We start from the raw sequence: 128,974 nt of genomic DNA, 5'->3' as shown, positions 1-128,974 counted from the left end.
TTTTCTGATTCTTTTTCTGAACAATTGGAATTTTATTCACAAAAGTCAGTTGCACACATAAGGCTCCTTTACCCCTAAATGCTTCAGTGTATACATCTTTTGTGTCACACTGGTCACATTAACTTTGATTACTGGTTAAGGTGGTGTGTCAAGTTTCTTCACTGTAATGTTACTGTTTTTCCCTTTGCAATTAATATTTCTGGCAAGAGTGTTTTAAGATGGTATCATATTGTTTCTCATCAAATTTTTTCACTCAGTAGTGTTAGATACATTGATGAGTCTTATAGAATCAGTGGTTACTGTGATGGTTGATTGATGGCGACTTTCTAATTTCACCATTCCTCCTACATTAGTAAATTGGCATCCTACTATAAAGCATGTTTCATGGATTCTTTCATGGACTCTTCTCCTTTTAGTTACTGGGTTATTCAATGGTTTTACTCAATCTGCTACTATCATGACCTATTTTGATGCTTCGATTATCCAGATTTAGTCAGTGAGAACTCCTTTAGACACTATGATCTTTGGACATATTTCAAACATTTTTTGAGCACCTCTCTGCTTTCTATGTCTACAAAATATTCTAACCCTATTTTTCTCTGTTCAACGTTTTATGCAATTTCTCCAAGTAGCCCGGGTTCCCATTGGGTGCTGGATATTCTCATTGATACTGGAGCAACATAGATGACATAGAAGGACACAGATGCACACACAACCCTATATGTATTTTTATATTTATCTTTTTTTTAAAAAAAACATGACCTTACAGTGATACCTCCAACTGCAGTCCAACACCGCAAGTTTAGTCTAGCCCTCTCCTCTCCATACTGCAACTTCCTTCTGCAGCCAAAGATAAACTTGGCTCTTATTTTGTTTACTTACTCCCACAATAGCTACTTTTTTGCTTGATTCCAGAATACACAAAGTAGTTTCAGAATTACTAATCTTAGTCACTGTGTAAATCAATCCTACTAACTAGAGTTAATTGTTGGTTTATAGGGTTGGGTTTTTTTTCTTCTTCTATTTTTGGCCTGAAGGAATATGGTCAAATTGTCTTCAAAAGCTGCTTGCACTAGCCCCCCCCCTCCACACCTTTAGTGTGAAGGAAATGTTTGTTTTTGCTATATTCCAATTTAGGGTCTCTCTTCTGTTACTGACTTTTTTTTTTTTTTGTCTTTTTGCTATTTCTTTGGGCCGCTCCCATGGCATATGGAGGTTCCCAGGCTAGGGGTCGAATCAGAGCTGTAGCCACTGGCCTACGCCAGGGCCACAGCAACGTGGGATCCGAGCCGCGTCTGCAACCTACACCACAGCTCACGGCAATGCTGGATCGTTAACCCACTGAGCAAGGGCAGGGACCGAACCCGCAACCTCATGGTTCCTAGTCAGATTCGTTAACCACTGCGCCACGACGGGAACTCCTGTTACTGACTTTTTAAAAAACTGAACTACAGTTGATTTACAATATTCTGTTAGTTTCAGATGTTCAGCAAAGTGTCAGTTATACATCCATTTTTTTCTTTTTCAGCTGTGCCTGTGGCATTTGGAAGTTCTCAGGCCAGGGACTGAATCCGGGACACAGCTGTGACCTACACCATAGCTGCAGTACTATCAGATCCTTGACCCACTGCGGTTACTCATTAGAGGTTATTATAAGATATTGAATATAGTTCCCTGTGCTAATATAGTAAATCCTTATTTATCTATTTTATATACAGTGGTGTGTATCTGTTAATCCCACATTCCTAACTTACCCTTCCTTCCCTTTCCCCTTTGGTTATTGACTTTTAAAATTTGTAAAACATTCAACAGTGAGAAAACAAACAACCCAATTAAAAAATGGGCAGACGACCTAAATAGACATTTCTCCAAAGAAGACATACGGATGGCCAACAGACACATGAAAAAAATGTTCAAATAATTATTAGAGAAATGTAAATCACTACAATGAGGTACCACCTCACACTGGTCAGAATGGCTATCATTAATGAGACTACAAATAACAAATGTTGGAGAGGGTGTGGAGAAAAGGGAACCCTCACACACTGTTGGTGGGAATGTAAATTGGTATAACCACTATGGAAAACAGTATGGAGATTCCTCAGAAAACTAAATACAGAACTACCATATGATCTAGCAATCCCACTCCTGGGCATATATCTGGACAAAATGGTAATTCAAAAAATACATGCACCACAATGTTCATTGCAGGATTATCCACAATAGCCAAAACATGGAAATAACCTGAATGTCCACCAAAAGATGAATGGATTAAAAAGATATGGTATATATACACAATGGAATACTACTCAGCCATAAAAAGAAAAAAAATGCCATTTGCAGCAACATTGATGGAACTAGAGATTCTCATACTAAGTGAAGTAAGAGAGACAAATACCATGTGATATTCCACTTATTTGTGGAATCTAAAATACAGCACAGGTGAACCTATCTACGAAACAGAAACTGTCTCACAGATATGGAGAGCAGACCTGTGGTTGCCAAGGGGGAGGGGAAGGGGGAGGGAGTGGGATGGACTGAGAGTTTGGGGTTAGTAGATGTAAACTATTACATTTAGAATGGATAGGCAATGAAATCCTGCTGTACAGCACATGGAACTATATCTAATCACTTATAGAACATGATGGAAAATAATGTGAGAAAAAGAGTGTGTATGTATGTATGACTGGGTCGCTTTGCTATACAGCAGAAATTGACAGAACATTGTAAATCAACTATAATTTTAAGAATTAAAAAAATTAAAAAAACTGTAAAACAGAAGCATGGCCCCCAAAATACACACACAAAGAATAACAGTTGCTCCTTCATCCCTCATGTACTAAAATTTCCTTAGTATTTAGGTCTCTTTGTGGAATTCTGTCCTATTTCACTTATCGTTCATGCATGAGTACCACATCATTTCAATTATAAGGCCTTTTAGCATTTTCAACTATCTGGACTAGTAGCTTTTCTTTTTCAGTGTTAGCCTGGCTATTCTTACATAAGACCTGTATTGCTACCACTATGGATGCTGTACACACCTCAGATGAAGACTGACCAAACTGCCCCCTCCAGTAATTCTACTTCCCAGTATCTTTTCTCTTCATGGCCCTTATCAATAACTGAAATTTTTTTAGTTAGGTACTCACTGGTTGTCTGCTTTCCAGATTTTCCTAGAGGTGGAGGATCCTGTCTTTAATATCCATTAGCATATTGTCGATAGCCAGAGCACACGTGACACACTATAGATATGCATTATGCATATTTTGCATGGATTTTTTTCATTAGCTATTCTGGTGGGTGTACAGTTAAATGTCACATTGTGGTTTTAATTTTTCCATCTTCTCCATAATTAATGAACTTGAGCATCTTCTGATATCTTTATTGGCCATTCGGAAATCCATTTTTTGGAAGTGTTTATTTGAGTTTCTTTCCCCCATTTGGTTGTGTTTTGTTTTTGTTTGTTTTGGTTGCACCAGCCGCAAACAGAAGTTCCCAGACCAGGGATCAAACTCTCGCCATAGCAGTGACAATGCAGGATCCTTAACCTGCTGAGTCACTAGGGAACTCCAGTTGTCTGTCATTTATTGATCTGTAGCAGTTCTTTATAAATTCTAGATGGGTTCTTGGTCAAATATATGTTTTGTTTTGCCACATCTGCAGCACATAGAAGTTCCCGGACCAGGGGTCCAACCTGGTCTGCATCTAAAGCAACACAAGATCCTTAACCTGCTGCATCATAGGGGAATTTCCTTGATCAAATATATGTGTTGTGAATATATTTTCCCACTTTGTGTCTTGCCTTTTCACTTTCTTATTTTACTTATTTATTTTTTGTCTTTTTGCCATTTCTTGGGCTGCTCCCGCGGCATATGGAAGTTCCCAGGCAAGGGGTCTAATCGGAGCTGTAGCCACCGGCCTATGACAGAGCCACAGCAATGAGGGATCCCAGCCACGTCCGCTACGTACACCACAGCTCACGGCAACGCTGGGTCCTTAACCCACTGAGCAAGACCAGAGATCGAACCTGAAACCTCATGGTTCCTAGTCGGATTCGTTAACCACTGAGCCACGACGGGAACTCCGCCTTTTCACTTTCTTAATAGTGTCTTTTGACAAAAATAGATATTTTAATACAATAAAATTTGCTGTTTTTCTTCATATGGTTAATGCTTTTTGTGTTCTGTGTAAGATGTCTTTGCTACCCCAAGGCTAGAAAGATATTGTTTTCTCTTAAAACTTTTTTTTTTTAATTAAGATTTTTCTTTCTTTCTTTCTTTTTTTTTTTTTTGTCTTTTTGCTATTTCTTGGGCCGCTCCCGCGGCATATGGAGGTTCCCAGGCTAGGGGTCCAATTGGAGCTGTAGCTACAGGCCTACGCCAGAGCCACAGCAATGTGGGATCCGAGCCGCATCTGCAAACTACACCACAGCTCACGGCAACGCTGGGTCCTTAACCCACTGAGCAAGGGCAGGGACTGAACCCGCAACCTCATGGTTCCTAGTCGGATTCGTTAACCACTGCGCCACGACAGGAACTCCTAAAAATTTTATCTTTTACAGTTACATCACTAATATATCTGGAATTGATTTTTTTCTTTTTGTCTTTTGCCTTTTTAGGGCTGCACCCCTGGCATATGGAGGTTCCCAGGCTAGGGGTCAAATTGGAACTATAGCCGCTGGCCTACACTACAGCCACAGCAACGTGGGATCTGAGCCACATCTGCAACCTACACAACTCAGGGCGACACCTGATCTTTAACCCACTGAGCAAGGCAAGGGATCGAAACTGTGTCCTCATGGATATACTAGTCAGGTTCTTAACCACTGAGCCACGACGGGAACTTTTTTTTTTTGCACATCTGTAATTGATTTGTGAAGTGTAAGGTAAGAACTAAGATTAATTTTTTTATCAGTATAGATATGCAATCAACCCAGTGCTACTTATTGAAAAGACCGTCACTTCCTCTGCAACCACATTGCAGAGGAACTTTGTCAAAAATCAGATGACCATATATATGTATATACATATATATACACACACACACACACACGTCTATTTTAGGGCTCTTTATTTTGTTCTATTGATCTGTTTATTTTGCATCAGTGTCATATTGCCTTAATGACCAAAGTACGTCTTATCACATGAACAAATTCAAGAAGAAAAATACTGGGAGTTCCCGTTGTGGTGCAGTGGTTAATGAATCCGACTAGGAACCATGCGGTTGAGGGTTCGGTCCCTGCCCTTGCTCAGTGGGTTGATGATCCGGCGTTGCCGTGAGCTGTGGTGTGGGTTGCACACGCGGCACAGATCCCGCGTTGCTGTGGCTCTGGCGTAGGCCAGTGGCTACATCTCCGATTCGACCCCTGGCCTGGGAACCTCCATATGCTGTGGGAGCGGCCCAAGAAAGAGCAAAAAGACAAAGCAAAAACAAAAACAAAACAAAAGGAGTTCCCGTCGTGGCGCAGTGGTTAACGAATCCGACTAGGAACCATGAGGTTGCGGGTTCGGTCCCTGCCCTTGCTCAGTGGGTTAACGATCAGGCGTTGCCGTGAGCTGTGGTGTAGGTTGCAGACACGGCTCGGATCCCGTGTTGCTGTGGCTCTGGCGTAGGCCGGTGGCTACAGCTCCGATTCAACCCCTGGCCTGGGAACCTCCATATGCCGAGGGAGCGGCCCAAGAAATAGCAACAATAACAACAACAACAACAAAAAGACAAAAAACAAAACAAAACAAAACAAAAAACATCAATGTTCCACAAAGGCATCTGATAATATTCAGCAAGCATTTTTAATAGAAAAGGTTAAATAGGGACTGAAGGAAACCAGTCAACCACACAATGTCTGTTTACCTCAAACACAGAGCAAATATTACACTAGGTAATTTCCACTAAGCTGGGTGAAACAACTAGATGCCTGCTGTCACCACTAATCCTAAATCATGTTCTGGAAATTATTTCTATTATAATCAGAATAATTAAATAAACACTATAAATATTCAGGAAAAAATCATATCTACTTGTAGTTGGCATAACTAATTGCTTAAAAAATCAAGAGTCTAATAAAAAATAAATTTAAAAGTTATTGGGAGGAGTTCCTTCCATGGCACAGTGGGTTAAGAATATGATTGCAGCAGCTTGGGCAGCTGCAGAGGTGTAGGTTCAATCCCCAGTGGGTTAAAGGATCTGGGTTGCCACAGCTGTGGTATAGGTTGCAGCTGTGACTCAGATTCAGTCCCTGGCCCAGGAACTTCCATATGCTGCAAGTACAGCCATTAAAATAGAAAACAACGAACCTTACTTGGTAATAATGAAAGCTATGATTGGGAGTTCCTGTTGTGGCTCAGCGGAAACGAATCCGACTAGGAACCATGAGGTTGCAGGTTTGATCTCTGGCCTCGCTCAGTGGGTTAAGGATCCAGCGTTGCTGTAAGCTGTGGTGTAGGTCAAAGACATGGCTCAGATCCTGAGTTGCTATGGCTCTGGCGTAGGCTGGCAGCTATAGCTCTGATTAGACCTCTGCGAACCTCCATATGCCTTGGGTGTGGCCCTAAAAAGCCAAAAAAAAAAAGAAAAGAAAAGAAATCTATGATTGTATCCATATTTATTTTTTAATATGACAATATCACAAAAAAACACATAAATAAGCCGCAATCTTGGAGAAGTCCACCATAACAAGAGGTAAAGGATTACTACCTAGAATGTTATTTTTAAGAATGCCACAACTTTTAAAGTATTATTTTCATCTTTTTAAAAACAGCCACACTTGTGGCATATGGAAGTTCTCAGGATGGGGTTGAATTGGAGCTGCAGCTGCCGGCCTATATTACAGCCACCGCCAAACCAGAGCTGAGCTGCATCTGCAACCTCTGACGCAGCTTGTAGCAATGCTGGATACTTAACCCACTGAGTGAGGCCAGGGATTGAACCCACATCCTTATGGACACTAAGTCAGGTCCCTAACCCACTCAGCCACATCAAACCAGGATGTGGGTTTGATCCTGCCACAATTTCTATATGAATGATCTTTTTTAAAAAGGAATATGGGCAATATATATGAATTGGCAAACTACAGTATTTAGCAATAAACAGATAAGATGCTCAACTCACTATTTATCAGGAAAATATTAAAGCACATACCAGAAGTGGTAATATAAGCAAATACTATTTCACTAGTTGAAGGGGTTGTAAATTGGTACCACAATGTTCTCCTCTTCTATGGCAAAATATCTAGTGAGGTTGAAAGTGAACATAACTTGTGACTTACCAATCTTACTTCCTGATAAACACCTCAGAGAAACCCATGCTTACATATAGTAAGAAAGTAAGATATTCAAAAATATATTTTTTAGAGAGAAATTATATATAATCTAAATATTGACCTATAAAAGGCCTAAATACATATGGTGTATTTATGTAAAGAATAGGGTTAGGCATTTTCTATTCTACTGAAAAGCACCATTATAAATCCAAAGAAGAGCAGGCAGATGGTTGGATAGTATTCTGTGAACTACTTTCCTCTCCTGATAACCATACACCTGAACCATAATGCTGACATTTCCATTCTTGAAACCACTCCTTTTAGTTAGGGCAACATCTACTTAAGTGGGATTACATCTGCAATAGGTATTGGGAACGGGAGCCCTACGGTGAAGCATGAGATACACTGGGTTAGATAAAATGAAACTTTTTTGGGAGTTCCCATTGTGGCTCAGCAGTAACGAACCTGGCTAGTATCCCTGAAGATGTGGGTTTGATCCCGGGCCCCGCTCAGTGGGTTAAGCATCTATGAGCTGCAGTATAGGTCACAGATGTGACTCAGATCTGGCATGGCTGTGGCCGGCAGCTGCACCTCCTGTTTGACCCCCAGCCTGGGAAACCTCCATATGCCAAAAGTGTGGCCCTAAATAGACAAAAAAAGGAAAAGAAAAAAGAAAAAAAAAACTTTTTGAATAGTCTTTTGATAAGCACTTAATGTGTTTTTTCCCCCACAAAATATAGAATACGCAGCTCTCATGCTTGTCTGACCACAAAAATCATCTTCTTCGAGAACCATTAAGAATTGTTGTTCTGGAGTTCCCGTCATGGCGCAGTGGTTAACGAATCCGACTAGGAACCCTGAGGTTGCGGGTTCGGTCCCTGCCCTTGCTCAGTGGGTTAACGATCAGGCGTTGCCGTGAGCTGTGGTGTAGGTTGCAGACACGGCTCGGATCCCGCGTTGCTGTGGCTCTGGCGTAGGCCGGTGGCTACAGCCCCGATTCAACCCCTAGCCTGGGAACCTCCATATGCCGTGGGAGCGGCCCAAGAAATAGCAACAACAACAACAACAACAACAAAAGACAAAAAAAAAAAAAAAAAAAAGAATTGTTGTTCTGTGGAACATACTTTTAAGAAATTCTGGGAGTTCTCTAATGGCCTAGTGGGTTGAGGCTCTTGCATTCTCACCGCTGTGGTTCTGGTTGCTGCTGTGCAGCGTAGGTTCAATCCCTGGCGCAGGAATTCCCACATACTGCCTGTGTGGCAAAAAAGAAAAAAAAAAAAAATACAAAACAACAACAACAACAACAAAAAAACGAGAGAACCTGAAATAAAACGTTGCAACTTTCATTTAAAAAAAAAAAAAGAAATTCTGAGTTAATGTGTTGTCCCCAAAAGACTTCTGCTAACAACAACAAAAAAATTGTACCAGGGAGGAGAAACACATTGACCTGTTAGCAAAAACTAATTTTATTATAGCACAAAGTACTCATTGTGTGTGTTACATTTTTGTAGAAACACTGTGTACTGTTCACAAAGTATAAGCAATTTGAAATCATTAGTTTCAAGAGAGATTTGTTGTTCTAGATGGTGAATGATTATTCAATAACATCTGCTCAATCTGCCCACTCTGAGCAAAACGGACTTAGAGGGACCAGTTAATGTATGACATGACAATTAGTTTGGTTGAAAATGAAGTGTGGCAATATGCATTTTTCTATTATGGAGGTAATAATTTTAAGTATTGAATGCCTACTTTTCATATTAACTTTTCATTCCTATTATAAAATTGATGAGACTAAAATAAATGAGAAAAAGAAGAGAAGCAATCTAAAAGATACAGGGACTGGATCATGTCATTTTTTTTCAACACTGTTAAATTACTAAGTTGGAAAATCTAAAATCTGGATACCTTATTATATCACAACAGGTCGAGCCCTCCTGGGTATTTCTGGTAAATCATTTTGTATTTTATTGTTTTATTAGACTATTGAGTTCAATTTACTGAACTTTATTTGGAATGTCTGTATGTTATTTTAAATGATACTGGCCTGAATTTTGCTTTGGGGGGTTCTTTTCAGTTAATTTTATTAGTGGGATATTTACTTTACAGAATAACATGGCAAAATTTTTAGAGGATATCTATTCTTTAAAAGTTTATTGCCTACAAAATTATCAAGTCTAGTTTTTTTTTTTTAAAGGATAATTGCAACTTTTTTCCTTTGCTTATATATCTCATAGATTATTTAACCCAAAATCTATAAAATATACAATCTATACATTGTTTGGGTTTTAATATCTTGAGTCAACTTTGATCACTTAGGTTTCTCTAGATAACTCATTCTCTACATTTTTATAATATTGAAATACATGTATATAATAATACACATATGAATTTTAAAACTTTTAAATCTCTTTAATACATGTAGTTATTTCACCACTCCCATTCATTAAGCTGTAACTGAATCATCTTCTTTCCCTCAATAGTAACTGCCAATTCTATATTAATGGTCTTTTCAAAAAGAACATTCTGGGAGTTCCTGCAGTGGTGCAGGGGGTTAAGAATCTGACTGCAGCTGTTCGGGTTGCTGCAGAGGTGTAGTGGCCCAGCACAGTGGGTTAAAGGATCCAGCATTGTCTCAGCTGTGGCTTGGATTCAATCCCTGTCCCAGGAACAATTCCATATGCTGTGGGTGCAGTCACAGAAAGAAAAAAATCTTGGATTAAAAATCTAGTACTTTTTTTTTTGGTGCACACATGGTATGTGTAACTTCCTAGGCCAGGGATCAAATCTGCACCACAGCAGTGACCCAAGCTGCTGCAGTGGCAGTGCCAGATCCTTAACCTGCTACATCTCAAGAAAACTCTAAAATCTACTGCGTCATTAACTATTCCTTTTTTTTTTTTTTTTTTTTTTTTTTTTTTTTTTTTTTAGGGCCTCACCTCTGGCATATGGAAATTCCTAGGCTCAGGGTCCAATCAGAGCTGCAGCTGCCAGCCTATGCCACAGCCACAGCCAAGCCAGATCCCAGCTGCATCTTCGACCTACACAACAGCTCACAGCAACACCGGATCCTTAACCCAGTGAGTGGGGCCAGGGATTGAACCTGCATCCTCATGGACACTAGTCAGGTTCTTAACCCACTGAGCCACAACAGTAACTCCTTAATTTTTTTTAATTGTATTTTTACTTTTATTGTATGAATTACTTCCTGTTACTTATTTTTTTTAAATTGTTTTCTGGCTTAATAGTATTTTTTTCCCCAATACATTTATTAATTGCCTGCTGTGTGACAGGCACTGTAGGTGTGGGAACAGAGAGATGAACTAACTTCTCAATCCAGGTTTTCTAAGTGCATTAAAGATTATTAATTTTATACCAAGTAGAGCTTTGGTGACTTTCCACAAATTTTTATTTGTAGGCATCAAATTATCATTTAACACTAAGTAGTCTAAAATTTCAGACTTTCTACTTAAAGAACTTTATTACGTAAGTTTTCAAGTATATGCAAAGGTAATAAGAATGGCACAATGAACCCTATGCACTCATTGTCCAGCTTCAACCATTAACATTCTGCCAATCTTGCTTCATCTATACTTTCCACTTTTTGTTTTTCTTTAGAATTATAAAGCAAATCATACACATGACATAATTTCATCTGTGAATACTTGAATATGGATCCCTAATGCATAAGGATTTGTACATGCATACCCATGCCACAACCATGCCATCAAATGAAGAACTATTTAACTTAATACCTAATCTAGGTTTGCCTTTTCACAAAGTAAAAACTTTTTTCATTTGTCTAAATCTGAATTGTATTGACTGTATTTTTTTTTTTTCCGCTGCACCCGCAAAATGTGGAAGTTCCTGGGCCAAAGATGGAATCCATACCATAGCTGTAACCAGAGCCACAGCAGTGACAATGCTGGATCCTTAACCTACTGAGCCACTAGGGAACTCCAGTATTTTCTTATTTTCTGTGTTCTTGGTGCTCTGGCATTTGGTGACTTGATCTTGGAGAGACTCCTCCTCCTAGGACTAGCAAACGCCTCAACAAATTCCCCTTTGAGCATGCCTTTGATATACAAACCAACTAATGCAAAGCCCACGCTCTGAAACATCTCCTCTATCAAACTCTCATACACCAAGCCAATATTCCTCCTGCCTCAAATCATTCCAGGCCCAATAAAACGGTTCAATCTATCCAGTCCTAGACTTGCTTAGTGTACCTACCTGGCATCATGCCACCCATTCCTTCCTGGGAAGACTCCAGTAAAGGTGGGCTTTTTTTTTTTTTTTGTCTCTTCTAGGGCCACACCCGCAGCATATGGAGGTTCCCAGGCTAGGGGTCTAATCGGAGCTGTAGCCACCAGCCTACGCCACAGCCATAGCATCACCAGATCTGAGCCGGGTGTGCAACTGACACCACAGCTCATGGCAACGCTGGATCCTTAACCCACCAAGTGAGGCCTGGGATTGAACCTGCAACCTCATGGTTCCTAGTCAGATTCGTTAACCACTGAGCCATAACGGGAACTCCCAGTAAAGGTTCTGAATTATGCTCTACTCTCTTCCCGCTTCTGCCTCCTAACATGATTAGTGCCTGTTCCATGTGGTCCTCTATGTTCTGCCCCCTACATCTAGAAATCTCCAAGAATAAGTCTCTTCCTTCATGATAAATTTCCATGTATTTGTGTCTTGCCACACCAGATTAAAGCAAATCCTGGGTACATTTTTAACATAAGGATCTCAATACATTCAACACACTGTATTTAATTAATGTGTCTCTTATGTCTCTTTTAATTTGTAAAATTCTGTTTTTATTGTCTTAACATATATTGGTTAGGAAACTAGGCCTTTTATTCTGTAGAATTTCCCAAATCCTTGATTCCTGTTTTTTTGTGTTATTAAATTTGTTCATTTATTCCCTATGCTTCCTGTAAACTGATGGATTTAGAGACTAAATTACACTTCTGGATCAATATTTTGGGCAAGAATACTCCACACATACGTAGGTCGCACATATAGTATACACGTATTGCATTAATCAAGAAGCACATAGCCATCTAAATGTTAAGGCCAAATACTATAAAACTCTTAGAGGAAAACATAGGCAGAACAGTCTTTGACATAAACCACAGCAAAATCTTTTTGGATCCATCTCTTAGAGTAATGAAAATAAAAACAAAAATAAACAAACGAGACCTAATTAAACTGAAAAGCTTTTACCAGGAAAGGAAACCATCTTTTTAAAAAATGAAAAGACAACCCACAGAATGGGAGAAAATCTTTGCAAACAAAGCAATTGACAAAGGATTAATCTTCAAAACGTATAAACATCTCATGCAGCTTTATATATTAAAAAAAAAAACCAATCAAAAAATGGTCAGATCTAAACAGACATTTCTACAAAGACGACAGACAGATGGCCAAAAAGAACATGAAAATATGCTCAACGTCACTATTAGAAAAATGCAAATCAAAACCACAGTGAGGTACTACTTCACACCAGTCAGAATGGCACATCATTAATGTGTCTACAAATAACAAATGCTGGAGAGGATGTGGAGAAAAGGGAACTTTCCTACACTGTTGGTGGAAATGTAGATTGGTGCAACCACTACAGAGAACAGTATGGGGTTCCTTAAAAAACTAAATATAGAACTACAATATGATCCAGCAATCCCACTCCTGGGCATCTATACAGAGAAAACCATAATTTGAAAAAGAAACATGCCACCCCAATGTTCACTTCAGCATTATTACAATAGCCAAGACATGGAATCTAAATGTCCATTAACAGAGGAATGGATAAAGATGTGGTACATATATAAAATGGAATATGACTCAGCCATAAAAAGAATAATGCCATTGGCAGCAACATGGATGGACTTAGAGATTATCATAGTAAATCAAAGACAAATATCATATGATATCACATATGTGGAATCTAATAAAAAGGATATAAAAGAACTTATTCACAAAGCAGAAACAGACTCAAAGAATTTGAAATCAAACTTATGGTTACCAAAGGAAAAAACAGGGCAGAGGGATAAATTAGGAGATTGGGATTAATATATACACACTACTATATATAAAATAGATAAGTAATAAGGACCTACTGTATAGCATAGGGAAATCTACTCAATAATCTGTAATAAACTTTATGGGAAAAAAATCTGAGAACAAATGGATCTATGTATAACTGATTCACTTTACTATACACCTGAAAGTCAACTATACTCCAATAAAAACTTTTTAAAGAGCAGCACATAGCCTTGCTGATTTAAGTTAGACATTAATATAGCTTAGTGTGTGGTCATTCTGCTCCACTGAAATGTTTCCATAATCTTTCACCTAATGGTTTTCACATCCACTGATTTCACCAAGATCCATTACTTCATAAATTAAAAGTATGATTTTTTCGAACTCTATCATTCTTTTGAGCTTCACAAGCTAGAATTCTCTAATAATAAAGAACTTTCCTTCACCAATTTTGGTTGTCTTCAAATATAGTTCATAAAGGAAAGGCAAGGTAAATGCTCCATCTCTCCCCTTTATTTATTAATAAATGCCCTAATATGCTTTGTAGCCGACAAGCTATCACAGGCTATAGTACTCACAACAAAAGGACAAAGGACCCAAGTTGAGGTGATTCCCACTAGCCAAAGCTAGAACAATTTGAGCATCAAAATAGAAGGCTACAATGGATTTTTAAAAATTGATGAAAAAAAAGGGGGGGGGTTTCTGTTGTGGCTCAGAGGGTTCAAACCCAACTAGTATCCATGAGGATGCGGGTTCAATTCCTGACCTTGCTCAGTGGGTTAAGGATCCAGCGTTGCTGTGTAGGTCAAAGATGTGGTTCGGATCTGGCATTGCTGTGGCTGTGGCATAGGCTGGTAGCTGCAGCTCTGATTAGACCCTTAGCCTGGGAACTTCCATATGCCAGAGGTGAGACCCTAAAAAAAAAAAAAAAAAGAAAAAAAAAAACCTGATGTAGGAGGACCTATAAGATAGGTGATTTTTAACTTCAAAATAGTTTCTTTTTAAAATTTTACTTATTATAGTTGCTTTACAATATTGTGTTAGTTTCAGATATACCAAAAGGTGATCTGGTTTCATATATATACTTTTCAAAAAATTCTTTTCCATTATAGGTTATTACAATACATTGAATATAGTTCCCTTACTATACAGTAAGTCCTTGTTGTTTACCTATTTTGTATATGGTGGTGTACATCTGTTAATCCTATACTCCTAATTTATCCTTCCCCCCACTTCTCCTTTGGCAACCGTAAGTTTGCTTTCTATGTCTTAGTCTATTTCTATTTTGTAAATAAATTTATTTGTACTGTTTTTATTCTACACATAAATAAGATGATGTAGTATTTGTCTTTATCTCATTTACTTCACTTGGTATGATAATCTCTAGGCCCATCCTACCTTTGTTAAGTTAAATTTATGCTGAGGCTAGAGAGTATAGATTGTAGAATACCTTATTTTTTATGAACAAATTGAAAAAGAACTTCTCACTTTCACAATTTTAACAAGAATAAGTTATCTGATGTCAAATAATGGATGAGTGTTGGTGGAAGGCATTTCTATATTCATTGTGCCCATAGTCTTTCATACGTATTTTCAAAAGTAATATGATACTAATAAAATAAAATTTAGTAGCTTAAAACAACAACCATTTTACTATATCTCATGATTATGTGGGCCAGGATTGGGCAGGGGCTCACTTGGTTGATTTTTCTCTTCTACATGGCATCAACTGAGGTTACCTGATGGCATTCAGCTGATGGCTGGTCTAGAGGAACCAAAACTATTTCACTCAAATGTCTTGGTGGGTGTATCTGGATGACTGGGCATAGCCGAGAGCCTCTCCTTCTTTATATAGTCTCAGGGCCTTTCCGTGTGGTCTCTTCAGCAGAGTAGCCTGACTTTTTAACATCAGGGTCTGAACTTGAGAGTATTCCAAGAGATGAGATAAAATCTATCACTAAATTCTGGGTCCAAAAACTAGTATGTCAGTACTTCTGCTACTCTATGATCAAAGCAGTCACAGTCTGCCCAGATTCAAGGAGAAAGGATATGGATTCTATCTCTTCGTGAGAGGGGTGTCAAAGAATTTACAGCAATCTTTATTCTGCTGCAGTACTATCACTTTATAAATGAAGAAATTATAGCATCAGCAGTTAAGCATCTTGTTCAATATAACACAAGTAGGAAAGTGATGGGATAGAGATGAAGTTAAGTACCTTTCCTACATTCGTTATATTAAGAGGCAGGGAAGATAGGGCTGGGTCCAAGGACATCCTCATATATAAGCATTAAGCTAAAAGACAAAACCTCATTCTGCATTTAATGAGGTCATGAAACATGGAAGAATGGCGTCACCAACAGGAACATAAATTATATTTTCATTTAAGTTTTCCGAAAACTGAATAGGGAACCTTGATCATGCAATCTGCCAGACATGGCCAAGCATAGGCAACGAAAATACCCAGGCTGCATATGACAGCTATACGACCTTCCAGGTGTGGTACTAAGACTGGGAAGGGAAAACAGCTCTCAGGGCATGTGTGCAGTGGCTTCAGGAGAAGAGCACACCAAGAACAGAAGCTGCAAATAGATGAGATCATCACCCGCCTCAACTTTCTCATCAATGAATGTTCCACTGCTAATGGAAGAAGCTCATACCCATTCAAAGATTAACATGAAACAGAAAGGGAAATCAGAGAGTCCTGCTGGGCACCTCTCACTGGCGAGGACATCTCTTTTCCAAGTGCTTACCTTCGCTTCTGCCCCTTAATAAATTGCTTGTTTTTTCTTATGTATCAGTTTCTGTGTGTGATTCCTATGCGTATCCTGTCCAAATTCTTCTGTACGTGTAGAACAAGAACCTGAACCTTTAATAAATGCATCCAGCATCAAGAGGATTAGCTTCTACGATGAATGTGAAGATTCTCAGGTATGAATACATTAACACATTCTTTAATGACATAAATCCCCTTATGCCAAGTCAGCTGCATGGAGGAAGCAAAAACGACCAATTACTACACTCATAGACTGAACTACAACACAGGATTGAAAAGGCTTTCTTATATTTTTACATTATGAATTTTCAGATGATGGGTAAGGTGTGAATGTTGCCTAAAGGCCTTCTTACATTCCTTACATTCATAGGGTTTCTCACCAGAATGAATTCTCAGATGTTGGATAAGAGATGAGTTAAGTCTAAAGGCCTTCCTACATTCTTTACATTCAAAGGGTTTTTCACCAGTATGAATGCTCTGATGTAGAGTAAGTTTTTGGCGCAATCTAAAGGCCTTCCCACATTCCTTACATTTATAGGGTTTCTCACCAATATGAATACTCTGATGTTGTGTAAGTTGTGAGAGTAGTCTGAAGGCCTTCCCACATTCCTTACAGTCATAGGGTTTAACACCAATATGAATGCTCTGATGTGAAATAAGCTGTGAGTAGCGACTAAAGGCCTTCCAGCATTCCTTACATTCATAAGGTTTCTCACCAGTATGAATTCTGTGATGAAGAATAAGATGATAACCACGACTAAACGTCTTTCCACATTCCTTACATTCATAGGGTTTCTCACCAGTATGAATTCTCTGGTGGAGTGTCAGTTGCTGTCGTACTCTGAAGGCCTTCCCACATTCTTTACATTCATACGGCTTCTCACCCGTGTGAAGCTTGTGATGTACTCTAAGACCAGAGCCACACAGAAAGGCCTTCCCACATTCTTTACATTCATAGAGTTTGTCAGCAACATTAACCTTCTGATGCCGAGTAAGGTGTGCGTACTGTCTAAAGGCCTTCCCACATTCTGTACATACATAGGGTTTCTCGCCAGTATGAATTCTCTGATGGAGAGTAAGCTGTCCACGAACTCTGAAGGCCTTCCCACATTCTTTACATTCATAGGGTTTCTCACCAATATGAATTTTCTGATGTACTCTAAGGTCTGGGCCACATATGAAAGATTCTCCACACTCCTTACATTCATACATTTTTTCACCAGAATGAAGTCTCTGATGTCGAGTAAGATGTGCAGTCTGTCTAAAAGCCATCCCACATTCCTTGCATTCATAGGGTTTTTCACCAGTATGAATTCTGTGATGAAAAGTAAGTTGTTGGCGTACTCGAAAGGCCTTTCCACATTCTTTGCACTCATAGGGTTTCTCGACAAAATGAATTCTCTGATGTGAAGTAAGAGAAGAGCGTTTTTGGTAAGAGGATACTTTTTGAGATGTAATTTTCACTCGACTGAAATATTCTTCTTGCCCTTCAAATTTTCTCTTGGATGCCCAATCATTTTTTAAAATGAGGCTCTTAAGGCCATGGTTTTTAATTCTTTCCATTATCTTCCACTGAGATAAGTTTATTTCATAAATGTCATTTTCTGAAGATAACTTCTTGGTCTCCAAACCTAAAAGGAAACAAGAGAGCAGACATGTATTTTTCATTTTCTAAAAGAAGTAAAATTTCTACAGTAGAAATAAAACACAACCAAAGCAATACCCAATGAAATTCTACAAAGTTACCTAATTTGAAAAAAAAAAAAAAAAAAAGCAAAAGGCAATACCAGGAAAATGAGAGTTCATGTAAGAAAGTGAAATTGGTAATTAAGTATTTTAAATCAGTGGTTCTCAAATTGAGACGTGACTCAGAATTACCAAGGAAGCTTGTTACAAATAGTATGATTTAGACAACACCTAAACCACTTGGATCAGATTCTATAGTCCTGGGTAGTCCTATTTAAAACTCTCAACACAAGGGTTCTGATGGAGATGCAAGGTTGAGAATTCATACTAAAATTTTTCCAACAATTCGTCTTTATTCTTAGAATAAAATCAATCTTGCTGTTGTTAAAAGGCCTCTGCTTACCTGTAACACATCATTTCAAACCACTGTCCTCTTTACTGCTACCTGGAGAGGCCTCTTTTCAGATCTTAGAACATGCTGCTACTTTCCTCTATCTCTTAGGACTTTTCAGTATGCTCTATTTCCCCACAAACCTTCTATCTGGGCTCTTTGCATGGCTGGCTCCTTTTCTTTCTGAGGTCTTAGATGAAAAGTCACTTCCTCTAAAGCTGACTCTACTGACAATACCTAAAGATATGTCCTTACTATACAGATGACCCTGGAACAACATGGGTTTGAACTGGGAGGTCCACTTACACATGGACTTTTATCAATAAATATACAAAAATACACATGTATGAGGTTGCGGGTTCGATCCCTGGCCTTGCTTGGTGGGTTAAGGACCCAGCACTGCGAGCTGTGGTGTAGGTCGCAGACATGGCTCGGATCCCATGTTGCTGTGGCTCTGGCGTAGGCCAGCAGCTACAACTCCGATTAGACCCCTAGCCTGGAAACCTCCATGTGCTGCGGGAGCGGCCCAAAGAAATAGCAAAAAGACAAAAACAAACAAACAAACACACACATGTAGAATATAGTGTGCAAGACTTGTATTAAAGAGGATAGCCTATCTTTACGTAGGCATCCCAAAGAAATAGCAAAAAGACAAAAACAAACAAACAAACACACACATGTAGAATATAGTGTGCAAGACTTGTATTAAAGAGGATAGCCTATCTTTACGTAGGCATCCCAAAGAAATAGCAAAAAGACAAAAACAAACAAACACACACATGTAGAATATAGTGTGCAAGACTTGTATTAAAGAGGATAGCCTATCTTTACGTAGGCATAAGGTGAATGATATTTAATATAAAATTGTGTTACTTTTTGTATTCTTTATAACTGCTTTCAAAGCATTATATTACTGAACAGTGTGTTTCTCTCTTGTAGCTGGAGAAACTGCATGTATCAGCTTATCATCACAAGTAAGTGGTTTTTAAAAATGTAACAATGTTTCCAATACTGTATTATAAACAAGACTGCAATATTGTATGCCATTAAAATTTTATGCTGATTCATTCATTAGTGTATAGGCTAGGCTACCCTGAAGCAATCATATTGCTGCTTCTTCATTATCAATGCATGAACCATCATACCTGCAAATAAATATTAATTTTTTTCACATTATCTTTTTGTTTTTGATATCCAATGTTAGTAATATGTATAACATCTACTGTGTTTTGTACCATATAAGACGACACTGATACAGGTACTGATAGATAATATATCTTATAAACAGATGACATAAGCTTATGGTATCAATACAGTACAGTACTGTAAATGTATTTTCTCCTCCTTATGATTTTCTTAATATTTTCTTTTCTCTAGGGGTTCCCATTGTGGCTCGGTGGTTAATGAATCTGACTAGGAACCATGAGGTTGCGGGTTCAATCCCTGGCTTGCTTAGTGGGTTAAGGATGTGGCGTTGCTGTGAGCTGTGGTGTAAGGTTGCAGATGCGATTTGGATCCCACGTTGCTGTGGCTCTGGCAAAGGCCGGCAGCTACAGCTCCGATTAGACCCCTAGCCTGGAAACCTCCATATGCCACAGGTGCAGCCCTAAATAGATTAAAATATTTTTTTTTCTTTTCTCTAACTTCATTGTAAGAATACAGTATATAATATATATAACATATAAAATGTATTAATTGACTATTTACATTCTTGGTAAGGCTTCCAATCAACAACAGGCTATTGGTAGTTAAGTTCTGGGGGAGTCAAAAGTTAAACATGGATTTTTGCCTGTGTTGTTCAAGGGTTAAACGTATATCTGTGTTGTTATTATACATACATTATATATAAACACAGACCTATGTTGATATTACTTACTTACTAATTTTTCCATTTGTTAGTCTGCTTATTTTCTTACACTTAAACCTCATCAAGGGCAGAAAAAATCCCTGCTTTACTCTCCATTAAATAATAAATCCATAGTACATAATAGATTTCATTCAACTCCCATAGTTATATTCTGAGTATTTCTCTGCCTCTAATTTCTCATACCTTACTACAGTAATATATAGTCATTCAAGCTAGCCAAGCCAAATAAATACATGAAAAATGGTGGTTATATATTCCTGTACATCTTTCCATTGTTTATAGCCTTATTTATGCAGTATTCTCTACACTGCCCATTCTCTCCTTCACATAGTTACGGGTTACTCTTTGTCTTCACATCACAGCAAAAATACTGAGCAACTCCCTTAAATCCCCTCAGAGGCAAGGCCATTCCTGTATTTCCTACAAATGTGATTTATCATGGGGATATGAATATACCTTATTAAAATTTATGAGGAGTTCCTATTGTGACTCAACGGGTTAAGAATCAGACTAGGATCCATGAGGATGCAGACTCAATCCCCAGTCTCCTTGAGTGGGTTAAAGGATCTGGCTTTGCCATGAGCTGAGATGCAGATTGCAGACACAGCTCAGATCTGGCATTGCTGTGGCTGTGATGTAGGCTGGCAGCCACAGTTCCGATTCGACCCCTAGGCCAAGGAACTTGTGTGTGTGACCCTAAAAGGATAGATAGATAGATAGATAGATAAATAAAGTTTATTAAATACATAGCCAAAAAAAAATGTAACATATAAGTACCTCATTAATAGGGTCAAAGGATTTTGCAGTACTTGATTTTTTTAAAATGATTTTTATTTTTTCCATTATAGCTGGTTTACAGTGTTCTGCCAATTTTCTACTGTATAGCAAGGTGACCCAGTCACACATACACATAGACGTTCCTTTTTCTCACATTATCAGGCTCCATCATAAGTGACTAGATATAGTTCCCAGTGCTATACAGCAGGATCTCACTGCTTATCCATTCCAAAGGCAATAGTTTGCATCTATTAACCCCAAATTCCCAATCCATCCCACTCCTTCCCCCCCCCTCCCCCTGGCAATCATGAGTCTGTTTTCCATGTCCATGATTTTCTTTTCGATTTTGCAGTAACTTGAGTGTGAAGAACTTGCTACCAAAGTCATAATAGATATAAATGAGAGGATGATAAAGGAGGAGAAATAGCCAGGGGGGAATTTAAGTGCTAAACGAGCTGTGTATGAGACAGAAAAATTATGAGGTTTTCAATTACTAAAACATAGTCTGTATAAGAAAGTTGAAATCATAGATAGTTTCTACTAAACTGGAAATTAATAAAAATAGTAAATCCAGAGTTCCTGTCATGGCTTGGTGGTAACGAACCCAACTGGTATCCATGAGGATGCAGGCCCGATCCCTGGCCTCGCTCAGTGGGTTAAGGATCCAGTGCTGCAGTGAGCTGTGGTGTAGGTCGCAGACACAGCCTACATCTGGCGTTGCTGTAGCTATGGTACAGGCTGGTAGCTGCAGCTCCGATTAGACCCCCAGCCTGGGAACTTCCATATGCCATGGGTGCAGCCTTAAAAAAAACAAACAAAAAAAACCTCTTAGATCAATAGGGAAATAAGATCCAAAATAGTACTGTTTTTTGGAGTCCCTGCTATGGCATAGTGGGTCAAGAATTCAACTGCAGTGGCTCAGGTCACTGCAGAGGCATGGGTTCAATATCTCGTCTGGTGCAGTGGGTTCAAAGGATCTGGTGTTGCTGCAGCTGAAGCTCCGATTCAATCCCTGGCCCAGGAACCTCCATATGCCATGTGGCCATTAAATTTTTTTTTTAAGGTTTTATTTTTAACAAACCAATAGTATAATGAAAAAAAAAACCTACATAAAGTTATTTCTTGTAAAACTTTAACCACAATGCTTAGACAAAAATTCACAACCTAAATACTTGTAACAATAAAAATGAAAGGAAAAATTAACAATCCCACTCAAAAATATTAGAAAAACAAACTGAAGCAAAGCAAAAAGAAATTAACTATGTAAAAGGAGAATTTGATTAGTTAGAAAACAGAAAAAAAGAATTAACACACAAAGCCAAACTGGATTTTTTTTTAAAAAAAAGAATCAGCAAAACAGATAAACCATTAGTTAATATAATAAAAACAGCAAAAGGGACAGTCATAAAAATAATGACAAAATTAAAATAATCATGAATAAATACAGAGGATAGTTGAAGAAAAGATTACTTTGCCAATAAGTTTTTAAAACATAGTGAAAATGAATAATTTTCTAGGAAAATATAACTTACCAAGACTGACCACAGAAGAGTTACAATGTTTAATCAGATTAAAGTCCATAGAGCAAACAGAGAATGTGGTCAGACTTACCATGTCCCTCTCCCTTGTTCTAGTCACAGACATGGCTTTCAGACATGCAAAGCTAACTTCCTCTTTAGGTCTATCTATCTGCTCAGAATGTTCTTCTCTAGAGTCAAATGGCTTGAGCCCTTACTTCATATCTCTCCTCAAGTATCACCTCCTCAAAAAGCCTTCCCTCATTTGTCCACTTTTTCTGTATGTATTTATACTTCAATAAAGAAACAAAGAAAGGGAGTTCCCGTTGTGGCTCAGTGGTTAACAAATCCAATGAGGAACCATGAGGTTTTAGGTTCGATCCCTGGCCTTGCTTGGTGGGTTAAGGATGCGGCATTGCTGTGAGCTGTGGTATAGGTTGCAGACGTGGCTCAGATCCCGCATTGCTGTGGCTCCGGTGTAGGCCAGCGGCTATAGCTCCGATTAGACCCCTAGCCTGGGAACCTCCATATGCCGTGGGAGTGGCCCTAGAAATGACAAAAAGACAAAAAAAAAAAAAAAAAAAAAAAAAAAAAAAAAGAAAGAAAGAAAAAGAAAAGGAAAGAAAAAAAAATAATGACCTTGTTTAAGATGTCTAACTTTCAGGTCAAAAGTTGTTATTTTGGCTAAATATTTCCTGACTAAACTAATGTTATCTTACTCACTTGGCACCACTGTATTTCATTATTTTTATAGTATTAATAGTTGTAAATATCACTTAATCACCTGTGTGAATAAGAGAATAAGTTAGGAGAGGGGGGAGCACATTTTCCCTTCCTTTCATAGAAAGTGAGTCAGAAGATATACCATTATAAAGAGTATGGGCACTGAAATGGCCCTATTGTTACAAAGAAAAGAACTTTTGACCTAAAATGAGTCTTCTCTGTCAGACCTGAATACACACAAAGCAAAATACAAAGTGACAATGTATCTCCATATGAAAAATGTTAAAGTTTTTTTTTTTTTTTTTGGTCTTTTTGCGTTTTCTTGAGTGGCTCCCGCGGCATGGAGGTTCCCAGGCTAGGGGTCACATGGGAGCTGTAGCTGCCGGCCTATGCCAGAGCCACAGCAACGTGGGATCCGAGCCACGTCTGCGACCTACACCACAGCTCACGGCAACGCCGGATCTTTAAGCCACTGAGCAAGGGCAGGGATCGAACCCGCAACCTCATGGTTCCTAGTCGGATTCGTTAACCACTGCGCCACAACGGGAACTCCTAAAGATTTTTTTTAATTAAAAAAAATATATATTTGGAGTTCCCGTTGTGGCACAATGGGATTAAGGGCATCTTGGGAGCACTGGGATGTGGGCTCAATCCCTGGCCTGGCACAGTGGGTTATGGATCCGGCATTGCCACAGCTGCAGGTTAGGTGGCACCTGAGGTTCAGATCTGATCCCTGGCCCAGGAGCCTCCATATGCTGTGGGTGTGGCCAGAAAAAAAAATTTTTTTTATAGCCATACCCACAGCATATGGAGGTTCCTGGGCCAGGGAGAAAATCCAAGCCAAAGCTGCAGCCTATGTCATAGCTAGGGCAACAATGGATCCTTAAAACCATGCACCAGGCTGGGGATCGAACCAGTGCCACCAGAGAGACAAGCCAGATCATTAACCCACTGTGCCACAGCAGGATCTCCTTATGGATTTTTTTAAACAAGAAGTCCAAAGAGAGATGAAAATCGCAGAGGTAGAAGCTAAACCAAGGATCATTCTCCTTATAGTCTGTTACATTCACGTTCTTCTCGATGTGACGATAGATATACACACACATGGAAAAAGGCAAATAAGAATGATATTCTATGATCTAAGGATCTATCTTCTAGAAAAATTCATATGAAACTTCAGCTGCTGGTAAAACCTCAGGCACATTCTTCTGTAGTCTTCTATTTCCCATTTTAAATTTTATGAGAAATGGTAGGGGGAAAAAAATGCTTCCCTGGCCATAACTAAAAGAGCCTCCCCATCCTACACCATTCTCTATTTCCTTACTATGCTTACTTTTCTTCACAGTATTCCTTTATTACCTGACATTATATTTTCTATTTACTTACAGTTACTATGTTTCCCTCATCACAAGGTTAAATTCTCTTGGGGACAGAGACTCTACTGGTTTTGTTTACCACTGTATTGAAAATGTCTAGCATAGTGCCCAGCTCAGAGCCAAGTTGATCAATCAATCTAGCAATCTATCTATGTATGTATCGATTGATCAATCTATCTATAAATGCAAAAGAAGAAATCAAAATATAGACAGAATAATATTGGGAATAAAGAGAATACTTTTCCATACCCCATGCCCCCTTCAAAGAGGAGGAAAATCTGAGAGAACAATAAGAAAAGGAGAATGGTAAATAGGACAGAGTAGTTCTTTTAGTATCCCCAGCTGAGCCCTTAATTTGCTCCCTAAGTCTCAGACTGTTTCTCATCAGGGCATTGACATGAAAGTGGGCTTTCTAGGGAGTTCCCGTCGTGGCTCAGCAGTTGACGAATCTGACTAGCATCCATGAGGATGGAGATTTAATCCCTGACCTTGCTCAGTGGGTTAAGAATCCAGCATTGCCATGAGCTGTGGGATATGTCGCAGATGCAGCTCGGATCCTGCGTTGCTGTGGCTGTGGATTAGACCAGCAGGTAAGGCTCCGATTAGACTCCTAGCCTGGGAATCTCCATATGCCGCGGGTGCAGCCCTAAAAAAAAAAAAGGAAAAAAAAAGAGGGCTTTCTAGAGTTTCTGCTGTGGCACAATGGGATCGGCAGCATCTTAGGAGCACTGGGACATGGGTTCAATTCCTGGCACAGCACAGTGGGTTAAGGATCCAGCGTTGCCAGAGCTGTGGCTTGGGTCATGACTGCGGCTCAGATCTGATACCTGGCCCACATGCCATGGGGCGGCCAAAAATGAAAAAAAAGAAAAAGGAAGGGGCGATTTCTAAACATAAGGGTGTGCCTCTTCCTTAACTAGCTGGGTGGTTTTCTCTGCTGATGATTTCTCCTACCCTACTGGCATTCACTCACCCGAATAAGGTCTCCTTCCTTTCCTCACTACTTTCCAGGGCTCTTTTCCTTGTTCCAATAAGGAAATCACATCTGGTTTAGAAATGAAGCATCCTGGTCAGGACAAAAAAACATTAAGGTGATACAGAAATAAAAAATCAGTTCAAAATTACTTTGATTCAGTCATGGTTAAAATTTTAATAAACTACTGATCAAATGGAAATTGATAAAGACTTTCAAATAAAGAAAAGCAAGATGGTTAAAAAACATCATGTTAAGGTTACCTAATAATTAGAGATTAGAGAGGGAAAGAAATGGTCTTTATATTCACACAAGTATTCCTTTTCTTGACTGTCTGGATTCAAATCTTGCCTCTGCCATATCCCAGTAATGGGCCCTTAGACAAGTCACCTCTATGCTTTATTTTCCTCACCTATAATACAGGGATAATTACAGGACCCACCTTACATGATTATTAATATATATCCCTATCTAAGCATTGCCTAGAATACATACTAAGTTCTACACATATTTTATTATTTATTATAATTATTATTTTATTACATATATTTTATTATTTATTATAATTATTTATTATAATTGTTATTTTGCTGAGAGGAAAACAAGAAGTTTCCTGAGGCATTTTTTGTTTTTTCTTATGATATTCATACAAGGTTAAATGCAAAGTTCTTGGATTTTTAACTTTCAATCACAAAAGGAGATAAAAGTGAATTCCTTTTTGTTTGTTTGTTTATTAACCAAGGAATGAGTTCTCTTGAACTGTAAATAAATCTGGTTGCTACAACTTACCACTAAAAAAATTATGTGTTCATTTGGTAGAGAAAAACCAAGATTCGAGGTGTAGCTACTTTCCTTAAAGGTATACCAGCAAATAACCAGACACCTAGCAATTCAGAGTTCAAATACAAAGTGAAGCCTTCTTTCTTTGATACTGGTGAGGTTGTAAATCATCCAGATTTCCCTTGAGGACGAGGAGCAGAAGTTTAGATAGTTTCTTGAAAGATATTCCTGAAATTTCCAGAGAAGAAAGCTAATATTTCAGAGAAGAGAGTCTAAATTTCTAGAAGCAGACAACCTTACCCAATGAGACTAAGTTGCTGTAGTTCTCCAACATTACATTTCTGTATAAATCCCTCTGTTCCAAGTTCAGGTATTCCCACTCCTCCTGAGAGAAGTCAATGGATACATCACTGAACATCACTGATCCCTGAAATGATAAATCATATAATACAACTAAAATTAAATAAAATTTGTTTTAAGGCAAAAAGAAAAAAAAAATGGAAGAGATAATGCTGGAAATGGGTCATAAAGCAAGCAAACAGGCTTGGGCTGGACGCCTGTAACATGGTGAGTTAGAAAGTGAGTATGCTTGAAGCGGGATGCCTATGTCTTCCTGAAGGATCCTCTTGCTACAGATACCACCTCTTGCATACTCTGGCATATCTTAACTATCTAAACACACTTGGAAAGGAAAAAAAAATAATCAGTTTTCTAACTAAATGTAATACTGAAGATACTTTTGCCTGCTTAATATCACCCTTATAAATTCTTAAGAAATATGTTCTTAGTCCTTTCTCCTTAAGGATCAGATTTTTTTTTAAAGTTTTTCTATAATATCTCTGTGTTAGAAAAAGATCTGAATACAATTAAAGAATTTCTATCAAGTTCATTGTTGAATCATATATCATAAGCATATCCCCATTTTGACAAACTCTTTTTTTTTTTTTTTTGTCTTTTCTAGGGCCGCACCCGTGGCATATGGAGGTTCCCAGGCTAGGGGTCCAATCGGAGTTATAGCTGCCAGCCTGTGGCACAGCCACAGCAACCCGGGATCCGAACCGTGTCTGTGATCTACACCACAGCTCAAGGCAACACCAGATCCTTAAGCCACTGAGCGAGGCCAGGGATCAAACCCACAACCTCATGGTTCCTGGTCAGATTCATTAACCACTGAGCCACAATGGGAACCTCCTGACAAACTCTTTAATGAACTTTAAAAAAATTGGTTATATAATAGTCTGTGCCATGGATATACGAGACTTAATCATTCTTCTATACTTAAATATTTTTGCCTATACAAAATATTTAAGGTCCTCCTCAATTCTGAGGGATTACAACCATTCATGAACTGGCATGATCTTGTTATCTATCATTTTTCATCCCTGACTGTATGCATTTCTTGTTCTACTATCTGGATACTATAGAATCCAGAATCACAAAGATGTCAATCAAGACCAGCACATCCTGTTCCACTACATATGGAACCCTGTTCCTGGTGTACAACTCTTAGGGATTTCCAGAGGAGATACTTGATCTCACTGCATGTAAGACCTAACCACAATCTGACCTAGTCCTAAAAGCCTCACAAAGCACAAGATGTCACTGTAAACTGAAGCTAAAGCCAACCAACAGCAAATCTTATCTACTTGGAAAACTCAAGTTTGGAAAAATTTAGAGTTTTTTCCCATGAGCATTCAAATGAGCCCATACTAGCTCAATTACTCAAAAGAGATGGTAAAATATCTCCCTCAAGGAATTTAATTTCTGCTCTACCACAGCTTTTAGCAAAAGACTGGGCACTTATAAGAGATGCTGAATTATTTGTTCCATGAATGCATGAATACAATGACTGTAAAAAAGAGAATTCACAAGATAGGCATTGTACTATTTATTTCATCTCATCCCTCACTGGATTTGGAGAATTTGGAGGAAATGGGTCCTTAGATGGGGCTATGATAAGTAAGAAGATTCAGGATAAAGAAAAGTTCATAGGAACTTAACTTGCGAAAGGTGAAAGAAACAGTAACTTACATGGGCCATGGTTTAGAAATTTAAGAACTGGTCAGTCCTTGCGGTTTACTTGCCTGGAGAAGCAGAGTTCACAGAGGCCAGACCTAGGGGGAAAAAAAGGGGGTCATGAGATCAGACAGGCCTCAGAACCCCCAAAATGACTCAATTTAACATATCCTTTCTCCTTCCTTGACTCCCCCCACACCCACCCCCACAGTGAGGGAGATTTGGGACAGTCTGGACAAATCTAATCTCTATTTGTAAATTCCAGGGATGATAAAGGACCACATCATCTAAACGAGAATTTCTTTCAAAGCCACACAAGCCTGCTTAGATTCATCAGATACAAAGAGAGAAATTCATAGGACCAAACCTAGCAGCCACTACCACTGACAAACTGCTATACTGGCAGCCCTGCCTGCAGCCAAAACAATAACTTCTAGAATCCTCTTGGCTCAACACTGTTTTAAATCAGAATCATCCACATCACTTTTCTAGATGACTTCATTTGTTATATTCTTTCCTTTTTGGGGGGGGGTGGGGCATGCCCACAACAAGCAGAAATTCCCAGGCCAAGGATCAAACACACACCACAGCAGTGACCAGAGCCACAGCAGTGACAATGCCAGATCTTTAACCCAAAGCACCACCAGGGATTCTTATTATTTTCTTTCTTTCTTCTTGAAGAGGTGTTGATTCATGATCCCAGCAGGCAGACAATAACACATTAACTACTTATCAAGTATTTTCACAAGAAGAGTTCCCATCATGGCTCAGTGGTTAGCGAACCCAACTAGAATCCATGAGAACTCAGGTTCAATCCGTGGCCTCGCTCAGTGGGTTAAGGATCCAGCGTTGCTGTGAGCTGTGGTGTAGGTTGCAGACATGGCTCAGATCCAGTGTTGCTGTGGCTTAGGTCAGCGGCTACAGTTCTGATTGGACCCCTAGCCTGGGACCTCCATATGCCATGGGTGCAACCCTAAAAAGACAAAAAAAATTTAAAAAAGTATTTTCACAAGAAAATGAAATAAAGTCATCCAAATTGGAAAGGAAGAGGTAAAACTGTCTCTATTTGCAGACAACATGATATTATATATAGAAAACGCCTAAAGAGCCCAAGGAAATCCGTTAGAACTAATAAAATAATTCAGTAAAGTTGTAGAATACAAAATCAATATACAAAAATTGGTGGTGTTTATATGTTTATCTATTAATAATTAAATATAAGAAAAATTAGGAAAATCCCATTATGGTTGCATTGAAAAGAATAAAATAACTAGGAATATATTTAACCATGGAGGTTAAAGACCTGTACCATGGAAAACTATTACACTGATGAAAGAAACTGAAGATGACGCAAATAAATAGAAAGATATTCCACACTCATGGACTGGAAAAATTAATATTGTTAAAATGGCCATACTGCCCAGAGAAATCTACAGATTAAATTCAATCCCTATTAAAATTCCATTGGAATCTTCCACAGAACTAGAACAAACAATCCTAAAATTTGTATGGAACCACGAAAGGCACCAAACAGCCAAAGCAGTGTTGAGAAAGAAGAACAAAGTTGGAGGAATCATGCTTCCTGATCTCAAACTACATTACAAAATTATAGTAATGAAAACATTATGATACTGGCCAAAAACAACAACAACAACAAAAAACAGACATTTGGTCAATAAGCCCAGAAATAAACCCATATGTACATGGTCAATTAATTTACGAGAAAGGAATCAAGAAAATACAGTTGGAAAAGGACAATCTCTTCAAAAAAATACTGTTGGGGAAACCAGATAGCCACATGCAAAAGAATGAAACTGGACCACTATTTCATATCATACACAAACATCATCTCAAATGGATTAAAGACTTGAATGTAAGACCTGAAACCATAAAACACAGGTGGTAAATGCCTTGACATTAGCCTTGGTGATGATTTATTTTGACACCAAAAGTAAAGGCAAAAAAACCAAAAGTAAACAGGTAGGACTACATCAAATTAAAAAGCTTCTGTACAGCAAATCAAAACATCAACAAAACGAAAAGGTGACCTACTGAATAGGAGAAATGTTTGAAAATCATACAGATGATAAGGGATCAATATCCAAAACACCTAAAGAACCCATACAATATGGTCACTGGAATCAAGATGGTGGAGGAGCAGGACATGGAGCTCACTTTCCCCCAAATACAAACAAACAAACAAAAATCTGTATGTAGAATGATTCTCACAGAATATCTACTAAACCCTGGCAGAAAACCTCAGACTTTCCAAATGGACAAGAAAACCTCCACATAACTAGGTAGGACAAAAGGAAAAACAAAAAAAGAGAGAGAGAAGAGAGAAAAAGGAGTCGGGACAAGATTAGCACTCCTGGGAGGGAGCTGTGAAAGAGGAAAGGAATCTGCACACTGGGAAGCCCCCTGACTAGCAAGGTGATCAGCCAGTACAGAGGGGGAGCCTCAAAACCTTGGAGAAAAGCACAGCATCCAGTCTGAGGAGGCCAGAGGGGAGAGAAAGCTGAACAGACAATTGGTACCACCGCCCAGAGCACCACGACCTGAGACACTTGGGCAGGGGCTGGGTGATGAGGCTTGGATTTGGTGCTCAGTCCCAGGGAGAGGACTAGGGGTGGCTGGGTGGAAACAGCCTGAGGCGGGAAGGGAGTGGTGCACCACAGCTGAGGGAGTACAGGAGCAGGCATGGTCCTGCCAGAGAAGCAAGGCACCACTGTTGAGGACTGCAGGGCTGGGGGCAGGGGGTAGGTATCTGCCATAGGAACTTCTTTCTCTGCACACGCATGGGCTCTCAGGCAGCAGGGCACCTCTTACACAGGTTACCAGGGGCAGTGCAAGCCACTGCAGCCATCCTAGACTCCAGAGGTGGGTGTGACCTGCTACTGCCTGCTATCCCCACCACTCCAGGGACTGAAGCTACTGCAGAGGGCCCTGCAACCAGATGCCACCCATTGCCCACATCTCTCTGGGAACATGTGGCCAGTGGATGCTGTTGCTGAGGGATCTGTGACTGGATGCTGCCTCCACCTCCAGGGGTCAATGCCACTGCCAAGGGTATGGGGATCAGGTGCCACCTGCAGGCACTGCATACTGCCCCCACCTCCCTGGAAACACACACAGGCCGTGTACCTGCACACCTCCTATCAAGGGGATAACAGCCTGCACACACTGAAGAAAAAGACAAGCATCCAAACCAAAAGCAGCCCTCATGTGAGAAAACGAGAAGCCTGCACAAGTTACCCAGGACCACTCCCATATATAAAGAGCCCTCCAAGACTACAGCAGAATGATTCCCAGTTAAAAGAACAGAATTCCCCTGAAGGATCAAACAATGAAACAGATTTCTTCAATCTTACAGATACCTCAAAAACAAGGTAATGAAAATACTGAAGGAGTTAAGATTGGCTATCCACAGTAATGCAGATTTCCATAAAGGAGAACTAAAAACTATAAGGAGGAGCCAAGGAGGTTACCCTTATGGCCCAGTGGGTTAAGGAGCCAGCACTGCCTCAGCTGTTGCACAGGTCACAACTGTGGCACAGGCTTGATCCCTGGCCCCGGAACTTTCATATGCCCTGGGCACAGCCAAAAAAAAAAAGGCGCCAAGTCGTTTGCAGAGACAAAAGCTGAGTTAAAACAGCAGCAGAATGAATAATGCAGAGGAGCGAATAAGTGATTTGGAAGATAGAATAATGGAAATCACCCAATCATGACGGCAGACAGAAAGCCAAATGAAAAAAAAAAAAGCAATATAAGAGATCTATGGGAAATATAAAGCATGGCAATCTGTGCATAGTAGGGATTCCAGAGGGAGAAGAAATAGAAAAGGGGATTGAAAATATACCTGAGGAAATTATGGCTGAAAACTTTTCAAATCTAAAGAAGAAGGAAACATATCCAGATATAGGAAGCACAGAGGACCCCAAACAAGATGAACCCAAACAGGCCTACACCAAGATATATAATAAAAACGGCAAAAGTGAAAGATAAGGAGGATTATAAAGGCAGCGAGAGAAAAATAAAGAGTTAACTATAAGGGAGCCCCTCTAAGGCTATCAGGTGATTTCTATATAGAAACACTACAGGACAGACTAGAGGGGCAAGATATATCTGAAGTTCTAACAGGGAAAAATTTGCAACCTAGAACACTCTACCCAGCACGATTATCACTTAAAACAGAAGGAGGAGTTTCCGTTGTGGTGCAGTGGTTAATGAATCCAACTAGGAACCATGAGGTGGCGAGTTCCATCCCTGCCCTTGCTCAGTGGGTTAAGGATATGGTGTTGCCGTCAACTGTGGTATAGGTCGCAGACATGGCTTGGATCCCGTGTTGCTGTGGCTCTGGCGTAGGCTGGCAGCTACAGCTCCGATTAGACCCCTAGTCTGGAAACATCCATATGCCGAGGGAGCGGCCCAAGAAATGGCAAAAAGACAAAAAAGAAAAAAAAAAAACAACAACCAGAAGGAGAATTAAAGAAATTCTCCAACAAACAAGAACTAAAAGAATACAGCAATACTAAATCTATCCTAAAAGAAATACTGAAAGGTCTCCTCTAAATAACAAAGAAGACATGGGATGGAGGAAAGCACAATTGGAAAGTAGTCACTGAAATAAGCCAGTATACCAATCAAAAAGACAAAAAAAAAAAAAAAAAAAAAAAAAAAAAACCCACAAAAAACCAAGTAGTGAAAACGATAATAAATACAAGGAACAGCAAAAGGATAAACATGAAGATATAAAAAAGGACACCAAAATCATAAAATGTGAAGAAGGAAAGTAAAGTAAGAAAATCTAGACTCCCTCTTTTTTTTTTTAGAATATGTATAAGCCTATATGACTATCAGTCTAAAGCAAGCAGATATAAGAAGGGGTTAACATACTTGCAAAATAAGGCAACCACAAATCAAACACAAATAATACATTCACAAAAACAAGAGGACATAAGCATAAAAGGATATCATCCAACCAAAAAAAAAGAAAAAGGAACAAAAGAAAAACACAGAATCAACCGGAAAACAAGGTTTAAAATGGCAATAAATATAAATTTATCACTAATTACCTTGACTGTCAATGGACTGAATGCTCCAATCAAAAGATATAGAGTAGCAAACTGGATTTAAAAAAAAAAAAAGAGCCTACAATATGCTGCCTACAAGAGATTCACCTGAGAGCAAAGGGCTAATGTAAACTGAAAGTGAGGGGATGGAAAAATATATTTCATGGGAATGGAAATTACAGGAAAGTGGGAGTTTCAATACTCATATCAGACAAAATAAACTTTAAAACAAAGGCCATAGAGATAGATAAAGACAGAGATAGATAAAGAAGGACACTATTTAATGATAAAAGGATTAATTCAAGAAGAGGATATTACACTAGTCTATACATATGCCCCCAATACGGGAGCACTCAAGTACATACAATAGAGATAAAATACCAATAGACATAAAAGGAGAAATTGATTGGAATACAGTAATAGTAAGAGATGTTAACACCCCACCTACTCACATCAATGGACAGACTGTCTAGATAGAAAGTCAATAGGGCAACATCCTAAATGATACATAGAACAGTTAGACTTAATTGATATTTTCAGGACATTACATAAAAAAACCCACAAAATATACATTCTTTTCAAGTGCACATGGAACATTCTCCGGGACTGACCACATACTGGGGAACAAAACTAACCTCAACAAATGTAAGAGTGTAGAAATTATTTCAAGCATCTTCTCTGTGACCACAATGGCATGAAACTAGAAATCAACAACATGAAAAGAAATGAGAAGATATTGATTACATAGAGATTAAACAACATGTTACTAAAAAAAAGTGGGTCAATGAGGAAATCAAACAGGAAATTAAAAAATACCTTGAGACAATGAAAATGAAATGAGACATTGAAATATTAAAAATGACAATGAAAACAATCATACAATTGTCACCAAAACCACAAAAGTAGTACTTAGAGGATTCTCTGTCATGGCTCAGTGGTTAACGAAGCTGACTAGTAACCATGAGGACACAGGTTAAATCCCTGGCCTTGTTCAGTGGATTAAGGATCTGGAGTTGACATGAGCTGTGGTATAGGTCACAGAAATGGCTCGGGTCCTGCATTTCTGGGGCTGTGGCACAGGCCGGCAGCTGTAGCTCCAATTTGACCCCTAGCCTGGGAACCTCCATATACTGTGGGTGTGGCCATAAAAAGCAAAAAAAAAAAAAAAAAAAAAAAAAAAAAATAGTATTTAGAGGGGTGTTCATAGTGATACAGGCCTTCCTTACAAAACAAGAAAAATCAAATAAAGCCTAAAGTCAGCAGAAGAATGGAAATCATAAAAATCAGAGAGGAGACCAATAAAATAGAGATTCAAAAAACAAGAGAAAAAAATCAATAAAACTTAGAGCTAGGATAAACAAAATTGAAAGGATAAACAAAATTGACAAACCTCTCACCAGACTCACCAAGACCTCAAATAAAATAATAAATGAAAAAGGAGAAATCTCAACTGATACTGCAGAAATCAAAAAAAAAAAAAAAAAGAGAGAGAGAGAATACAATGACAATCATATGCCAGCAAATTTGACAACCTAGAAGAAATGGACAACTTTCTAGAAACATACAGCCCACCTAAACTGAATCAAGAAGAAAGAGATAATTTGAACAGACCAATCACTAGGAATGAAATTAACTATCTCAATTAAAAAAAAAAACTCCTGGAGTTCCTGTTGTGGCTCAGTGGAAATTAACGCAACAGGTATACATCAGGATGTGGATTTGATCCCTGGCCCCACTCAGTGGGTTAAGGATCCAGCTTTGCTGTGTGCTGTGGTATAGGTCACAGACATAGCTCAGATCCTGCATTGCTGGCTGTGGCATAGGCTGGCAGTTGTAGCTCCAATTTGATCCCTAGCCTAGGAACTCCACATGTCACAGGTGTGGCCATGAAAAGCAAAACAAACAAACAAAAAAACACCCAAAAAACCAAAAACCAAAACTCCTTACAAACAAAAGTCCAAGACCAGATGGCTTCACAAGCAAATTCTACCAAACACAGAAAGAATTTATACCCATCCCTCTTAAACGCTTCTGAAAGACTGAAGAAGGAACACTCCCAAAGACATCTATGAAGCCACCATCACCATAATACCGAAACAAAGATACTATCAAAAAATAAAATTATAGGCCAATATCTTTGATGAATGTGGATGCAAATTCTCAACAAAATTTTAGCCAACCCAACCTAACAATACATAAAAAAGATCATACACCACAACCAAGTGGGATTCATCCCAAGTTCACAAGAATTGGAGTTCATGTTGTGGCTCAGTGGGTTAAGGACCCGATAGTGTCTCTGTAAAGATGTGGGTTCAATCCTTGGCCTCATTCAGTGGTTAAGAATCTGGCGTTGCCACAGCTTCCCATTACAATCTCAAACAGGACAAGGATGCCAACTCTCACCACTTTTATTCAACACAGTATTGGAAATCCAACAAGAGAAAGAAATAAAACGTATTCAAATTGGAATGGAAGAGGTAAAATTGTCACTATATGCAGATGACTTAATACTACATATAGAAAACCCTAAGGACTCCACACAGAAACTAATCGAACTGATAAATGAATTCAGCAAAGAAGAAGGATCCAGGTTAACATTCAGAAATTGGTTGCATTTCTATATACTAACAATAAAATATTAGAAAAACAATAATAAAAAGTAATACCTTTTAAAATCATACCCCCCTCCCCAAAAAAACATAGGAACAAACACGACCAAGGAGGTAAAAGATTCATACACTGAGAACTGTTGTAGGCAGGAATATGCGACTGAGAAAGAATGGAAAGAAAAGACTGGCTCCATAGAGTGGTTGTAGAGGTCAGTCTATACAAGGTCTCCTGACTCTCTCATGACCCTTGAGGCAAATGAATGAGAACATCATCAAAGAATGGCATCTGGAAAACAAGATTGCTGAAGCCCTGATGTTGCTGATGGAAAACCATCAGCTCTGACATTCTCAGGACTGGAGCCTTGGGGGATTTATGGGCAAGGCCATAGATGGCTTGAAGCAAACAACAAATTATGGCCTGGGAGGGCCAAAACATTAATGACTACTTTCTGTGCTTAGGAATGCCTGTCCTAGCATATCTTGCTTCCAATCTATTTGGAGTAAAATACCAATATATCCCCTGCACTACAAGGAAGTAGAAAATAGTAAAATAAAAACTTTGAGTTGGCTCAGAGGGTTGCTATTGCCTCTTCAAGGCAGTAGCCCCCGATCCCCACTCTATTTCTGTGTCTCTTTCTTATTATTTCTGCGGCACCACTGACTTGGGGACCTGGGTTGACAAGCAGGCCTCGTCAGAGAACTTTAAGACATTAATCACAGAAATTAAAGTGGATTCAAAGAAATGGAAAGATATCCCATGATCCTGGTTTGGAAAAATTAATATTGTTAAAATGGCTGTACTACCCAGAGCAATCTACAGATTTAATGTGATTCCTATCAAATTACCCATGACATTTTCAACAGAACTAGAAAAGATAATCCAAAAATTTGTATGTAACCACACAAAAGCAATCCTGAGGAAAACAAAACAAAGCAGGAGGCATAACTCTCTCAGACTTCAGAAAACATTGTGAAGCTACAGTCATTAAGAGAGTATGGTCCTGGTACAAAAACAGACATGCAGATCAATGCAATAGTATAGAGAGCCCAGAAATAAATCCAGACACCTATGGTCCATTAATCTTCAACAAAGAATATAAAATAGAAAAAAGACAGTCTCTTCAGCAAGTGGTGCTGGGAAAACTGGACAGCTGCAGGTAAATCAATGAAACTAGAACACACCCTCATGCCTTGCACAAAAATAAACTCAAAATAGCTTAAAGAATTAAGCAAAATTCCTAGAAGAGAACATGGGCAAAACATTCCCTGACATCAAGCATGTAAATATTTTCTTAGATAAATCTCCCAAGGCAAGGGAAATAAAAGCAAAAAATAAACAAATGGGACCTAATCAAACCTACAAGCTTTTGCACAGCAAAGGAAACCACAAAAACAAAAAACAAAAAAAACTTAAAAAGACAACCTACGGAATGAAAGAAAACAGTTGCAAATTCAACAAGGACCTAATCTCCACAATGTACAAACAACACAGACAACTCAACAACCAAAAAACAAGCAACCCAATAAAAAAATGGACAGAAGACCTAAGGAGACATTTTTCCAAAGAAGACATATTGATGGCCGGTAGGCACATGAGAAGATGCTGAACATCACTAATTATTGGAGATATGCCAATATTGGAGAAATGCCTCAAAACCACAATGAGGTACCACCTCACACCAGTTAGAATGTCACTAATAAGATACAAATAACAAATGCTGGAAAGGCTATGGAGAAAAGGGAACCTTCCTACACTGTTGGTGGGAATGTAAATTGGAATATGGAAAACAGTATGGAGGTTCCTCAGAAAACTAAATATAGAACTACCATATGATCCAGCAAGCCCACTTCTGGGCATATATACTGACAAAATTATAATTCAAAATTATAATTAAAAAAGATACACAAACCTATGCCACAGCTCACAGCAACGCCAGATTCTTAACTCTTAGCGAGGCCAGGGATTAAACCTGCATCCTCATGGATAGTAGTCAGGTTTGTTATCTCTGAGCCATGACAGGAACTCCTCTTTAATAATTTTAATACTAGAATGCCTTTCTTTTTTTTCTTATAGTAAGTTTTTTGAGGTTTTCAAAACTGCTTTTAGAACTAGGGTTGAGAATGCAATTTTTCTTATATAATAATATTAACAAAAAGCAATGTGTCCTTAATCCTAAAAAGTGTAAATTCTTGAAATGTTTTTCTTTTGGCAGCATCAGCAGCATATGGAATTTCCCTGCCCAGAGACTGAATCCAAACTGCATCTGCAACCTACACTGCAGCTGTGGCAATGCTGGATCCTTACCCCATTGCACCCCACCAGAGACTGCCACCACCACAGAGACAAACTGCCCTGCACCACAGCAAGAACTTCTTGAAAAGTTTTTTTTTTTTTTTTTTTTGTCTTTTGTTGTTGTTGCTATCTCTTGGGCCGCTTCCGAGGCATAGGGGAAGGTTCCCAGGCTAGGGGTTGAATCGGAGCTGTAGCCACCGGCCCACAGCAACGCGGGATCCGAGCCGTGTCTGCTACCTACACCACAGCTCACGGCAACGCCGGGTCGTTAACCCACTGAGCAAGGGCAGGGACCGAACCCTCGACCTCATGGTTCCTAGTCGGATTCGTTAACCACTGCGCCATGACGGGAACTCCTTGAAAAGTTTTTTAAATGAGCGGAGGAACCACTGCACTCCCCTTACTCTGTAATAGGCATGGCAATATAATCTTATGACTGCTCTGGATTCCTTTTTCATAGTGTTGGAAAGTTCAAAGAAAATATTTAGAAAACAAGCATCAAAATCATAATATGCATTAACTCTGGATGATGGGACTAAGGGCATTTAAAATTTTCTTCTTAAAACTTCCTTAGGTCCCTGTATTTTTTTTTTTTTCATTTTACAGTAAACCTGCATTAATTCTATCATCAGAAAGATAAACTAAACTACTACTTCCCTACAAATAAAATATCTGGGAGAGGGAATACCTACCAGTTATTAAGAGAAATAGGAATCATAGGCCTGTGACATGAGGGGGTTTCACATTAAAAAAAAATCAGGAGTTTCCATTGTGGCTCAGCAGGTTAAGAACCCCTCAGTGAGGATGCGGGTTCTATCCATGGCCTCACTCAGTGGGTTAAGGATCTGGCTTAGCTGTGGCTGTGGCATAGGCCAGCAGCTGCAGCTCCAATTAAACCCTGCTGCAGGTGCAGCTGTAAAAAAGAAAAAAAAATAGTATGGAAGAAATAAAGAACAGTTCTTCATCAAAAAATGAGCTATCTTCACAATCTTTCTCCTGTAACTGAACACAATGAAGGTAAGCAATATTCTCAAATGTATAGAGTATACCAGAGCAGAAAGAACAGTATTTGGTATACAACAGATGCTTTATCTCTGCCTTTCTACACTGAATAAAATTTCACAGTACATGTAATCCTTGTAAAATGCCACACACAAAGAAAACCCTAGTTTATTCAAAGGGATTCACACATAACTAAAAATGTCTTGGGTCATCTTGTTCAAAACTATAACTATTGATTAAAATTGATTATTTTACTTTTTTTTCCTTCTTTTGAGTTACACAGTATCAATAGCACAAAACTGCATCACATGTATGGAATGTGATTCATTTAATAATTTCCTATTGTTAGTTTTTTTTTTTTTAGGGCTGCATCTGTTTGATATATGGAAGTTCCCAGGCTAGGGGTCCAACCAGAGCTGTAGCTGCCAACCTACACCACAGCTCACAGCAATGCTGGATCCTAAACCCACTGAAAGGAGTCAGAGATCAAACCTGCATTTTCATGGATACTAGTCGGGTTCTTTACCCCTGAACCACTATGGGAACTCTTCAATACTAATTTTATATAGCTCTTATTTCAATGAAAATTCTCAAATATTAAGCTCTTTGATTCTAGTCCAGTGTATCCGAAATTTTGGGGGGTTCATGTTTGATAATCTCATTAAATTATGAACTTCCTTCAGAGAAAAATGGCATATTAATAAATCTCTATAATTTTACATACAATGTCAAGGAGTTTCTGGCACCCCGAAAGTCCCAAATGGATTTAAATTACCACTAGTTAAGAATTCCTGTTTCCCCATGCACCCACAGCCAGCTAATCCGACAAAGGAGGCAAGGATAATACAATGGAGAAAGAACAGCTTGTTCAATAAGTGGTGCTGGGAAAACTGGACAGCCACATGGAAAAGAATGAAATTAGAACACTCCCTAACACCATATGCAAAAAGAAACTCCAAATGGATGAAAGACCTAGATATAAGACCAGACACTATAAAACTCCTAGAGGAAAACATAGGCCAAACACTCTCTGACATAAACAACAGCAACATCTTCTCAGATCCACCTCTGAGAGTATTGACAATAAAAACAAAAATAAACAAATGGGACCTAATCCAACTTCAGAGTTTCTGCACAGCAAAGGAAACCCTAAACAAAATGAAAAGACAATCCACAGAAGGGGAGAAAATCTTTGCAAGTGAATCCACTGACAAGGGATTCATCTCCAAAATTTATAAACACCTCCTGCAGCTCCATACCAAAAAAACAAACAAGCCCATCAAAAAATGGGCAGAAGATCTAAACAGACAGTTCTCCAAAGAAGACATACAGATGGCCAGAAAACACATGAAAAATGTTCAACATCACTCATTATTAGAGAAATGCAAATCAAAACCACTCTGAGGTACCACCTTACACCAGCCAGAATGGCCATCATCCAAAAGTCTACAAACAAGAAGTGCTGGAGAGGGTGTGGAGAAAAAGGAACCCTAGTACACTGTTGGTGGGATTGTCAATTGGTGCAACCACTGTGCAAAGCAGTATGGAGATTCCTCAGAAAACTAAACATAGAACTACCATTTGATCCAGCAATCCCACTCCTGGGCATCTATCCAGAGAAAACCACGACTCGAAAAGACACATGTACTCCGATGTTCATTGCAGCACTCTTTACAATAGCCAAGACATGGAAACAACCTCAATGTCCACTGACAGAGGAGTGGATCCAGAAGATGTGGTACATATACACAATGGAATATTACTCAGTCATTAAAAGGAATGAAATACCGGCATTTTTAGCAACATGGATGGACCTAGAAATTATCATGCTAAGTGAAGTCAGCCATCAATGCGACACCAACATCAAATGCTTTCACTGACATGTGAAATCTGAAAAAAGGACAGACTGAACTTCTTTGCAGAACAGATGCTGACTCACAGACATTAAAAACTTATGGTCTCGGAGTTCCCGCCGCGGCGCAGTGGTTAACAAATCCGACTAGGAACCATGAGGTTACGGGTTCGGTCCCTGCCCTTGCTCAGTGGGTTAAGGATCCGGCATTGCCATGAGCGGCTCGGATCTGGCGTTGCTGTGGCTCTGGTGTAGGCCGGCGGCTACAGCTCTGATTGGACCCCTAGACTGGGAGCCTCCATATGCTGCAGGAGCAGCCCTAGAAAAGGCAAAAAAAAAAAAAAAAAAAAAAAAAAAAACTTATGGTCTCTGGAGGAGAGAGTTTGGGGGGCCTGTGCTTGGGTTATGGGATGGAAATTCTGTGAAATCAGATTGTTATGATCATTATACAACTACAGATGTGACAAATTCATTTGAGTAATAAAAAAAGAAAAGAAAAGAATTCTTGTTTCAGGGAGTTTTCTTGTGACACAGCGGATTAAGGATTTGGTGTTGTCCTCACTGCAGGGGCTTGGGAATTTCCCATACTGCAGGTGTGGTTAAAAAAAAAAAAAAAAAAAAAAGGAAAAGAAACAACAACAAGAATTCCTGTTCCAGACCATTTGAGTACTTTTTTGGCCACACCTGAAGCTTATGGAAGTTCCTGGGCCAGGGATGAATCCAAGCCAGCTGCGAGAGGTGGGGGATGGAATCTCAGTCACCACAGTGACAATGCTGGTTCTTGGATCCTTAGCCTGCTGTGCCACAGTGGTAAATCTGGAACACTTCATTTTTTAAAACTAGGAAATGTCCCACACAAGTGGCCTGATGTTTTCATTTTTCCTGGAAGCCAATGGAGAATTGCTCCAAATTACCACTTAACAACACATGGCTAATGTTTATTACGTATTATGAAGTATCAGACACTGTTCCAAGAGCTTTACACACAGTTATAAAAAGAAAGTTCTCAAAGTAAGGGGAAATATTTGCCACATGGACATATGCATATTGGCACTATGGAGAGGAACTAAATATCAAGTTAATAGACAGGTCGTACCAGGAAGAAAGAAGCAAATATGCCCACGTCCTCAAAAATAAGAATGCATTTCACAGAACAAGAGTTAATAGGCATTCGTCTTGACTTTGATTTTTAAGTGGGAAACAGCAATTCAATTCGTTCCTCCTCCTCAGAGCCCTTTTCTTAGTCTGACAGGACTAAGAAAGAAGAGAATCTTAAAACAATGTAAGTCTTTCTTTGAAGCCCAGCCCACCCTGGCTACATTAGTGCACGCCACAACTACACCTGTTCCCACCCATCCACCACCCACACGTATCCAGAGTTAAGTCAAATGAAAAGTATTGACCCTTTCCAGCATTAAAGAAAAGGTAGGGGGCATGGAGGGGCGGGACTAGAGTCGGACTTGAGAGAGGGAATTCCGTGGTTCTGAAATCTGCAGTTGGATGGGTCTGAGCTGTGTGTGAATACGTGCGTGTGGGTCCGCGCGCGCCCGAGGATGTATTGCTGGGGGAACACCCCCAGGACCCAGCCTGGAGCGCAAGTTTCGTTCTAACATGCCTATCCCAAGACGGGTTTGAACCTTTTCGCTGGGGGTCTTTTCTCTGGCTCTCAGGTATCTAATTGGGGGCCATTTCTCAGTGTCGGGCTGACGATTCAGCAGTGACGCTAGGGTCGGAGTCACTCAGTGCACGGCAACCTTCGGTCACACAAGAGGCTCTGCACCCAATTCGGCCGCACGAACGCCATCACCCACTAGTTCCAGCGTCACAACCGCGCACAGTCCGGATGTCACACCCCGGTCCAGTCACACCCACAGCCACACCATACCGTTACACCACCGCTGTTCTCAAGCACACTAAGGGCTGAGGTACCGGGCTCCCAACGCTCGGTGGTGCTGGAGCGCTTCCTTTCCCTCTCCTCATCCTCGGGCTGCAACGCCGCTCCTACCAATTGCTGAAACAAACGCTCCGAGCCAGGGCTGCTCACCTGGGGCGCGGAACCCGTCTCTCAGTGATGCCCAGTGGGAGGGAGGGCGCGGCAACCCAGGTAAGTCCACAGCCCAGGAGCCTAACGGGCCGCGCGCGGAGGTTGTTGGGAGTTCGGGCGGCACGTACTGAGTGCGCAGGCGCGGCCACGCCCCAGGAGGCGAGGCACCAGTGAGGACTCCTCGTAGCGTGACCTGCGTGGAGTGACCTGGAGATCCAGTTGGATCGCAATAGGGGCGGGGTCCTTGGCTCTTTGTCCTGAAGAAGTCGCGACAGGGCCTGGAGCTGGACGGGGAAGAAAGACGTCCTCCTTTCACCGGGATGTGTGTATATAAATAGGGTTCTCCGTGGGGCCAGCGGGGGATGTTTGTTATCAGGGACAGCACTTGTGTATCTGCCTTTGGAGTGCTTCTGGGTGCGATTTTTTGTGTCATTGAATGTGGCTGGTTGTGTTTGAGATGATGCGATGGGGATTGGAGTGCGGTTTATGAAAATTTTATGATTGGAATTGTATCTTGCTGTGTAGGACTGAAAATGTTATGGGGGCCTGTGAGATGATGGGATTGACTGTGGGTGCATGAGGTTGCGTTTCTGTGAACGTGGCTGGAATTGACTGAACATTTCTGTGATAGATTTCTTTTCCTTGGGCCTTCCCTGCAGGCCGTGCATGTGAGTCACTCAGTATGTGTCTGGGAAACATGTCTGATTGTGTGGTGAGTGTGTGTGCTTCTGGTGTGTTCCGGCAGGACTATGTGGAGTTGGCTGTCGGGATGTAAAACCCAGAGCCTCACTCTCCTCAACTCTGAAACAGGGAAAGGAATGTTGCCTTTTCAAGGAGCGTCAGCTTTACTGAAGGATTTAGTGAAAAAACAGATTTTTCTGAAAAATTAAATATTTATTTTACATTTAATCACAGGTTTATTATGGAGAAGCATGCAAATAAGCAATGCTTTAAAAATAAGTTTTCAAAGGAAATTCCAGGATTAGGAAGTTAGATATCTTGGATTCTAGATCAGACACTCTTTTCCCGCTGTTAAAGGTTAAGAAACTTAAGACTCAAAGCATGTGTTCCTACTGACATTACTAAGTCAAATTTAACATTACAGGGTTTTATTCTTACCTTTTGTATTTCTGCTTCTTGTCTCTAACAGAAATCCTAGTTCCTAGTAGTATTAACATATTTATATGCAGTAGCCTAGAATTTCCATAAAGTAGTTTAAAACTGCAGTACCAATATCATTAGTAACAATAAAGCTAGTAAAGAGAATTTTAGATTGTAGTTCTTTTAAAGCAGAGGTTGACAAACTAAGCTTGCAGGCCAAATCTGGCCTGACACCCGTTGTATAGCTAGTAAGTGTATATGGTGTATTTCTCTTTGTTTTAAAAACAATAAGAAGAAGAAGAAGAAGATTTTGTGATTTTATTTATTTCAGATTTTAATGTCCTTAAATAAAGTTTTATTGGAACGTAGCCATGCTCCTTTATGTATTGTCTATGACTGCATTTGAAATACAAGGGCAGACTTGAGTAGGAGTTTTTTTGTTTTGTTTTGCTTTGCTTTGCTTTTGGGGCCACATCTGTGGCATATGGAAGTTTATTGGAGCTGCAGCTTCCTGTTTATGCCACAGCCACAGCAACTCAACATCCGAGCCTCATCTGCAACCTGCATACCATAGTTCACAGCAACACTGGATCCTTAACCCACTGAGCCAGGCCAGGGATCAAACCTGTATCCTTATGCATACTAGTTGGGTTCATTACCACTGAGCCACAATGGGAATTCCTTTTTCTGTTTTTTTTGTTTTGTTTTGTTTTTTGGCTGTGGTGTGCAGCAGCTTGATGTGAGATCTCAGTTCCCAGACCAGGGATTGAACCCAAACCACAGTAAAATTGCCAGATCTAACCACTAGACCACAAAGGAACTCCCAGAATTGAGTAGATAGGCTGAATGGCCTATAGCTTAAAATACTGTCAATTTTATAAAGCTGTTGCAAACAATGAATCAGTAACCTGTTGCTCCTAGCAGAAATACAGTGTTAGTTTCCTATAAGCATCTAGTCACAACATTTTTCCTCAACCAATCAATACATAACATTGTTTCATGCATTCTGTCAGACACATATATTGTTGATTTACTGAGCTCAAAGCCAACAGCACTATAACATTGGTGAATGAAGTTTATCTAACACATATTTTCTCTGTAAGGCACATCACAGCCATCCTGCCCTTAGGAACACTAGCCAGCACTTCTGCATAGATTTGGGGACCATTTTAAACAGCAAAGTCACCAATAAAAAGCACAAAAATGAGGAGAAAAAGGTGATACTAATCAGCCTGTAAAAAGGATACTTGTTTACAGTATAAGAACTGAAACGAGGGCAGAGGTTCCCTTATTTGACTGAAGCTGAGGACATGGGACTCTGGGGTTACAAATGAATTTTAACGAGTAGGTAAGTTCACAAATATGGAATTTGCAAATAATAAGAATAGACTGTATTTACTGTCTGATCTCTTACAGAGAAAGTTTGCCAGCTCCTGTTTTAGAGTATATCCCTCTTAATTATACAATTAGAGTGTTTAAAAACTACTTGAAATCAGAGTTCCTGTTGTGGCATAGTGGAAACGAATATAACTAGTATCAGTGAGGATACAGGCTCAATCCCTGGCCTCGCTCAGTGGGTTGGGGATCTGGCATTGCTGTGAGCTGTGGTGTAGGTTGCTAACGTGGCTTGGATTCCGAGTTGCTGTGGCTGTGTTGTGGGCCGGCAGCTCCATCTCCAATTCAACCCCTAGCCATATGCCATAGATGAGGCCCTCAAAAACAAAGCAAAACCTACTTGAAATCATTATTTTCCTGTACCATCAATAAAGTCTGTAATTAATTATGATTAATTAAATACAAATAATAGAAAAAATAATCAAAAAGGAAAGCTCCTCTTTATAGACGAATGCTAGCTAAGAAGTTTGTTTTACATGATGGTGAAATCTGCTTCAAATACATTTACAATATTTGATTTTGATGAGGATTTTGTATAGTATGGTGCTTTCCTTTAAGTTCAAGTTCATTTCTATTGTCTCCTTCCCTATCAGGTAGCACTTGCAATTGGGTAAGGCAGTGACGTCATTAAAACAAATATAGCTTCATGGCATGACAGCTAGCCATTGCTGGGGTAAAACTATAACAAATTTATCGGGCTTTGCATTTAAGTGGGCCTGCTGGGTGTGCTCCCTTATCTGGTAGGGCTGGTGGCTACTCTTGGGTGGGACAACTAACTGGGTTCTGCAATCACTTCTGGTCACATGGGATAGCAGGCTGTGATCCCTTTCAGGGCAGTGCCACTGGTTGGATTCTGTGATTGGGCAGAGTTGCAGGCTGTGCCCTGCAAATTGATCTTGGTTGGGTGGGCCTCAGGCTGTGCTTCCTGACTAGATGCTGCTGTTCAGGTAGGGCCATAGGCCAGCCGGGTTTCATGGTAGGATGGGGCCTCAGTCTATACTCTGCAATCAGCAGGGACTGCAGGTTGTGCCCCAAAGTTGGGTGGGGCTGCAGGCTGGGCTTTGAGATTGGGCACACCATTGGCTGTGCTCTACTACCAGACAAAGTCATTGGTCAGGCCCTCTGGTCAGGCAGGGATTCCTGCTGTACCCCACAGTTGAATGGGACTAGAAACTGTGCTCCAGGCTGGGTTACTGTCCAAGCTCCTTGACTAAGTGGGGCCACAGTCTGTGCTCTGCAATTGAGTGGTGTCACTGGCTGAGCATCCTGCCTAGGGGAGGCTGCAGGCTGTTTTCAGTAATTGGGCAGGCTCTGCTGCTGGGTGGAGTTAGTTGTACACTAGGCTCTGTGGTTGGGCAGTACCGTAGGCTGGTCTCAAAGGCTGCCCAGGGTCATTGATCAGGCTCCCTGGTTATGCATGGCCAGAGGTTACGCTCAAGAGATTGGCAGGGCAGTTAGCTTGGCTTCTGACTCAGCGAGGCATAGGATGTTCTCCACAGCTGCCAAGCATCCAAAGCCACACTCCCCAGAGGGATGAGACTAGATGCCATGCTCAGATCTTGGGTGGAGCTACAAATTTGCTCCTCTGCCCAGGTAGGCTGTAAGATGTGCTCTGTGGCTGCCAGGTGTCTGTGGCTATGCTTCCTAAAGGGGCAGGGCTAGACATTATGCTCAGCAGTTGGGTGGTACTGTTAATTTGCAGCCCTGCCTGGATAGGTCAAAGAATGTGCTCCATGGGTCCTCGGTGTCTGTGGCCAGGTTTCCTGGTGGGGTGAGACTGGTAGTTATGCTGAGTAGTTGGGCAGGGCCGTGAATTTCCTCCCTTGCCTGAGAATGGGCCGGCACAGCCTACTGGCTGGGGATCCAAATCAGGCAGAACTGCCAACCAAGCTCCCTGGCCATGAGACCACTGGCTCAGTTTTGCAGGTGGGCAAACTACTGGCTGGGATCTCTGCTCAGGTACTGGCTGTAAGCAGAAACATAGTCTGTGAAGATCTAAATGCTCGTTGCTTCTTTGTCTGCCTTTCTTCTGCACCTCTACCTAATCCCTTGTGGTGGAACTCCACAGACTCACCCAGCGAATCCCAAGAGGTAAGACCTGGTGGATTTCCCAGGAAGTGTCCTACGATGCTGAGGAAGCCGGATGTCCACTCAGGGTTCTCTTTTTCCCACTGGAGGAACTGTAGGCCTGGTGGGAGTGCTTCTTGGTATAATGCTGTGCTGGCCTGGGGCAGGGGCAATGTGGTCAAAAGGGAGGCACTCTTTTTACCCTTCTAAGGTGGTTCTTTGCAGGCAAGCAGGGTGCTTCAACTTCAACCCTGGGTTCTGGGAATTTCACAATAATGTCCTATCTCTGTATAGTTTCTGACTGCTCTTCTTGTGAGAGGGGTTGAAGTAGGAAATGACCTACAATGACATCTTGATGAAGTCTTCAGCCCCTAAAATATTCGGTTTCCAACAAAAAAATTGTGATGCACACAGAGAAACCAGAAAGTGTGACCCAAACACAGGGGAAAAAAAGCAACCAACAGAAAATATCACTAATAAGGTCCAATATTATACGTAACACAAAAACATCAAAGTAGCCATAATAAATGTCAAAAAAAAAAAAAAACAAGTAAAGCCATACTTAAAGAAGTAAAGGAAGTTATGATGAAAATGTCTTATCAAAATTGACAATCTGGGAGTTCCCGTCATGGCTCAGTGGTTAACTAATCCGACTAGGAACCATGAGGTTGCAGGTTCGATCCCTGGCTTTGCTCAGTGGGTTAAGGATCTAGCATTGCCGTGAGCTGTGGTGTAGGTTGCAGACACAGCTCAGATCCTGCGTTCCTGTGGCTCTGTCATAGGCTGGCAGCTACAGCTCCGATTGGACCCCTAGCCTGGGAACCTCCATATGCCACAGGAGTGATCCAAGAAATGGCAAAAAGACAAAAAAAAAAAAAAAAAAAAAAAAAAGACAATCTGGGGAGTTCTCATTGTGGCTCAGTGGTAACGAACCTGACTAGTATCCATGAGATACAAACTAGGGTTCAATCCCTGGCCCTGCTCAGTGGGTTAAGGGTCTGGCATTGCCAAAGGCTGTGTTGTAGGTTGCAGCCAAGTGAAGTAATTGGGCGTCTGAAATAACCTGAAAACCAGAGAACACTAAAACAGATACTCACTGGAAACCACAGAGGGCTAAGCTGAGAACAACAGCTGAAATGGGACACAGCTTTGCCTACACCATTGGGAGAAGAGCACAAGTCCACGAAGGGAGAACTGAAGGGGCTGGTGAAGTCTTGCCTGTGAGAAGCCTCCAAGTAGACAGGCCCAAGTCCTTTCCAGGAGAAAGTTCCTCCCTGAGGAGAAAATGCAAAGAATGGAATTATTGAGCATGGAAATCTCAAACAGCCACTATATCTATCTATCTATCTATCTGTCTGTCTGTCTATCTATCATCTATGAACACACACACATATACACACATATGTATGTATAAATATATATATGTATGTGTATATATGTGTGTGTATAATGCATACATATATAACACATGTCAACACTATGTGAAACCTGTAGAAGAAGGAGCTCTGTAGACTGAAAAAAAAAAATCCTGAATAAGCCTCTGTCTAAAATGGTTCTGGGAGTTCCCACTGTGGCTCAATGGAAACGAATCTGACTAGTATCCATGAAGATGCAGGTTCTATCCCTGGCCTTGCTCAGTGGGTTAAAGGGTCCAGCATTGCCATGAGCTGTGTTGTAGGTGTGGCTCGATCCCAAGTTGCTGTGGCTGTGGCGCAGGCCTGTGGCTACATCTCCAATTGGACCCCTAGCCTTCGAACCTCCATGTGCCACGGGTGTGGCCCTAAAAAGATAAAAATTAAAACAAATGAAATAGGAGTTCCCGTCGTGGCGCAGTGGTTAACAAATCCGACTAGGAACCATGAGGTTTCGGGTTTGGTCCCTGGCCTTGCTCAGTGGGTTAATGATCCGGCGTTGCCGTGAGCTGTGGTGTAGGTTGCAGACTCGACTCGGATCCCGCGTTGCTGTGGCTCTGGCGTAGGCCGGTGGCTACAGCTCCGACTGGACCCCTAGCCTGGGAACCTCCATATGCCGCGGGATCGGCCCAAAGAAATAGCAAAACGACAAAAAAAAAAAAAAAAAAAAAAAAAAAAAAAAAAAAAAGAAATAAAATGGTTCGGGGAAAAATTCAGCAGAATGGAAAGAGTGCTAGGGTAAAGGATCTAGTTTAAGGGCAAGCAGTCCTCTACCTTAATAACCTCTGAGACTTTCAGTGAATTAAAGCACAGATCAGAACTCCATTTTTTTTTTTTTTTGTCTTTTTGCTATTTCTTGGGCCACTCCCATGGCATATGGAGGTTCCCAGGCTAGGGGGCAAATTGGAGCTGTAGCCACAGGCCTACACCAGAGCCACAGCAACGAGGGATCCAAGCCGAGTCTGCAACCTACACCACAGCTCACGGCAACGCCGGGTCGTTAACCCACTGAGCAAGGCCAGGGACCAAACCCGCAACCTCATGGTTCCTAGTCGGATTCGTTAACCACTGCGCCACGACAGGAACTCCAGAACTCATATTGTTGATGCAGAGTCATTCTGAAAAGATTCAGTTAATTTTTGACAGTATGTCTTAAAAGGCAGAAAAGCATTAATGGTTCAGGGAAACTACCCTATAAAAATAAGTTGCAGAAAAGTATCAGACAAATTCCATAAAAGTTACTCTTTCATAAAAGAGAGAGAGATAAGCAACACAATAACATCCTTACAGACAATGAAAGTATATCATAAAGCAATGCCCACAAAAGATCAAAGTTGGAGCCTACTATTTCAAAATGAACTAATATTGCATTTAGGAAATTATACAAACTATGTAAGGACAATACAAATTAGAGCCAGAAAAATTCAGAAATGAGGTGTTAACTCAGAAAAGAAAGCGTTCCCGACGTGGTGCAGTGGTTAATGAATCCGACTAGGAACCATGAGGTTGCAGGTTCGATCCCTGGCCTTGCTCAGTGGGTTAAGGACCCAGCATTGCCGTGAGCTGTGGTGTAGGTCTCAGATACGGCTCGGATCCCGTGTTGCTGTGGCTCTGGTGTAGGCCGGTGGCTACAGCTCTGATTCGACCCCTAGCCTGGGAACCTCCATATGCCAAGGGAACGGCCCTAGAAAAGACAAAAACAGGAGTTCCCATCATGGCTCAGTGGTTAACAAATCCAACTAGGAACCATGAGGATGCGGGTTCTATCCCTGGCCTCAATGGGTGAGTTAAGGATCCGGCATTGCCAAGAGCTGTGGTGTAGGTCGCAGACACGGCTCGCATCTGGTGTTGCTGTGGCTCTGGTGTAGGCCATCGGCTACAGCTCCAATTTGCCCCCTAGCCTGGGAACCCCCATATGCTGTGGGTGCAGCCCTAAAAAGACAAACAAAAACCAAAAACTCTCTACTTTTGATTTCTTGACTGACTGAGAAATACCATTTTTATTTGTAATGCTTTATTGAAAAAGGCAGCCTGAATTTGGAGTTAAAATGTGTGTCCTAGTATTTCATTCCTACCCTGCATACTGGGACATTTGCAAGCAGAGGACTGGGTCTGCAATGCTAGCATGGAGCATTGTAGCCTGCCCCAGGAAACAGAGATTCAGAGTCAAATAAAGGGAGGTAATTTATGTGTTTTAACACATTTCACCAAGGAAATAAATCATTTCTGTTATGAAACACAAACAAGAATAGGGATGAAAATAAGAAGGGGAAATTATCTTCAAAATTCAACATTTCAATCTGTAAGAATGGGGAAAATATGATTAAAAAAAAAAAAAGGAAAAGGTTCTGCTCAAAATCCACTGTCATCAGGTCTACAACATGAAATCAGACAAGAAAATAAAATATTACGGTGAGATGGGTATATACCTTTATCTGCACATTATAAAAGGTCAAAAGAATCTATCACTTTATAATCAATACCCTAATAAAATGTTAGACTTTCAGATATTAGTAGCATATTTTAAGTATAAGGGTAGATATTATATGTACATTATAAAGGTATTAGAGGGTATGGAGGATGAAGGCTGTCAAAGAAATTTCAAGACATACATATATATTAAAGACTATCCACTGAGTCAATTGTGCACTCATTTGGGATACTCTGTACCTAAATTTAATAATTCAAAATATAATTCCAATGAGACTTTTATTGGATCTGGATAAAAAAATCTAATTCTAGTGAATAAACAGTTGTCTTTTCAAATATAAACTACACATTTATAATATATGTATCTCATAAGTTACTGAGAAGTGTAAATCTAAGACTGCTGGAAAATAGATATGAGGATATGAACTTTCTTTTTGCTTTTTGTTTTTTAGGTTTTTTTTTTTTTTTTTTTTTGTATTTTTAGGGCCACACCCATGGCATATAGAGGATTCCAGGCTAGGGGTCAAACCAGAGCTGTAGCTGCTGTCTTACACCACAGCCATAGCAATGCGGGATCTGAGCCAGGTCTGCGATCTACACCACAGCTCTTGGCAATGCCAGATCCTTAACCTACTCAGCAAGGCCAGAGATCGAACCTGCATCCTCATGGATGCTAGTCAGATTCGTTTCTGCTGAGCCACGACGGGAGCTCCCGATATGAACATTTAATATGTAATAGATCCTCTGAACTTTTCCGTAAGCAACGCTTTCCTGAGAAACATGGAAAATATTGGAAATGATTTGTGTAACATTTTATTTTATTTATTTTTTGGGGGGGTAACATTTTATAGAAATAAAAATAAATAGACAAGAATACAATATGGGAAAGTTTATTGTAGCACTAATTTTATTTATTTATTTATTTATTTGCAGTGCCCACGTCATGTGGAAGTTCCCAGGCCAGGGACTGAACCTGAGTCACAGCAGTGCCAATGCTGATTCCCCAACCGTGAGGCCATCAGGGAACTCCCAGCACTAATTTTAAATGGCAAAGAGGAGACAATCTGAAATATCAGAACTAGGGAAATACCATAGTTAGATAGGTATTGGTACAAGCATACTGTGGAATATACTGTAACCATTCAGACTAAGTTCACTCATCATTTACTGACTTGAAAGAAAAATCCACAAAGTACAGTTGAATGTACAAAAGCAAATTACAGAGAAATGTATAAAGTATCATCCATTTGTTGGTAAAAATATACTAAAATAAAGAATTTATTTGTGTTCATGTTTAAGCACCAAGAAATACATGGGAGATATACATGAGGTTTAGACATTACTCAGAACAGAATGGACAGAGGGGAAGGGAGTAAGGAATGGAGAGGAGCAGAGAGACTGATATTTTCTTTTTCTTGGCAGTGTTTCATTGATTTGGAGCAAATGCATTATCTCTAATTTTAGGTGAGGAACTTAATAGATGACTTAACATATGCACACTGAAGAATAGAAAATTTCACTTAGTTCTCATTCTATATTAATGCAAAACATTAGAATGAAATAGCCTTATCATTGCTAATCCTCCCATTTGCAGACACTTCACTCACTCTACTTATCTCATATTGACTATGCAGTATTTTATGTTTTCATGCCTGGTAAAAAGATAAAGCAGCTCAATGTTTTGTTTTGTTTTTTAAAGTCCTTTGACATGGGATCTAAGAAAAAAGAGTGGGGCACGGAAGGACAGATTTATTGTAACTGGATATATAGATTTTCTTTCCACAAATAGTTTCTATCTGATGTAGGAAACTGCTTGATGAGCATGAAAATTGAGGCATAGGAAAAGATCCATCTCAAAACACTAACCTAAATCTAAAAGAAGCTAAGCTGTGGGACAAGTTTCTTTTTGATTTGTTTTGTCTTTTTGGGGCTGTGGCATATGGACGTTCCCAGGCTAGGAGTTGAATTGGAGCTGTAGCCGTAGGCCTGCGCCACAGCCACAGCAACTCAGGATTCGAGGGGAATCTGTCACCCACACCACAGCTCATGGCAGTGCCGACTTAACCCACTGAGAGAGGCCAGGGATAGAACCTGTATCCTCATGCATACTAGTTGGATGCATTACCACTGAGCCACAATGGGAACTTTTATTATTATTATTATTATTAATGTCAAGATTTCTTAAGAAGGAGTTCCCATCCTGGCACAGCGGAAATGAATCCGACTAGGAGCCATAAGGTTGTGGGTTCAATCCCTGTCCTTGCTCAGTGGGTTGAGGATCCCAACAGCTCTGATTAGACCCCTAGCCTGGGAACCTCCATATGCTGTGGGTGCGGCCCTAAAAAGACAAAAGAAAAAAAAATTTCTTAAGAAAACTTTAGTAGGCTTCCACACTATCATGGCAGAGTTGAGTAGTTGTAACAGAAATACGGGGGTTCCCGTCATGGCTTAGTGGAATCAGAGTAGCATCCATGTGAATTCAGGTTCAATCCCTGGCCTCGATCTGGTGTTGCCATGAGCTGTGGTATAAGCTGCAGATGCTGCTGGAATGTGGCGTTGGCATAGGCCAGCGGCTACAGCTCTGATTCGACCCCTAGCCTGGGAACCTCCACATGCCACGGGTGCAGCCCTAAAAAGACCAAAAAAAAAAAAAAAAAAAAAAAAGAAAGAAAGAAAGAAAGAAATAGTATGGCCTAGAAAGGGTAAAGTATTTACTTTCTGGCTCTTTACAGAATGTTTGCTAACACAACATTGTAAGCCCTTTATACGCCAATAAAATTTATTTAAAAAAATAAAGTTTGCTGACTCTTAGTCTAAAACAGAATACAGGAGTTCCCGCTGTGGCACAGTGGGTAAATGATCCAACTCTCTCTGTGGAGGTGCCAGTTAGATCCCTGGCCTGGCATAGTGGGTTAAGAATCCAGGGGCGTTCCCGTCGTGGCACAGTGGTTAAAAAATCCGACTAGGAACCATGAGGTTGCGGGTTCGGTCCCTGCCCTTGCTCAGTGGGTTAAGGATCCGGCGTTGCCGTGAGCTGTGGTGTAGGTTGTAGACATGGCTTGGATCCCACATTGTTGTGGCTCTGGCGTACGCTGGTGGCTACAGCTCCAATTCGACCCCTAGCCTGGAAACCTCCATATGCTGCAGGAGCGGCCCAAGAAATGGCAAAAAGACAAAAAAAAAAAAAAAAAAAAAAATCCAGTGTTGCTGCAGCTGTCGAGTAGGCCACAGGTCCAGCTTGGAGTTGATCCCTGGTCCGTGACCTTCCATATATCATTAGGGTGGTTGAAAAAGAAAAAATAAAAATAAGACAGAATACATAATTTCAGCGACATATTTGCTGCTAGTGCAAAATGGTGATGGTCTGGCTAATTTTTTATCTCAATAAGTTAACTCTTTTTTTTTTGGCCACACCTATGGCATATGGAAGTTCCTGGGCTAGGGATCAATTCTGAGCTGCTGCTGCAACCTATACCATAGCTGCAGTAACCCTGGATCTGTAAGCTACTGTGCCACAGTGGGAACTCCAGCTCTTTATTTTTTTAATTTTCGGCTGTATATATTTATATATATATATAAAACTCAAGAATGGGATATACATAAGTTCTCTTGTGGTGCAGCAGGTTAAGGATCTGGCACTGTCACTGCAGGGGCTTGGGTCACTGCTGTGGTGCCGGTTCCATTCCTGACTTGGCAATCTCCTCATGCTGTGGGTACAGTCAAAAAAATGGGATATACAACATATTAAAATACATCTTATTTTAACTGACATGATGTTGAGAATAAATTAAAAAAAAACTGCATGTAGAAAACATGAGGCTAGATCAAGTTCTTAAAAAGTATTTATATTTGTATTTGGAACTTAGCTACTTTATTTCTGAAAATTTTTTTTTTTTTTTTTTTTTTTGGTCCTTTTTAGGGCCTCACCTGCAGCATATGGAGGTTCCCAGGCTAGGGGTCTAATCGGAGCTGTAGCCACTGGCCTACACCAGAGCCACAGCAACGAGGGATCCAAACCACATCTGTGATCTACATCACAGCTCACAGCAATGCCAGATCCTTAACCCACTGAGCGAGGCCAGAGATTGAAGCTGCAACTTCATGGTTCCTAGTTGGATTCATTTCTGCTGGGCTGCAATGGGAACTCCTGAAAATACTTTTCATGTCCAAGAAATTCTGGATAAGTTATTTTGTATTATACTATTCTCCTGCCTCCTCCCTCCACCCTTTAAATTTCCTTGGAGCCAAGGGATTTGCACTACTTAACTTCTATGAGCCTTTTGCAAACTCACTGCTCTAGCATCCAGAACAAAAGTAACCTATAGGTCATCTGCTACTTGCAGTCAATGTCTTTTTGGTCCAAACCATTGTTTTTTACTTTTAAAGACCTGAGCTGCCATTTAAAAAAATCAAGGACAAGGAGTTCCCATTGTGGCACAGTGGTTAACGAATCAGACTAGGAACCATGAGGTTTTGGGTTCGATCCCTGCCCTTGCTCAGTGGGTTAAGGATCTGGCGTTGCCCTGAGCTGTAGTGTAGGTCGCAGACGCGGCTCGGATCCTGTGTTGCTGTGGCTCTGGCGTAGGCTGGCAGCTACAGATCTGATTAGACCCCTAGCCTGGGAACCTCCATATGCCTCGGGAGTAGCCCAAGAAATGGCAAAAAGACAAAAAAAAAAAAAAAAAAAAAATCAAGGACAATCACACAGTGGGAAAAAAAAAAAGTAGATTGCTGGATTCTCCCCAAAACTCAGAAGAGCTGGCAAAAGAAGGCCACACTTGTTGGCTGGGACTGGGCACTGGAGATTCTCTCTAGCTCCTGTCCCAAACAGGTGCTTTTCTATTATTCATTTGATACCTAGAATTTACTATTTTCTTTAGTATGCTTGTATATATCTTCATGGAACCCTAAAAAACCACTTCCTTTTTGGTGTCTTCATAATCTAACATCAGGATTATGTTAGAGTATGTTACAAGATGTCTACTTCTCTATAACTATAGTTCCTTGACCACCAGATAAAATTTTGCCTGTTCTCATCACAAGAGAAAATATTCTGTGTGTATGGTAGCAGATGTTAACTAGACTTACTGTGGTGGTCATTTCCCAATACATATAAATATCAGATCATTATGTTGTGCCCTTGAAACTAATATACTGTTGATATCAATTATATCTACCCCAATTAAAAAGAAAAGTTTGGGAGTTCCCGTGGTGGTTCAGTGGTTAACAAATCTGACTAGGAACCATGTGGTTGGGGGTTCGATCCCTGGCCTCGCTCAGTGGGTTAAAGATCTGGTGTTGTCGAGGGCTGTGGTGTAGGACGCGGCTCGGATCCCGCACTGCTGTGGCTGTGGCGCAGGCTGGTGGCTACAGCTCCGATTGGACTCCTAGCCTGGGAACCTCCATATGCCTCGGGAGCAGCCCAAGAAAATGGCAAAAAGACAAAAAGATAACAACAAAAAAAAAGTTTGCCTGGAAAGATACTGGGTTTGGTGCTTCATTAGTAACAGCCTCTATATCTCATGCTAAATTTCCCCTTTTACCTCTGCTTATAAGAGTCTTCCAAGGAGCTCCCGTTGTAGCTCAGTGGAAACGAACCTGGCCAGCAGCTACAGCTCCAATTCGACCCTTAGCCTGGGAATTTCAATATGCTGAGTGTGGCCCTAAAAAAGATCAAAAAAAAAGAAAAAAGAAAAAAAAAAAGAAAGAGGGAGAGAGAGAGTCTTCCAAGAGTCCTAATTCTCTTTGAGTGCATTACTGGTCATTTTTGTTTCCCTAAAAATTTTTTTGTTTATGTTTTCAAATGTATTGATAGCATTGTATTTGGTATAACATTTAAAATCAATAACTATAAGGTTCCTCTCTTTATATACCCATTTTTCAAACATAATGCTGTTTGTCTTTTCACACATTTTCATCAGTGTCACCAATGTTTTATCTGTATTGTTTTTATATATTAGGTATTATATGATGCAGTAAAAAGGATACCAGCCTGAATATAGCCTTTCCTACTCATTACAATTATTACTTTCCCCACCTATACCCACGATTACTTCATGTTCCATAGGAACTATTGATGTAAAAATTTAATTTATTACCCTGTCTTTTTTCAATTATATATTCTGTCTGATGTTGAGTAAGTTCTGTAGAAAGTTGCTTTTCAATAATACTAATGACAATGCAACAATAGCAATGACCAACATTGTGTGTGTAGCTATTTATTATATGACAGGGGCAATTCTAAGCACTTTGTGTTTTTTAAAAGAATTATTTAAAAAAAAAATTGAAGTATAGTTGATTTACAATGTTGTGTTAATTTCTGCTGTATAGCAAAGTGATTTAGTTATACATATATACTTTAAAAATGTTCTTTTCCATTGTAATTTGTCATAGGACATTGAATACAGCTCTCTTTATGTGTTTTAATTTATTTGATCCTCACACAAAATTATGAGGTGGGTATTATAATTAGCCCCATTTTATAATTTCTACCAAGACATATACATATAAAAACACAGACAAATGCTCGGGAATGAAAATCTACTAAGCAGATAGACTATCCTTTGAGAATGGAATTGGATACAAGGATAGTGGTCAAAGGCCTTATTTGTAATGTTTCAATCTATTATAAGGGAAATACACTGATGCATTATTTCTGCAATTCAAATAAAAGATATGATACAAAGACATACCTAGGGAGAATGTCAGGGCACGGTGTTTAAAGGCAAAAACTCTGGAGGAAACTACAATGTCTATCAATAGCAATTTGATGAAATGACACTATAGGAACACAAGGAAACACCATGAAGATAGTAAAAGATCTCTATTTACTGAGTGGTAAGTTGTTCATGAAGGTTTTTACAATAAGGAAGTCTAAATTTTGTAAAGAGCAAAAGGAATAAGCCATCTTCAAAAATAAAAAGGTCACTTCTCCTGGATATTGAAGGTATCTTATAAAGGCATTTTACAAACCATGATGTAAATAGATGGACTTTACAGTCATACAAATTTAAGATGGATTAAAAGACTAAGAATGTAATTGGAAGAAAGAAAATGAAAATCACAGGATTTCATTTCAGGATGTATTCTCTGATGCTCATGATAAGGTTGGAAAGGTCCCCAAAGTGCCGTTGCCACTTTCAATACTAGACTGAACTATCTGATGGCAAGAGAAATAGGAGCTTTTATTAAAGGGTTTCCAAAATGTATTGATGGGGTGCTTTTCCTGAATGATTTTTCTTGGGCTGAACAAGCTGCAGTCAACAATTAAGATGTTTCTACATTATTCTATGTAGAGGGATCCATTATCAAAGTCTCTTTTGCTGAATAACTGAATAATTTTGAGCTGTAATTAAAAGCATTCCCATACATTTCATATATTGTTTTATCACCAGTACAAATTTTGATGTTGAATAAGCTGTGAGTCAAAATTGAAGGTCTTCCCACATTCCCTGTATTCATAGGGTTTCTCACCAGTATGACTTCTATGATGACTAATAAGTTGTGAACTCTGAGAATAGGCTTTCCCACATATCTTACATTCATAGGGCTTCTCACCAGTGTGAATTCTCTGATGCCGAGTGAGGTCTGAACCAGAACGAAAAGCCTTTTCACATTCCTTACATTCATAGGGTTTCTCTCCTGTGTGGATTCTCAGATGTTTAATAAGTTGTGAGCTCTGACTAAAGGCATTGCCACATTCCTTACATTCATAGGGTTTTTCCCCTGTATGAATTCTCTGGTGCTGAGTAAAGTTGGAGCCACTACTAAAGGCCTTCCCACATTCTTTGCATTCATAGGGCTTCTCACCAGTGTGAATTCTCTGATGTCGAGTGAAGTTGGAGCCACTACTAAAGGCCTTTCCACATTCCTTACATTCATAGGGCTTCTCGCCAGTGTGAATTCTGTGATGTCGAGTAAGGTCTGAGCCACAAATAAAGGTCTTTCCACATTCCTTACATTCAAAGGGTTTCTTGCCAGTATGAATTTTCTGATGATGACTGAGTCTTGAGGGATGTCTAAAGGCCTTCCCACATTCCTTACATTCATAGGGTTTCTCAATGGTATGAATTATTTCATGTGTGGGAAGCTGTGAGTCATGTCTAAAGGTTTTCCTATATTCCTTGCTTGCACAGTATTTCTCTTTATTATTAATGATTTGCTGTAATGTAAAGGACGGATGTTGACTAAAGGTGGGCCTGCCTTCATGGGTGAATATCAGTTGACTGAAATGTCCCTCCTGAGGGCCATGCTGTTTCTCAAACTGGCCATTACATTCCCAATCATCTCTGAAACTAGAGCACTGAAGGTCATGTCTTGAAAGTCTTTCCATTATCTCCCACTGGGCTGACTCTATTTCATACATTTCCTTCTTCGGAAATAATTTCTTGGTCTCACATCTTGATTCCAGGACTGAAAGAAAATATGAAAGCAATCACTCACATTTTTCTTGTTTGGGAGAAATAAAATTTCAATTAAAATGGGAGAATTAAACTGAATTTTTAAAAGATGGCCAGGAAAGGAAGAGTGAGGAGAGATGACATAGTAAGATGAAGGCAGTAAAAAAGCCACTGGTTTCTAAATGTTGCTATAAATCAGAATTATTTAGGGAAGCTTGCTAAATATACAGATGCCTCAGACTCCCTGGTTACAGGATGACTCTAATTGTACAGATACACATGCAAAATCTCACAACATAGGGAAACATACATATAAGAGCACCCCACAGCGTGAACTATAAAATAAGTGAAATGATCCTATGTACTTAATAGGATTAAATGAATAGGTCTAAGGGAAGATTTCCAGGGATTTGGCAAACTATGCACTGCTGCCCTGCAATAATTAAGTGAAGTTTTACTGGAACACAGCCACATTTATTCGTTTATGTATTGTCTATGACTGTTTTTGAGCAATGGTGGCAGGAGGAGTTGCAACAGAGACCACGTTGACTGCAAGCCTATGATATTTACTATCTGGTCCTTTAACAAAAGCTTTGTCAGGCCCTGGTGAGATCTGCATTGTCCATTATAGTAGCCACTGGCATATGTGTCTGTTTGAATTTACATAATTAAAATGAAATAAAAATCCAAATTCAGTTCTTCAGTGGCACTACCCACATTTCTAGTGTTCAATAGCCAAATGTGACTGGTGTCTACAATACTGGAAATCACAAACATAAGGCGTTTCTAACTGCTTAAGATTCTAGATTCATTAATAAAGGCTTAGTTTATCTTTAACCAATAGAAGGTGGCAATCTAGATGGGAGAATATCTTAAGAAAAGTCAAGTGTTGAATGAATCTACCATGAGTGGTATATAGGGAGGATTTTTTGGTGGCTAGATATGGTATATATTTGGGATTTGATAAAAACACTGTGCCTTGGAGTTCCTGTTGTGGGTCAGCTGTAACAAGCCCGACTAGTATCCATGAGGATGCGGGTTTGACCCCTGGCTTCACTCAGTGGGTTAAGGATCTAGCATTGCCGTGAGCTGTGGTATAGGTCGCAGACATGGCTCGGATCTGGTGTTGCTGTGGCTATAGGCTGGCAGCTGCAGCTCCAATTTGACCCTTAGCCTGGGAATTTTCATATGCTGCAGGTGTGGCCCTAAACAGACCAAACAAACAAACAACCTGTGCCTTGCCATCATTAATAAGTCTACAAATAACAAATGCTAGAGAGGGTGTGAAGAGAAGGGAACTCTCCTACACTATTGGTGGCAATGTAAATTGGTATAACCAGTATGAAGGATCCTCAGAGAACTAAATATACAACTACTATATGATCCAGCAAGCTCACCCTGGGAATATATCTGGGCAAAATTATAATTCAAAAAGATACTTGCACCCCCATATTTACTGTAGCACTATTCACAACAGCCAAGACATGGAAACAACCTAAATGTCCAATGGACAGATGAATGGGTTAAGATGTGGTTCATATATACAATGGACTACTACTCAGCCATAAACATAATGAAATAATGCCATTCACAGCAACATAAATACAGCTAGAGATTTTCATACTAATACTATATGATCTCACTTATATGGGAATCTAAAAGATGGCACAAATGAAACTACCTACCAACAGACATAGAGAATAAATTTGTGGTTGCCAAAGGGGTAGGGGGCAGGGGTGGACTGGGAGTCTGGGGTTAGTAGATGCAAACTATTATATTTAGAATGGATAAGCAATGAAGTCCTACTGTATAATACAGAGAACTATACCCAATCTCTTAGGATAGACCATGATGGAAGATAATATAAGAAAAAGAATGTATATGTATGTATGACTGGGTCACCTTGCTGTACAGCAGAAATTGGCACAACATTGGAAATGAACTATACTTCAATAAAAAAAATTTTTTAAATACTGTGCTTGGAATTCTGTGATTGTGAACTTAGGAAAAAAGAGAAGCAGACTTAAAAAGAGCACAAGCACTGTGGCAGTGATGATCAAGTGATAACAACATTTGCAGGGTTAAAGAGAAGGGAACAGAATATAATGGGAGGCACTGTATTATTATTGAAAGATCAGAGGTACAAGATTCAGTTTATGGACAAATCAATTCATCTTTCTAAGCCCCCAACTGTCTGTCTATACGACAGGAATGATAACTAACTTTTATGATCATTGTGAAGATTGGACTACTATAGGAAAAAACACTTGGTATAAAATAAGTATTTAGTGGAGTTCCCATTGTGGCGCAGTGGTCAACGGATCCGACTAGGAACTGTGAGGTTGCGGGTTCGATCCCTGGCCTTGCTTGGTGGGTTGAGGATCCAGTGTTGCTGTGAGCTGTGGTGTAGGCTGCAGATGTGGCTTGGATCCTGCGTTGCTGTGACTCTGGCGTAGGCTGGTAGCTATGGCTCCGATTGGACTCCTAGCCTGGGAACCTCCATATGCCATGGGAGTGGCCCTAGAAAAGACAATAAATAAATAAATAAATAAAATAAGTATTTAGTATTTAAGAGAGAACATTATGGAAGAATTTCCACACACAAAGGGGGACAGCAGGCAAGTGAAGTGTGTTGAAGATCACACAATGGACCTAGAGGGAAAACCTCAGGCCCCAAAAGTCAAGATCATTCTAGTACCACCTTTCGCTTTTTCTCATGTAATTTAGCAAATACTGCTTAATTGTGCTCCTAAATATATCCTGAACCTCTTCCCTTTATATTCAATAGAATACTTAATATGAAAATCTCTCTCCCTTGGACTAGTGGACTAGCTTCCTGCCTAGTTTCCCCACTTGAGGTTTGCAACCCACGTCACTAGGCTGCCACAGCTCTGCTTAAAATCCTATGGTGTTTTACTATACGATAGCTGCTTTTACAATAAAAGCCAAGCTCCTGAACATAGTCTACAAAGCTCTGAATGACCTGGTTCCTGCCCGCCTTTCAACCGAATCTCATACTACACTCCCTTTTGGTTTCTAAGCCCTGTCTACACTAGCCCTATTTTGTAGCTCTTTAAATGCTCCTAGCTATTAATTCTTGTTTAGGCCTTTCTAGGCACTTTTCCTTATGTCCAGATGGTATTTTCTCTTATTGTTTTTGCCTTTCCAAATCTCTACTTAAAAGGTCATACTTTTTGAGGAGTTCCTATTGTGGCGCAGTGGAAATGAATCCGACTAGGAACCATAAGGTTGCCAGTTCAATCCCTGGCCTCACTCAGTGGGTTAAGGATCGGTGTTGCTGTGAGCTGTGGTGTAGGTCGCAGATGTGGCTTGGATCTGGCATTGCTGGGGCTGTAGTGCAGGTTGGTAGCTGCAGCTCCAATTAGACCCCTAGCCTGGGAACCTCCCTATGCCATGAGAGCGGCCCTAAAAAGCAAAAAAAAAAATATCATACTTTTTTGAGGCCTTTTCTGATTCTACAACCAAATTATACCCTCCTTGTAATTAGACTTTTAGCAATTTTTTCTCTTCCTTAACAGGATTTTAACAATTTGTAATTACCTATTTATTTAGATTGATTTAATATCCTTCCCTCAATAGGTCTTAAGTTCTGCAAAAGCAAAGAAAATGTATATTGTCTTCATCAATGTGTATCCAACTCTGAGCATGGTTATGGTACATATTGGAAGATCAACCAATATTTGTTAACTGTCTCAATTAGCAAGTTTTTTTGTTTTTGTCTTTTTGCCTTTTCTAGGGCCGCTTCCCGCAGCATATGGAGGTTCCCAGGCTAGGGGTCTAATTGGAGCTGTAGCCACAGCCACAGCCACAGCAATGTGGGATCCAAGCCGTGTCTGTGACCTACACCACAGCTCACAGCAACACCGGATCCTTAACCCACTGAGCAAGGCCAGGGGTTGAACCTGCAACCTCATGGTTCCTAGTTGGATTCGTTCACCACTGCGCCACAACGGGAACTCCATCGAGTATTTAAATATATATTCCTTAATGAAAAATATCTAAAAAATTCCTCTAGAAAAAAGGAACAGGAGTTCCTGCTGGCACAGTGGGTTAAACATCCAACTGCAGAGTTCTTGCTATGGTGCAATGGGATCAACGTCTTTGGGACACTGGGACACAGGTTCGATCCCTAGCCCAGAACAGTGGGTTAATGATCCAGTATTGCTGAAGCTGCAGCTCAAGTTGTAAGTGTGGCTCAGATCTCATTCCTGGCCCTGGAACTCCATATGCCATGGGGCGGACAAAAAAGGAAGAAAAAAAATAATCTAACTGTAGCAGCTTGGGTCACTGTGGAGGTTTGATCCCTCACCCAGTGCAGTGGGTTAAAGGATCCAGCATTGCCACAACTATGTGTAAGTCCCAGTTGTGGTATGGATTGGATCCCTGGCCTGGGCACTTCCATATGGCATAGGTATAGCCATAAAAACAAAAAGGAAAAAGGGACGTAATTTTTTCAAACATGGCACACTGAGTACATGCATTTATTTTATTTTTTGTCTTTTTGCCTTTTCTAGGGCCGCTTCCCGCAGCATATGGAGGTTCCCAGGCTAGGGGCCCAATCGGAGCTGTAGCCGCCGGCCTACGCCAGGGCCACAGCAACGTGGGATCCGAGTGGCGTCTGTGACCTACACCACAGCTCACGGCAACACCGGATCCTTAACGCACTGAGCAAGGCCAGGGATCGCACCCTCAACCTCATGGTTCCTAGTCCCATTCATTAATCATTGCGCCACTATGGGAACTCCTTTTTTTTTTTTTTAATTTAATATATGCATTTATTACTTTTCTTTCATGAAGCTCCTCTAAAGTGATAGTAATGACATTAAATGAAAGACAAAACTCCAAGAGGACGAAAAGAGTGGGGGAAAAAAAGAGCAGCAACAAAAATTTAGAAATAGAACAGATGGAATAGTAATACATGATGTATCAACCATAAACAAAACAAAACAAAACAAAACAAACCCTGAAACCTAAGTCACAAATTGGCAGTATTGTAGAAGGCCAGATATTTTCAAGAATGCAATCAACAGGTTATCTTTGAAACTAGGGTGCATGAGGGCCTGCAAAAAGGAAGATTAATGTTAAATCTATAAGAAACAGACCCCATATTCTCAAACCTACTTCATACAGCAGGCTGATTCCCCAGTCTACTATACCCAGTAAGCTCTCAGAATCTGACACCAAGATTATTTTACTAATTCCAAAAAGAAAGGAGAGGATTACATTCTGAAGAAAATCAGCCCAAGAGAAAAGAACTGATAGGTAGTGTCAGCCAATGAACTGTTCTAGGCAGCTCACTCTACACTGACCACCACCAATAAATCTATAAATCTTCAGCCACAAACAAGCTCAAATCAGACATTTAAGGCTCAAATAAGTCTTAATAGGAGCAAACAGCCTTGATTCATTAGCTATTTCAGGAAAACATTAAATAAAAGAGCTTAAAATAAAAAAAGAGAAAAAAGGGAGAAAAAAATTAAAATTCATAAGAATGCTTCTAAAAACAATATAAAACAATCCTACAAGAGAAGGATATCAGAGAAAGAAATAGTGAAAGATGAAAAATGGTTTTATAAGAATTAATACAAGAATTAGAACTTCATAAAATCTCACAGTAAGTATAATATAAAAAGTAGAGAAAAAATAATTCTAGGGCTAGCAAAAGAAATTTAAGATCTGAATTATGAGTGTTCATTCATTCAAAAAAATTACTGAGCCTTTACTATGTGTCAGACATAGTGCCAAGCATGGTATATAAAAAAATGATCAAATGGAGTTAGTGGCCACTACTAAGGATCTGGTGTTGTCACTGCCGTGACTCAGGTTAGATCTCTGGCCTAGGAACTTCCACATGCTGTGGGTGCAGCCAAAAAAAAAAAAAAAAAGTGACCAATCAAGGTTTGAAACATACAGAACAGAGAAAAAGAGAGAATACAATGGGAAACATATGATAAACAAAATAAAAGAAGAAAAATTGCAGGGATTTTTAGTTTCCAAAATGAAATGTCTCAGTGAGTGCCCAGCCAAATGAAAAAATAAAATCAACATCATTAATACCTCAACACAAAATATCATAACCTCACAAATAAATAATAAACTCTAAAAGATTCCAAAGAGATTAAACAGGTCGCCTCAAAGAATTAAAAAAAAAAAAAAAAAAAAAAAAAAAAAACCTGAATGGGTTTTGGACTTCTCAGCAACACTAGATACCAGAAGATTAGAAATTCTTAAGCAAAGCCTTTAAAAATGTGAAGGAAGTTTTCAATCTAAAATTACATTTCCAGTCAAATTATCAATCACATTTTTATTCATGCAAGAACTCACAAAATATACTATTACTTCTTTTACATACTTCCCTTGGTTGCTTTTGAAAGATGTGCTTCATAATAATGAGAAAACAAACCAAGAAGGAAGGCAAGAGATCCAACAGTCAAGGTATACAAAAGTATCCAATCCATGCAAATACAGAAGAGAATCAAAAAGCACTCAAACGGGAGTGAAAAAGGGGATCAATGGGACAACCCTAAGGGAATCCACTAAAGCTATGTAACAACTGCACCTAAGGAAGAAGAGCAGAGGGTTAGAGGAAGATGTCTCAATTAAAAAACAAACAAGTGACCACGATGTCTAAAAAGAGGTTAGTGACAGATGCAAAGGAAACTAAGCCACTCTCAAAGTTAAGACAAAGTTTAACTTCATGGAAAAGAAAACCATTTACACAGGCCTAAGGCGAACTGAATAATGATTTATTAAAAATTGTGGTATAATTATATTTGGAGGATGAGGAAAGAGGGTATAAGCTAAATTTTCGAACCCCACAGTGAAAAGTCAATCATCACTAAAACCAGATTTAATTCTTGAAAAAATTCTGAGAGAAGAAAGGATAGAAATGGTGACAAATGATAACGGCATCATGGGGAAGGAAGATTATGTAGGAAATAAAATAAATGTAAAATATGAGTTCCAGAAGGAGAATATGGTGATGATGCAGAACCAACAATAAGACAAATTCCCAGAGTTGAGGAAAACGATTAATTTTTTTTTTTTTTTTCTTTTCAGGGCCGCACCTGCAGCATATGGAGGTTCCAGGCGAGGGGTTGAATCAGAGCTACACCTGCCAGCCCACACCACAGCCACAGCAATACAGGATCCGAGCTGGCGTCTGCGACCTACACCACAGCTCACGGCAATGCCAGACCCTTAACCCACTGAGTGAGGCCAGGGATCGAACCTGCAACCTCATGGTTCCTGGTCAGATTTGTTTCTGCTGTGCCACGAGGGGACCTCTGAAGAAAAAGGTCAATAATCAGATGGTTCCTTTCTCTGCTGAGCAGAATTTATGAGGAGTTTTAATTAGATATCTTGGTAGAATTCCTGAGGTTCAAAGAAAAAGAAAACTACACAGAAGTAAAAACCTGATGAATGAGGTTGTATCCTAGAAACACATTTGTGTTTGGTGTTGCCCAAACAGTTATCTAAAGTTTTGTATTAGTTACCAGCCTTGAGATATCAGGGGATTAATATAGAAATATGGATTTCATGCTTTTCTTGCAAGATTGGATTAGCTGGCAGGACTCGGCCTGTATTCTCAAATGACAGCTAACTTAGACTTAAGTATTTACTCCTTTGAGACAGGGTACAGACTCTCATTAGCCACTGTCCCCACTGTTTCTTAGTTCTACATGGATGCTCAGGCCAGAGTTTCAGTTTTCATGTACATTTGCAATATTGGTTTTCTTAATTTTACCTTTATTTCTGAAGGGTTTTGGAGATCTGGGTTGACAGTTCTTTAGCAAATAAAATATTGTTCAATTTTCTATTTCTCTTCTTAAAGGCCGCAACTGTGGCACATGGAAGTTCCTGGGCTATGGGTTGAATTAGAGCTGTAGCTGCTGTATATACTACAGCCATGGTGATACCACACCTGTGACCTATGCCACAGCTTGTGGCAATGCCGGATCCTTAATCCACTGAGAGAGGCCAGAGATCCAATCAGCATCCTCACAGAGACAGTATCAGGTCCTTAGCCCTCTGAGTCACACCTGCAACTCCTGTTCCACTTTTCTGACCATGGTTTATGAAGAGAAATCCAGTCATTCAAATAGTTTCTTTACAAGTAATGTATTATTTTTCCATAATTCTTCCAATACTTTGCCATCCATTTTCAGCACTTGATTATGATGTGGGTATGGATTTTGTTGGGTTTATCCTGCTTAGGGTGGCTGAGCTTCTTGCATTGACATGTTTGTTATTTCTTCCACCAAATTTGATCAGTCATTATTTCTTCAAATATTTTTTACATGAGTTCTTGTTGTGGCTCAGTGGTAACAAACCCAACCGGTAACCATGAGGATGTGGGTTTGCTCACTGGCCTCACTCAGTGGCTTAAGGATCTGGTGTTGCGGTGAACTGTGGTATAAGTCACAGACAAGGCTCGGATCCTGCACTGCTGTGGCTGTGGCATACGCTGGCAGCTGCAGCTCTGATTTGACCCTTAGCCTGGGAACTTCTGTATGCTGCATGTGCGGCCCTAAAAAGCAAAAAATAAAAATAAAATAAACTTTCCCTTCCTCTTCTGGGACTTCAATGATACAAATATTAAACTCATCTTGAGGTTGTATTCTTTACAAGTTTTCCATCTTTTTTCCTGTTATTCAGATTGCCTAATTTCTTTTCCTGTGTCTTCAAGTTCATTAATTTTCCTCTGTTATCTCCACTCTCCTACTGAGCCTATCCAGTGGGTTTAAAAATATTTGGCCATCATATTTACCAGTTCTAAAATTTTCATTTCTTGTCTACAGCTATACCACCCTGAACACATCCAATCTCATCTAAAATTTCCATTTCTTTTCAAATCTTGTTTTTATTATTATTTTTTGTCTTTTTGACCTTTTTAGTGCCTCACCCATAGCATACGGAGGTTCCCAAGCTAGGGGTCTAATCAGAGCTGTTGCTGCCAGCCTATACCAGCGCCAAAGCAACTCGAGATCCAAGCGTCATCTGCAACCTATGCCACAGCTCACAGCAATGCCAGATCCTTAACCCACTGAGCGAGGCCAGGGATTGAACCTGTAACCTCATGGTTGCTAGTCAGATTTGTTTCCACTGCACCATGATGAGAACTCCCTGTATCTTCTGTTTTTAAATTGGATGTTTTTGCTATTGAGTTATATGGGTTCTGTATATATATTTTAGACATTAACCACTTATTAGATATATAATTTGCAAATATTTTCTCTCATTCAGTAAGTTGCCTTTTTGTTTTGCTGATACCTTTTCAGTGCAGATTTTTAGTCTGATGTTATCTCACTTGTTTATCTTGGATTTTGTTGCCTTTGCTTTGGTGTCGTAACAAAAAAAAAAATCCAATATGAATGCCACTTATCCTCTGTTTTCTTCGAGGAGGTTTATGGTTTCAGGACTTGCATTCAAGACTTTAACACATTTTGAGTTGATTTTTGTGCAAGGTGTAAGAGAGTGGTCCAGTTTTTACACCATTTATTGAAGAGACTGTCCTCTTCCCGTTGTATGTTCTTAGCTCCTTTTCCATTAATTAATTGACCCTATATATGTGGGTTTATTTCTTGGCTCTTTATTATGTTCCACCGATCTATGTGTCTGCTTTTATGCCAATACCATACAACTTTTACTGTAGCTTTCTTTTTCTTTTCCTTTTTTTTGGTCTTTTTGCCTTTTCTAGGGCCACTCCCACGGCATATGGAGGTTCCCAGGCTAGGGGTTTAATCGGAGCTGTAGCTGCTGGCCTACACCAGAGCCACAGCAACTCGGGATCCGAGCCGTCTACAACCTACACCACAGCTCACAGCAATGCCGGATCCTTAACCCACTGAGCAAGGGCAGGGACAGAACCCGTAACCTCGTGGTTCCTAGTCAGATTCGTTAACCACTGCGCCACGATGGGAACTCCCTACTATAGCTTTCTAATCTAGTTTGAAATCAGAAAGTGTTATGCCTCCAGCTTTGCTCTTTTTGCTCAAGATTGCTTTGACAATTCAGGGTCTTTTGTGGTTCCATACAAGTTTTAGGATTGTTTGTTTTAGGATTGTTTGTTGTATTTCTCAGAAAAATGCCTGTGGCATGCAAAAGTTCCAGGGTTAAGGCCTGAACCCAAGCCATAGCTGCAACCCAAGCCATAGCAGTGACAGTGCTGGATCCTTAACCTGGTATGCCACCAGGGAATACCTGCCTTGGAATTTTGAGAGGGATTGCACTAAATCTGCAGATTGCTTTGGGTTGTATGAACATTTTAACAATATTTATTCTTCAAATCCATGAGCATGGACTAGCTTTCCATTTATTTGTGAATTCTTTAATTTTTTTTCCCATCAATGTCTTATTTTTTCAATGTACAGGTCTTTTTTACCTCCTTGATTAAATTTATTTCTAGGTATTTTGTTTCTTTTTGGCTGCACCTGCAGTGTGTAGAAGTTCCTGGGCCTGGTGGCGAACCTACACCACAGTAGTGACCCAAGCCACAGAAGTGATAATGCTGGATCTTTAACCACTAGGCCACCAGGGAACTCTGCATTTTTTTTTTTTCCAGGGCTGCATCTGTGGCACATGGAAGTTTCCAGGCTAGGGGTCAAATCAGAGCTACAGACTGCCAGCCTAAGCCACAGCCACAGCAACCTGGGATCTGAGCTACATCTGTGACCTACACCACAGCTCATGGCAACACCAGATCCCCAACCCCACAAGAGGCCAGGGATTGAACCCACATGCTCATGGATACTAGTCGGATTCATTTTCACTGCACCACAACAGGAACTCCTCCATCTTTTTTTTTTTTTTTTTTTTTTGGATGATGTAGTTTAAATGGGATTGTTTTAACTTCTCTTTCTGAGTGTTTGTTCTTAGTGTATAGAAATGCAATTGATTTTTGTATATGGATTTTGTAACCTGCAACTTTGAATTCATTTATTAATTCTAACATTTTTTTTTTCTGATGGAGTCTTTAAGGTTTTCCACACATAATATATCATCTCCAAATAGTGACGGTTTTACTTCTTCCTTTCTGATTTTGGATTGCTTTTATCTTGTTTTCTCCCCTAGTTGCTCTGGCTTAGACTTCCAGTACTATGTTGAATAAAAGTGGTGTGAGTGGTAATTCTTGTCTTGTTGCTGATCTCAGAGGACAAGCTTTCAGTTTTTTACCACTGACTGTAATGTTAGCTGTGGCCTTGTCACATATGGTCTTTTTAATTTTGACGTACATTCCCTTTTTATGGAGAGGTTTTATCATGAATGGTGTTGGAAAAAACTCAACATTTTAAATAAGATTTTAGTTAATGTAATTTTAAAATTTATATGCAAAACCAAAAAGACATGTATAACTAAATACGTCTGAAGAAAAAGGTAGAGGGACCTGTCCCATCAGAGATCAGGCCTTTATATAAAGGCAAGAGTAATTAGTAGAGGGATAGATAAAAAGGCCAATGGAACAAGAGTGACCTGTGTATACACGGAATTTTAATATACAACAGAAGGTGCATTGTGGATCAGTGGAAAACAAGTGGGCTTTTCATTCAGTGGAGCAAAGATAGCTTATTTTCTAAATGGGAAAAAATTATAACTGATCTCACAATTCCTGAAAACTAATTCCAGTTATATCAATAGGGCTTTAATAAGTAAGTCAAAACATAAAAATTCTTGGAAGAAAAAACAGGAGAAAATTGGGTCATGAAAAGGTTTCTTAAGACTCCAAAGGTGTGAAGCATTCAGGAAAAAAGTAAATAAAAAACAATCATAAACTGTGTATAATGTAATTGCTAAATATATAATGTAACCATACTAAAACAAAGAATTACTGTTTACCAAAAAATTTCACAAAGAAAGCAAATAAATAAGCTACAGCTGGAAAAGATGTCCATAAAACATGTTACTGACCAAAAATTAGTACCTAGAAAATACATCAGGAATTCCTAGAAATTTTAAGAAAAAGACAAACAGCCTAATTAAAAAAAAATCAAAATGTTATTACACAGGCATTCCCACTCTGGCAAAGTGGGTTAAGGATCCAGTGTTGCTACACCTGAGGCTCACATTCAACCCCTGGCCCCAAAACTTCCATATGCTGTGGGTGTGGCCAAAAAAAAAAAGGCATTATGCAAAAGAGATGCTAATGGCTGAACATGTGGAAAGGTAATCATCTTCAAGAGTAACCAGGAAAACTTAATTTAAAACAATGAAATAGGATTTTATAATCACTAATCAGATTGTTAAAAATTTTTTTTTAATTTATGATATCAATTACAGGGAAAGAGAGTGATACAAACATTTTGAAAACAGTTTGGCATTGCCTGGTGAAGTTGAATAAGAATGTATGCCAAAATATTACAAAGCCACGGTCATCAAGACAGTGTGGTACTGGTACCAAAACAGACATACAGACCAATGGAACAGAATAGAGAGGCCAGAAATAAACCCAGACACCTATGGTCAATTAATCTTTGACAAAGGAGGCAAGAACATAAAATGGGAAAAAGACAGTCTTTTCAGTAAGTATTGCTGGGAAACCTGGACAGCTGCACACAAATCAATGAAACTAGAACACACCCTCACACCATGCACAAAAATAAACTCAAAATGGCTTAAAGACTTAAATATAAGACAAGAGACCATCAAACTCCTGGAAGATAACATAGGCAAAATATTTTCTGACAACAACCTTATAAATGTTTTCTCAGGTCAGTCCCCCACAGCAACAGGAATAAAAGCAAAAATAAACCAATGGGATCTAATCAAACTGACAAGCTATTGCACAGTAAAGGAAACCAAAAAGAAAACAAAAAGACAACTTACAGAATGGGAGAAAATAGTTTCAAACGATGCAACTGACAAGGGCTTAATCTCCAAAATATACAAACAAGTTATACAACTCAACAGCAAAAAAGCCAACAACGTAACTGAAAAATAGGCCTGAATAGACATTTCTCCAAGGAAGATATACAGATGGCCAACAAGCACATGAAAAAATGCTCAACATCACCGATGATTAGAGAAATGCAAATCAAAACTACCATGAGATACCACCTCACACCAGTCAGAACAGCCATCATTAATACGTCCACAAATAACGAATGCTGGAGGGGGTGTGAAGAAAAGGGAACCCTCCTGCACTGTTGGTGGGAATGTAAACTGGTATAACCACTATGGAGAACAATATGGAGGTACCTTAGAAAACTAAACATAGAACTACCATATGACCCAGCAATCCCACTCTTGGGCATATATCCACAAAAAACTTTCTTTGAAAAAGACGCATGCACCTGTATGTTCATTGCAGCACTATTCACAATAGCCAAGACATGGAAGCAACCCAAATGTCCACCGACATTTGGCAGGATTAGGAAGATGTGGTATATATACACAATGGAATACTACTCAGCCATAAAAGAGAACGAAATAGGAGTTCTCGTTGTGGCGCAGCGGTTAACAAATGCGACAGGAACCATGAGGTTGCGGTTCGGTCCCTGCCCTTGCTCAGTGGGTTAAGGATCCGGCATTGCTGTGAGCTGTGGTGTAGGTTGCAGATGCGGCTTGGATCCCGTGTTGCTATGGCTCTGGCATAGGCCAGTGGCTACAGCTCCGATTTGACCCCTAGCCTGGGAACCTCCATATGCTGCGGAAGTGGCCCAAGAAATGGCAAAAAGACCAAAAAAAAAAAAACACAAAAAACAAAAAAAGAACGAAATAATGCCATTTGCAGCAACATGGATGGAACTAAGTGAAGTAAGTCAGAAAGAGAAAGACAAATACCGTATGATATCACTTATATCTGGAATCTAATATGTGGCACAAATGAACTTTTCCACAGAAAAGGAGGTCATGGACTTGGAGAATAGACTTATGGTTGCCAAGGCGGAAGGAGCGTGATGGATGGAATGCTTGGGGTTAATAGATGCAGACTATTGCCTTTGGAATGGATTAGCAATGAGATCTTGCTGTATGGCACTGGGAATGCTATCTAGTCACTTATGATATGTGAGCATGATAATGTGAGAAAAAAGAATGTATATGTGTATGTGTGACCAGGTCACCTTGCTGTACAGCAGAAAATTGGCAGAACACTGTAAACCAGCTATAATGGAAAAAAATAAAAATCAGTATATAAAAACAAAAACAAAAACAAACAACAGAATGTATGCCAAAAACAGAACACCAAGAAATAAAGCTAAGCTTTCCTAAGTCTGTTAAAAAAAAAAAAAAAAAGTATGCCAAGACTTGGCAATTACATTCCTAGGTGTATTTCCTAGCAAATTTCTTGCAAAGGCAAATCTAGAGATTTTATATTTTTATGTTAATTATGTTACATACCTATTGTGTACGTACTATATTTTATAAATAACTAAACATTTTTAAAAAATTTGTCTTCTTATTTTTATTTATTTATTTATTTAGTCTTTTTTTGCCTTTTTCTAGGGCCTCTCCCACAGCATATGGAGGTTCCCAGGCTAGGGGTCAAATCGGAGCCACAGCCACAGGCCCACGCCAGAGCCACAGCAACGCGGGATCTCAGCCGCATCTGCAACCTACACCACAGCTCACGGCAACGGCGGATCGTCAACCCACTGAGCAAGGCCAGGGATCGAACCTGCAACCTCATGGTTCCTAGTCAGATTTGTTAACCAGTGCGCGACGATGGGAACTCCTTAACTATACTTTTTTTTAAATAAAAAACTTAATGGATAGGTTTAAGAGCCACAAGTTCATAGCTGGGTATATATTAGTGAATCAAGACAAATCAAGGCAGGGAATTCTATGTAAAGGCAGTATAAATGGAAGAACAGACAAAGAATAAAAGATAACAGAGATGATTCAGATGTTCTAATGTCTGTTTAATAGGAGTTTAAGAGAGAAAAGAGGAGCAAGATAATATTTGAGGAGATGACTCTCAGGATTTCCTATCACCAGAAAAAGATATGTCATTAGGTTGAAAAATACAACCAGAAGCAAAATATGAGGAGGTAAAGATAACCAGACCTGAATATATCACTGTAAAAACTGAGCCCATTAGAGGAAAAGTTTATAAAGGAACAAGAATCATAAGAAACCATAGGAGAATAACTTCATGGTCTAATGGTAAGCAAAGATTTCTGTTTTCTTTTTTGGCTGTCCCGAGGCATATGGAGTTTCCAGGCCAGGGATCAGATCTAAGCTATAGCTGCGACCTATGCCGCAGCTGCAGCAATGCCAGATCCCTTTACTCGCTGTGCTGGCCTGGGACTGAACCCAGTCCTGGCACTGCAGAGATGCTGCCAATTCTGTTGTGCCACAGTGGGAACTCCAAGCAAAGATTTCTTAAACAGGACAAAAAGTACAGATAGTGTATATCTAAGATTCAAAAACAGGCTAAGGAAGAACTAATTACATAAGACTGAACAAATGTGAAGCACAAAATAAATTTTGTGCTAAGTTTTACAAAAATTGAAAACTACTGTTCAAAAAAAGAAACCATAAAGAGAGCTAAAAGACATTTCAGAGTGGAAGATATTTGCAATTTTTAGAATGTGGAATATGCTCATAAGCAAAATATAAAGAATCCTTACACATTATTAATAAAAACACAGGCAATCCAACAGAAAAACAGGTAAAAAATACTTCAACAGACAATTCACTACAGAAGAATTCCAAAAGAACAAAAATGATATGAAAATGCATCAAGCTCATCAGTAAAAAGGGAAATGCAAACTAAGACCACAATGAAGAATCATTATACACTTAGCAACTGGTAAAAATCAAAGTTTGACAATCCCATACATTAGGACGCATGTAGAACAATGGGAGCTCCCATATATTGCTGGTGGGATTGTAAACTATAGACATTAAACACAGACAATCTAATGTCTACAGATTGTAAACTATAGACATTAAAGAAAAGTTGAGGCGTTCCCTGATGGCTCAGTGGGTTAAGGAGCTGGCATTACCACTGCTGTGGCTCTGGTTACAGCTATGGTGTGGGTTTGATCCTTGGCCCATGAACGTCCACGTGCCCCAGTATAGCAAAAAAAAAAAAAAAAGAAAGAAAAGAAAAGTTGAAAATTGGGCAGCTAAAGACAGAATGTCTTATCCACTTATTTCTCTCCTATTCAAAGAACATAAAGATGTTCATAGTAGCTACTCGTAACTGTCAAATACTAGGAACAAGCTGCCTATGAAAAGTAGAACTGAAGAATAAACTGTGGTCTACTCATATAATCAAATGAATCAACTCTGACTATAAAAAATAATATGTATGAATCTGAAAAGCAAAATGCTCAAGAAAGAAGCAACATGAAAGAATATATACAGTATGAGTCTATGTATATAAAATTCAAACTCAATTAAAACTAAACTATATTGTGGGTGGCCCTCTTAGTTGATAAAAGTATAAAGAGACACAAGATACTAGGGACTCAGTGTTGTAGTTCTTGACCTGGGTGATGGTTCCATGACAGTTCGTTTTATAATTGTTTGACTATCTACCTATAATTTGTTACTTTTCTGTAATTGAGATAATTACCAATAAAAAAATAAAATATATTAATTGTCTGCTGTCCATATCTATCCTGCATGCATAAATGGATAGATGGAACAAACAAATGGAATAAGAGGCCCTGAAATACAAACTAATAAAAATCAGAACTTAACTGCTTAACAGGTAGACAAAACAATGATGAAATAATCACCTGTTGAGTAAGTGATGCTAAAATAAAATATGGGGGGGGGGAGAACTGATTTGGACTTTCAATTTACAGCTTACTGTAAAACATCTTTAAAATGGATTATTTAACTTTAAAATGGATAACTTTTAAATGTTTTTAAAAATAGCAGAAACAAGTTTTTAAAGGATAAAATATCCATAAAATTTGTAGAGGCTAGTTAATTTTCTAAAGTCAGAACTTATAATAACCACAAAGGAACTGACTACATTAAAACATAAGGTTGCCAATCAAAATTAAAATTTAAAAAGAAAAAGCACCCCCTGGAAACTGGTAAATAAACACTTTTATTTCATACAGTCCAGAAAAACTGTTTTCAGGAAAATTAGGACAGTAATAGATAACAAGTATAAAATAGAGCAGTGAACAAGTTAAAGACAATAGCATCCTTAATATGAAAATGTCCACTTTTATTAGCTCTTAAGAGAAGGACACAATTTAGTGTACCAAGAAATCATTGTAAAAGTTATTAGGGATGATAAAGCATTAAAGTTAAGAAAGGGAGGAGTTCCTATTGTGGCTCAGAGGAAATGAATCTGACTACCATCCATGAGGATGCAGGTTCAATCCCTGGTTTTGCTCAGGGGGTTGAGGATCCGGTGTGGCCGTGAGCTGTGGTATAGATCGCAGACACGGCTTGGATCCTGTGTTGCTGTGGCTGTGACGCAGGCCGGCAGCAGCTACAGTTTCAATTAGACCCCTAGCCTGGGAACCTCATATGCCATGGGTGTGGCCCTAAAAAGACAAAAATAAATAAATAAATTAAAAATAAAGTTAAGAAAGGAAGAAACTGTCCACTTTTAGAATTACATATTGAAGTTATGCAAAGGTCACATGAAATGAGGTGCTGGACTTATTAGGACAGATGAAGGATTGGCCCCCTGGCTGCCAATGCACACACCTGCCTCAGGCCTCTGAATGCCTGGCTTCCTTTCTCTAGAATGTTCTTCCTCCTGGTAATCATGTAGAATGATTTACTGCTGTACTTCTTCAGGTCTCTGCTCAAATGTCATCTTTTTTTTTAGGTTGCACCCGAGGCATGTGAAGGTTCCAAGGCTAGGGGTCGAATCAGAGCTACAGCTGCTGGCCTACACCACAGCCACAGCAACATCAGATCCAAGCTGCATCTGTGACCTACAATACAGCTCACAGCAATGGTGGATCTTTAACCCACTGAGCAAGGCCAGGGATCAAACCTGCAACCTCATAGTTTCTAGCCAGATTCATTTCCGCTGCACCACAACACGAATTCCCCAAATGTCATCTTATTGGAGAAAGTTTCTCATAGCATGTCACATAAAATAGCACTCTCCACCCCTTTCTCTACTTTGTTTTACTTTTCAGCACTTACCATTATATATAGTACATATTCATTTATTTGTGTATCTCTCCCTGGACTGGGGGGTAAACTCTGTGATTGGAGACTTTGCCTATTCTATTCACTGCTGTATCAGTGTTGAGTGTAGTGCTGGGCGTGCAAAAGGTATTCAATAAATATATACTGAATGAATGAATGTGTGGTCCTGTTTTTGCTCCTAGGTACCAAATCTCTTTGCCAGCACTAAGTTCTCAAGGAGGCACAGACCCTTATTTTCCAGCATTTTATCGAAAGTCAATGACGTGCACGCTCAAATCGCCCTCTTTGACATCTATGTGGATCAGTTCTTCTACCTCTTTGGCCCTCACCTTCCACTGAGCTCCCTATCTCAACCTTTCTTATGGAGGTTCTACATTTTAGGAGTTATATACAGTAGCCCTATTACGCTACAAACTCTGAAATTGCTTATTCGCTTTTTTAACTCTTCAGTACCTAGCAGAGTTCCTCACACACATTAGGAAATCAGTAAATGTGTATTAATGTATGAAGGAAGCAATGAGAGTAGGAGCTGCTCTATCTTAAAAACCCTCAAAAAAAAAAAAAAAAAAAGTCTTTGGTAACTTAGAGAAAAAAATATTTCCAGAGACAGGGATGCTTTTTAAAGACTAAATACAAAAGAGGATGAGAAGCTTATAAGGAAGTAGACCCAAATTATAGAGAGAAAGGAATATTATTAGAGAAGGGGGAGGAGGTCACCAGCTGGTTAGACGTGGGACAGAAGTAGAAGAGAAGAAAAGTAGGCAGAGTATGTTAAATAAGGGGAAAAGGTAAGGTCATTTGAAAGGTCATGCTGAAAAGGCTTCCTCTTGCACAACAGGCCTCAAGTTTTTAAGAGGCACGTCCCAGACTGCATGTCAAAGGCGCAGTCTCTCCGCTGACCAACCACTTACCTGGCCACTGGCCTCTTGTTAGTTCTCTGTCAACCAGCCAGGGCTCCTTCCCCTGCTCCAAGAAGGAGATCACATCTGGTTTAGAAATAGAATGTCCTGCTTACAAAAGAAGTAACGAGATAAGTTTATGATGAGAATGTCCCAGAATTCAAATCCAATCCCTTCATTATCAAGAGTCAAAGAAAGACACATCGGCGTTACGAAACATAACAGAGAACTTGAGACTCCCCTCATAACTCAAAGCATAAACGCCTCTTTCTAACTCTAAAGTATTAAAAACATTCCTCTGGGAGCAGGATGTGGAAATCCAAACGGTTACTGGAAAGGTAGGTGAGTATAACAGCAGAGGAAGCAGACCCTCTAAGGGCTGAATCTAAATTATTATGGACAGACGTCCTTACCCATCGAAACCAGGTTGCTGTAATTCTCCAGCATCACATCTCTGTATAAAGCTCTCTGATCATCATTCAGGCATTCCCACTCCTCCTGAGAGAAGTCTATGGACACATCACTGAACATCACTGACTCCTGGAACAACAACCATGGTAAATTTTTAAAAATTAGATTTGATTAATACAAAGAAGTACTTTTGTGAAGGAAAGAGAGAGGAAAAAAAAAATAAAGGTAGAAGAAGCGAAAAAACAGAAAGCATACAGAGCGGGGCTGAACGTCTCTGATGCACGTCAAGGGTTATAAACAAATAAGCAGGATCGAATCGCTGTGCTTCCACAGTCACTCTGTTTCCCCCGGGGCAAAACTGCCTGTGTGTAGTGGGACACTTCCATTATCCAAACAAGTCTGGGAAGGTACCGAATCCGGCTAAGAGGAGGAACTATCCAATGAAATAGTATAAACCAACACCCAGCACATGCTTATCATAGAGTCTGTTCTAAACACATGTGAATCTCTCTCTCTCTCTCTTTTTCCAAAATAGCTAAGAGCAAAATTTCAGAATAAGGGATAAAGAGAAGATATTAAAAGCATCCAGAGGAAAGCAGATTGGATAAAAGTCATCAAGAATCAGAAAGGCAATGGGGTTCTTAAGAAAATCGTTGTGAACAATTCAATATGCTAATGAAGAAAAGAAATTCTGATCTAGAATTTCATAACCAAACTATGATTCTGTTGTGACAAGTGAAAAAAGACATTTCTAAACGTAAAAGGTCTCAAGCACAATTTCTTAGGAAACTACCAGAGGTTGTGCTCCACCAAAATCAGAGGAAACCAGAAAAGAGGAAAACATGGGATTCAAGAAAGGGAATGCAGTGTCTCCATGTTCAAAAGGAACTGATGTGTTTGACCAGATGGAAAACATATTGATTGGCATGTGGCAGTGATTCTGGAGATTTTGGCTATAACTACATGAACAACTAAGCAAATAGGGGGAGAAAGCAATTAACCCCAGGAAAAACGAAAGGCTGTAATAGAATAAAACCATAAGCTGGCTCAGCAATGAGTGATATTTGCAAGTCATAAGAATGCACCCACGACTGATTTAACCAAAGGAGTTCCCTCTGTGACACAGTGGGTTAAGAATCCCACTGCAGTGGCTGGGGTAGCTGCAGAGGTGCAGGTTTGATCCCCGCCCCTAGCATAGCGAGTTAAAGGATCTGGCGTTGCTGCAACCATGGCTTGGATTCAATCCCTGGCCTGGGAACATCCATATGCTGCAGGTACAGCCATTAAAAAAAATAATAATATAATAACATATATATATATGATTCATACAGAATCAGAGGAAGTGAAGGATACAATGTGGGAGTACAATGTCCATTCCACGCTGCAGTGAGTCAAGAGATAATGAGTAAAACTGTCCTCAATGTTTGAGAGTTGAGGACAGCTACCTTTTGGGAATGGAAATGGTATTGTGGCCAGATGAAATAGTACTACTTGACCTGTGAATATACATAAAGTGACTTGAAAAAATATTTTATCTTAGAAAATTAAATTTGCATATAATTTAAATCTGATCCATCCTAATGTCACACCACTATATAATAAAAGTCATTCTTTGTTACAACAAATTCTTTTCCTAAGTACATTTCTCCACAAATAAGATTCTATAATACTAACATAAATGACAATTCTCTTTTGCTTCCAGACATTGAGGCTGAAGGTGATCTTTTAAAGACCTTCCCAATACTGGCCCCATCTTACCCAAAACCATCCATTGCTCAACTGTAAATTCTCTTTGTTCCTGAGCTACAGGAAGCTGATGGACAGCATGATCCAGTTTCACACAAATGGCTTTACTGAGTCTGTGTATCGTGGATGAGCTGGTGGGATGTCAGAGCTCTGTACCAACCACTAGACACACACCTGACCTGAAAGGCTCACACACCAGATCTTTCTATGTATTAAGAATGAAATAAAAAAAAAAAAAAAGAATGAAATCCAGAAGTTCCCTTGTGGTGTAGAGGTTAGGGATCCAGCTTTACCACAGCTGCAGCTCGGGTTTGGGCCTGGCCAGGGAAGTTTCACATGCCACAGGCACAGCCAGAAAACAAACAAACAAACAACCCCCCCCCCCCAAAAAAAAGAATGCAGAGTTCCCATCATGGCTCAGTGGAAATGAATCCAACTAGTATCCATGAGAATGCGGGTTTGATCCCTGGCCTCGCTCAGTGGGTCGGGCATCTGGTGTTGCCGTGACCTGTGGTGGGTGCAGCTTGGATCCAGCGTTGCAGTGGCTGTGTCGTAGGCCAGCAGCTATAGTTCTGATTTGACCCCTAGCCTGGGAACCTCCATAAGCCCCAAAAAGAAAAAAAAAAAAAAAAAAAAAGAAAAAAAGAAAAAAGAAAAAACAAAAGAATGCAATCAAACAAAACTATTCCACCTATTTTCTTATTGGTAAACTGAGGTTTGTGGAGCGGATCAGGGCTTTTCCCTATGATATGCCCCTAATCACTCATCTCTATCCCATCAAATCACTGACCATTAACAGATGGAAAACACATTTGCTGTTCTACCAAGATTTCTGACAGAAGGTCTGAGACACAAGCTGCTGAAGGACCTAAATGATACGAAATGAGTTTGTAAACAGTGTTTAAAAGCAGAAGGGGGGACACTGGAGGGCACCAGTTTGTTTAGGAAGACATAGGGGTCTGATTCCTGAAAGGGGACTGTCTTAATTTATGCAAAAATTTTTTTTCAAATCTGGTCTCAGTCAGGCTGTTTTTTACATTTTGTAAATCACAATTTGTGGGAGCCTATAGGAAATCTTGATGAAATCCATAAGCAGTTTCCAATGGGTTTTAATCTGATTAAGACCTCTTCAGAGAAACTTGTTATCAAACCCCTTGGCTCCCTAACTTCATCCTTAACTTAATCTGTAATTTAAGAGTGTAAAGATCTTTAACCAGACATTTTTTCCTTTTTCCAATAATGATTATCCAACCACTTTTTCTATAAATATCTTCACCAAGAGAGAAAATTTTGAATTGGCTTACTAGAGACCTTTTCCTTAAGAGCAAGGATAAGAGAACTTTGGCACTGCTTACAACTAAACTGTCTGAAGAGTTTTTTTTGTTTTTTTTTTTTTTGTTTTTTTTTTAAACACCAAAAGCATCATGATGAGGAAAGCAAATATGTACAGGTACTAGGGGTAAAAATGACTCTATTTGAACAATAGGAAATATCATCTCACCTGAGCCATGGCTTTAATATCTGCAGAAAAGGACCTGTCCTCCTCTGGGCTCCTCTTTTGTATAAAGGCAGAGCTGGGGGAGGCAAAAAAAAAGCTATATAAGATCTCACTCATCTCAAAGCTCCCAGAACTATCATTTTCCTCTCTGTCCACTCTTCACAAACACTTGAAGGGTATTAGTGATGAGAAGGGGTGGGAGCTCCGGTTGCGGCTCAGCGGTAACAAACTTGACTTGTATCCATGAGGATAGGAATTCGATTCCTGGCCTTGCTCAGTGGGTTAAGGATCTGGCATTGCCATGAGCTGTGGTGTAGACTGTGACAGCTACAACTCCTATAAAACCCCTAGCCTGGGAACTTCCATATGCCATAAAAAGACCAAAAAAAAAAAAAAAAAAGGGTAAATCTCTCCTTATTCCCTAATCCCTAATCCAAAAACTTCAGGCTTTGATTGGAGCGGGACAAATTTGGACAACCTGTTATGACCTAGAGAATATAGTTTGTATATATACACATATACACAAAAAGATATACTTTTTAAAAATACAAATTGTAGTGTATCCTACACACTGCTATTTTTACTTAATGTATCTTGGACAAGATCCCAACTAGTACATTCAGAGCTATACAATTCTCTCAGTTACACTGTATTCCATTAAATGGAATCTGCTATCCATGATCAACAGGGTTATTTCCAGTCTTTCAAACAATGCTGTAATAAATATCCTTGTATATATATTGTTTTTACTTGTATATGAATTCTGAATGATTAATTTCTAAAAGTTGATCATATGCATTTTAGTTTGGATATACCTTGCTCAAACCAGTTTTCAATGATCTTGGATTTTACAATCAGGTCCCAAGTCCTGACCAGGAAACCAGCTCCTCTAATTTGCCTGACCAGTTGATAAACCAGCTCCTCTAATTTGCCTAGTTTGAGAAGATTGTTGGGGTTAATGAGTCTTGCCTTAAGAAAAGTGAAATCTAGAAAAGCAAAGTAATTTTATGGAAATGTTGGAAAGACATTAAAATTAGCATAACAATAGGAAGGAATTTAAAACTATAGAAATAATGTAGAAATGGACTGATGCTTTATTTATTTTTTTGCTTTCTAGGGCCACACCTGAGGCATGTGGAGGAGTTGAATCAGAGCTATAGATGCCGGCCTACACCATAGCCACAGCAATGCCAGATCCAAACTGCGACCTATACCTCAGCTCACGGCAATGCTGGATCCTTAACCTACTGAGCAAAGCCAGGGATCAAACCTGCAACCTCATGGTTCTTAGTTGGATTCATTTCCGCTGTGCCACGACGGAAACTCCTGGACTGATGCTTTAGAGTAGCTTTTGACTGTAAGTGTAGTAATAAAATTTGTAATAATTATGTATATTGTGTGTGTATGTGTGTTTGGCCAGTATGTGGAGGTTCCCAGGCCAGGGATCGAACCTGAGCCACAGCTGTAAGCAGAGCCACAGCCGTGAGAACACCGGATCCTTAACCCACTGAGCCACGAGGGAACTCCTGTGTGCTTAAGATATTTAAAATGTCCAAAAGAATAAGTTACATTAAAATACTAATAGAAGTCTAAACTGTTTATTAAAGAGAATAACTGAATTTGTGATTGATGTTTAATGGTTTAAGAAAATGTGTGCTTTTTGTTTATTGGATATAGGACTATAGTAAACTGATCATTATTAAAGTAGAAAGGGCAGTGAGCATTGCTCTCTATATACCAACCTCCTTGATCATTAAATAATTTATCAATAATTTCATGTAAAACTGACCACTCAGAAGTAACACCAAAATTATCATGTTATCAATTATTTAATGGCTACTTCTACCATTCATTACTCACTGCATTCCACTGCAAGGAAACATACGCTAGGAAACGAAAACCAAAGTAACCCACAAATGCCTCTTCCTTAAAACCTGAGAGCATTCCTTTAATATAACTATTATTACTATCTATTAGTTCTTAGTATTCCCTTATCAACCACACAGCCTATTACGTGGCAGATACTAAAGAATGCATAGTAATCCAGAAAGAGAAGCTAAGCAAACCTGAAGAATAACATACAAAAGGTAAACAAAACAAATCTACAAAACGAAAGCAAACCATACCCAAAGCATGTCAGAGTCAAACTGGTAAAAACCAAAGAGAAAGGAAAAATATCATGAAAGGACCCAGAGGAATAAGAGACCTATTACAACAGCACTGATGGAAAAAAAGGGAGGGATAACACAAATGAACAAAATTAGGAATGAAAAAGGGAATATCACTACAGATGCCATACACATTAAAAAGATAATAACAGAATACTAAAAAGTTTACATCCTTAATGAATTAATGAAATAGACAAATTTTCAAAAAAAAAACAAAACGAAACAAAACTGGAATTCCTGTGATGGCTCAGTGGAAGCGAATCTGACTAGTATCCATGAGGACACAGGTTTGATCCCTGGCCTTGCTCAGTGGGTTAAGGATCCGGCATTGCTATGAGCTGTGGTGTAGGTCACAGACCTGGCTCTCAGATCTGGTGTTGCTATAGTTGTGGCATAGGTCAGCGACTACTGCTATGATTTGACCCCTAGCTTGAGAACCTCCACATGTCTCGGGTGCAGCCCCAAAAAAACCGAAACAAACAAACAAATGAACAAAAACTCCAAAAAAAACCCCAAAAAACCCAGAAACAACGGCACAGCTGAAGAGTTAAATTGATTCCATAATTTAAAATCTTCCTATCGAGGAAGTTCCCGTCGTGGTGCAGTGGTTAACGAATCCGACTAGGAACCATGAGGTTGCGGGTTCGGTCCCTGCCCTTGCTCAGTGGGTTAACGATCCGGCGTTGCCGTGAGCTGTGGTGTAGGTTGCAGATGCGGCTCGGATCCCACGTTGCTGTGGCTCTGGCGTAGGCCGGTGGCTACAGCTCCGATTGACCCCTAGCCTGGGAACCTCCATATGCCGCGGGAGCGGCCCAAGAAATAGCAAAAAGACAAAAATAAAATAAAATAAAATCTTCCTATCAAGAAAATTTCAGGCCCAGATAGTTTCCCCAGTGAATTCTTCCAAAGTTAAGGAATAACTTTAGTCTTACATGCAGTGAAAAGAGAACACAGGGAAATCTTCCCAACTCATTTTATGCAACTAACATAAGCCTGACACCAAAAATTAATGAAGACATTTGAAGAAAAGAAAATTATGGGCCAATACTTCTCATGAACACACATGCAGAAATTCTACATAAGGTATTAGTAAATCTAGCTCACTGAGGGGAAAATGTAATACATTATGGCGAAGTAGAGTTTATTCCAGGGACAAAAAGTTCGTTCAACTTTTGAAAACAAACATAATTTACCACATTAATAATAAACAAAAGAAGAATCATTTGATCCTTTCATAGACACAGAAAATGCACTTCAGCACTCTCTTGTCACTGTAGCAGCTTGGGTTGCTACTGTGGTATGGGTTCAGTCCCTGACCCAGGAACTTCCACATGCTGCGGGTGCAGTCTCCCCTCCCCCGCAAAAAAAAATCACCCCTCAATGTAAAAAAACCCTTAGCAGAAAAGAAAGCGAACTCCCTTAATTCGATAAATCACTTCTTACAATAGATGGTTTTTTTGTTTTTGTCTTTTTAGGGCCGCACCCGAGGCACATGGAGGTTCCCAGGCTAGGGGTCTAATCCAAGCTGTAGCTGCCAGCCTACGCCAGAGCCACAGCAAAGCCAGATCTGAGCCACATCTGCAACCTACAGCTCACAGCAACACCGGAACCTTAACCCACTGAGTGAGGCCAGGGATCGAACCCACAACCTCATGGTTCCTAGTCTGATTCTTTTCTGCTGTGCCACTACGGGAACTCCTACGATAGGTGTTTTTATAGATGTTAAAACAAGGACAAATACAAAAAAACAACAGTACTTCTACCAGCAATTGGAAAATTTTAAAAATTTAAATACTACTTATAGTTTCAAAAATAATGTCAAATATCCAAGTATAAATCTAACAAAAGATGTGCACAGAAAACCATAACAAACTCCTCAGAGAAGTTAAAGACCTTAATAAATGTATATATATTTAATAGCTGGAAGATTCAATATGATTTTCATTCTTCCCAAATTAAAATATAGATACACAAACAACATTCTAGCAAGGATTTTTCTTTGTTGAGAATCAACAAACTGATTCTAACATCTATAGGAAATTGAGAAGATTTAAAATAGTCTGAAAAAAAGAAGAAAAAAGAGAGAATTAATACTGTAGACTTCATAACAGTGGTACTAACAAAAAGAAAAAAATAAAAAGAATACAGTTCAGAAAGGGAGCCACATATATAATATCACCTGATTTACAATAAAAGCTTCTTGAAATCAATCTCACCACAAGGATGGTGTTTTCAATAAAATCTTGGTGGAAGAATTAGATACTTGAATGGAAAAACAGCCTCTGTCCTTACCTCTCACCATACACAAAAATTAATTTAATATGGATCACAGATTTAAATGTGGATGTTAAATTTATAAAGCTTCTAAAAGAACACATAGACTTCTTTTGCAGTGTAGCAGGTTAAGGATCTGGCACTGTCACTGCAGCAGCCTGAGTCACTGCTATGGCACAGGTTTGATCCCTGGCCTGGGAACTTCCACAAAGGAGAGTATCTTTAAGACCTTGGGAATAAGCAAAGATTTCTTTTCAAGATACCAAAAAGACAACAACCAAAAAACCAACCAAAAAACCCCAAAACTACTAATCATAGAAGACAAAGGGCTAAAAAACGGCTAGAAAAATGGGGAAAGGTATTAATTGGCCACCACGCACACAAATACAATTTAAAATGTGCAAACAGGAGTTCCCTTCGTGGCTCAGTGGTTAACAAACCCGACTAGGATCCATGAGGATGTGGGTTAGATCCCTAGCCTCACCATGAGCTGTGGTGATGCTCACAGGTACCACTGGATCCCGAGCTGCCGTGGCTGTGGCGTAGGCCGGCAGCTATAGCTCTGATTTGAACCCTTAGCCTGGGAACTTCCATATGCCAAGGGTGCATCCCTAAAAATCAAAAATAAATAAAATAGGAGTTCCCGTCGTGGCGCAGTGGTTAACGAATCCGACTAGGAACCATGAGGTTGCGGGTTCGGTCCCTGCCCTTGCTCAGTGGGTTAACGATCCGGCGTTGCCGTGAGCTGTGGTGTAGGTTGCAGACGCGGCTCGGATCCCGCGTTGCTGTGGCTCTGGCGTAGGCCGGTGGCTACAGCTCCGATTCAACCCCTGGCCTGGGAAACTCCATATGCCGCAGGAGCGGCCCAAGAAATAGCAACAACAACAACAACGACAAAAGACAAAAAAATAAAATAAAATAAATAAATAAAATAAAATAAAATAAAATGTTCAAGCACATTCATAATTAAGCAAATTAAAAAACAACACCAAGATACTATGTTTCACCTATTACAATGGTAAGAACCAAAAAGCATGCATGAGGGAACATTCTGTTGGCTACGCTGTGGGTGGGGAAAGGAAGAGGCACTCTTATGACATTGCAAGTGGAAATGAAAACCGATATAACAACTCTAGAGGAGAATTTAGCAATACCTAGCAAAACTGCATATACATTTACCTTTTAACCCAGCAATCCCACTTTTAGGAATCTACTCTGAAGATACACCTCACACAATACAAAAATGTATCTATAGAAAGTCATTTATTGTTGTGCTATTTCTAATAGCAAAATATTGTAAATGACCTGTAAAATGCCCATTAAAGGAGAATGCTTGAATAAACCATGATAAATCCATACCCTAGAAATTATAAAGCTATAAAAAAATTGTTAGCATCTCCTTGAATTGCAGTAGAATGTCCAGGACATGTAAAAGAAACAATGTTTAAAAGAGTACCTAGAGTATCTTTAATGCAAAAAGGAGTCACTCAAAAGAATACCTGTATCTGTTCATTTGTGCAAAGGGGAATACCAAAAGGATAAAGCAGAAACTAATGAGGTTGATTATGTACAGGGAGTGGGCAGGAACTACATTAATTTTTTCATACTCAAAATATTGACATGTTGCAATCAACCAGGATGTAAGGGAACCTGAAGTATAACACAGAAAGCTAAATGTAGGAAAAATGAGTGACAAAACTACAATGAAGAGGGTGGTGAGGAAAAGAACTAAACGGAGTAACTTTGGAAATGTCTTTTTTTTTTCGTCTTTTTGCCATTTCTTGGGCAGCTCCCACGGCATATGGAGGTTCCCAGGCTAGGGGTTGAATCGGAGCTGTAGCCACCGGCCTACGCCAGAGCCACAGCAACGCGGGATCCGAGCCGCGTCTGCAACCTACACCACAGCTCACGGCAACGCCAGATCGTTAACCCACTGAGCAAGGGCAGGGACTGAACCCGCAACCTCAGGGTTCCTAGTCGTATTCGTTAAACACTGCGCCACGATGGGAACTCCCAGAAAAAAATTATTGATATTAAGAAGCAGGTTTCTCACTGTTGGAGAAAAGAATTTGACATAAGGAAATGGCCAAACATTTCCCTGGATTAAGAATCCAACTGCAGTAGCTCACGTCACTGTGGAAGTGCAGATTGGCTCCCCACCAGCACAGCGGGTTAAAGGATCCAGTGCTGTGGAAGCTGTGAATCAGATTTCAGTCCCTGGGAGTTCCCGTTGTGGCCCAAGGGGATCATTGGCAGCTGTGGAGCCCTGGGATGTAGGTTCAATACCCAGCCTGGCACAGTGGGTTAAGGATCTGGCGTTGCCACAGCTGCAGCATAGATCACAACTGTGGCTCAGATCTGATTCCTGGCCCAGGAATGCCATATGCCGTGGGGTGGCCAAAAAAGAAAGAAAGAAATCTATAAATTAGCAAAAGTCTTGTATCAGGGCACATGTCCTGGTTTTCATAAATGTACTATGAACACCTGAGTGAAGATGAAGAGTATATGGGAATTCCTTGTACTATGTTTACAATACGAAAAAATATGAAAATAAAAAGTTTTTTAAAAATGAGAAAAAAATCTGGAGTTCCTGCTGTGGTGCAGTGGGTTAAGGATCCAGCATAGGTTTAAAAAAAAAAAAAAAAAGAGAGAGAGAAAAAAATTTAAAAGGGCAAGAGGACAAAGAGACCTGAATAGATCCTTTTAAAAAACTGGATATTCAAGTGGCCAATAAAGATATGAAAAGGTGCAGAATGTTACACATCAGGGAAATGCAAGTTAAAACTGCAATGAAAGTAGACCACACATCCACCAAAATAGTTAAAATAAGAGATTGATAATATCAAATAATGGAGATGATGTGGAGCAACTGAAACTCTCATACATTACTGGATGGAGTGTAAACTGGTACAACACGAGCATTGGTAGTATTTACTAAACATATGCCTTCCCAGTGATCTATCAATTCCATTCCTAAATATTTACGCAGGAGAACAGTATTTATGTGTTCACAAAAACCACAGCAAAATGTTCATAGCAACGATATTGGAAATTTTGAAAAATCAATCAATTGCAACATATCCCTAAATGTAATCATAACTAAATGCAATTACGCTCAACAACACAGATAAATCTCATAGATATAATGCAGAACAAAAGAAGCCAATTGTAAAAGAGCACATACTATATAATTCCATTTGTTTATGAAATTCAAGAAAGGGTAAAATCAACTAATGGTTATAGAATTCTGAATATTGATTCTGGGAGAGGAATAACTTGGAAGGGGCATGAGTGAATCTTCTGGGGTAGTGGTAAAGTTCTTTGTGTTGATCTAGGAAACTGTTTTACAGCTGTATACTTAAGATCACACATTTGGAGCTCCCGTTGTGGCTTAGCAGTAATGAATCCGACTAGTACCCATGAGGATGAAGGTTCGATTCCTGGCCCTGCTCAGTGGGTTAAAGATCCGGTGTTGCCATGAGCTACGGTGTAGGTCACAGATGCAGCTTGGATCTAGTGTTGCTGTGGCTGTGGTGTAGACTGGCAGCTACAGCTCTGATTAGACCCCTAGCCAGGGAACTTCCATATGCCACAGGTGAGGCCTTAAAAAGCAAAAAAAAAAAAAAAAAAGATTCATGCACTTTACTGTATATTTGCTATATCATAAAAATGTAAAAAAATTATCAGAACCATGTTTTGGTAGGGACATGGAGCAATGTGATGTTTCAAACACTGCTGTGCAAGTATAAATTTAGTTTGGTAGATATTTTGGCACTACCTGGTAAAGTGGAAGATATATGACACTGTAATTCCATTGGTAGGTAAATCATGCATGTGTATCCTATGTAAAAGAATGCTGGTGGCAGCACAGTCTATAAAGTGAAAAACTAGAAATAACTCAAATGTCCATCATTTTTAGAAGGGATGAATAACTGGTATACTTTAAAGGATGGAATATAATAAAGAAAACAAATGAACCACTATCATATCTAATATGGATAATTCCCAAAAACATAGTTGTACAAATCATTAAAGTAAGAGATAAAAGTATGTCAGCATTCACATAAAGTTTTAAAATGGGGAAAAACTACAGTATAATGCTTAAAGTGGTATATATACATAAGTGAAAAATCCTCATACATTTATCCAGTGATGCTAACATAATAACATAACCACACACAAATATAAACGAACATGGGAACTTACAGCTAAAGATAACCCGCAACTCAAACAACAGGGCCTCATACCCAGGGCCTCAAAAGGTCACATAAGCACAATCACACAATTACCAAGAGGACAATAAATCACAACTCACACTGTCACAGGCACTGCACACCTGAACACGGTCGCAGTCACAATCACACAAACGACAGATAAAACCACACAGTATCCACAAGTACCCCAACGGTACTCTGCAGCACACAGTCGCGCAATCACACCCCTCTACGGGGCAAACGCTATCACATCCACCGAGTCACAAGCTCCTCACACCAGCACATTCAATGCCACACGTGATTACATGTACCTCACCGGGTCGCATCGCGTCACACCAGAGCAGTCACAGGCTCTGAGGCTGTGCTGCACACGGTTATCATTGGAAACACACGCTCACTACAGGAACAGCGAGACACAATCACACGGTCATTCATCACATACCAATACACAGACACAAACACACAATTTCAATCTCACCTCCTCAGCGGTACAAAGCCGATGCTTCAAGCCCACCCTCTCTTAGGGTTCCCCACCTCGGTTCTTCCAAGCTTCCAAAGGCGCAGAGCCCTCCACTGCACTGAAACACTTGCTGGTACGGACCTGAGGGTCCCCCCAGAGCGTGATTCTCGAGGTTGAATTCACACGAGAATCACGTTTTGCCGAGGAGTCCTCTGGGAAGTGTAGTCAGCGACGCCCAGAGGCGGGCAAGATGGCTGACAGTCAACGGGATTTTTATCAGAGCTCAGCTGCTGTCCCGCCGAAAAGATTGCGTCCCCCTCACAAACGCGCACCAGAGACCTCGCGGAGCCTGGCTCAGCCTCAGGCAGTGGTCCCCAAAGAAGGCCACTCCTAAGCATTTGAAAATGGACTTCCCAGGTCCGCCCTACTGTATCCCCTGGAGTTGAACGCGCTCTGGAAGAAAAGAGTTAGTCCGCAAGGGGAGGTAATTTGCACCGCCGAGCCTCCTGGGAAGTGTAGTTAGGAAGCAGGAAAAAGCGGTGGATGGACCGTTTGAAATTCGTCTGGATTCCTCATCCCCTGAGCCTGGCCACACCCCGCAGACATCTGGGAGTGTCACTGCGCCCAGGGGAGCGCGCAGGCTTTCTGGGTCGCCGTCTTGGCCTTTGTTTGGGTGTGAGTTTGACTTGGGGGATTCTTCGGTGCCGAGTTTTGGGACCTGAGATTTTTGAGACCCAAAGCTAGTCCAGGAGGCTGCAGAGGAGGAGACCAGGAACTTGCCACGGGATTGGGGAGGTTGAAGGGGAGGAATCGCTAAACGTGAAATGGGGAGGGGGTGTTTAAAACGGAGTAGTTTCCGACTTCGCAAAGGGGCTGTGCTCCTGACTTCGGTGTGATAGTCGCAGCGTGAGAATGAGGGGGTGGTGAGGCAAGCTGTGCAGAATGCAAGTAATGAGAGCCCGGTATGTGTTGGGTGCCATAGAGAAGAAACTGGACGCATGATTTTGTGTAGGGGTGTGTGTGGAATTAACTATTTGTGATTGATTGATTGTCTTCTGGAATGCAGAAGTTCCCAGGCCAAGGGATGAAACCTATCGCTACAGCAGTGAGGACGCTGGATCTTTAACCCGCTTAGCCACCAGGGAACCCCAGTAATTGATAATTTAAATGAGTATCAACCGTATGTTTGACTGAGATTGTATCTTGGTAAATAATCTCTGAACCTCATTGTAAAACAGTGGCAAGGAGGATGGATCTTTCTGGGGCAGGTTTTTTGTTTTTGTTTTTGTTTTTGTTTTGTCTTTTTTTAAGGTTTGATGGGAGAAAGATTACATAATTGAGCTAATAAATGATTTAAAGCTTGATCAATTATGGAATAGAAATTAAAGCAGCGCTTTTTTAAAAAACGAAAGTTGGTTTTAAAGAAACTATTTTTTTAAATGGGGGGCTTGCTCTTGCTTAGAGCCCAGATCTTGGAGTCCTAGCCATTCAATCTTGATGTTCTTTTAACGTCTTGGGGGAGGCGTGTATGTCTAAGGGAGCTGATTTGTGCAGTTCTAGACTAAGAAATAACTTTAAAGATTGAGGAGTAGTATTGGCCATTGGAAATAGCAGAGAAGTGAATTAAAGTGTTATTCCCATTGTCGGATTAAAAAAAAAAACACAAACAATCAACGTTTAGTGAGATCAAGGAATGTAAGTTTGAGGTTCTTTAAGGAGTCTAGCCAAATCAAGGATTTACTTAATTTCCTCTGGTTACCCCAAGGCCAGTGGATTTTTTTTTGGGGGGGAGGGTGTAAAAATAAATTGCTGCTAATTGCAAAGATGCTTTCTTCGAAGTTCCCGTCCTGGCGCAGTGGTTAATGAATCTGACTAGGAACCATGAGGTTGCGGGTTTGGTCCCTGCCCTTGTTCAGTGGGTTAACGATCCGACGTTGCCGTGAGCTGTGGTGTAGGTCGCAGACGCGGCTCGGATCCCGGGTTGCTGTGGCTGTGGCATAGGCCAGCAGTTACAGCTCCGATTCTACCCTAGCCTGGGAACCTCCATATGCCGCAGGAGTGGCCCAAGAAATAGCAAAAAGACAAAAAAAAAAAAAAAAAAAAAAAAAAAAGATGCTTTCTTCAAGAATTTTGCTATAGTTACTTTCAATGTAATTTTAAATAAAAGGAGAAAGAAAGGTAGTTGGGTATAAAATTCATGTAAATAAACTTCATGTATGCAAACAAAACCTTAGAATGGGATAAAATGCTTCAGAATCAGCAAGAAATAAATAAAACCTATATAAGAAAAAATTTAAAACATTATGAAGGACACAAAAAAATAAACAATGTTATACCATATTTAATAGAAATCTTTATCATAAACATCATTAATTTTAAATTAATTCATGAATTTAACATGATCTCAGTGAAAACAGTATATTTTTTTTTAAATAGACTTTATTATTCTAAAGTTGAAGTGGAAAAACAAAGGTCAGAATAGACTCTCTGGGAAAAAAAACTTGGGCAGTTGGAGCTTGTCCTAACAGATCACAAAACACCCTAAAACGTTAAAAATTGAAATAGTGTGGCTTTGTCATATGACTGGAGAGACTAGTGGAAAAGAATAGAGAATCCGAAAATGAACCAAATCAAGGATTTTAGTGTGTGGTGAATGGGGCATCGCAAATCAATTGGAAAAAAATTTTCAATGATCGTAATAGGAACAGTTTGGTAGCATTTCTGGAGAAAAGAGAATGGATTATGCTATGTATTGAATTCAGAGTTAAGTCCAAATGGGTCAAAATTTAAAACTTAAAAAAATTAAAGTACTTAAAATTAAATTACATAAACATTAAAGATTGAAAACTTGAGTGAATTTGTAGCCATGGAATGCAGAAAAACCTTCCTAAATTCAGAATCCCAAAACCTGGACATGAAAGGTTAATCTTTGCTACTACATAAAAAAAAAGGTTAAAATACAAGCTGGCAGAAATCTGCATTTTGTTACAAACAAAGAGCTGATCTCCCCAGATATAAAGAGCCCCCCCAAAATTGATTAAACAAGACTAACAACCCAGTAAAAATGGAGGGATTAAAAAATAATGCTCAGGAGTTCCCGTTGTGGCGCAGTGGTTAACGAATCCAACTAGGAACCATGAGGTTGTGGGTTCGGTCCCTGCCCTTGCTCAGTGGGTTAACGATCCGGCATTGCCGTGAGCTGTGGTGTAGGTTGCAGACTCGCTCGGATCCCGCGTTGCTGTGACTCTGGCGTAGGCCGGTGGCTACAGCTCTGATTCAACCCCTGGCCTGGGAACCTCCATATGCCGCAGGAGCGGCCCAAGAAATAGCAACAACAACAACAACAACAAAAAGACAAAAGACAAAAAAAAAAATAATAATAATAATAATAATAATGCTCAGAGGCTTTCCCGTCATAGCTCAGTGGTTAAGGAACCTGACTAGCAACCATGAGGTTGCGGGTTCGGTTCCTGGTCTCTTTCACTGGGTTAAGGATCCAGCGTTGCCTTGAGCTATGGTATAGGTCGCAGATGCGGATCAGATCCCAACTTGCTTTAGCTCTGGTGTAGGCTGGCAGCTACAGCTCTGATTGGACCCCTAGCCTGGGAACCTCCATATGACGCAGGTGCAGCCCTAAAAAAGACAAAAAGACCAAAAAAAAAAAAAAAAAAAAAAAAAAAGAAACCAAAACTTAGAGTCTACTTATTGTTCTCAAATATACGAAAACATGTTCAACATCATGCATGAAAAAAATGCCACTGAAACTATACAGAGGAGCTCCCAGTTGTGGCTCAGTGGAAACAAACCAGACTAGTGTCTATGAGGATGCAGGTTCCATCCCTGGCCCTGCTCTGTGGGTTAAGGATCCGGTATTGCCATGAGCTGTGTTGTAGGTCACAGACACTGCTCGGATCTCTTGTGACTGTGGCTGTGGCTGTGGCTGTGGCCGGCAGCTGCAGCTCAGTTTTCACCCCTAGCCTGGGAACTTCCATATGCCTCAGGTGCTGCCCTAGAAAAAGAAAAAAACAAAAACTATATGGAGGTACTGTTTCTTATGGACTCAAATGGCAAATATTCCCCAAATTTGAAAAGTTACATTGTTAGAGGGACTGCTGATTGGGAAAACTTTCTGGAAGGCAGTTCCGGCAACATCTCTTAAAATTCCAATTGCATTTACCCTTTCAGTGAGCAGTCCTACCTCTGGGATTTTACCCTACAGATCTTGCTATGATGATGCATATCCAAGGTTATTTATGTAGCACTCTTCACAATATTAAAATATTGGAAATAGTTTTAAGTAAGTCACTGAATGTAGTACAACACTAGGCAATTGGAAAAAGAAAATAAGAGCACTGTTTATAGCCAGATATGTAAAGCCTCTGAGATATATTAAGTAAAAACAACAATATATAGAAACTTATGTCATAATATGTTACCTTTTGTACAAGAAAAGGGGTGGGATAAAAATATTTGTGTTTGCAGGAAGAGCTGAAGTTTGCTTGAGAAACTAACAAAAGTGATTCCTGGAGTTCCCGTCGCGGCACAGTGGTTAACGAATCCGACTAGGAACCATGAGGTTGCGGGTTCTGTCCCTGCCCTTTCTCAGTGGGTTAACGATCCGGCGTTGCCGTGAGCTGTGGTGTAGGTTGCAGACGCGGCTCGGATCCCGCGTTGCTGTAGCTCTGGCGTAGGCCAGTGGCTACAGCTCCGATTGGACCCCTAGCCTGGGAACCTCCATATGCCTCAGGAGCGGCCCAAGAAATAGCAAAAACAAAACAAAACAAAAAAAAGTGATTCCTGTTACAGAAGTGGGGGCAATAAAGTGGTTAGGGATAAAGGAGGGAGCAACTATACTTTTTTGGGACATTCTACATAAATTTTTATGTATTGTTATCTTTACATGAGAAGTGGTTATTTTTTGTGTTCATCACAGTTCTTTTTAGAAAGGTATCACAAGTGCTTTCTTGACAATTTCCTTGGTCTCCTTGAAACTTTCATTTTTCTAATTCGAATCCTCTGATCACTAAGACAGATAGCAACAATAAAAATATTAGTCAGTTATTTTTCTGCTTGCCTTTTTAAAATTGGGATTCAGTTATTGACCACCTTCTCTTAATGTGTAAATTTTTAAATTTTTTTTGCCATTTTGCTATTTCTTTGGGCCGCTCCTGCGGCATATGGAGCTTCCCAGGCTAGGGGTCGAATCGGAGCTGCAGCCACTGGCCTACGCCAGAGCCACAGCAAAGCAGGATCCGAGCCGCGTCTGCCACCTACACCACACACAGCTCAGGACAACGCCAGATCGTTCACCCATTGAGCAAGGGCAGGGACCGAACCCGCAACCTCATGGTTCCTAGTTGGATTCGTTAACCACTGCGCCACGACGGGAACTCCTAATTTGTAAATTTTTTATTTCCTTTTTATCTTTTTTTGTTGTTGGTGGTGGTGGGGAGTAACTCTCTCCTACCATATCCCATTATAATGGCTTCAGCAACATTTACTAACTCATGACAGTGGGTTTATTTCCGTTTTAGGCCTATCTTTGTGTGTGTGTGTGTGTGTGTGTGTGTATGTGTGTTAAATTATACGTATGATAAACTTTACTCTTTTAATCATTTTTAAATCAATAGTTTAGTTGCATTAGTACATTCCCATTGTCGAACCATCACCACTATCCATCTGCAGAACTTTTTTGTCATCCTAAACTGAAACTGTACGCACCAAACAAAAATTAGCCATCCCACCCTCCCTTCAGCCCCTGGTAACCACTATACTACTTTGTCTATATAAATTTGGCTGTTCTAGGTACTTCTTGTATAAGTAAAACCATACAATATTTGCTTTTTTGTGTCTGGCATATTTCACTTAGCATATAGTGTTTTCACGCTTCAACCATGTTGTAGCTTGTATCAGAATTTCACTCCTGAAGGCTGAATAATTCATTGTATGTTTATACCACATTTTATCTATTTATCTTGTAGAAGACATGTAGGTTGTTTCCATCTTTTGGTTATTGTGAATAATGCTGCTGTGAACATGGATATACAAATGTCTCTTTGAAATCCTGCTTTCAGTTCTTTTGTGTGTATACCTAGAATTGCTAGGTCATATGGTAATTAAATGTTTAATTTTGGGGGGAAACCACTATACTGTGTTCCACGGTGTTTTTATAATAGTCATCCTAATGGATGTGAAGGGGTATTTCACTGCAGTTTTAATATGCATTTACTTAATGATTAATGATGTTGATCATCTTTTACTTTTTTAAATTTTTAAAATTCTTTTATTTTCCCACTGTACAGCAAGGGGGTCAAGTTATCCTTACATGTATACATTACAATTACATTTTTTTCCCCACCCTTTGTTCTGTTGCAACATGAGTATCTAGACAAAGTTCTCAATGCTATTCAGCAGGATCTCCTGGTAAATCTATTCTAAGTTGTGTCTGATAAGCCCAAGCTCCTGATCCATCCCACTCCCTCCCCCTCCCATCAGGCAGCCACAAGTCTTTTCTCCAAGTCCATGATTTTCTTCTCTGAGGAGATGTTCATTTGTGCTGGATATTAGATTCCAGTTATAAGTGATATCATATGGTATTTGCCTTTGTCTTTCTGGCTCATTTCACTCAGGATGAGATTCTCTAGCTCCATCCATGTTGCTGCAAATGGCATGATGTCATTCTTTTTTATGGCTGAATAGTATTCCATTGTGTATATATACAAAATCTTCCAAATCCAATCCTCTGTCGATGGACATTTGGGTTGTTTCCATGTCCTGGCTATTGTGAATAGTGCTGCAATGAACATGCGGGTGCATGTGTCTCTTTAAAGCAGAGTTTTGTCCGGATAGATGCCCAAGAGTGGGATTGTGGGGTCATATGGAAGTTCTATGTATAGATTTCTAAGGTATCTCCAAACTGTTCTCCATAGTGGCTGTACCAGTTTCCATTCCCACCAACAGTGCAGGAGGGTTCCCTTTTCTCCACAGCCCCTCCAGCACTTGTTATTTGTGGATTTATTAATGATGGCCATTCTGACTGGTGTGAGGTGGTATCTCAGAGTAGTTTTGATTTGCATTTCTCTTATAATCAGTGATGTTGAGCATTTTTTCATGTGTTTGCTGGCCATCTGTATATCTTCTTTGGAGAAATGTCTATTCAGGTCTTTTTTCCATTTTTCCATTGATTGATTGGTTTTTTTGCTGTTGGGTTGTATAAGTTGTTTATATATTCTAGAGATTAAGCCCTTGTCGGTTGCATCATTTGAAACTATTTTCTCCCATTCTGTAAGTTGTCTTTTTGTTTTCTTTTTGCTTTCCTTTGCTGTGCAAAAGCTTTTCAGTTTGATGAGGTCCCATGGGTTTATTTTTGCTCTAATTTCTATTGCTTTGGGAGACTGACCTGAGAAAATATTCATGATGTTGATGTCAGAGACTGTTTTGCCTATGTTTTCTTCTAGGAGTTTGATGGTGTCCTGTCGTATATTTAAGTCTTTCAGCCATTTTGCGTTTATTTTTGTGCATGGTGTGAGGGTGTGTTCTAGTTTCATTGCTTTGCATACAGCTGTCCAGGTTTCCCAGCAATGCTTGCTGAATAGACTTTCTTTTTCCCATTTTATGTTCTTGCCTCCCTTGTCAAAGATTAATTGACCATAGGCGTCAGGGTTTATTTCCGGGTTCTCTGTTCTGTTCCATTGGTCTGTCTGTCTGTTTTGATACCAGTACCACACTGTTTTGATGACTGTGGCTTTGTAGTATTTCTTGAAGTCTGGGAGAGTTATGCCTCCTGCTTGGTTTTTGTTTCTCAGGATTGCTTTGGCGATTCTGGGTCTTTTGTTGTTCCATATAAATGTTTGTATTGTTTGTTCTAGTTCTGCGAAAAATGTCATGGGTAGTTTGATAGGGATTGCAGTGAATCTGTAGATTGCTTTGGGTAGTATGGCCATTTTTACAATATTGATTTTTCCAATCTAGGAACATGGAATATCTTTCCATTTCTTTACATCTTCTTTGATTTCTTTGATTAAAGTTTTATAGTTCTCGGCATATAGGTCCTTTACCTCCTTGGTCAGGTGTATTCCGAGGTATTTGATTTTGTGAGGTGCAATTTTAAAAGGTATCATATTTTTGTATTCCTTTTCTAATGTTTCATTGCTGGTATACAGAAATGCAACTGACTTCTGAATGTTAATCTTATATCCTGCCACTTTGCTGAATTTATTAATCAGTTCGAGTAGTTTTTGGGTTGAGTCCTTAGGGTTTTCTAGGTATAGTATCATGTCATCTGCATACAGTGACAGTTTGATCTCTTCTCTTCCTATATGGATGCCTTTTATTTCTTTTGTTTGTCTAATTGCTGTGGCTAGGACTTCCAAAACGATGTTGAAGAGCAGTGGTGAGAGTGGGCATCCCTGTCTTGTTCCAGATTTGAGTGAGAAGGCTTTCAGTTTTTCCCCATTGAGTATTATATTTGCTGTGGGTTTATCATAAATGGCTTTGATTATATTCAGGAATGTTCCCTCTATACCCACTTTGGCGAGGGTCTTGATCATGAATGGATGTTGGACTTTGTCAAATGCTTTTTCTGCATCTATTGAGATGATCATATGATTTTTGACTTTTTTTTTTGTTAATGTGGTGTATGATGCTGATTGATTTGCGTATGTTGAACCATCCTTGTGAACATGGGATGACCCCAACCTGGTCATGGTGTATAATTTTTTTGGTATGTTGTTGGATTCAGTTGGCTAAGATTTTGTTGAGAATTTTTGCATCTATATTCATCAATGATATTGGGCGATAGTTTTCTTTTTTGGTGGTATCTCTGCCTGGTTTTGGAATGAGGGTGATGGTGGCCTCATAGAATGTCTTTGGGAGTATTCCTTCTTCTTCAACCTTTTGAAAGAGTTTAAGGAGGATGGGCACCAATTCCTCTTTATATGTTTGATAGAATTCACCTGTGAAGCCATCTGGTCCTGGACTTTTATTTGTAGGGAGTGATTTTATGACCTCTTCAATTTCATTTCTAGTGATTGGTCTGTTCAGTTGGTCTGTTTCTGCTTGATTCAGTTTTGGCAGGCTGTAAGATTCTAGAAAATTGTCCATTTCTTCCAGATTGTCAAACTTGTTGCCGTATAGTTGTTCTGATCATCTTTTTGTGTGCCTATTAGTCATTTACGTATTCTTAGGAGAAGTGTGTATTCAAGTCTTTGGTATATTTTTTAATTGTTTGTTTTATTGAGTTGTAGGAGTTCATTATATATTCTACATATTAATCCATCATCAGAAATATGATATGCAAATATTTTCTCCCATTCTGTGAGTTACCTTTTCACTTTGTTGATAGTGTATTTTGATACACATAAGTTTTTAATTTTGATGAATTTATTTGTTTTTCTGCCTGTATTTTTGGTCTCATGTCCAATAAATCATTGCCAGATTTAATGTCATGAAGATTTTCCCCAGTATTTTCTTCTAAGAGTTTTATAGTTTTAGCTCTTTTAAGACCTTAACCCATTTTGAGTTGATTTTTTAATATAAGAGCCCAACTTTTTTGCATGTGGATATTTAGTTTTCCCAGCACCATTAGATTATTTTTGGGTTTATGCTAATGTAAAATATTTGTAATAGATATCCTTGTTGTTTTGAGGGTTCTCAAGACCACCCTAAGGTTTAATGGTTCAGGTAGAGGACCCAGGACCCATATTTATAGTTATGGTTTATTAAAATGAAAGGATACAGGTTAAAACCAACAAAGGAGAAATGAGTATACAGTAGAGTCCAGGAGAGAATAGGCACAAGCTTGTCTTCTCCCAGTAGTATTGCACAGACAGCACTAAATTCTCCCAGCAATGACTGTGACAGCTCATACAGAGTGTTACCAACAAGGATATCTACCTTGAGCCTTAGTGTCTAGGGTTTTTACCGGGGGTCCTGAGCACACAAATGAATGACCTTAGCTATTCAATCTCCAGCCCCCTCAGAGGTCACATTGCTACAGTGTCACACAAGGCCCCAGGCATACAAAAGCAGGCATTCACAGTAAATCAAGTTCTGATAAACTGTTTGATGTGATTCTAGGTCTTAGAGATTCAAAGACAGTCTTATCAGGCAGGATATCCAAGGGCTCAGATGTTTCCTAGAAGCTGGTCAGGGGCCAGTCCTATCTTGGGAATGTGTGAGGTTTGAGTGTCCCAAGCATGCTGAGTTAGCTTTTCACTGTACACTTGTATGTATAGATTTGTATGTATGTACTAGTATATCTATGATAAATTTCAAAATTGGAATTTTGAATCAGAGGTTAAGTATATTTATAATTTTGATGGATAAAGGTAATTGCTATTCAAAAATGTTAAACCAATGTACACTCCCACAAGAGAATGAAATAACCTTTTTTCTATATGCTATAATGTCCATTTATTCTGCAAATATATATTGAGTCTAATTATATGATAGACACTCAAGATATATTAGTAAACCAACAGATAGAAATCCCTATATTCAAGACGATTTCTGTGTAGTATTGCCAGATAATAGAGTGTGGAAAGAGGCAGTAGTCAAATGTGTAAACAGCATATGTGGTATATGTATATGACTTTGCTGAATTCATTTATTAGCTCTAATTTTTTTGTATGGAATTCTTAGATCAAGTCAGAGAACAGAGATAATCTTGTCGGCCAGTTTAAATGCATTTTCTTGGAGTTCCCCTTTGTGGTTCAGTGGTTAACCAATCTGACTAGGAACCATGAGGTTGCAGGTTTGATCACTGGCCTTGATCAGTGGGTTAAGGATCCAGTGTTGCTGTGACCTGTGGTGTAGGTTGCAGACATGGCTTCAATCCCGCATTGCTGTGGCTCTGGCATAGGCTGAGGTGACAGCTCTGATCAGACCCCTAGCCTGGGAACCTCCATATGCCAAAGGAGCGGCCCTAGAAAAGGCAAAAAGACCAAAAAAAAAAAAAAAAAAAGCGTTTTCTTTTTCTTGCCTGATTCGTCTGAGTAGACCTTTCAATACTATTTTGAATACTATTGGTGAATGCAGCCTTCTTTTTCTTGTTGCTGATTTTAAGGGAAAAGTTTCCAGTCTTTCAGCATTGAGAATCTTATCTATAGGTTTTTCATATATGGCTTTATCATGTTGAGGAAGTTTCTTTTTATTCCTATTTTGTTAACTGATTTTTTTTGAATCATGAAAGTGTATTGAATTTTGTTAAAATACATTGTTATTACATTGATGTTTGTTGAACTATCCTTGAATATATTGAATCATCCAGGAATACATCCCCCCCTTGGTCATGGTGGATAATCCTTTTGATATGCTGTTGGTTGTAGTTTCATAGTTTTAGTGTGTGTGTGTGTGTGTGTGTGTGTGTGTGTGTGTGTGTGTGTGTGTGTGTGTGTGTGTGTGTTTAGGGCTGCACCCACAGCATATGGAAGTTCCCAGACTAGGGGTCAAATCGGAGCTACAGCTGCTGACCTATGCCACAGCAACATCAGATCAAAGTTGTGTCTGCCACCTACACCACAGCTTATGGCAACGCCAGATCCTTAACCCACTGAGCAGGGCCAGGATTAAACCTGCATCCTCATGGATACTAGTCAGTTTTGTTACTGTTGAGCCACAGTGGGAACTCCTAGTTTCTTAGTGTTTTGTTGAGTAATTTTGCATCGACATTCCTAAAAATATTGGTCTAGTTTTCTTCCTTTTAGTATCTTTGTCTTGCTTTGTTTTCAGAGTAATGCTGACCTTTTAGAATAAGTTAGGAAGTGTACTCTCCTCTTCACCTTTTTGGAAGAGTTTGAGAAGGATGGGTCTTAATTCTTTAAGTGTTTGGTAGAATTGCCCAAGGAAGCCATCTGGCCCTTTGTTAGGAGATGTTTGATCACAGCTTCAGTTTCCTTGTTAGTTATAGGTCTATCAGATTCTCTATTTCTTCAGGATTCTAAGTGTGTGTTTTTAGGTATCTGTTTCATAGCTGTTATTGTTGGTGTACAGTTGTACATAGTTTTCTCTTAGAAATCATTTTATGTCTGTAAAATTGGTAGTAATGTCCTTACTTTCATTTTTTATTTCAATATTTTGAGTCTTCTGTTTTTCTTGGTCAATCTAGCTAAAGGTTATCTATGTTTTTTATTTTTTCAAATAACTTACTTTTGGCTTCATTGATTTCTGTATTTTTCTATTTTTCTGCTCTAATCTTTCTGTTGATAATTTAGGACTTAATTTGGTCATTTTCCCACTAGTTCTCTAAGAGGTAAACTTAGGTTGTTGATTTGTGTTTATAACTTTTAGTTTCCTTCTTTTTTTTTTTGTCTTTTTGCTATTGCTTTGGGCCGCTCCCACGGCATATGGAGGTTCCCAGGCTAGGGGTCAAATCGGAGCTGTAGCCACCGGCCTACGCCAGAGCCACAGCAACGCGGGATCTGAGCTGCGTCTGCAACCTACACCACAGCTCACGGCAACACCGGATCGTTAACCCACTGAGCAAGGGCAGGGACCGAACCCACAACCTCTGGTTCCTAGTTGGATTCGTTAACGACTGCGCCACGACGGGTATTCCCTGAGTTTCCTTCTTAGCATTGTTTTTACTGCATCCCGTAAGTTTTAGTATATTGAGTTTTGATTTTTGTTTCAAGGTATTTTTAAAAAGTTTCTTTGTGATTTCTTCGACTCCTTGAGTGTGTTTAGTTTCTATGTATTTGTAAGTGTTCCACTTTTCCTGCTCTTATTGATGTCTAGTTTTTATTCAGATGTGATTGGAAATCATATTTCATACTATTTCTGCTTCTGTATCTGAGTTATTGAAAATTTATTGAGACTTGTTCTGTAGTCTTACATAGTCTGTTCTACAGAATGTTATATGTGAAGTTGAGAAAGAATTGTATTGTGCTTTTATTAGGTGCAGTGTTTTCTGTGTCTGTTGGATTTAAATGGTTTGTTCTGTTTTCAAATCTTCCATTTCCTTATGGTCTTTTCCTATTGTTCTTTGTATCTATTATTGAAGTGGAGTATTAAAATCCAATTTTTTTTTTGTTTTATTTTTCTTTTTGCTTTTTAGGCCACTTGTGGAATATGGAAGTTCCCAGGCTAGGGGTCAAATTGGAGCAATAGCTGCCAGCTTATGCCACAGCCACAGCAATGTGGGACCCAAGCCGCATCTGCAACCTACACTGCCTATTTAAGACCAAGATCACTGCTGTCCTGGGGAGGGGTAGGGCAAGAGGAAACATACCATAAAACATGACTAACATTTTGAAGATGGCTTTTTTTTGATTGGGCATTCTCTTGTTTCTGCAAACTTTCAGCTGTTTTCCAGAGGTACTACAAAGTTGGTTCAGAAAGCTTCTGGTCTTTTTTGTTTGTGCTTCAGTTTCCATGGGGCAACAATATCTTGGAGCCTGCTAGTTCAACATTTTGGTGATGTCACTTGTAAGAACTGTATTTTTCACATACTTCCTATTCCAACAATTCTTATTTTAAAGTGAAGAAACTGGGGCTTAGGAAGCTTTACAAATTGCCAAAAATCACAGTTCTTGTTAATGGATTGTGATTACACTCTTCTAATGAAAAGTGACTTTATCTTATCATATATTAGGAGCTCACAGTAAGCATCTGATAAGATGGTTGCCTCATAGTTAACAGGGTAGAATTAAGCAGGAAAGGGACTGTCTTATCTTGGGCTACTATAACAAAATACCATAGACTGGGTGGCTTAAACCACAGACATTTATTTTTCACAGTTCTAGAGGCTGGGAAGTCCCAAGATCAAAGTGCTGGCAGATTTGGTGAAGGTCCATTTCCTGTTTTGTAGATAGCCACTATTTCACTAAATGCTCACATAACCTTTTCTTGGTGCATACACATGGAGAATCTGTTCCTTTCCTTATAAGGGCACTACTCCTATCATGAGTGTCCCACCCTAATGACCTAATCTAAACCTAATTAATCTCCCTAGGGTCCCATCTCCAAATACCATCACACTGGGTATTTGGGCTGCAACACATGGATCCTGGGGGTGTCGTGGGGGAGATACAGACACCTAGTCTAGGTTGTCCTTATTCACTGAACGAACCAAATCTTTTTTTTTTTTTTTTTTTTTTTTTTTGCTGCACCCACAGCATGTGGAAGTTCCTGGGCCAGGGATCAATTGAACCCATACCACAGCTGTAACAAGAGCCAGAGCAGAGACAATGCTGGTTCCTAACCCACTTACCCACAAGGGAACTCCAAAATTTTCTTTAATAAGATGGTATTAAGCAGGAATGGGTGACAAATTACTTTGTTTAGAATACTCATGCTGAAGAACATGAATCACAATTTGAAAAAATGCAAAGGCATGCTGTGTTCTGGGATAGAAAGACAGTATCATAAATGTCACTTCTCCTATAATAAATGTATACATTTAATGCAAATCCAGTTAGAATACCAGTGGGATTTTGAGTATGAGAAAACTATCTTCATTTATGAAGAAAATTAACTTAGATTACCAATAAAACTGAAAAACAGGAAGGGGTGGGGGACTTGTTTTATTATGTAGTATGAATCTACAAGGCTAATGTTAATATTATCAATTAATATGGTGTTAGTATAGGAATAGAAAAATAGATTAATGAAACAAGAGAATATAGAAATAAGGTCTTGGTATAAGTCAAAATATAAGGCAGCGTTAAGTTGAATGAGGAAAAAGATCATACAGTTAAAGGATTACAAAAAGTTTCAGTTCAATCGGAAATGCATGGTTATCAGTAAAGGATTACGAACAGGCTTTTCCCACTGATGCGTGTCTGGAAAGTTGACTTTAAACTTGCCTTTCTATCACAGTTTCCTTGAAGAAAATACCATTGTAATTCTCTCATTTGTAGCCTGTACCTGGATGTATATGCCAACTCTGAATTGGCATGTAGACACTAACAGCCTGTGTAACTAAGGCATCACAAGTCTTGGGAAACCAGAGGCAGTGGATTATCATTCTTACAACCGAGTGTGCTCCATGTGATGTTGGTAAACCAGGCAGATGCCCTGCTATGTTGTAAAATGTCATGAAGGAGAATGTTAATGTTTCCCAGTGGTGAGATGAACTACACCCATTGTGACCTTTTCTCCCCATGCAGTAGTGAGGCACTGGAAGCTGTAGTTGCTTGGGCAGTTGCATGACTGATGAACATGCTGTGAAGACGTTTTCTTGTCAGGACAACGATAATAATAAACCTAATGCTGGGTTAAAGCTTATTCTGTTCTCTCTGTTTTGATTGCCAGTTCAAATCTGTGATTGGTTCTGGTGGACATGCAGATGTCAGAGCTGTGTGACTGGTTGCTAAACTGGATGCTGGATTTTTTTAAACAAATTGTCCTTGTACAATTGGCAACCCATCTGGAAAAAAATAAAATGAACTCTCATATATCTCATTAAAAAATTAAATTCTAGATGGATTAAATATTTACATATTGCAAAAAGGAGACAATAGACAACTTTCAAGAAAATCTAAGAAATACCATATAGAGTCTAGAGATTAAAATATCTTTATAACCAATCCATAAACTTCCTAATCTCTAATATGCAAAGAGGTCTTCAAAACCGATAAAAAGATAAATAATCCTAAAGGAAAATAAGCTAACATTATGAAGATTTACAAAGAAGAAAATCTAGAAGCAGGTGAGGTTTATATCTATCAGACCCATCACACAAACACGAATTTTAGTATAATACCACCTATTGCAGGGCGAGAAGCTTTTTGAAAATAACTGATAGCCTCTGTTAAAATTTAAAAATAGCACATATGCTTTGATCTAGCAGTCTCTTGCCTAAAATCTATCCCCCAGAAACAAAAATACCTAAAATGTAAGGGCCAATTATAAGGGTGTCTACTATAGTATTGGTTTGCAGTAGCAAATAACTAGCAACAAGCTGAATTAGTAAACGCATGGTTGAGTCAATTTACAGTACACAATATCACAATACTGTGTAGCAATTGCTTTTCTTACTCTGTCTATCATAATCATTCTTGTTGCTGGGTCTTGGCAATGGCCAACCATAGGTACCAAAAGTTAATACTAGTTTGGTCTGGATTCTGGTGACATCAAAGCTGCACTAGTACAAGGGCCTAACACTCAAGGAATATGAGAGAATGCTTAATGAGAAATGGAAGAAAAGAGAGGATAATTTAGATTCATGTAGATATACATATGTTATTTGGATATATTATCTCAGAAAATCAACCCCTGGCATTTACAATCTTATCTCAAGACCAACCTTTAAAAATGCTAATAACAAGCAGTGCAGTGCTATAGTTATATTAGCACAGTAATATTTTAAGTTTAAAATAAATTGATATATTTGAAAGTAGCCTAAAGTTTAAATATTACATTCTCATTATTATCACTATTTAAAAAAAAAACATTAACTGCTTTCTTATGTCAAGTTACTGTGGGAAAGAAATCAAATAAAAATCCTCAAAAAGATTTGCTTCAAATAAAATAATTCTGTTTAGGTCTGAGATCTCCTTTTTCAGTAATATTTTCCCCAAAGAAAGAAAACAAGAGGTGGGGTGGCGGGGACTGTGTCTGGCTGATTAGAGAAAAAAATTAGTCTCTGTGTTTAAAATTGAAGCTGAAATGCAGGAGATGATGTTTTACTCAGTGGCATATAAAAAAAATAAGGTAACATCATTTCCTTATTTAAAAAATGTCAAATTTTGGTTATATGGACTATGACAATTTCTGATGTTTCTGAAGAATTAACAAGTCTGTGCATGTATTATTAAACAATATGATCCTTAAATACATGTGATTCAATCACCTGTTGCAAAATCTTGCTTATAACTTCTCAGTAGCGACCATACAGAGATTAGTGATATGACATTTGAGAGAGTTAAGTTTAAATAACTGGATTTGTTAAGTTATAATCCCATCTGAAATTTTTATCTCATATATTTTTTTGACCACATCTGTGTCATGTGTAAATTCCTGGGCCAGGGATCAAACCTGCACCACAGCAGTCACTTGAGCTGTTGCAGTGATAATGCCAGATGCTTACCCTACACTACAAGAGAACTCTGATTTTATATTTTATAGTGGAGATATCATTTTAGAAATATCTTCTGTAAAATATTAGCATCTAACTGGGAATGTTAAGTCCATTATAACCTGTGCTCCATGTAGCTTCCCTACTTCTATCTCTTTTTTAATCTTCAGAAGTTTAAAAGAAATAGCATAAGCAAGAGAATAAACCCAGAATTAACTAACATTTTGTTATATTTACTTGGAATCTTTCTTTTTAATGAGAGATAAAACTGAAGTATCCTTTCAATTGTCATGCTTGGCCCCATTTCCCGTCCACTGCCTTTCTTTCTAGAGACAACCACTTTTGGGAACTGAGTGTGTATCCTTCCAATCCATTCTTCATAGCTTTACATAAAAAAGTTCATTTACAACCAATGCTTTAATACTAGTGTTGGTTAGTGTTGATTTGATTAAAATTTGCACAGGTGTGATAATTAAAATTCACAGGTGTGATAATTAAAATTCACACAGGTATGATTATAATATAGTCATTACTTCATTTTTTTTCACTCTACGTGATTTTTCAGATTTTTTGTTAATACATATAGATCTGTTAGACTTAACTGCTAGAGAATAATCTACAGTGTGACTATATCATATTTTATTCACCCCTTTCAAAAGTGACACACATTTGTTTCCAATTTTTTGCTAATGTAATTCATGCTGTAATGACCATAAAGGTATATGGCTCCCTGGATACATGTATCAGTTTCTTGGGTATATGTAAATATACTTGATATCAGTTTCTTAGGTATATGTAAATATACTCAAGAGTAAATATATTACAAGTATATATTCTAGAATTGATTTTAGAAATTCTTTCCTACCCCAATATTTGAAAAAATTCTATAAAATTCTTATATTGCCAAGTTTTGCTCTTTGCAGTCTAGTCTTCAATATTTTTGGATTTTATAAATTCTTTAGCAGATGAAAGCAACAAAGATCTAATATTTTTTCATATGAAAAGTCACTTACCCTCAGACCATTTTTTGAATCATCCAGATTTTCTGATCAACTTGTGATTACCACCTCTATCAACTGCCAATTCCCCATACAGACATGCATACTTTTCTGGATATAACAGTCACAATCTTTGTTTTCTATGACTGCACCAAGAGCAAATAATATTGATGATTATACATGTAGCAAAACAAATAACAAAAAAAACCCCAACAATTTTGTTTCTTAATACCTCTCATATCTTTGTCTGAATGCATCAGGTAGGCCTTCCAGAACCATGTTGATTAGTGTCGAACTGGATCTTTACTTTAATGGGAATGTGCCTAAAAGTACACCATGAACAGCATGTTGTGGAGTTCTGGGGTATAGGCTTTCATGATACTATGATAGTTATTACATTTTCTGTATTTTAAGTTTTGAGTTGTTGCTTAAGGATTTTCCATGTTCATGTCACTTTACTGTAAAATGAATTTTGATTTACTGTTTAGTATGAATTCTCTTGAAAGTTTTCCTAAATTCAAGGCATTCATAGGGCTTTAATGAGTATGAATTCTCTGGTGTCTAATATGATGTGACTTCTGGCTAAAAGCTTTTCCACATTGATTACACTGATAAGGTTTTTCTCCAGTATGAATTCTCATATGCAGAGCAAGAGTTGAGAACTGAGAGAAGGCTTTCCCACATTCATTACAACCATAGGGCTTCTCACCTGTATGGCTTCTCATATGCACAGTAAGAGATGAGCTTTGACAGAAGGCTTTCCCACATATTTTACATTCATAAGGCTTATCACCCGTATGAATTCTCACATGTACAATAAGTGATGTGATTCGAGAGAAGGCTTTTCCACATTTATTACATTCATAGGGTTTCTCTCCTGTGTGAATATTGTGATGTTTAATGAGGTACTGCTTCTGCCTAAAGATTGTTCCACATTCATTACATTTATAGGGTTTCTCTCCAATATGAATTTTCTCATGCTCGGTGAGATTTGATTTGCCACTGAAGGCTTTCCCACATTCCTTACATATATATGGTTTTTCTCCTGTATGACTTCTCTGGTGTCTAATGAGGCTTGACTTCTGAATGAAAGCTTTCCCACACCCTTTACATTCATAAGGTTTCTCTCCAGTATGTATTCTTTGATGGATAATGAGGTTTTCCTTCTGGCTAAAGGCTTTTCCACACTCATTACATTTAAAGGGTTTCTTTCCACTATGTATATTCTGATGTTTAACAAGGTATTGCTTCTGGCTGAAGGCTCTTCCACACTGATTACATTCAAACGGTTTCTCTCCTGTATGAATTTTCTCATGCTCAGTGAGATATGATTTGCCACTGAAAGCTTTGCCACATTCCTTACATGCATAGGGTTTGTTTCCAATATGATTTCTCTGCTGTTTAATGAAACTTGGCATCTGAACAGAAGCTTTCCCACATTCATATGGTTTCTCTCCAGTATGATGTTTCTGATGAGAAAGCAAGTTTCCCTTCTGGGTAAAGGGTTTTCCACATTTATTACATTTATATGGTTTCTTTCCTGTATGACTTCTCAAATGTAGAGTAAGGGATGAGACTCGAGAGAATACTTTACCACATTCAGTACATTCATGTGATTTTTCTCCATTATGCATTTTTTTATGCTCTGTGATGTTTTGCTTCAGGCTAAATGTTTTTCCGCATTCATTACATTCGTAAGGTTTCTCCCCAGTTTGAATTTGATCACGCTGAAGGAGATCTGATTCAGGCTGAAGGCTTTCCAACATACTTATCACGCACAGATATTTTCTCCAACAAGAATTTCTTAGTATTTCTTGACATGTGACATGGATTGAAGCTTTTCCACATCCAATAAATTTATATGATTTCTCTTCAGTAGTAATTCTCAAGTATCTAACAAAATTGAATTTATGATGAAGGACTTTTTACACTGGTTATCCTGAGAGTAGATGATAACAAACTGGGATGAAATATAGCATCCTGATTATATTCTTAACAGTTCTTTTTTAGGCAGCTTTTTTCATATTTAAGGGTAAATTACATTCTAAATTCTTTTAAACTGAGTCCCATATTTAGAGTAGTAGTCTTAAAGAATCAATGCCTGTGCTCAGAGGAAGTATTTTTCTGCTACCAAAGTTTTCTGAGTTTCTCCTTAGTTGTATTTTCACGGAAAAGGGTGAGACTTAACTCACAAGTCTTTCCTCTTGTGTCTTTATATATTTCCCAGGCCCTTTCTAAAAAAGAATACCAAAAAATCATCATTGAAAAGAATTAATATAAAATATTTAATGCTTGGCATGTAGTAAACATCCAATAAAGGAGCTATCATCATCATCATCATCAATACCACCAATACTTGCAAACTTTTCCACTGTTTTTAATAAAATTCCCAGGCTAGGGATCTAATTGGAACTGCCACAGCAATGCCAGATGTGAGCCACATCTGTGACCACACTGCAGCTTACAGCAATGCTGGATCTTTAACCCACTGAATGAGATCAGGGATCTAACCCACATCCTCATGGATACTAGTTGGGTTCTTAATTTACTAAGCCACAACAGGAACTCCATAAATGTGCAATTTTAAAACAGATTCTTTATTTAAAACCTAACCTACCAATATAAAAGAAATCTTAAATACAAATAACACCCATGGGTGTATGTAGCTTAAACTGCTTTTAAATGAAACAATGTGCAGTAAAATAAGGGAAAACATGAAGAACAGGTGATAAAAAGGATGAAAGAAAATATAAAATTTGGAAATCTTAGGATTAAACAATAAAAAATAAAATGAATAGGAGTCTTATAAAAGGGATGTGTGGTTAACTAAGATATTTATTTCTACATTTTCCTGAAACCCCATTAACATGACAAGAGGGGATGAAGGACATGATTCAAAAACTAAAAGGTTGAGGAGACAAGAGTAGATGAAAGATTTAGGATATTTTGAAAGTAAAGCAAATAAAGGACTGTAAATTAACAGCAGAACTGAGTGGCTTAAATGAAATTCTAGCAGATAAGGATGGCACTTAGAAGCAAGTTAATTTATGACATAGCTGTCAACAAAAAGTCTTCAAAACTGGAGAGACCGGATAAGAGTAGAATAGAAGGTGGGGCTTATAAAATGATTATAATATGAAAGGAGCAGCTGACTTCCCTAACTCTCATAACTAGAAGGAAATAGGAATTTATTATCCAGGTAATATAACTGAGAGACTCAAATTTAGTGATGACAGGGAAAGTAGATCAGAGTACCATACTGAAAGAAGGGGATGAATAAAAGTATATATATGGAATAGGGTCCCAACCAATTTCTACTGCTAGAGTCCAAGAATGCTGGTAGTTGCCAAGTGTCAGATAATGGAAGAGTTCTTTTATGAAAAAATGAGATTGTGAGAACACCTATAGATATTGACATTTGGAGTCATAGAAATACCTATAGATATCTGAATGAATGCTGTATAGTGAAGCCCACTATTTTACAGGCTACACGCATGTATACCAAGATTACAATCACCTTTCTGGTACCTAAATGTATTAATGCAGAGTTAAAAATCACACACACACAAAATCTGGGTAACAGCCCTAAATGTGAAAGATAAATCACGACAAATAGGTGGGAAAAAAAAACAAAAAAAGGCAAGGAAAAGAAGAAAACATATAATCAGTATCAAAGAAAGCTAATAGCAATGAAATGTTAACAGGATTCTATTAAACAAGTACTTTTGGAAATAATATGATGTTGACCTTAAAAGTTCAGTAGGTTGAGGGAAAAAAATCCAGAATATCTCCCAGAATTAAAAAAAAAAAAAAAAAAAAGTAAGAAATGGAAGGGAGGGAGGAAGGAAGGAATAAAGAGTAATCACTGGGAAATTAGTAGATTAGTGGAGGAATCCAGGAGGTTCAAGAGAAAATATGAAGGGGCAGAGAAAGGAGTTTCATAGAAAATATGAAGAAAAACGAGTGCAGGAAAATTTCTGAACCCCATTCTTTCATATTAGCATGTTGATAATGATTACAAATGATTACATTTAAAATAGGTAAAACAGGATTTTCAGTCATGGTGCAGTGGTTAACGAATCCAACAAGGAACCATGAGATTGCGGGTTCAATCCCTGCCCTTGCTCAGTGGGTTGACCATCCGGCGTTGCCGTGAGCTGTGGTGTAGGTTGCAGACATGGCTCGGATCCTGCATTGCTGTGGCTCTGGCTAGGCTGGCAGCTACAGCTCCGATTAGACCCCTAGCCTGGGATCCTCTGTATGTCGCAGGAGCGGCCCAAGAAATGGCAAAAAGACAAAAAAATAAAATAAATAAAATAAAATAGGTAAAACAGCTATATAAAATCTGGGAATAAACACCAATAGACACAGCCAAATGAGTAGAAAGTGTTTGTCTGTGGATAGGAACTGTGGCTGAGGAAGGATGGAGCAAGCATTGCTATAATCCTATCATTGTATAATACCTACAGACAATAGTGCTTTTTTTTTGTCTTTTTGCCTTTTCTAGGGCCGCTCCCGTGGCATATGGAGGTTCCCAGGCTAGGGGTCCAATCGGAGCTGTAGCCGCCAGCCTACGCCAGAGCCACAGCAACGTGGGATCCGAGCCGCGTCTGCAACCTATACCACAGCTCACGGCAACGCTGGATCCTTAACCCACTGAGCAAGGGCAGGGACAGAACCCGCAACCTCATGGTTCCTAGTCAGATTCGTCAACCACTGTGCCACTACGGGAACTCCAATAGTGCTCTTTTTATCTACTTAAAACCTAGTTTTACATGAAGCAAAGTACACATATATACAAGGGGAAAGCACATATGCCAGAAAAAAAAAAAAAATCCATCTTTGCTTCCAAATGTGATTTGCATCAGTTTTTTTTTTTTTTTAAATAGGGCCGCACCCCAGGCATATGGAAGTTCCCAGGTTATGGATCAAATTGGAGCTATGGCTGCCAGCCTACACCACAGCCACAGCAACCTGGGATCCAAGCTGCATCTGCAACCTATACCAGAGCTCATAGCAATGCCATATCCTTCATCCACTGATCGTGGCCAGGGATTGAACCGGTGTCCTCTTGGATACCAGTCAGGTGTGTTTCCGCTGCACGGCAGTGGGAACTTCCTGCATCAGTATTTTGATTATTGATACTATGATTTCTGGATACAGAAACTGTCAATGCCATCTATTTCAGTTTTCATTTACATTTCTCCTTTTGTTGTGCCTGATACACTGGCACCCAAGCTTTTTTCTTGCCAAGAGACCCTTTCTTGGCTTCTGCGTAAACCCTTTCTTTTATAACTGTTTTCCATCCACTCACTGGAATTCATTATCCTGATCTATCCATTTCAAACTTTTATCCTCACTTTCTTACAAATCATTTAAAAAACTGACTAATAATATGCTGTCACGCGTATCAATGCTATAATTTTCATAATTAGAAAAAAATACCTCAACCCTTACTGCATAAGGAAAAAAAAATCACTCAAAATGAATCCTAGACCTCAATATAAGCATTAAAATTATTAAAAGAAAAAATGGTAGACTTCATCATAATTAAAAACTAATTAAGGAGTTCCCGTCGTGGCGCAGTGGTTAACGAATCCGACTAGGAACCATGAGGTTTCGGGTTCTGTCCCTGCCCTTGCTCGGTGGGTTAACGATCTGGCGTTGCTGTGAGCTGTGGTGTAGGTTGCAGACGCGGCTCGGATCCTACGTTGCTGTGGCTCTGGCGTAGGCTGGTGGCTACAGCTCTGATTTGACCCCTAGCCTGGGAACCTCCATATGCCGCGGGAGCGGCCCAAGAAATAGCAACAACAACAACAAAAGACAAAAAAAAAAAAAAAAAAACAACTAATTAATGCCCTTCAAAAAACACAATTAAGAAAATAAAAAGGGGAGTTCCCACTATGGCTTAGCAGTAACAAACCCAACTAGTATGCATGATTCAATTCCTGGCCTCACTCAGTATGTTAAGGATCTGGTGTTGCCCTGATCTGTTGTACAGGTCTAGACAGGGCTTAGATCCAGCGTTGCTATGGCCATGGCGCAGGTCGGCAGCTGCAGCTCTGATTCAACCCCTAGCCCGGGAACTTCCCATATGCCATGAGTGCGGCTCTAAAAAAAAGACGTTAAAAAAAAAAAAAAAAAAAAAAGAAAAAGAAAAAAAGAAAAAGGAAAAGGAAAGCCATAGACAGGGAATAACTGATAAAGGGCTTGTATCCAAAATATACAGAACCCCCTTGGAGTTCCCCCTGTGGCTCAGCAGTAAGGAACCTGATTAGGATTCATGAGGTCTTGGGTTTGATCCCTGGCCTCGCCCAGTGGATTAAGGATCCGGTATTGCCGTTAGCTGTGCTGTAGGTCACAGATGTGGCTTGAATCCCAAGTTGCTGTGCCTGTGGCAAAGGCCTCCAGCGGCAAGTGTGATTCAACCCCATCCTGGGAACTTCCATCTGCCACAGGTGTGGGGCCCCTAAAATATCAAAAAAAAAAAAAAAAAAAAAAAAAAGCCTGGGAATGCCTATGTGCCACAGATGCAACCCACAAAAGACAAAATAAAAACAAACCCCAAAACCCAAAATATATACAACCCCTAAAACTCAATAATAAAAAGATATTTAGTTTTTATTTTTTTATTTTTATTTTTTTATTTTTTGTCTTTTTTGCTATTTCCTGGGCCGCTCCCGCGGCATATGGAGGTTCCCAGGCTAGGGGTCGAAACGGAGCTGTAGCTCCCGGCCTACGCCAGAGCCACAGCAACGTGGGATCTGAGCTGCGTCTGCAACCTACACCACAGCTCACGGCAACGCCGGATCGTCAACCCACTGAGCAAGGGCAGGGACCGAACCCGCAACCACATGGTTCCTAGTTGGATTCGTTAACTACTGTGCCATGACGAGAACTCCTATTTAGTTTTTAAAATGAAAAATAGAATAGATATTTCACAAAATAAAACATGAATGGCCAATAATCATATTAAAAGAAGTTTATCTTAACCAGTAATTTGGCAAATGCATCTTAAAACCTAAATGAGATACATTACATACTCATTAAAATGGCTCAAGTTAAAAGGACTGCAATTCTAAATGTGAGAGTATAAAACAACAAATTTTGATTCATTGCTGGTGGAAATTCTACCCAGTAGTCCCACTCCTGGGCATTTATTCAAGAAAAATGAATAAATATGTTCACATAAAGACTGGTATGTGAATTTTCATAATAGCATTATTCATAATAGCCAAAAAATGGAAATAAAGCCAAGTGTCTGTCAACTGGTGAATAGACAAGTTATGTCCATACTGTGTAATACTAACCAGCAACAAAAAGGAACTAAATATTAATAGATATAATATGAATCTCAAAAAATAAAGCTAAATCAAAGAAATCTAATGCAAAAGATTACATTTATACGAAATTTTAGAAAAGATAAAGCTATAGTGACATAAAGCAAATTATTGGTCACTAGGGATGGAGAGGATGTAGTTCAACTGCAAAATGGCACAAGGGACTGCTGAATAAAATGTTCTACATGTGAATTTTGGTTATATGGCTCTAAATTGCCAAAATTTATCAAATAATATACTCTAAGGGGGTGACTTATTTGTGTAAATTATACCTCAATAAAGCTGAAAATGTAAATCTTCCCAAACCGAAGCTCCACAACAATCACAAATTTTTAAATAATTTTATTTGCGCTTAAGGCTGCAGACAAAAAGGATAAAAAACTGGTCTTTCGCTTAATGAGCTTCAATGTATGTCTTAGACATCAAAGTGAAAAGTACAAATATAATATATACTTAAGATCCAAGGTGCTCTGGAAGCTACAATATGGGATGGAGATACAGAGATTAAAGAGATTGGGCTAGAAGTGATAGAGACAGTTTAATAAAAATGAAGTTTAAGGCTCAGTAATGGATGGGACTTTGATAGATGGATCACTGCACAATCAAAGGCAAAGATGCAAAGAATTTCATACCATGAAGGGGGAGGTAAGAAGGGTGCAACCATTACTATTTAAAGCTGGAACAATAATAAAAATAAACCAACTATGTGGTAAAGAGGGAGACTTAAATGTGTAAAATATACATCACCCCAGTAAAAGTAACAGATAGTAAATAGATATTGTCTGTGGAAATCAAGTATGAAGACTTAGAAAATTATGAATATAAAGGCAACCACAAGAAAGAAAAAAAATATAAACTTTCCAAATTTTCTGAAAAAAATATTCAAAACAAAGCAATCAAAGAGCCTATAACAAAAGATAGAAATGGTAAAAAATGAAGCAGAATTTAAAACAGTATATAATATTGGAGTTCCCTTCGTGGCGCAGCTAAAAGCGAATCTAACTAGGAATCATGAGGTTGTGGGTTCGATCCCTGGCCTTGCTCAGTGGGTTAAGGATCCGGCATTGCTTTGGCTCTGGCGAAAGCCGGGAGCAACAGCTCTGATTAGACTCCTACCCTGGGAACCTCCATATGCCTCAGGTGCAGCCCTAAATGGACAAAAGTCAAAAACAAACAAACAAAAAAAACAGTATATAATATTAAAGAATCAATACCAACCCTATTGTTCCTGTCAATAAATGCAACTAGAATAAAAATGACTATTAAAAGAACTACGATAGGCTCATACAGAAATTTCTTAGGCCTCAACCCAGACCTCCTGAATCAGAAAACCTGTGGATACAGCCCAGCAATCTGTACTTAACAACCCTTCCAGATGATTTTGATGCATGCTAAAGTCCAACAATTGATACAGCAAAACTCAACTAAACTGTATATAAGAAATGCATCTAAAAGAAATTATCAGAAATGCTGGAAATAAAGACTAAAGATAAAGAAGATAATCATGAACATATAAACTACAGAAATCCAAGCTATAAAAACACATTAACTGGCGTTTCCGTCATGGCTCAGTGGTTAACGAATCAGACGGAACCATGAGGTTGCCGATTCGATCCCTGGCCTCGCTCGGTGGGTTAAGGATCTGGCATTGCCGTGAGCTGTGGTGTAGATTGCAGACACGGCTCGGATCCCATGTTGCTGTGGCTCTGGCGTAGGCCGGTAGCTATGGCTCCAATTTGACCCCTAGCCTGGGAATCTCCATGTGCCCCTGGAGTGGCCCTAGAGAAAAGGCAAAAAGACAAAAAAACAAAAACAAAAACAAAAACAAAACCTTTCACTTGTAAATTATCAAATCTACTGGCTTAAACACTCTTTGATCAAAACAAAGAGGAAATTAAAATAAACTGCCTAATATTCATAAATATTATTCAGAACACAATGTATATTAAAACCCATAGAACACATGTGGAAAATGCTTGGAGAAGTTTTAGCATAAATGTTTACGTTACCTTTGTCTTTTTTTTTTTTAGGGCTGCGCCTGACACATATGGAGGTTCCCAGGCTAGGGGTCGAATTGGAGCTACAGCTGCTGGCCTACGCCACAGCCACATTAAATCTGAGCCATGTCTGCGACCTACACCACAGCTCAAAGCAATGCTGGATCCTTAACCCACTGAGTGGGGCCAGGGATTGAACCCTCATCCTCATGGATGCTAGTCAGGTTCTCTAACCACTGAGCCATGAGGGGAAGTCCTATTTACATTATTTTTAAGAGAAATTATATTAAACATTCAAACCAGGGAATTAAAATAAAGAAGAAGAAACAGAAGAAAAATAGAAAAATTAGTAAGGTAAGTAATTACTGCAAACAAAAATAGAAGTAATAATGGATTCATGAGTTGGTTCTTAGGGAAAAATTGAAAAGGAATAAAAGCAAAATTATAAATATAAAAAATGGTTATTTGGAAATAATCATAGATGAAAAGTAAATACTATAGAGACTATTTTGCTCAACTCTATGCAAATAACTTTGAAAACCTAGCAAATATAAACTATGAAAACTCAGACCAGGAAAGACAGAAAATCTAAACACAAAAAAATCAGACAGGAGTTCCCGTCATGGTGCAGCAGAAAAGAATTCGACCAGGATCCATGAGGTTGCGGGTTTGATCCCTGGCCTTGCTCAGTGGGTTAAAGATCCAGCATTGCCATGAGCTGTGGTGTAGGTCGCAGACACGGCTCAGTCTGGTGTTGCTGTTGCTGTGGCCGTCAGCAACAGCTCTGATTAGACCCTTAGCCTGGGGACCTCCATATGCAGGTGCGGCCCTAAAAAAAAAGACAAAAAAGACAAAGAAAAGCCCAGACAATTGTTCAGACATTTTATCACCTCAAAGTCCAAAGTCCAAGGCTTAATATGTTAATTTTACTAAACTTTTAACAAATTATAATAATACTATTTATTTAAAATTTCCTTTTTTTTTTTTTTTTTTTTTAGGGCTGCACCTGCAGCATATGGAAGCTCCTAGGCTAGGGTTGAAATGGAGCTGCAGGTGCCAGTCTACTCCACAGCCACAGCAATACCAGATCCAAGCTGCAACTTCAGCCTACACTGCAGCTTGTGGCAATGCCAGATACTTAACCCACTGAGCAAGGCCAAGGGTCGAACCTGCATCCTCATGGATTCTGCTTGGGTTCTTAACCTGCTGAGCCACAAAAGTAGGTGTGAGAGTTTGTAATTAATAGATACAAACTATTACCTACAGAACGTATAAACAACAAAGTTCTGCTGTATAGCACCAGGAACTATTCAATATTCTGAGGTAAGTCATAATGGAAAGGAGTATAAAAGAGAATACACACACACACACACACACACACACACACACACACACACACACACAACTTAATCACTTTTCTGTACAGCAGAAATTAACACAACATTGTAAATCAACTCATGCTTTGATTTTTAAAAATTTGCAAAAGTATGATGCACAACAGATCAGGACTAAGTGCTATATTAAAAACCCCAAAAGAAACCACAGAAATTATATCTCCTTGGTAATTAAAGCCCCTTGTATTTTTATACGGATTATATCAACATCCTTCACACATACTTAATAGAACTGAATTTTTTACAATGGAAAATGACAGTCTTGAACTGAACTAGGCAACAATTTATCTGAATACCAGGCCAAACGGTCCTTTTAATAATATCTATCTTGTGGTTTAAAAATGTTTTCAAAATATAAGTCAAAATGCTTTAATGCCAAGCAGACTAACTTTATGCTATAATAACTGAGATAAACAGTTGCAAAAGAGATCCTATGGTTTACAAAGCCTAAAATATTTACTATCTGTACCTTTCTTGGAAAAATTTACTGACCTCCTACCCTAGAATGGTGGTTCTTCCCTCCTCTACATGGCTGATACTAGGATGCATTGTTGATCCAGCTTCCACCACATCCAAATGATAAACAGACAACCTGGAGGAAATCTGGATCTTAAAGTACCACAAAGACCAAAGCTACCACACAAATCTTGACTACTCACCACATAATTGTTATGTGGCCAAGAATTCAATTCCAGAGTTCCTGTTGTGGCTTAGCAGGTTAAGAACCCGACATGGTGTTTGTGAGGATACGGGTCCGATCCCTGGCCTCACTCAGTGGGTTAAAAGATCTTGCATTGCTGCAAGCTGCAGCGTAGGTTGTAAATGTGGTTCAGATCTGGTGTTGCCATGACTGTGGCATAGGCTGGCAGCTGCAGCTCCAATTAGACTCCTAGCCTGGGAACTTACATACGCCACAGGTAAAGCCATTAAAAAAAAAGAGAGAGAAAAGAAATCAGTTCCTATATTCCTTAAGCCAGCACCATTTTGGGGTTTATTATGGTCACTTAGTTTTACCATGACTGATAACACTTTTTAATCCTTTACATATCATGTATCTGCAGACACCAAGTCTACTCAGGCATTACAGTATGCAAGTGGTTTCAGACCATAAGAAAATGAATGGACAAGAAGATGAATCAACTCGTGACAAAAACATAGTAGGGTACAGTCTGCCAGCCTCTGTTCTTAACAGGTCACCATTTACACAGAACACATTCAAGAATTTGCTTAACACTTGAACATTCTGATAGATGTTACAGCTCTTCTCCACACAGCAACCATAGGAATCTCGTCACAGTCAAATCATGTCAGTGCTCTGCCTAAAAGTCTCCGTGTGTACCATAAAAACACTTAGAAACATACAATGTTAATACTGGTTTCTTCTGGGGAGCAGAAATGGAATACTGATGACCAGAAATGAGTATTGTTTTAATGTCTATCAATTAGAAGTATTGGATTTTAAAAATAATAGTACTCCATTCGCAGCAACATGGATAGAACTAGAGACTCTCATACTAAGTGAAGTAATTCAGAAAGAGATAGGCAAATACCATATGATATCACTTATATCTGGAATCTAATATACGGCACAAGTGAACCCTTCCACAGAAAAGCAAAGCATGGACTCGGAGAACAGACTGGTGGTTGCCAAGGTGGGGGGGGAGTGGGATGGATTGGGAATCTGGGGTTAATAGATGCAAACCATAGCCTTTGGAATGGATAAGCAATGAGATCCTGCTGTATAGCCCAGGGAACCATATCTAGTCACTAATGATGGAGCATGAGAATGTGAGAAAAAGAATGTATATGTGTATGTGTGACTGGGTCACCTTGCTGTACAGCAGAAAACTGACAGAACATTGTAAACCAGCTATGATGGGAAAAATAAAAGTCATTAAAAATAATAAAAAATAAAAATAATAGTACTATTTCTCTTTAAAAAAAGTAAAAGGGAGGTGAACTGGATGTTAAAAGAGTTATACTAAGGTAGTTGGAGGTGAGAAGACAATATGAAATAAGAGGGTAAAATTCAAATCTGAGATATATAACAACAGAAGGAGGAAGAAATGATAGTTAAATTTTATTTATTTATTTTTTGTCTTTTTAGGGCTACACCTGTGGTATATGGAGGTTCCCAGGCGAGGGGTTGAATTGGAGCTGTAGCTGCTGGCCTATGTCACAGCCGCAGCAATGCCAGGTCTAAGCCACATTTGCAACCTACACCACAGCTCACGGCAACGCCAGATCCTTAACCTACCAAGGTGAGGCCAGGGATCGAACCTGTGTCCTCATGGATGCAAGTCAGATCCGTTTCCACTGAGCCACAATGGGAAATCTGATAGTTAAGTTTTAAAGAAAATAATCTACATGCTACTTTTTGAAAGATTATAGATTTATAATCCTTGAAAAAGAATGAATGCTTAAGGAAAGGAGTCTTGGTGTATAGGGAGAAGTGAAAAATGGAAAATGTTAGCGGGGGAAGATGTATAAAATTTATGCTGTGAAAGTCATAAAATTGAGACTACAAATGAGGTAGAGAGGCTTGCAGCCAGAACAGAGGTTAGAGGACCGACCAGTCCTCCAGAATCTGAGAAAAGAAAAGCATCAGTCCAGGCAGAGTATTTGAAAATGTTATTTAGGTTTCTAAAGAATTCCCACCAATTTTCACTTCACAAGATAAAGGCTGATAAGCAAATCTCCTCAAAAAAAAACTGCAGATGGAGTTCTTGTCGTGGCTCAGTGGAAATGAATCTGACTAGTATCCATGAGGACGCAGGTTCAATCCCTGGCCTTGCTAAGTGGGTTAAGGATCTGGCGTTGGGTGAGCTGTGGCATAGGTTGCAGATGCAGCTTGGATTTGGCATTGCTGTGGCTGTGGCTTAGGCCAGTGGCTACAGCTCTGATTCGACCCCTAGCCTGGGAACCTCCATATGCCGAGTGTAGCCTTAAAAAGACCAAAAAAAAAAAAAAAAAAGCAGATGTTGCAGACTCACTGAATAATTATAATGAACCTTTATCCCATTCATACCTGCTACGTTCTTTCTTACTTACCTGGAGAACACCTCCTTTACATTTTTCCTCAATCATCCATTGCTCTTCTTGTTTGATCTGGTGACTTAAAATTTAAAATACTGACATGGGGCTTGGGTGTTACTGTTGAAGGTCAAAGCTGCATCCCAGAATTCAGGCTGAGCCCTTAGGACCCTCAAAGGACATGAATGATAAAAAAAAGCATAGCTATGAGGATGCACAAGTAACTGGCCTGTGAAAAAGAACAAAGTAGAGATGATCCTTTGGCTTAGAAGCTGGAGCATATACATAAATGTGAGCACAAGGAAAAAAAGAGTATTTCTAATTTACATCTTAGGCCAAACCCATTACGCCATTTAAAGGCTCCACACACTTCAAAATACGGGAAAGAGAAGGAACCTTATTTTCAGAATTTAGGTTATACAGAGACACTACAAAACTGAGTTGCTAGTTAGGTAAAATCACAACCTGTACAGGTACCTTTGAGCAGGTGTCACTTGTAGCCCTGCTCCTGATTTTTTTCTTTTCATTTCTTTTTTCTTTTTTTACAGCCACACCTGTGGCTCATGGAAGTTTCCATGCTAGGGGTCAAATCTGAGCTGCGGCTGCTGGCCTACACTGCAGCCACAGCAATGCCAGGTGCAAAATGCATCTGTGACCTATGCCACAGCTTGCAGCAACTGACAGATACTTAACCCATGAGCGAGGCCAGGGATCAAACCTGCATCCTCACGGAGACTACATCAGGCCTTAACCCAGTAAGCCACAATGTGGCTCCCGTGCTCATAACTGAATAGTCCAGTCACAGTTTTGAATATTATTTCCTCCCACAACCCTTTTCACATAAATGTGGAGTCACCAGCACTGAGTGATATGGATAAAATGTAAAGGAAATTACTCTGGAATTATTCATGGCCCAGAGTTCTTAAAGGTTTTAGAAGCCTAATATTTTACCTAGGTGATGTTACTCTAGGAGAAATTAAATATTTTAAGTGTCCTGTAATTATATGATCATTCAATTCATTGGTTCCGCAAATATATTTATCACTGATTATATACTGATGAGACCATGGTCTCCAATTTGTAATGGGGTGTGACAGATAAAAGGGGTCAAACTTTCTTAGAAGCTCTTCCTTTATTCCAATGTAGAAATGCTTAGAATATGGTCAGATAGTGCTATGAATTGATGAAAACAATACAGAAGGCGAAAGGATGGAGGCAAACCACAGGAGGAAAGAGGTAAAAGTGTGACATAAGGAGTCTGAAGTGACTATGCATCCTCCTGATGGAGCTGTACATTATTAGGCAGCTGGATATATGGATGAGGTGTTCAGAAAAGCCTCAATAGGGGTGGTCATTTGTTACTGCTCTGGGTCAGCTGAAGCCATAGCAGTGGAATTTTGTTACTCATAGAGTTGTTAGAGGTGAAAAAAAAAATGATCAAAGTCAGAAACTTAGGAATACTAATATATAGGGACAAACAGAAACATAAGTCACTAATGGAGGGGAGTTGTTCCTTGGTTTTGATTGAAATTATAAAAATGAGAATAGTATCATGGAAGTCACGGAGACATTAAAAACTAAGGCAATGATAAACATACGAAAAGGAATGAACATAGAAATCTATCTAATTCCTCTATCCCAGTTAAAAATGGAAATGTACAAAACAGGGAAGCAAAAATGCGGTTCTTGGAGTTCTCCTGTGGTGCAGCGGGTTAAGGATCTGGCATTATCACTGAAGTAGGTTGAGTTGCTACTGTGGCATTGGTTCAACCCCTGACCCAGGAACTTCCATGGCTGCCCCAGATGCAGCCAAAAACACCCTAAAATGTGATTCTTATCCCTGCCCTAGCTGCTGCAGCCCCCCACAACTGTTTTTATTTTCTCTGTAAACTTCAGAAGTTTCTTCATGCAGTTACAAATATACATTTTTATCCCCACTTACTAAAAAAAAATAGTGTATTACACCAAACACTTTACTTTCTTCATGTAGCAAAATACATTGCAGGCTTTTAAAATCTAACATATGACATATATTTCCATTCGCTTGTCTTTTAGCTCCTTCATTAACATTTAAAAATAATCTTCATATAAGTTTTACACATTTGCTCTTTATCCCTAGGTGTTTTATCTGATTTGTTGCTATGCAAATAAAGTAGTCTTCTTGATAACTCTTACTGATTACTTTCAGTATTTATCAAAGCTATTATGTCTATACATGAATTTTTATACTGATACTTTTTCACTTTATTGAAAACTATTTTGTGTTATACCGAAAGAAATTGTAGATAGGGAAAATAAAAATTCGTTTCACTACATTTACAAAAGGCTATTTGGTTTGGGGAAAGCCTGGTCCAATTAGTGTGACTGCCATGATTCTTGACAAACTAGGGAGTCTTAAGTCGGTTACTTGATTTCTCCACCAAAGACTGGACAACTTGCTTCCCAATTCTGTGCTGTCTGCACTAGTACAAACTACCTCGCCTAAAGCTATTCCTTAGTCCAGGAATTCTCAATGCAGCCTCACCAAAATGCCTCCAAAAAATTAAGAAAAGTCAATACCTAGGTGTAGTTTAGACATCCATTAATAAGTTTTCCGGAAATCTTTCCCCTTAGATTTTTTTAAAATGATGATATTGTTTTCTACTCCACAATGAGTCTTTTATATAAAAATCGCTTTAAAAATTACTTATCCGCACAATTGTTTAGCTTTCTCCCTTTCTCACCTTTCATAGAAACAGATGCTCCAGAAAGATGCATCCTTATTACCATTATTTTTAGAAAGTGAGGTTTAGATGATACTACCCCACTAAGCTCACAATGCCACCCACTAACTTGGAACTACACAAGTTGCAACTCTACAACTGTCACACCCTTGGTCGCCCACACGCGAACCCGCCCCAGTTTCCTTCTGTACCCCTGCCCCCATCCACATGAGCTTTGAACAATGCACGTCACAGAAGGCGATTCTTCCCGTTCAATTTTCCCAGCCCAGTCGTAGGCTCCGCGAAACCTCTCCTATAAACTCCCGCTGACTGGATTGTAAGCCCAGAAACCTAGATCCCGCACCCAGATCTGACCGCCGCAGAACCAAAAACAAACTCACCAGCAGACAAAGACGACGATGGCGAGCCAGAAAGCTTGCGCCTGCGCACTCCTTGGGCTGGGTAGCACTCCCAGAGGTCTCCTGGGCTTCAACAAGCCCCGGCTCACTACCCTGCGGAGTCCGATGATGTTGGTCGGTCGCCCACTTTGGTGACTGTGGACTACATTTCCCAGAAGTTTCAGTGATTCCAATCGTCTTTCGCGCTTTCTCAACTCCACCATAGCTTTGGCACTGTCTCCCTTGTCGGGGGACAAGTGTCTCTAGGCTGAGCCTCAGGACTTAGGTAAATAACATTCTACCTGTGTTAGGTCTACTTCTGGGAGAGGGCAGTGATATGCCTCGGGTTATATACAATAAGCTCACTTTAAGCACGCTGGGGTGATTCCCACTAGAAGCCACAGTGCCAGGGTATGCCAGGAGCGCCAAGCTCCAGGGCGCGTTTGAGGTTGGGGGCGAGCAGGGGTGAAGAATGGAGTGGTGGGCGGATCTCTTTGGCCGGGTTCACCCCCGGCGCCATCTTGTCCCTCGCGAGTGCGGCGCTCAACTACATTTCCCAGAGGGCGCCGCGGTCTCCGGCGGCGGCTCTGAGCGGAGCTCTTCGGCAGCCGGGCCTTAGTCTCGAGTGGTTGAGCCCGGCCGCTGATGCCCTGCGCGGGAGATTGGAGGTGAAACGTCTGTCTCGCGGAACCGGGATCAAGACTTGTTTTAAGTCTGTTCAGGCGGAATGGGCGGGTTTGGGGAGGGGAGTGTCGGTTATGAAGTTGTGTGTGACTCTGTGCTTCAGTGATGTGTCTTTTTTTTGTGACTGTGTGTGATACCGTGTTTATGTATGTGAGGAGTTTTACGTAGCGAGTCGCCGTGGTGTGATACTGTGTGTCCCTGTGGTAGGTGTGTGAATTTTTTCTAAATGACCATGTGTTCCTCTTTGTGTGCAGGCATAGGGAGTTTTGTGATTGTGCTTCTGTGACTGCGTCCCAACGGAAACTGTGTGGCACTGTGCGGAGGGAAGAATTTATGACTGAGGTTGTTACCTTTGTGTCTAGCGGTAGATATGTGACTGTGCAGCACTGGATGCGTAAATTTGAGGGTCGGCACTGTGTGTCACGTATAGTCATATGTGAGAAACGGGATGGCTCTTCCCCTTAGCAGTAAAGACCTTGAATATGATATTGAGGTTAAAGTGGAAGCCTAGATCTTCTCTGTTAGCCTTCCTCTTTTGGGGGCGGGAGGGCAAGGGAGTAAGGTGACTTTATCATTTGGACCCCAAGAAAGGTTCGGGAGTTCCCTTCGTGGCGCAACAGAAACGAATCCGACTAGGAACCATGAGGTTGCTGTTGATCCCTGGCCTCGCTCAGTGGGTTAAGGATCCGGCGTTGCGGTGAGCTGTGATGTGGGTCGTAGGCTGGCAGCTGTAGCTCCGATTGGACCCCTAGCCTAGAAACCTCCATATGCCGCGGGTGTGCCCTAAAAAAAAAAAAAAAAAGTTGTTCTTGCCCATCTCGGTCTATTAGCGGCTCATTGGGTCTGTCCCTTGTAGTGCGGAGCCAATAAACACACCACGTGCTTTCGATTAAAGCAGAAGCATGTATTACTTGTGACAAGTAAGGAGACAGGGAGATAGCTCTCAAAGCACTGTTTCTCCAGAGCTGGAGGGAGAAGTTTTAAACCCGGGGTGGGGGTGAGGGGCAATGCATAGTCTCGAAAAGGCAGGCATATTAAAGAGGCAAAGGTTACTCTAGGTTGCCAAAATCTGTAAGCAAACATGTGTTTTGGTTGTTTGTTCCCACTAATTTTTTGAAACATGTGGTGTTTGGAACTTTATGCAATTTAACGGTTTCTGCAAAACCAAGCACACTTTGGTTTAACCCCATTTTTTACTTACTGCTGTCTAGCTAACATAGTCCTCTTCCAAGAGAAATCTCAGAGGAGGAGAAAATATTAGTTGTGACATCTAAAAGTCTTTTTAAAGGTGACGATATTTTCGCTTTGTTTTTTTCAGGAAGTGATTTTTTTTTTCTTGGCAAACGCATAACAAAGACCCGTCATTAACCTGGAACCTAGTATTTCTCTTTGGAAACGTCTTCCTTGAACTTCCTAATTTTTAAAATTAATATGGCAAACAGTTTATCTTGTGTGCTATTTTGTTTTTACACGTGTACACATATGAAGATATATAGATACATATATATTTTTTATGTTTTCATTTAAGTGATGTTATTATAACTTCTCACATAATTGAGTTATTTGAGAATATTTTATTATTATTATTATTTTTTTGTCTTTTGTCTTTTTGTTGTTGTTGTTGTTGTTGCTATTTCTTGGGCCGCTCCCGCGGCATATGGAGGTTCCCAGGCTAGGGGTCCAGTCGGAGCTGTAGCCACCAGCCTACGCCAGAGCCACAGCAACGCGGGATCCGAGCCGCGTCTGCAACCTACACCACAGCTCACGGCAACGCCGGGTCGTT

The 128,974-nt window shown here is 39.5% G+C and overlaps 3 protein-coding genes across 19 annotated transcripts; all 3 read right to left on the bottom strand.

Moving 5' to 3' along the window:
- Window positions 16,240-91,774, bottom strand: LOC110255280 (zinc finger protein 82 homolog). Of its 6 annotated transcripts, XM_021097165.1 has the most exons (8): window positions 91,647-91,703; window positions 82,516-82,588; window positions 48,716-48,892; window positions 43,056-43,339; window positions 28,199-28,281; window positions 26,468-26,594; window positions 25,388-25,480; window positions 16,240-17,708 (listed from the first exon to the last, which is right to left on the bottom strand). In XM_021097165.1, the coding sequence occupies exons 5-8, from the start codon at window positions 28,205-28,207 to the stop codon at window positions 16,363-16,365; spliced, it is 1,575 nt and encodes a 524-aa protein (XP_020952824.1). In that variant the 5' UTR covers window positions 28,208-28,281; window positions 43,056-43,339; window positions 48,716-48,892; window positions 82,516-82,588; window positions 91,647-91,703; the 3' UTR covers window positions 16,240-16,362. The 6 variants fall into 6 exon arrangements, with proteins under 6 accessions (XP_020952824.1, XP_020952827.1, XP_020952826.1 ...); XM_021097168.1 differs by lacking the exon at window positions 82,516-82,588 and having other exon boundaries at window positions 91,647-91,774; XM_021097167.1 differs by lacking the exon at window positions 43,056-43,339.
- ZNF566 (zinc finger protein 566) lies at window positions 58,269-92,061 on the bottom strand. 5 transcript variants are annotated; one of them, XM_021097193.1, is made up of 5 exons: window positions 91,647-91,781; window positions 82,516-82,588; window positions 79,271-79,397; window positions 78,870-78,944; window positions 58,269-59,872 (listed from the first exon to the last, which is right to left on the bottom strand). In XM_021097193.1, exons 2-5 carry the CDS (start codon window positions 82,522-82,524, stop codon window positions 58,848-58,850), a joined length of 1,236 nt encoding a protein of 411 aa, XP_020952852.1. In that variant the 5' UTR covers window positions 82,525-82,588; window positions 91,647-91,781; the 3' UTR covers window positions 58,269-58,847. The 5 variants fall into 5 exon arrangements, with proteins under 5 accessions (XP_020952852.1, XP_020952851.1, XP_020952850.1 ...); XM_021097192.1 differs by having other exon boundaries at window positions 58,273-59,872; window positions 78,870-78,965; window positions 91,647-91,790; XM_021097191.1 differs by having other exon boundaries at window positions 58,273-59,872; window positions 78,870-78,968; window positions 91,647-91,715.
- Window positions 103,937-127,970, bottom strand: ZNF260 (zinc finger protein 260). 8 transcript variants are annotated; one of them, XR_002345315.1, is made up of 5 exons: window positions 126,511-127,970; window positions 123,426-123,636; window positions 109,876-111,877; window positions 109,659-109,789; window positions 103,937-106,995 (listed from the first exon to the last, which is right to left on the bottom strand). XR_002345315.1 is itself a non-coding variant. In XM_013998471.2 (5 exons), exons 3-4 carry the CDS (start codon window positions 111,407-111,409, stop codon window positions 109,695-109,697), a joined length of 1,152 nt encoding a protein of 383 aa, XP_013853925.1. In that variant the 5' UTR covers window positions 111,410-111,877; window positions 123,426-123,636; window positions 126,511-127,970; the 3' UTR covers window positions 103,937-106,995; window positions 109,659-109,694. The 8 variants fall into 8 exon arrangements, 5 of the variants coding, with proteins under 5 accessions (XP_013853925.1, XP_013853926.1, XP_013853924.1 ...); XM_013998471.2 differs by having other exon boundaries at window positions 110,353-111,877; XR_002345314.1 differs by having other exon boundaries at window positions 109,659-111,877.

Source organism: Sus scrofa, chromosome 6 (genome assembly GCF_000003025.6).
Source record: "Sus scrofa isolate TJ Tabasco breed Duroc chromosome 6, Sscrofa11.1, whole genome shotgun sequence".
NCBI lineage: Eukaryota > Metazoa > Chordata > Mammalia > Artiodactyla > Suidae > Sus > Sus scrofa.
Note: the sequence above shows the minus strand (reverse complement) of the source record. Positions and strands in the feature narration are given on the sequence as shown.

Bases quoted from the DNA above. Each gene is read 5' to 3' on its own strand.
- ZNF566 (XM_021097191.1), bottom strand. The intron at 78,969-79,270 runs GTAAGGACGTCT...TTCTTTTGTAAG, and splicing joins CAGCAACCTGGTTTCGATGG to CAGGACATTCTATTTCTAAA. The intron at 59,873-78,869 runs GTAAGTGGTTGG...ATTTTCTTTCAG, and splicing joins AACAAGAGGCCAGTGGCCAG to TCCTGGAATCAAGATGTGAG.
- ZNF260 (XM_013998468.2), bottom strand. From the start codon at position 111,409: ATGTTGGAAAGCCTTCAGCCTGAATCAGATCTCCTTCAGCGTGATCAA.
- LOC110255280 (XM_021097168.1), bottom strand. The intron at 25,481-26,467 runs GTAAGGTTGTCT...TGTCCTGACCAG, and splicing joins CAGCAACTTAGTCTCATTGG to GATGCTTCATTTCTAAACCA. The intron at 17,709-25,387 runs GTGAGTGAATGC...GTTTCCTTTTAG, and splicing joins AGGAAGGAGACCTTATTCGG to GTTTGGAGACCAAGAAGTTA.